The sequence below is a fragment of the Marmota monax genome, unplaced genomic scaffold, assembly GCF_021218885.2.
Source record: "Marmota monax isolate L192 unplaced genomic scaffold, Marmota_monax_Labrador192_F-V1.1 WCK01_AAM20220418_F8-fsc00206, whole genome shotgun sequence".
NCBI classification, from domain to species: Eukaryota; Metazoa; Chordata; class Mammalia; order Rodentia; family Sciuridae; genus Marmota; species Marmota monax.
The window spans coordinates 1,310,414-1,430,809 of record NW_026694490.1 but is presented as its reverse complement, the minus strand read 5'-3'; the positions used below and the strand labels follow the sequence as shown (position 1 = coordinate 1,430,809).

The following is a 120,396-nucleotide window of genomic DNA, read 5'->3' as shown; positions in this document are numbered from 1 at the left end:
GATAGACAGACCAAATCCTGGAGGATAGTGTGACTTACTGGCAAGACAAAACTCACAGGAGGAGAATACACAACAACTGGAGCATCGGCAATTCTAGGAAAGCAGCCAATATCTTGGTAGCCAGGGAAGGGATAGAATCTGAGACTTGAATTAGAATGTGAGAATTGAGTTGAATGCATAAGATATGAATAATCTTGGAGAAGGTAAGGGCTGCAGCATGAAAGCAGGAATGAGCAATATGTGTACAAGGCTATGAAGAGGCAGGCATAGCTAGATGGTGGATTGTTAACAAAGTCATTGCCATCTGGCTGATACAGGACTGATGATAGTGGAGGGCCTGGAGTGCTAGAATGAGGAGGAGTTAGAACTAGTTCTTATAACAATAGGAAGCTACCAAAGAGGATTCTTGTGAAATGTTTCTGTAGGAGAACTCTAGTATATGTGTATAGGGTGGATTTTAGAGTGTGGGGACCTGGAAGTGAGGAAGGCTGCTGCAGTCATTCAGATGGGAGGTGACAGGCCTCTGTACTAAGGCATGCTATACCACATATTGCACACGTTTCTTAAAATATGTTCAGGGGCCCATCTGCAACATAATCAACTGGGGTGAGTGGAACAAATGTGGATTCCTAACTCCCAGCCCCACACCTACTGAATCAAAATCTCAGGGGAAGTCATATCAGGATTTGTAATTTTCTCTGTAATGTCAGAATTTGTAACAAGCGTCCCATATGATGCCTATATTAAAATTTGAGCCCCATTACCACACACCAACTGAAATTCCAGTTGAATTAGTGAAACCGGTCTTGAAAATCAGGATCAGGTCCTCGTTTCCATTCGCCCCCTCTGCCCCTGTGTTGAAGATTAAGCACCCAAGAAACACCAAGGCAAGAGCAAAAAGTAAATTTTACTTAAGAAACAGAAGGGGGAGGCATGAATGAGAGAGAGACTGATACTCCTCCAGAGAAGAGGAAGCCCAGAGCTGGGGGTGTTCAGCACCTTTACAGATTTCAGTTTTCCTTTCTTCTCAAGCCTACTTTACAAAAACCACAGGAAGAGAGCCACAGGGTGTGATTGCTTGTGTTGGAAAGTGTGACCCTTCCCCCACCCCAGGCCATTAGCAACCAGGTGATGGGGAGTGCTATCTACCCATTTCCTTTTCTTTGATAATCAGCTACCTAGTCTTTGCCCTGGTCTCATTAGTTGAAGCTAAATAAATATGTGAGATTATATCTCAAACCATAGCCAGACATGGTGGTACATACCTGTAATCCCAGAAATTTGTGAGGTTGAGGCAGGAGTACCACAAGTTGGAGGACAGCCTCAGCAATGTAGCAAGAAGCTGTCTCAAAAATAAAAATGAAGAAGGGGTGTAGCTCAGTGGTAGAATGCCCCTTGGTTCAATCCCCAGTACAGGGGGCAAAAAATCTAACAATGCAGGGCCCAGTGGTGCACACCTTAATCCCAGCAGCTCCAGAGGCTAAGGTAGGATGATCACTAGGTCAAAGCCAGCGTCAGCAAAAAAGCAAGTAAGACCCTCTCTCTAAATAAAATACAAAATAGTGTTGGCGATGTGGCTTCAGTGGTCGAGTGCCCCTGAGTTCAATCCCCAGTACCAAAAAAAAACCATAAAAGTTTTAGAATAAAATATAGATGATTATACATCTAAAATTTTGATAAGAAGAACATCATAATATTTTAAAAAGTAGAAAAATAATCAAGTAGGTAAATTTTACTACATCAACCAAGAGCATCTATATGAGAAAAATACAAATAATAACATTAAATAATATCAGTAAATATAAAGTATAAAAAGGGTCATTTTTTTGTATAGATAGTTTATATAAACCAGGAGCAGAGACACACACACCTGTAATCCCAGTGGCTTGGGAGGATAAGGCAAGAGGATCGTAAATTCAAAGCCAGCCTCAGCAACTTAGCCAGGTCTTAAGCAATTCAGCTGTCTCTAAACAAAATATTTTAAAAAGATTGGGGATGTGGCTCAGTGGTTAAGCACCCCTGGATTCAAACCCTGCTATCAAAAAATAAATATAAATATATAAAAGGGGCTGATAGGGCTGGTGCTGTGGCTCAGCCATAGAGCACTCACCTGGCACATGCAAGGCACTGGGCTCAATCCTCAGCACCACATAAAAATAAGTAAATTAAATAAAGGTATTGTATCCAACTACAACTAAAAAAATATTTAAAAAAATAAAAGGGGCTGATAGTGTAACTCAGGGTAGAGCACTTGCCTAGCATGTGCAAGGTTCTGGGTTCAATCTTCAGCATTGAAAAAAAATGGAGGTGGGGAGAAAGAATGATTACCCCAGTAGAGTTTTTTGGTTTTTTTGTTTGTTTGTTTTTTGATGGTACTGGGGATTGAATCCAGGACCTCATGCATTGCTAGGTAAGCACTCTACCACAGAGCAACATCCACAGCCCCAGGAGAGATCTTAACAAAGGCATGGAGAAATAATTCACAGGAAAAAAAAATGTTGTTTTTTTTCCAATTTATTATTTCTTTTTTGTGATAATAGGTATTGAACCCAAGGGCACTCTGCCACTGAGCAACATCCCCAGCCCCCTTTTTAAAATTTTATTTTGAGTCAGGGTCTTACTAAATTGCCAAAACTGACTGCAAACTTGTGATCCTACTGCTTCAGACTCCCAAGTAACTGGGATTATAGGCCAGCACTATCATACCTGGGCAGAAATTAATATATAAGTGCTCAATAAAGTCATTTGTTGTATCTTACTAGTAACAACAGAACATGAACAGTGTATCAATTAGGTAATATTATTTCATCAAATTGATGAAGCTTTAATAAGAACTGATATTCCCAAAAGTAGACCACAGGCAGTAAGGCAGAAATTCTTATACACTGCCAGTATTGATACAACTTTCATGGAAAGCAATTACAATAAAAAAGCCTTTAAAATTTTCATAGTAAGCTGGGTGCACTGGCACACGCCTATTATTCCAGCAGTTTGGGAGGCTGAGGCAGGAGGGTTGCAAGTTTGAAGCCAACCTCAGCAATTTAGTGAGACTGTAAGCAACCTAGTGAGACCCTGTCTCAAAATAAAAAATAAAAATAAAATAGGGGAATGAAAGGAAGGGAGGGGGGATAGGAATAGGAAAGACAGTAGAATGAATCGGAAATAACTTTCCTATGTTCATATATGAATAATGACCAGTGTAACTCTACATCATGTACAACCACTCCATGCGTGTATGTCAAAATACACTCCACTCTCATATATATATCTGAAAAGAACAAAGAAAAAAATTTTTTTACTCTAATTTTGTATAAATGACAACAGAGAGCTGGGGATATAGCTCAGTTGGTACAGTGCTTGCCTCAAATACAGAAGGCCCTGGGTTCAATCCCCAGCAGTACAAAAATAAATAAATAAATAACTGACAACAGAATGCATTTCAATTCATATTACAAAAAAATTTGTACATTCAGTATGTGTGTGTGTGTTTGTTTTTGTTTTGTTTTTTTTTTTTTTTTTAAGAGACAAGATTCACTGAGTTGCTGAGTGCCTCACCATTGCTGAGGCTGGCTTTGAACTTGCAATCCTCCTGCCTGAGCTTATGGAGACGCTGGTATTACAGATGTGTGCCACTGCGCCCATTCAGTATGATCTTAAATTTGTAAAAAAAAAAAAAATGCACTGGAATAAAAACTAGAAGGAAATATGCAAATACTTATAGTGGTTGCTTCTGGATAGTGGACTAGGGGATGATTCATTTTTCAGTTTCTTTTCCATTTCTGTACTTCCCAATTTTTCTACAGTGGACATGGATTATACTGACAATAAGAAAAAAAGTGAATTGCTGAATCTTGGAGAAGCCCCCATAGTGTGGACTCTGAGAACTAGATTTTATCAATTCATGTGGAAATTATTAGATTCTGAGGAACTAACTTGCACTAAGCAGATTTACAGGAGACTTGTTTACAAACCAAGTACCAGTGAGAAATATCATTTCCAGTGATAGAAATATTCTTATCTACTATCTAGAATCATCCCTACTAGCTATTAACATACCTGAGAAACCAAACTAGTAATCAGGACATTCATCATTTGAACAAATGGAACTGTATGTTTTTGGGGTTTTTTTGTTTGTTTGTTTTTTTTGTTTTTTGTTTTTTTTGGTACCAGGGATTGAATCCAAGGATACTTAACCACTGAGCCACATCCAGAACCTTTTTATTTTGAGACAGGGTATCACTAAGTTGCTTAGGGCCTTGCCAAGTTGTTAAGGCTAGCTTTGAATTTTTTATGTGTTTTTTTAGTTATAGATGGACAGAATGCCTTTATTTTATTTGTTCATTTATATATGGTGCTAAGGATCCAACCCAGTGCCTCAACACATGCTAAGCATGCACTCTGCCACTGAGCTACAGCCCCAGCCCCTAGCTTTGAATTTGTGATCCTCCTGCCTCAGCCTCCCAAGCCACTGGGATTACAGGTGTGTGTCACAGTGTCTTGCTTGAACTGTAGGCTTTTGAAGGAATTCTTTGACTGAGTTATTTATAACATGTCTACCAGACTAGTGTTCCTGTTACTTGAAAAGTACGGCATAAACACTGTCTCTCCAGTGTTCTTTTTTCCACCATCTCTAACTAGTTACTAAAATATTCTGTCATTACAATATTACCTACCTCCTATCCTCATTACATGTCACAGTTGCCAAGGTAACAGCTCATCTTACATGAATTACATTCTAGGTTGTTAGCTCCCAGGTGAGATATTGGGAAGCATCTTAATCTCATCTGCAGTATATCTACAAATTGTATTTACCAGAAGTTGCTTCTGGGAAGAGTCACAGATGGCTAGTTTCATCTACTCTTCTTTTTTTAATTTTTCAATTGAGGAGTCTATCATTTCTGATTTATGTGTCAATTTTTTTCTAAACTCTATTTCTTAGGTTTGAAGATACACATTACTTTTGGGACCCTTCAGTTTGCTGATAAACAGTGAGAGTTTTGATGATTGTACTTAGGAGAATGGTACTGCCAGTAACAAAAATAGGGAAGTCAGAGAGGGAGTCTTTAGGGATGAGGGAGGCATTAGTGGAACACTAAGTAGAAGTCCAGTGGACTTGTAGAGAAAGAGTTAACATAATAGCAAAGCTCTTATGTTGTATGTGGGAGGAATTACCCTGGAAACTGTCACCAAAGTACCTAGCTACCTTTATACTTCTGGTTTCTAGGGTAACAGATATTTACTACCTTACATTTACATGGCTGGTGCTGATGTTCATTTTCTCACTTAATAAGGTCTCAACCCTTTGCTTTTTTTAATAGTTTTGAAATTTGCAATTCAATGTTATTTGCATTCTAGCACTAAGGATTCATTACCCACAGCTAGACGTAGAGAAATAACATAGGGATCACTATTCCATGTCCTGCACCACATTGGAACACTCTCAGTACTTGAACCTCAACTTCATGCCTGAGACTCTGCACCAAGAGCACAAATTCTATAACCACCTAGAGGCTATAATTTCCATCCTCTCCAAATCACCATCTTCAGGAAACCCATAATAAAGATACTAGTTTCTACTTTCTTTCCTGATGCTATGCTCCTGGATTTCTTTCAAGAACCATTGTGATGTTGAATGGGACAGTAGGACTAGATTGCTTTTCAGGTTCCTTCCCACTTTTATGTTCCATGATTCTGTGAAGAAACTGGTAGATGAAAAACTTTTTATCCCATCCCATGGAGTTGTTAAGGTGTGCTATTTGGCTGGGCACAGTGGTGTACCCATGTAATCCCAGTGGCTCAGGAGGCTGAGACAGGAGGATAGAGTTCAAAGCCAGCTTCAGCAAAAGCAAGGCACTAAGCAACTCAGTGAGATCCTCTCTCTAAATAAAATACAAACTAGGACTGGGGATGTGGCTCAGTGGTCAACTGCCCCTGAGTTCAATCCCCAGTACCCTCCCCCCGCAAAAAAAAAAAAAAAGATGTGCTATTTGGTTCTTAAACTTATAATTAGTGCTTTTTCTGAAGGAACCCAATCCTGTTGGAAATGAACAGTCCCTATTTATAATAATGAGTATCCAACATTTACTGAATCCTTACTTTGCTTTACTTTATGCCTCATGCTGTGTTAGGTGTTCTATACACAGCATCCCATAAGAGTACCTATTTTACAGATGAGAACATGAGTAGCTAAACTTTACAGATGAGGTAACTGACTTAGAAAGGGATAAAAAAAATAACTTGTCCAAGGTCACACAGTAAGTGATGGAACTGGAACTTAAATCTCCCTGTCTGATGTCTCTATTTCTTTTTTTATAGGGCTGATGATTCAACCCAGGGCTTTGCATATGCTAGCCAAGCACTCTACTACTGAACTACACCCCTAGTCCATTCACTTTTTTTTTTTTTGGTACCGAGATTAAACCCAGGGGCACTTAACCACTGAGCCACATTCCCAGCCCTTTTTTATATTTTATTTAGAGATAGGGTCTCACTGGATTGCTTAGGGACTCACTAAGTTGCTGAGGCTGGCTTTGAACTTGAGATCCTCTTGCCTCAGGCTTCTGAGACCCTGAGTTTACAGACATGCGCCACCATGCCCAGGATCCCTAGCCCTTTTTATTTTATTATTATTTTTTAAATTTTGGAGCAGGTACTGGGGATTGAACTCTGGCACTCAACCACTGAGCCACAACCCTAGACCTTTTTTGTATTTTATTTGGAGATAAGGTCTCACTGAGTTGCTTAGTGCCTCACTTTCGCTGAGATTGGCTTTGAACTTGCAATCCTCCTGCCTCAGCCTCCCAAATCGCTGGGATTACAGGCCTGCGCCACTGCTCCCAGCTTCCATTCACTTTTAATATTTCAACTTTAACCAGTGATCCTAAAGTGTTAGTGTGCATCAGCATTTTCTGGAGGGCTTGTTAAAACACAGTTTACTGGGTCCTATCTCCAGGAGTTTCTAATTCAGATATCTTTTTTTTTTAGTTGTCAATGGACCTTTATTTTATTTTCTCTACCACTGAGCCACAAGCCCAGCCACTCAGATATCTTGTGAATTTGCATTCCTAACAAATTTGCAGGTGATGCTGATGTTGCAGGACCAGAGATCACATTTGGAGGACTTCTATTTTGTACCACTGCTTCCCATGGAAGAATAATGAAACTAAGAAGAAACTTGTACACAGTAGAGGTTTTGAACTCTCCTCAGGGCTTAGTGCTTAGGAATTCTGTGGCATCCTGGGGAACACTCTGACCAGTCTTTGTCTCTCCAGAAAAACCAGATGGTTGCCTAGAGATTCTACTTTGGGAGAGAACACAAAGCATAGGCTGTTGATTTCACAGGACACCGTATTTCTTTTTTTCTTTAAATTTTTTTGTTTATCTTTTTATTTTTATTATTAAAATTTTAAGGACAATATTTCTATAAAGACCTGGACATATACTAGGTTAGGCTCTGTTTCTAAGTCCTTAATGCTATGAAAAGCTGATACATATACAATGTTATTTTATTTCTCTTTTGGAAGTAATTCAAAGAGTTAAAATAAAAAAGCGGTATTTTCCAAGTACAGATACCTGTCAGTTGGGGTTTTGATATAACTGACACATTCAGCCTGATCCTGTGGAGGGTCTCCATTAGCACTACCTTGTAAAGCTGAGGAAAGAGCCATTACTGTGCAAGCTCTCCTCAGAGCTGTTGTTCACACCTACCTTATAAAGAATATACATTGCCTACAGTAAACAGACAGAGACACAAGTTGAACATAACACTCACCCTATCAAACCTGGTCTTTTCACTTCAATTTTCTCACCTTGTCCCTTATAGTTCCCTGAGATACAGCTGAGGTCACTAAGCTTTTAGGCAATGAAGCATAGTGCAGTGTTGTTCATCAGTGTGACTACACACACTTGGGAAGCTCTTTAAAAATACCAATGCTTGCTAGGAATGATGGAGTATGCCTGTAATCCCAGTGACTTGGGAGGCTAAGGCAGGAGGATCACCAGTTTGAAGCTAGCCTCAGCAACTTAGCAAGGCCCTAAGCAACTTAGTAAGACCCTGTCTCAAACTAAAAAGAGCTGAGGGTGTAGCTCAATGGTAAAGTATCTTTGGGTTCAATTCCCAGTACCAAAACAAAAAAAATGAACAAAAATGCTGAGGACCTCACCCCAGAACTATTAAGTCAGAATCCATGTGGATGGCCCTGATGTGGCATTAAAAACAAATTTCTGGATAATACTAATGCAACTATGATACGAACCAATAGTGGTCAAGAAAAAAAAGGCTCCACTCCTGTGTAGGCTCCATTTTGAGCTCTGCTGCTAATGAGAAGATGATCATGAACAAATGGCTTAACCTCTCTAGTAAAAAACAAACTGAAAGAGTGAGTGTTAAGTAAATTGTTAGAGGTTCAGACTATGATAGAAAACATGGTAGATCAAGCAAAAGAGAAGGTCTCTCAAGCTAGTCAGAGGAAAAAAAAATAAAAGAAGAAAGCTTAGAGGAGAAATAGCTATCAGGGGGGAAACTACAACAGGAGGCTGCTACTAACACTGTTCTATCACCAGAGGGCATAATTCAACCAACAGCTCCATCTATGGAGACAACTGAGTGGCCCTCAACCCCTGTAGTTGATAGATGGGATCCTGAGACAGGACCTCAAAGATTAGCATGCCCTATACTTGAGCAGCAAGAGGGCAAGGAATTCACCGTGCTCTAGATTTCAAAACAGTGAAGCAGTTAAAGGAGGCTATAACAACCTGGGTTTGACTTTTTTTTTTTTTTTGATATCCCATCCTTCTTCCTATAACTTGCATATGGGTCTGAAGGCAAGCCCCAAGGTTTTTTACATTTGGAATAGGCCTTAATGGTATTCATTATTCATTAGCTTCCAGGTGTGGGAGAATCACTGTCGCAGATGTTAGAATAGCCAAGCTGGAGTTCTGGATATCAGCTGTTATGGATTTGAGTCAAATCATCTTCTTTTTGGTCTGTAGAAATCGCTTTTGTTAATCTCTCTGGAATCCAAATCGGCTGCTGTTCTCCCTGTGGAAACACACAAATAGATCCCTGACTCCAGACAATCACTGGGTCAGGACCTTTCCATTGTCCTGTTAGAATATCCTTCCAAAGTACCTTGGGCTTATGTACATTTTTTGGACACATATGCCTTTCCGCAGCACTAAGCCTTGATGAATCCAAATTTAAAAAGTTTAGAGTAAAAAGGGTTATTTTAAGTTTATCTTTGGGGGATATATACCCCTTTCTAATCTGATCCTCAATTCTCCCTTTTGTAAAAATTGGCATAATAATAGAATCCAATGGTGCATGCCTGTAATCCCAGTGGCTCAGGAGGGAGGCTGAGGCAGGAGGATGTGAGTTCAAAGCCAGCTTCAGCTATTTAGTGAGGTCCTAAGCAATGCAATGAGAACCTATCTCTAAATAAAATATAAAAAAGGGCTGGGGATGTGGCTCAGTGGTTGAATGCCCCCGAGTTCAATCCCTGGTACAAAAAAAAAATCCAATGAAGTTGTTTCAAAGGCTGTTAGGAGGATTGAAAAGAATATGTTTCAATGTTTCATTGCTGTTGTTTATAATATGGAGTATTGAACAGAGGGCCTTGAGCATGCTAAGCAAATAAATGGTCTACCAATGAGCTACAAACCCAGTCCTGGGCTACAGCATGGAATGAGCCATAGTTGCACAATACCTAGCACAGAGTAGTTGTTCCCAAGATGATAGTTAGTGACAAAATTAATTCATGTCCCTTCAGCCTGCAGAGCAAATTATGAGGCAGTTGCCCTCTGTGAGATGTGGGTACTTGTACCCACTCTGCTATGGTCATGGTCTTTCAATCAGGGCCATCATGATAGCAAAGACTCTAAAGATCTACCTGATACATGTCACAACAAACCTCTCTCATAAGAAATTGAGGAAATGATGTGGTGTATTTTTGTTTTTGTTTTTGTTTTTGTTTTTTTTTTTTTTTTGGTACTTGGGATTGAATCCAGGATCCAGGGATTCTATCAATGATCTACATCCCCAGTCCTTTTATCTTATTTTATTTTGAAACAGGGTCTCACTGAGTTGCTGAGGCTGGCGCAAACCTGCTGCTGGGGCATGGTGGCACATGCCTATCATCCCAGCTGCTCAGGAGGTGAGGCAGGAGGATTTTAAATTCAAAGCCAGCCTCAGCAATTTAGCTAGGCCATAAGTGACTTAATGAGGTGCTAAACAACTCAGTGAGACCCTGTCTCCAAATAAAATACAAAAAGTAAGGCTGGGGATGTGGCTCAGTGGTCAAGTCCCCCTGAGTTCAATCCCCAATAACAATAACAACAACAAAAGAAACTTGTGATCCTTCTACCTCAGCCTCCAGAGTCACTGGGATTACAGGCATACATCACCTCACTTAGTGTAAATGATGCTTCTTTGGGTAAGATGCCAAGTAAAAGCAAGCCAGAAACAAAGTAATAGCAATATCCTAAGAGTCCAACTCCTTAAGAACCTTGAGAAAATACCAGACCACTTGGGGTTCTCTGAGAACCACTGAAAGAGTACATAATGGTTTGCACTTATTGGTGGCCTCATTAGCAGTCATCCCAGAATTGCCAGAGTATTCAGGGGTCACAATACAAAACAGGTTACTATCTATTGCCAGTGTACTAAACCTACAAAAACCCAAGCATCAGGATATAGAGAATGAGATGGAACAGGGCAGTATTTCTCAGGTCCTAAGAGACAACAAAGGGGGTCACCACTTTGAGGAAACTAGGTGTTGGATATTGCCTCAGTTTCAAGTTAAAATTTAAAAAAATTCAGGGGCTGGTGTTGTAGCTCAATGGAAGAGTGCTTGCCTAGTGTATGAGGCACTGGGTTTTATTAAATATTTTTTAAAATTCAGTATCCTGGGGCTGGGGCTATAGCTCAGTGACAGAGTGCTTACCTTGCACATGTTGAGGCACTGGGTTTGATCCTCAGCACCACATAAAAATAAACAAATAAAGACATGCTGTGCACCTACAACTACAAAAATTTTTTTTTTTAAATTCAGTATCCTACTTTGCCTCCCTAGCCCTATAAAAATAAAGGATATGTATCTCAAACCAATAGCCAACATTCTGATAAATGATAATACAGAAGTTAGTAAAATATAGTAGTTAATAAAATGGGCTTTTTTATGGGGCTGGGGATGTGGCTCCAGTGGTAGCGCGTTCATCTGGCGTGCATGTGGTCAGGGTTCGATCCTCAGCACCACATACAAACAAAGATGTTGTGTCCGCTGAAAACTAAAAAATAAATATTAAAAAAAATTCTCTCTCTAAATAAATAAATAAAATGGGCTTTTTGCTTTAGAGCAATCTGTGTTTCAAATTCCAGCCCAGGAACAAAACAGGCATGTGACTTTGAGCAAGTTGCTTAATCAAAGCCTAATAACAGTAGTTCCTACTTGGGAGGATTACTATAAGGAATGAATGAAATTATGTATGTAAAACACTTAGAATGGCACTTGATACCTGGTAAGCACCCCCCACCTTTTCATGGTACCAGGGATTGAACTCGGGGACACTTAACCACTGAGCCACATCACCATCCCTTTTTGTTTGTTTGTTTTAATATTTTTTAGTTGTAGGTGGACACAATACCTTTATTTTATTTATGTGGTGCTAAGGATCGAACTCAGGACCTCACATGCGCTAGGCAAGCACTCTACTGATGAGGCTACAACCCCAGCACCACCACCCCCAGCCCTTTTTAATGTTTTATTTAGAGACAGGGTCTCACTGAGTTGCTTAGGGCCTTGCTAAGCTTTTGAGGCTGGCTTTGAACTCAAGATCCTTCTGCCTTAGCCTCCCAAGATGCTGGGATTACAGGTGTGCACCACCACACCCAGCCAAGCCCTCGATTTTTTTGGGGGGGGGTTACTGGGAATTGAACTCCGGGCCACTCAACCACTGAGCCACATCCCCAGCCCTATGTTTTATTTTATTTAGAGACAAGGTCTCATTGAGTTGCTTAGTGCCTCACTTTTGCTGAGGCTGGCTTTGAACTCCTGATCCTCCTGCCTCAGTCCCCCAGCCACTGGGATTACAGGCATGTGCCACCATGCCTGGCTAACCAAACCCTCAGTATATAACTCTATTAATTGAGTGTCAAAGACAAAGCTCGGCTGACACCATTTACAAATACTTAATAATGTAATCAGTACCATCCTTAGACCCTAGCAAGAGTGGCTTCTCCCTGTGGTTCATGCTTTAGAGGATAACTCCTATTACCAATACTCAAAAACAAACCTATTTTGTGGTGCTGGGGAGTGAACTTAAGGCCTTGCACATACTAGAAAAATGTGCTACCACTGTTATATCCCCAGTCCTTTTTATTTATTTATTTTGAGGCAAGGTCTTACTAACTTGCCCAGGCTGCCCTTGGACTTATGATTCTCTTGCCTCAGTCTTCCAAGTATCTGGGATTAAAGGCATATGCCACCCTGCCCAATAAAATCAAATTTATTAAGGAAGGGAGGCATAGGCACTTGTGTCACTTAGAATCCAGTGCCCAGTGTTGCCACAGCATAAGAAATAACCTTAAGCATCTACTCTCTAATTAACATTAATCACACTAAGGAGAATTCTCCCTATCTCTTGTTCCACGTACTTGAAACAAAAGGTAAATGCATCCAATGTCATGAAGGTTTGTGAGTTATGTTGCTAATGAAACCAAACACTACTGGGGAGTACAGGGAGAATTTGAGCAGCAGAAGTGCTTAGTAATAGAAAAGACAAATGAACTTGTCAAAGCCTTCCTCTCTCAATAGCAATAGATTCTTTCATAACCATTAGTAACCAGCATGGACTTTCTTGCTTCTCTTTATGATCCAATTCATGATTCCTTGATATGTGATATGTGGGCCTCCATTCGTGCTCTTGCCCTAGGCCAGGCAAATATTAAAAGCTGGTTTGTAACAAGACATGGTGGCTGGCACATGTCTATAATCCCAGTGACAAAGGGAGGCTGAGGCAGAAGGATCACAATTTCAAGGCCAGCCTGGGTCTCAAGATAAAAATTAAAAATAAAAAAGGCTTGGAATATAGCTCAATTGTAGAGCAACCCTAGGTTTAATCCCCATTACCTTAAAAAATATATATCCATATATGTAAAGTTCATAATTTTGACCCATTCAACAACTTCTAGCAATTTATCCTAAGGAAAAATTTAGGCATTTACACAAAGATTATAAGGATATATATATACATGTTTATTTGTAGAAGCAAAAACCATAGAATCAATATCTAGCAATAGGAAAGTAAATGAATTATAGTATTTTCAAATTATACTAAAGTATTTATTATACAATCATTAAAAATGAGGGGCTGGGGTTGTTGCTCAGTGAGTGGTAGAGTACTTGCCTAGCATGCGTGAGGCACTGGGTTTGATCCCTGGCACCACATAAAAATAAAAAACAAAAATTAAAATAAAGGTATTGTGTCCATCTACAACTAAAAAAAATATTTTAAAAAAAAGAAAGATTGTGTTTGGACTGGGATTATAGATCAGTGGTAGGGAGCTTCCCTAACACAAGAGAGGCGCTGGATTTGATCAGCACCATATAAAAATTAAAAAAAATGAATAAATAAATAAAAGTAATTGTTAAAAAAAGAATGTTTTGATTGGGCTGGTATTGTAGCTCAGTGTTTGTGCTTGCCTAGCATGTGCAAGGCTCTATGTTCAATCCCCAGTACTGCAAAAATAAACAAAAAGAAGCAATGTGTTTTAGTAGTTGTCTAATGACAAGGAAAAATGCTAACAAGTGAACAAAAGCAGGGGGCTGGGGATATGGCTCAGTTGGTAGAGTGCTTGCCTTGCATGCACAAGGCCCTGGGTTCAATCCCGAGCACCACAGGGGGAAAAAAAAAAAGAAAAGAAAGAAAAGAAAAAAGCAGGCATAAAACTGACTAATAGGGGCTGGGGTTGTGGCTCAGTGGTAGTGCACTTGCCAAATATGTGTGAGGCACTGGCTTGGATCCCCATCAACACATTAAAAAATATACATAAATAAAGTAAAGGTATTGTATCCACTACAACCAAATAAAAATAAGAATTTTAAAAACTGACTAATAGGATCAAATTTTGAAAAACTAATTTATGTACATTTTGTTCATAGGGAGGGAATTAAGAAAAAGATTGGGCTGGGAATGTGGCTCAGTGGTAGAGTGCTTGCCTAGCATGCATGAGATTCTGGGTTCAATCCCCAGAACCACCACCACCAAAAAAAAAAAAAAAAAGGTTAATGATAAAATTGACCAATATAAATTTAAAATGTTCATGTCTTCACAGTGCGGATCACAAATTATTTTTCCTTTTATTATAGAATTTGTGTAATTTATAATGAATATGTATTATTTCCATTATCATGTAATTTGAAAGAAAAATATTTTATATAATGATCAGTTGTTGAACTATGTGAATTGGTTTCCCGAAGTGGTCATTTTACTGCCATATTCAATGTAGGATATTTGGAGAACAAATTACAAAGACAAACATTTTATACTTTGGTGTATTCTTTCCAGTCTTTTTAAAAATATATATATATGAAAAAAATTCCTCTCTAACAAATCCTACTGTCGACTACACAACATTGAGCCCATTGAGAGCAGTGTCTATCCCTCATCTGTCCATGTATTCCTACAGTGCCTAACTCACTTGTATATACTTTGTAGGTACTCAGTAGTTTATAGGTTTCATAATCAGAAAAAAAGTCTGAAATTCTTCCATCACAAGATGGAACGGAAATCCCATCTGTTTCCCTCCCTTACACACAAAGGTGCATTAAGTTCTCCTGCACAAAAAAATATTGTGCTGGGGGGATATATATTGTTTTTTTTAATTTTTAAAATTTATTTTTTCTGGGGCTGGGGATGTGGCTCAAGCGGTAGCGCGCTCGCCTAGCATGTGTGCGGTGCTGGATTCCATCCTCAGCACCACATACAAATAAAAATGTTGTGTCTGCCGAAAACCAAAAAATAAATATTAAAATTTAAAAAAATTATTTTTTCTAATCAGTTATACATTGCAGCAGAATGCTCTTCGATTCATTGTGCACAAATAGAACACAATTTTTCACTTCTCTGGTTGTGCGTGAAGTAGAGTCACACTATTCATGCAATCATACATGTACCTAGGATAATGATGTATGTCTCATTGCACCATCTTTCCTATCCCCATGCTCTCTCTTCTCCCCTCCTCCCCCGTTTGCCCAATCAAAATAGGGGATATACAAAAATGGTTTCTACCTTTTAAATGCTTTTTTTTTTGTACCAGGGATTGGATCCAGGGGCCCTTAATCATTGAGCCATGTCCCCAGCCCTTTTTAAAATATATATATTTTATTTTGAGACAAGGTCTTGCTAAGTTGCTTAGGACCTTAGTAAGTTGCTGAGGCTGCGGCTGGCTTTGAACTCACAATCCTGTGCCTCAGTCTCGTGGGCCACTGGGATTACAGGTGTGTGCCACCGCAGCTGGCTAAAATGCTTTTAATCTAATGCATTTCAGAGTGAATCAGAAATACAGAAGAAGCAAGCAAAAAACTACATCTATTGGGGTATTATTATATTTTAGACAGTATGCTAGGTAATTTGCATGCATAGAATTCTTACAACAAATCTTTGACACACAATTTTCCATCCACATTTGATAAAATGTGGAAATGAAGTCTCAGATGAGTTAAGTAACATCCAGATTTTCACAGTGGCAGATATGGGGTTCAACTCCTGAACTTTCCGGGTCTGACAACACTGTGTGTGTGTGTGTGTGTGTGTGTGAGAGAGAGAGAGGGAGAGAGAGAGAGAGAGAGAGAGAGAGAGAGAGAGAGAGAGAGAGAGAGAGAGAGAGAGAGAGAGACTACAGTGCTAAGCAATATCAGGTAAATTGTAAATGCCATACTAATGGTGCAAAATATTATAGGAGAGGCCTCAGAGCAATGGGTAAGAGCCTGGACTCTAGAAATGACTGACTAGGTTTGAATCCTGGCTCCACACTTACTAGCTATATATTCTTGGGCAAGTTACCTAACTTCCCTGGTGCTCAATGCCTCTATCCATAAAACCGGAACTCATACATACCTAGCTCACAATGTTACTGTAAAGGTTAAATGAATCAATACAAGTAAAGGATAGTGCCTCACACGTACTGAACAGTCAATAAATACAGTTTTGTTTTGTAATAGAAAATTGAAAGGGGAAGAAATCATATCCATCTGAGTGGATCATGGAAGGCTTAATGGAGGAGGTGACACTTAAGAAAATGTGGAATGTGAATGAAGAATGATGAGGAAGGGGAGTGATCAAAGGGAGGAGTGGTGGGAAGGGGCAAGTAGTATGGGACCATGAATAGAGAGATGTGGGGTGGCACATGGCAGTTGGGAGCTATTGAAAGATAAATCTTCAAAGTGACAGGGGTCAAAATGTGGAGTGTTTTGAATATCCAATTAAAAACTGGAGTTGATCGTTGAGCAATGGGAATCATTAAAGGATTTTGAGGAAGAGATAAAGCCTTCACTTAGCTGCAGTCAAGCCTGACAACTTTGCACTTTTATTGTCCAGTGTTACCCACTTCAGACACGACACCAGTGACTCTTTGAGGACTAACGTTTTGACTAAGGGAAAAGAAGAGAAAGTCAAAGGTAGAAAAAAGGGGTGAATAACTAAAGGAGAATGGTGGGAGGGGAAAGGAAAAGTGGCCTGGTAGGAAGTCTTCCTTAATTCTTCATTCCAGGGGATGTTCAGTGACAGAACTTGAGGCATAAAGCTACTTTCTCTCCATTAAAAACTTGAACTCCCCGCCTCAGTTTAGGGCTTCCTTTAATTTCCAGACTGTCTTTTTGGCCTGTGAGGTGCAAGCGTAGGGCATTAGGACCCAGCGATTGTTGTAGTGAGAGTGGTTGAATCTCGATCTCTCATTTTTCTCTCGAGCTCCCTCCTCTCTCTTTGTCATTCTGGCTGCCTGCTGCCTCCGCAGCGTCCCTCTAGCTCTCGCTGTGCTAACTGCCTGCGCCTTAGACTGACGGGTGCGCAAAGCAGAAGAATTAGTTGGGACCTGCTTTGGTGACCTTATGGCATCCCCCAGAACCGTAACTATCGTGGCCCTCTCAGTGGCCCTGGGACTCTTCTTTGTTTTCATGGGGACTATCAAGTTGACCCCCAGGCTCAGCAAGGATGCCTACAGTGAGATGGTAAGTGAGGCAAACGGGCGATGAGGAGCGCACCCCCGTGGGATTTCTGGTACCTCTCCCCTTCTTTCTCCGTCTCTACCCATCCCCTTAACCTCTACCCCCACCCTGGATCTTCCTTTCTCCCCAACAACTTTGCAGCTCGGGAGGAGCAGTTGGACAAGAGCGATTTCATTTGTGGGCTATACTGGGAGCAACTGTTTTGGAACCACTGAATATCAGTTGGGGGAGGGGCTGACCAGCGAGTACCTCCCAACCCCAAGTAACCCAGAAGGCTGAGCCCGGTGTAACACCTGTCATTGGCAGGAGTCCTTCCCTCTTTCCAGCACACACCCAAAGTCCAGGGCACCAGTCTGCAAGTCTGATTCCTAACCTCCGAGCTAAGAGTTTAAGAAGCCGGAGAGTTTATTTATTTTAGGGAGGAACAAAGAAGGAAGAGGGGGAGAGCTGGGAAGAATGGGTTACTAAAAGGAGCAATTTGTAGGGGCTGGCTAGGTAGGTATTCTTCACCCCAGGCGCAGAGCTGATAGTATTCCTCTAGCTCCCCTGCACTTATCTGGATCCTTAAGACAAAGCAGTCTTGGCCCAAATAAAGGTCATTGAGCTCCTGCTTCTGCCCTTCTCCTAAGAGAGAGCTAGATATTTTATTTTGTTTTTTAATGTAGGCTAATCTACAAAGTCTGCCTTTTCTCTCCTGCAAAACAGTCCATAATCCCACCTTGCCTCCAATGGATGCCTGGGGCCAGGCCCTCTGCAGGTTTTCCCCTCTGCAGAGTTGGAATCACCGAAGGTGACTGGCCAAAACATCTCTGCAACCTGGGGGCTGGGCTGCTTTCCTCAGTTGGGTGTGATGAGGACTTGCTTTTATGTTGTGGAGTACTAGGAGGTAGCAAGAATGTTTCCAGCACTTTCGGTCGGTTGCCTCTCCCCCTGTCACTGTACCTCTTCGTTTCCCCGCCCCAGATGAAGGGAACCTGCTTCTCCAAGCCTTTGCCACACTTCCAGTAATGGGAGGGAGCACATTACGGGGCTCTCAAGGTCAAGAAGGAAATGAGCTTAGGGGAGGAAGAGAAGGGAGACAGAAAAGAGGCAAGAGGGACTCCCTGTTAGGGCTGATGCTGAGAGAAATAGCTTCACACATTGAGATGAATTAATCACTCTTCTGGAGCCCAGTGCAGAGCTTTCCAGGGCCTCTCAACGTGAGCTGCAAATGGATGGACACTGGCAAATTATACATGCTCAGAAAATGTTTGCAGGCAGCTCTGGTTTCTGTCTCAGGGTTTGAGCTAGAGCTTTCCATTTCTTCTTAACCACAGGATCAACCTGGGGTGGGGAAGGGTGGCTGGAACTCGGGGCTTAGGTCTAGCCCCAGTGGCAAATCCTAATATCCTTCTCCTTTCCCCCCTCCCCTCCTCCCAGCATGTTTGACCAGATGGAATTGAAATCAGGTCAAAATGAGTATCTAAGGCAGTCTGGTGGGGGTGGGGGTGAGGTAACAGAAGCCACCAAAGGGTTTGAAAAGATTGGGGCAGATGGAGAGGGTGCAGGGGAAATGTCACTATATTTTTGTCTTGGTTATAGTAGTTTAATGTTATGTTATAAATAAATGAATATGTTCTTGCTTTACTCTTCATATGTACATATATTTATGTATTTGTGTGTGTGCACCATAGTATTTTAAGGCTTTCCCTGTCTTAGGGAAATTGTACCCTTCCTCAGTATAAATCCTGATCTCCATACCTTGCTCAGCTGCTTTAAAGGCCCCCAAAGCTGTGCCCTAAGTACAGTTTTAGGCTCTGCAGACAATCCAACTAAGATGGAGTCACCGGGAAGCTTCCTACCAGCTTGGCAGGAGCTCATGAGGAGGACTAGCCACACATGGGTTTACAGTAGGCTTGTTCCTAGGGAGTAGAACTGTCTATTGCAACCTAATGAAAGAAAGAAGAAACAAACATGAAGATTTCATGTCATATGTGGGAACATATTTAAATAATTATAATCTAAAATAGTAGAGTGGAAACCACTGTGTGTGTGTGTATGTGTGTGTGTGTATGTGTGTGTGTGTATATTCACATCTATGCTTCTGTGCTCATGAGCATCTGGAAGGAATGGAAAGACTACATCTAACTGGGAGGTAGATGTCACTGTGGTATGAAGCTTTGAAGAGGATTTTGAGACTGCCCTTTTTCAGGGTCCTCTCCTGTACTGAGCATCAGGATAGAGATGGCTCTCTGGGATAGACCCACTGCATAGTGCCTAGGCTTGGCCCAGCTTTATTCTTAAGCCCATAGGAAAAGGGGGAGATTTAGTTCTAGTACAAAGAAGGCACTCAATGTGTGTTTTTGTGTAGATATACATACACACATATACACATATATATGTGTATATGTATATGTGTGTATATATAGAAGTGTGTGTGTATGTGTATATATATACACACACAAAAGTACAGTTTTTTGTATGTATATATACACATATGTGTGTATATATACATACATATTTTTTGTATATGTATATATATGTGTATATATACACATACACACATATAATGGATGATGAATAAGAGAATCATTGTAGGGCTGGGGATATAGCTCAGTTGGTAGAGTGCTTGCCTCACATGCACAAAGCCCTGGGTTCAATCACTAGCACTACACACACACGAACATACACACACACACAGACACACACCAAAAAAAAAAAAAAGATCTTAATTGGTCACCCCCCCTCAGATTTCTTTGGTTTTTTCTTGATTATGCAGTTCAGGAGCTATTTATTGTTTTTTAGAAGAGGTCAATAGTCCCTAAGAACCCCAAGCCTAGATCAGATTGGATGATTATCTGGAATTTTCTGTTTTCCATTTATGAGTGATTCCTCTGCATTGATGGGGTTAGTCATGTATTGAATGCAGTGGCATTTCTCATAAGATCTTAAAATGCTGTTGTAGCTATTATTGCTTTTAAGATGATTTGTTTTTTAAAACAGCTCTGTGAGATAGATTAATTTTATTAGCTATTCTTATTTTACTGATGGATAAACTGAAGCACAGCAAGTTTAATGACTTATCCAAGGTCATAGGGTAAGGTGTTGTTGGAGCAGAGATTAGAAACCAAGTTCACGAGCCAATACTCCCAGTGGAGGGGTCATTGGCATTTAAAATTATTGGATTTTTTTTTTTGGATGCCAGAACCTACAACTGATTCTTGAAAATAACTGGTATGTTCTGCCTCCCTTTTTTTTTTGTACCAGTTCAACTCCTCAATCTATATTTTTGGATTTTGTTTTATTTTTACTTTAGAATCAATTTTTCAAATTTAGATGTTTTGTTTTTACTTCTCTGCCAATTTTTTTCTTGTTCTAAAACCATTAGTGTTATGCTTAGGTGTTATTTCCTCCATGGAGAATCACTGCTAAAAACAGAATAGACAAATGATTATGACCCTTTTCCCCCTGTCTTGACTGGAGAGGCCAGAAAAGATTAGAGGAAAAAGTACAGTTTTGTTTTTTTGTTTTTTTTGTGTGTGTGTATGTGTGTGTGTGTGGTTGTTGTTGTTTTAAGTACTGGAGATCACACCTAAGGCCTTACACATGATAGGCAAATACTCTACCACTAAGCTACATTCCCAGCCCAAGAATGCAGGCTTTGGATTCATACAGGCTTGGGTTTGTGTCCTGGCATTTTGGTGTTTAAGTTTCCTTATTTATAAAATGGGTATAATAATAAATACCTCCGAAGGTTGTAAATATGAACAGAGATTGCATATGAAAGTATTTTATTCAGGGGCTGAGGCTGTGGCTCAATGGTAGAGCGCTTGCCTAGTATGTGTGAGGCACTGGGTTCGATTCTCAGCACCATATGTAAGTAAATGTATAAAATAAAGGTCTATACATCTAAAAATATTTTTAAAAAGAAAGTATCTTATACAGTGTTTGCTGTAGTAGATGTTCAAGAAATGCTGAGAGAGGGCTAGTGATGTAACTCAGTGGTAGGGCCCTTGCCCAGCATGCATGAGGCCCTGGGTTTGATTCTCAGGAAAGAAGAAAGAAAGAGAGAAAGAGAAAGAAAGGAAGGAAGGAAGGAAGGAAGGAAGGAAGAAAGAAAGGCTCGCATGAGGTGATGATGATAATTTATTCTATTTTATGCAGTGTATTTCTAACTAATTGAATGGTCTGTTTAAGGGACTGAAATCAAGCATTTAGAAGAAAAAGATGTTATTTTTGTGTGCCCTGGTAAACAAAATTATATGACCAACTAGTACTAAAAAATCTACTTGCTGCTGGGTAATGCACAGTGGATCCCATGTAGAACTTGCAGATGCATCTCTGAATAGCCCATTTGGCATGTGTTGTCTCATACCTCCTCCAGAATAAGCAAGTATTATAGAGTACTCTAAATCCTACGTGACTCCAACATGATTTGCTACTCCTTTAACTAAATGCCTTCATTAGTTTACTTGAATTGGAAGACAGTACTTACAGGTGCTGCTAGGCAGTTTCCTGTGCAGTGATTAACACATGAATGGTTAATTTGAATTAAGTTTGATATTCAGCTTTTTGTAGCAGTGATTTTATCCTGTCAGCACAGGGAGCCAAATGTGGAATGGTAAGAAAATACCAAAATTCTGTCAAAATGAAACCAAAAAATTTTGGCCCTGAGGATAATGGGACACATCTTAGATTTTTTGAATCTCCTCATAGTAGAGGTTTGTTGATTTGGTTGATTTAGTTATTTAGTTATCTGTCCTCCCATTTGTGAACCCTGGGGATTCATACCCAAAATGTTCAGGCAGCTTATCTAATGTTCATATTTAATGAACATTAATCATATTTAATGTTTAATATAATAAGGTAGTCATTCACTGGTGCTTAGTCTGCTCTCTGAAGTGGTACCAAATGTTTATTTCCTTAGAGAGGAAACTGAGACCCTGAGATAGGAAGTGATTGTACTTAGTTATCACAGCTAGCCATCACAAGTTAATCTACACAATGGAGTTTATGTCGGAGAGCTTGTAGATGCGTAGCCTGGCCAACGGTTTAGTTTGTTTCACAGCGACCTTTGACAGTAGAAGCCAGACTTTTCTTTTTTTAATATATATGTGTATGTGTGTGTATGTGTGTGTGTATAGTTGTAGGTGAACACAGTATCTTTACTTCATTTTTATGTGGTGCTGAGGATCGAATCCAGGGCCTCACATGTGCTAGGCAAGCACTCTACCACTGAGCCACAACCCCAACCCGAAACCAGACTTTTCTATCCTAAGATGTAATGTAGGAAGGATCCCCTATGGTTAGTAGGACCAAGCTTTTCAGCTTTCTCTTAAGGTGGGCACTAAATGACAATGGAAAGTAAAATTGCTCTAAACGTGTTTATCATTCATATGGATATTTGGGATATTTGGCAATGGAACAGGTATGAGCTTTTTATTACATTTAAACAACAATATATGTCACAGGTGGCTTTTTTAACAGAAATTCAGGAAAATCATACATGAGTCAGTAAATTTCGCAGCACTTATGTCGGCTTTATGGTCCGAGATAGCAACCAGGCTGAGATTTTTAGCCAAAATATATTTTTGTGAGTGCCCTCTTCTGCTCTCAAACTGTTTTTCCCCTGTAAATTTTATTGAAGTATAACATTTATACCAAGACATGCGCAAGGAATTTTCAGGATACTCCCATGTAACCAGACATCAATGACAAGAAATAGTACTGAGCCTGGCGCCATGGCACATGCCTATAATCCCAGAAATTCAGGAGGCTGAGTCAAGAGGATCACAAATTGTAGGCCAGTCTCAGTAACTTAGCCAGACCCTGAGCATCTTAGTAAGAACCTGTCTCAAAAATAAAAAGGAATGGGGATGTACTTCAATGGTAAAAATCCCTGGGTTCAATCCCCAGTACCATTAAAAAAAAAAGAGAGCAAGCACTGAGTAGCACCCTAGCTATGCCCCCTCACGGACGATTCCAGTTACTTCTCTCCCAAGGGTAATTACTATCCTGACATAAGTTAGTTTTACCTATTTTTGAACTTTATATAAGTATATTATACAGTATATTTGCCCAACTGTTTTTCTCTTTCACCTAATTGGCATAAGTGACCTAAAGTGGATCAAATCACTTGCCCTTTTCCCCCATTTTGTCGTGTTAGCTGGCTTAGGTCTGTTATTAATTATAATCAAAGATGAATGTTATTTGACAGTTTTTAGCTTTTCAAGGTTTAATGTCATTAATTTGAGATCATGGCCCCTGGAGTGAGGAATAAATGACAAAAAGGAAAAAGGAGTATGACTAAGGAAAGGCTCCATATACTTTTGGCTCATGTCTGAATCATATGTCCTCGTACCACAAGAATGGACCTGCTTGATTCATCAGTATTATTATTGAAATTACCATGACTTGCAAATATATGGATTTCTAGTTGGGTGGTTCATTAATGATAAAATGTGTACACTGTGATTCTTTAACTAAATCCCCCAAATGCTCATTTCAATTAAGAAAAGGGAAACTGAGGTAATAAAATACATGGTATTTTTTCCAAGCAATTAGGGGTAAAACCAAAATTGGAATTTAGATCATTTTTAAGAATACTGGTGAGCTGGGCATAATGGCACAGGCCTGTAATCCCAGCGACTCAGGAGACTGAGGCAGGAAGATTGCAAGTTCAAAACCAGCTTTGGCAATTTAGCAAGACCCTGTCTCAACATAAAAAATAAAAAGGGCTTGGCATGAAGCTCAGTAGTAAAGTGCCCCTGGGTTCAATCCCTGGTACACCCTACCTCCTGCCCCCTGAAAAAAAAAACTGGCCCAAGGATATTGCTGGATGATTGCCTTTGACTGGGGGATTAGAAACATTGACTAAACCCTTCTCTTTCCTGATTCTTTCCCTTATAGGGAAACTATGGTTTCAGGGTCTGCCTCAATTCAGTGGAAAGAAACAGACCTAATAAAGTGAATTGCAAGATCCTTTTGGGAAAACGAATGAGTCAACTCTCTTTATTCTTACTATCAATACAATTAAAGTCTTTAAAGACCTAGTTAACATAGACTCAAGACTGTGACCCTTCTATTGTTAGAAATGAGGTGGCCTGGACCAAGCATAATAATGGGGCTTGGAATAGTAGGATTCTTTTGATGTCTCTCTGTTATTCCACAAGAGAAAGAATAAAGAGCTTCCTACAATGTCAAGAGCCAGCCAAGAGTCAAACACGGTGCTACACACTTGTAATCCCACTGGCTGGCTCTAGAGTCTGAGGCAGGAGGATCACAAGTTCAAAGCCAGCCTCAGCAATCAGCAAGGCCCTAAGCAACTCACAAAGACCCTGTCGCAAAATAAAAAAAAAATAAAAAATAAAAAAGGGCTGGAGATGTGGCTCAGTGGTTAAGCACCCATGGGTTCAATCCCTGGTACCAAAAAGAAAAAAAAAAAGCCATTCAAACTCAGTTCCATCTCTAACAAACTATATACATTACCTCTTTGGAGTTCTAGAAAATAGATCTTATCTATACCTACTCAGCTTTAAACTAAAGACTTTATAAATGACTTATTTACATACAGTTTTCTCTTTAGAAAAAGAGGAAAGAAAGAGGCAACAGCTGCATAAAAATATCCACATGGGCTGGGGTTGTAGCTCAGTGGTAGAGCGCTCGCCTCACACGTGCGGGACCCTGGGTTCGATCCTCAGCACCACATAAAAATAAATAAGTGAAATAAAGGTATTGTGTCCAACTACAACTAAAAAATAATAAATATTAAAAAAATAATATCCACAGCTGCAGTTTAACAGGTTAGCTAAATGGCTGGTTAGGGTGGTGCACGCCTATAATCCTAGAAATTTTGGGGGCTGAAGCAGGAGGATTGCAAGTTTAAATCCAGGAGCAGTAACTTAGTGAGGCTCTAAGCAACGTAATAAGACCCTGTCACAAAATAAAATATAAAAAAAAGGGCTGGGGATGTGGCTCAGTGGTTAAGTGCCCCTGGGATCAATCTCAAGTACCCCCCAAAAAGAAAAGTTAGCTAAAAAAAAAAAGAAAGAAAAAAAAAGGTGGGGAGGCTGGGGTTGAGGCTCAGTGGTAGAGTGCTCACCTACCATGCATGAGACACTGGGTTCAATTCTCAGCACCACGTAAAAATAAAATGAAGATATTGTGTCCACCTAAAACTAAAAATAAATATTTTTAAAAAGGAATATAGAGTTACACCAAATTGAGACAAAAAAGATCTTGAGAGAAAAAAGATCTTGGAATTCATAAGCACTTGATTTTAACATCTGAAATTTGGACCCAGGCTATAGATTGCACTGCATTATAGATAAGAATCTATTTTTTGGTACCTGGGATTGAACCGAGGAACACTTCTTAAACCACTGAGCCACATCCCCAGCCCTTTTTATTTTTTATTTTGACCCAGGGTCTTGCTAAGTTGCTTAGAACCTCACTAAGTAGCTGAGGCTGGCCTCGAACTTATGATCCTCCTGCCTCAGCCTCCTGAGCTTCTGGGATTATAGGTGTAGGCCATAATGCTTGGCAAGGATCTATTCTTAAATAAGTGGTTAACACTAGCCAGAAAGGGAGAGTTCCCAGAAGCCATTCAGCCAGCATTTGGAAGTCTTAGCTCAGAACTAACTGGAAAAACTCATCTTGCTTCCTGTATTCATCAATAAGAAGCTTACACTTAGGATTTAGAAGTTGCCTCTTGAGAAACTTTATGTTGCTAATTAGAAATGGCCCTTACTTAAAAGTGTTAAGGGGCTGGGGTTGTGGCTCAGCGGTACAGCGCTCGCCTAGCATGTGTGAGGCACTGGGTTCCATCCTCAGCACCACATACAAATAAATAAAATAAAGGTATTGTGTCTACCTATAACTAAAATACATATTTAAAAAATGTTAAAGATACCCTAGGTACATGTATGACTGCACATGTGGTGCGACTCTACATCATGTACAACCAGAGAAATGAAAAGTTGTGCTCCATTTGTGTACAATGGATCAAAATGCATTCTGCTATCATGTATAACTGATTAAAACAAGTAAAAAAACACATCAAAAAAAGTGTTGGGCTGTGGTTGTGGCTCAGCCGTATGTAGAGCGCTTGCCTAGCACATGCGAGGCCCTGGGTTCAATCCTCAGAACCACATAAAAATAAATTTAAAAAAATAAAGGTATTGTGTCCAACTACAACTAAAAAATAAATATAAAAATATTAAAAAGTGTTAAGGAGCTGGGGATATAGCTCAATTGGTAGAGTGCTTGCCTTGCATGCTCAAGGCCCTGGATTTGATCCTCAGCAACACACACACACACACACACACACACACACAAAGTGTTAAGAAGGTCTCTTTGGTCTATATTTCTTTTCCCAATGTCTCTTTGCTACCATCAGCTGCCTGCAGAGAAGGAGGTCATAGGCAGGTGGTGTATTTAGGCTAAAAGAGGAAAGGGGTAAGCCTCTAAACATCACCTCTGACCCTCGGCTCAGTTCTGCTCCACATGGGCTTGGCTGTACTCAGCCTGGATTTTACCTACTGGTCAATCTCTTTCCTCATTTCTCTCTGAAAAATCCCTGATTTAATCTAATAAAGAAAAGAGAGAGCTGGATATATAGTGGTGCACGCCTGTAATCCCAGCAACTCACGAGGCTAAGGTAAGAGAATCGCAAATTAAAAACCAGACTCAGCAAATTAGTGAGGCCCTAAGCAATTTAGCAAGACCATGTCTCAAAATATAAAATGGGCTGGGGCTCAGTGGTTAAACACCCTTGGGCTCAATCCCTGGTACAAAAAAAAAGAGAGAGAGAGAGAGAAAGAGAGGGGAAGAACAACTAACATTTTGTATTTCTTTGTGTGCTCAGGATCAGGTAGGGATCAAGGTGAGTTTAAATTTTAAATAGGGATGGTCTCTGATAGGAGATTAGGGATAGTTAAGTGAGGCAAGGTCAGGTAAGTTAAGAGTCAGAGCCTACCTTTATTTATTTTTTAAAAAATATTTATTTATTTATTTCTATTTATATATGACAGTGGAATGCATTACAATTCTTATTACACATATAGAGCACAATTTTTCATACCTGTTTGTATACAAAGTATATTCACACCCATTTGTGTCTTCATACCTGTACTTTGGATAATAATGATCATCACATTCCACCATCATTAATAACCCCATGCCCCCTCCCTTCCCCTTCAACCCCTCGGCCCTATCTAGAATTCATCTATTCCTTCCATGCTCCCTTTCCCTATCCCACTATGAATCAGCCTCCTTATATCAAAGAAGACATTCGGCATTTGGTTTTTTGGGATTGGCTAACTTCACTTAGCATTATCTTCTCTAACTCCATCCATTAACCTGCAAATGCCATGATTTTATTCTTTTTTATTGCTGAGTAATATTCCATTATGTATATATACCACATTTTTATCTATTTAAAATTTTTATATCTTATTCATTACAGATATTATTTATCTTGATTAATGAGTGTTTTTGGTACCCCCTTAAATTTTTCACCAAGGCAAGTAGACTTACTTTCTTTGCCTTTGTCCCCAACCTGGTCAGGAAAATGAGACATAGAGGTCAAATACGTTACTCATGAACATCCCACTAGAAAGTGGCAGAGTTGAGCCAAGAGCAGTGGCACATGCCTGTAATCCCAGCAAGAAGGCTGAGGCAGGAGGACCACAAGTTCAAGGTCAGGCTCAGCAACTTAGCAAGGCCCTAAGCAACTTAATGAGACACTGTGTCAAAATAAAAAATAAAAAAAGCTGGGGATGTGGCTTAGTGGTTAAGTAGCCCTAGGTTCAATTCCCGGGACCAAAAGAAAAAGAAAATAAAGTGGCACACCCAATTAGAATAAGTTACACTCCATGTTGTATAATATGTCAAAATACACTCTGCTGTCATGTATATCTAAAAAGAACAAATAAAAAAGAAAGTGGTGCAATTGAAATTGGAAGTCAAGTTTACTTGGGTCTATTCTCATGCTTCCCCGCCCCCCCCCCCACTAAGCCATCAGTCTTTGTGTGTGTGTGTGTGTGTGTGTGTGTGCGCTGGCGATTGAACCCAGAGGCACTAAACCACTGAGCCACATCCCCATCCTTTTAAAAATATTTTATTATTTTATTTAGAGACTGAGTTGCTTAGGACCTCACTAAATTACTGAGCCTGGCCTTCGACTTCTGATCTTCCTGTCTTAGCCTCCCAAGCTGCTGAGATTACAGGAATGCACTACCATGCCCAGCCAGATTTAATTTTTAAAAACACTTTTTATTTGCAGTTGGTTGAATCATAGAGATGGAACCTGTAGGTATGAAGGGCTGATTGTAATTGTATGACATCTGGTGCTGAGGATTGAACCCAGGGCCTTGTGCATGCGAGGCAAGTACTCTACCAACTGAGCTATATCCCCAGCCCATCTTCTGCCTTTTGTGTGTGAGTGTAGAGGGCATTCACATGATGCACACTGGGGATTAAAAGAAACTCACGTACATGGTCTATCACTGAGTTACACCCACAAACCCATTAGTCTCTTCTTTTAATTTTTTTAGTTGTTAATGGAAATTTGTTTTATTTATTTATATGAGGTACTGAGAATTGAACCCAGTGCCTCACTCATGCTAGGCAAGCACTTTTGCCACTGAGTCACAACCCCAGCCCCATGAGTCTCTTCTTAAAACTCCTTTTGGGGCCGGGTGCAGTGGTACATGTCTATAATCCCAGTGATTTGGGAGGTTGAGGCAGGAGGATTATGAGTTCAAAGCCAGTCTAAGCAATTTAGTGAGGCTCTTAGAAACTCAGTGTGAAACCCTGTCTCAAAATGAAATATAAAAAAGGGCCGGGAATATGGCTCACTGGTTAAGCACCCCTGAGTCCAATACCTGGTACAAAAACAACAACAACAACAAACTCCTCTTGGTGTCTGAGATTCTCTCTCCTGATTTTCCTCTCACTTTTCTGACCATAACTTTGTTCTGTGTGCTTTGTGGACTCTCTTTTCCTTCCCATATCTTAAATGTCTGTCACAGAATTGTATATACCCTCCTTGGGCATACTGATGACTATCCATGCTTGATCATTAGCCCAGACTTCTCTAATTGAGCTGCCTACAAATCATCTCCACTTGGATGCTTTTAAAGGTATCTTGATTCAAAAACCCCAAATCAAGTTTCTCTTAGTTCTGCTACTAAGAAATGGTAACACCTGTTTACCCAGGCATCCACACCAAAGACTTCAGAATTTTTCTTGACTCTTTTCTTCAGTGGCTACAACCAATAAGACACCAAGTTCTGTTGATTTTACTTTTCAAAGTATTCTTTTTAAAATCTTTTAAAAAAATCTGTTCTACTTAGTTGTACATGATAGCAGGATGCATTTCAATTCATCGTGCACAAATGGAGCACAATATTTCAATTCTGGTTGTACACAGTGTAAAGACATACTATTCGTGTAATCATCCATGTACCTAGGGTAATGATGTCCATCTCATTCCACCATCTTTCGTATCCTTATAACCCTTCCCCAATCTTCCTTTTGCCCAATCCAAAGATCCTCCATTCTTCCCCCCCACCACCACCACCATTGTAGATCAATATCCACTAATCAGTGAAAACATTTGACCTTTAGTTTTTAGGGACTGGCTTATTTCGCTAAGCATAATATTCTCCAATTCCATCCATTCACCTGAAAATGCCACAATTTTATTCTCTTTTAATGCTGAGTAATATTCCATTGTGTATATATACCACAGTTTCTTTATCAATTCATCTATTGATGGGCATCTAGATTGGTTCCACAGTTTAGCTATTGTGAATTCAGCTGCTATAAACATTGGTGTGGCTATGTCACTATAGTACACTGATTTTAAGTCCTTTGGGTATATCAAAGTATTCTTGTTTTTTTTTTTTCTATCTTCAATGTTATTATGCTAGTCCAGGTCTCTACCTGATCTCTTTGTTTCCAAGTATCTGTCTCCCAATCCATCCTTCATTCTATTTCCAGAAGAACCTTCCTTAATAAAGCAAATTGATTACGTTACTCCCCCTGGCTTATAGGACAAAGTCTAAAGCTCCACAACACAACAACAAACACCATTCTTTTTTGTTTTTGTTTTTGGTACCAGGGACTGAACTCAGGGGCACTCAGCCACTGAGCCACATCCCCAGCCCTATTTTGTATTTTATTTAGAGACAGGGTCTCACTGAGTTTCTTAGTGCCTCATTATTGCTGAGGCTGGCTTTGAACTTGCCATCCTACTGTCTCAGACTCCTGAGCAGCTGGGATTACAGGCGTGTGCCATCCCGCCCAGCCAGACACTATTCTTCATGACCCAATTCATATCTATTTCTTCTGTTTTACATCTCACCTCTCTTCCTTTCCTCCCCCAATCTATGCTAAACTCAGGAAGTGTTTGCAACAAACCAGTCTATTTTGTGCTTTAGGGGCCTTTTCTTATCCAGCTTTCTCTGTCTGCAAAGCCCTTCCTGTATTGATCTTGCAAATGCCTACTCTTCTTTGAAGATTTAACTCTCAATTTTCTGTCATCATCTAGGGAGATTTGACCACTCTCTGATGTGCTTCCTCTGTACCCAATACATAATTTTATTCAGCACTCACAACATTTTATTCCATTTATGCTTTTACATATCTACTTTTTCCCTTGTAAACTTTAAGCTTCAGGATGGCAGTGCCCTTTGAATGATTGATGTCTGTATCCAGAATACATAATACAGTGCCTAGCACAAGGAGACAATAAATACTGGGTCAGTGAATAGATTTTTTTAATGAAAAATAAAGCAGTGGACCAAACTAGTAAGACACTTGATAAAAATGTCATCAATATACTCCCAAATGAGGATTATGCCAATCTGAATAGTGAAAACTATGAATGACCTATTACCCTAAAATCTATATAATTCTATTATTTTGTAATATATCTAGTGACTCCTTCTTCTGTCCTATAACGTTTCCTTTTGGGTTGCCATTGGACCTTGTACAGACATCTATTATATACAATTAAACATGCTGCTATAATAATGTCATTTACATATCCACCCCCCACTAGACTGAGAGCTTCCTGATCCTGCCTTAGTTCTCTCTGTATCTTCTCTGTATCACAGACCAAAGTAGGTGTTCAATAAGTATTTGAATTAAGCTAACAAAAGTATTATCTTGTAAATGTCTAAAGTTTATTTCAATGAACAGTGGAATGATTTTTGTCTTATTATATTAAGATATATAAGAAGCTAATATTTACATACATTTTTATTTCTCTATTTGCACAGCAATTTTTATAGATTCCACAAATGTAAAATCCAGTTCAGTTCTTTTTGGAAGTATCATAAATGCCAAATTAGGGAAGTACAACTTTTTTATATATATTTTTATTTTACTTATTTCTTTTTATGTGGTGCTGAGGATCAAACCCAGGGCCTTGCAAAATGCTAAGCAAACACGCTACCACTGAGTCACAACCCCAGCCCTAGGGAAGTACGACTTAAAGAAGTTTTATCATACCATGCCTTGCCTTGTTTTAGGTTTTTTTGGTATTCATTCATGTGCATCTGGGTTTGTATAAGGCAGACCCTAGAAAATGTGGATGTGGCTAACACATACCAGTTTTTATAGGCCCAGTGAATTTTCTTTTAAATGCTTAATGCTTATAATTTCTTTTTTTAAAATATAAATGAGATCCCCTTTTAAAAAATTAAGTTTATTTCAATTTATTTATATGCAGTGCTGAGAATTGAACTCAGTGCCTTGCACATACTAGGCAAGTGCTCTACCACTGAACCACAACCCCAACCCACTTATGATTTCTTTTTAGCAGCGTTAGGAATTGAATCCAGTACCTTGTACTGGCAAGCACTCTATTACTAAGCTACATCCTCAACCCAATGGTTATAATTTATAATTGACAACTTTTTTAAATTATGAAGCCAAATTCTTTGCTTTATGACATTTGGTGCATGTCTTAGTCCATTCAAACTACTATAACAAAATACCATAAACAACAGAAACTTATTTCTCATGGTTCTAGAGTCAGGGAAGTCCAAGGTCAAGGTGCCAGCTGATTTGGTGTCTGTTGAGGACATTCATTTTGGTGACTTCTAGCTGTGTCCTTACATGGTATAAGGGGCAAGACAGCACTCGCTGGAACCTCTTTTATAAAGGCATTATCCCATTTATAAGGACTCCACCCCAGCCCTATTAAATCCCAAAGGCTCTATGTACTAATACCATGATCTTGTGGTTTAGGATTTCAACATGAATTTGGGGAGGACAAAAATATTCACACCATAGTAGTACTATTACTAAGTTTTAAATCACAGGGAACATAACAGATTACTTGCTTTTTCTTAATTATAAGGTTTTTATTTAGGGGACAAAATGAAAAATGGGATTCCCTTGGCTGGTGTGTAAGTGCCATGATAGGGAAGGAGGCCCCTGTTTCTGTTTTTCTTCATTTGAATGTTACTCATGGTTAATACAGTGTTTTTCTTATGACATTCCCACTCTAGAAACGTGCTTACAAGAGCTATGTTCGAGCTCTCCCTCTGCTGAAGAAAATGGGCATCAATTCCATTCTCCTCCGAAAAAGCATTGGTGCCCTTGAAGTAGCCTGTGGCATTGTCATGACCCTTGTGCCTGGGCGTCCCAAAGATGTGGCCAACTTCTTCCTACTCTTGTTGGTGTTGGCTGTGCTCTTCTTTCACCAGCTGGTTGGTGATCCTCTCAAACGCTATGCCCATGCTCTGGTGTTTGGAATTCTGCTCACTTGCCGCCTGCTGATTGCCCGCAAGCCTGAAGATCGGTCTTCTGAGAAGAAGCCCTTGCCTGAGAATGCTGAGGAGCAACCCTCCTTATATGAAAAGGCCCCTCAGGGCAAAGTGAAGGTGTCATAGGAAAGTGGAAGTGCAAAAAGTGGACCTTCCAGGCAGTTGCCTCCATGACACCCAGGAAGATGTCAGTGTGTATTTTTCATTTGATTTATTTATCTTGGGGAAAATGGAAAATATAATCTGCAAGTTAATTGGCTTGTGTACATTGTACTCTAAAATGACCTCCCCACATTGACATTTGTGCACCACCTGTAATCACTCTGGGGCAATGCTCACATCTTGCTGCATGTACATGTATACGGCTACTATTGAAGTGTATTTGTGAGATGGACTCCAGCAAGCATGTGACTGTGAGATTATGTGTGGGGAAATATATTGAACTACTGTGTGTGTACACACACACACATGTGGAGAAGGCTCTGATCTTGAACTAATCCTGCACAGGTATCCTTCCCTTTATAAATTGATTCCAGTAAAGATAGAATAAAAAATTTCCTAAAAAGAGAATTCCATTTTTGGTATAAAACAAGTGACCTATTCCCTGGTGGGGATGGTATGTTCTCTAGATAAAGCTGAAAACTTAAACTCACCACTTTGGGAAAAATTCCTTTAATTTGAAACACTGAGTTATGTGTAAAATTAATTAATTAGCCTTTGCTTCAATAGTTAATTTTTAAATACTTCATATTGAGTTTAATTAAAACAAAGGATACATGCAGTCAATTGATGGTCTATTCTTCAAGTGATAAAATAGGACGTTTCATCTTGCCTTTGTTCAAGCCCAACCTACTAAGTTCTTTTACTAACATTTAAAAACTGAAACAGTAATCTTGTTACTAGACATCTTCTTCAGATTTTCTTAAGTTCACAGCTGCCTCACTTCCACTATTCTTAGTAGCTAACCAGGATTTGGCAGCTGCTCCACTGTTGTGGTTGAGGGAGCAGGCATTGGTCTTGTTAGAAATCAGAATCTCAAACATTACCTATTCTCTGAAACTGTCTCTGAAAATTGACAGAGAAGCTGTATCCTGTTTCCCTGCCAAACAGATTTACTACCCCTATTGATTCTTCACTGAACTTTGCCAGTGTAAGCAGAGTTCAAATCACCCCCAGAGTTGTCTCCCCTACACTTCTTTATCATTCCAGTAGGTGGAGTTTAGCTGGGGGAAGGACATTTGACATGGGTTAGTTGGATTGAGCAGTATGGAAATTTGCTTCCTTCATCACATACTGCTGTTTCTCCTTGTTAAATGTGCTTTGATGGTTTTAGTATTATTGTGCCAGGGATGGGAAAAGGGGTGGGGGTTGTGTGTGGGGAGAGTACCTATTGTATTTTATTCAGTGTCATTGTTCTTGGTAATTGATACCTCTGTCTTATTTCTCTCATTCTTTCAAAATAAAAAAAAAATTGAAATTTGGAGGAAATTGTCTGGATAAATACTGAACATATGAAAAGAAAGGGTATTTAAAAGGATTCAGGCTTTTGTTGTTGTTGTTTTTGGTCTGAATGAAGGAGGAGAAGAAAGAGAAAGTATAAGTATGATCACTTAATACACTAATGAAGTTGCCAAGGCCAGTTTGCTAATTCCTTTTAAGTTCCCTTGAAACATTTTTTTTTTTGGCAGTACTGGGGATTCAACCCAGGGCCCTGCACATGCTAGGCAAGCACTCTACTACTGAGTTACACCCCCAGCCTTTTCTATTTTATTTTCAGACTGGATCTTGCTAAGTTGCCCAGGCTGGTTTCAAACTTGGGATTCTCCTGCCTCAGCCTCCTAAGTACTTGGTCCCTCACACTTTTTTTTGAATGCATGTAAGACAGAAAGTTGTAGTTAGGATTTCAATACAATTTCCAGGTTTGGGAGTTCTTTATTAGTTGATGCCAAGGGAAGGTAAATTATTTCAGAGAAAATTGAAGGTTTATTAAATAAATATGAAGTACTGTCTCACTATGTACATGTCCATAGAGAGGTCTAAGTTTTGCAGTGCCCAGAATTTGACATGTTAGGCAAGTTATTTCATTGCTTATGGCACCAGTTTCATGGACTTAAAAAAAGGAAAAAGTTTGCTGGTCATGGTGGTGCACACCTGTAATTCCAGTGATTCAGGAGGATGAGTCAGGAGGATTGAAAGTTCAAGTAGTCTGGGTAATTTAGCAAGACTTTACCTCAAAATAAAAAGTAAAAAGGGTTGGGATGTAGCTTAGTGGGAGAGTACCCCTGGATTCAATCCCCAATCTGCAAATAAATAAATAGGTGTCAAAGTCTTAAAATCCCTTCCAATGTACCTTTATTTGAGGCTATGAAATGATTAAATGCATGAAAAATGACAAAATTTCAGTTTTACTAAAGAGTAGCTATCATAGAAAAATTGCAGTCTCTATTTTCATGCACCATTAAATAAGAGTTTGTCAAATTACTCTGAAAACCACATAAAAATAAGATGTGGTAAATAGTCATTTCTTTTTTCCTTTTATGGAGGGGCAGGGATTGAACTCATGGGCACTTGAGTACTGAGCCACATCCCCAGCCCTTTTTGTATTTTATTTAGAGACAGGGTCTCATTGAGTTGCTTAGTGCCTCACTGTTGTTGAGGCTGGCTTTGAACTTGCCATCCTCCTGCCTCAGCCTCCCTACCGATGGGATTATAGGCATGCACCACCACTCCCAGACATAAGTAGTCATTTCTGCTGAAGTCTTCTCCAAATACATTATCTTAACCTTTGATTATTCATTTTTCTCTAAGATTGCAAAGTTTCCACCTACATTATGTTTTGGCCTCAAATCAGGGAGTGCCATTACATTTATAGCTTTCCTCTATTTAAAAAAATTTTTCATTTATTTATTTTTTGTACCAGGAATTGAACCTAGGGGCACTTAACCACTGAGCCATATCCTCAACCCTTTTTATATTTTATTTAGAAACGGAGTCTCACTGAGTTGCTTAGGGCCTCAGCTAAATTGTTGAGGCTGGCTTTGATTACAGGCATGCATGCCATGACCAGCTTATTTATTTATTTATATAAAGGCACTGGGGATTGAACCCAGGTTCCAAAACGCCACCCACGTGGCCTTCTCCGGGACACACCACACACCAACCGGAACTCCCTCCACGGGAACTTCACCAACCAACGCGAACTCCCCAGGAATCCCCTTGAGAACTCCAAAGTAGCAGGCTCCCGAGGTGGACACAGGGGTCTATATACAATTGAATACACAGCCTGTTTCAATCCAGCATCATCCAGTCACAGCAATTATAGACAGCTTAACTTAATTATCATCATCTTAATGGCTCGCCTCTCAACCATTACTTCTGGCAAAATGCCAGGGGCCATTCCCACTCGGCTGTGGCTCTTAGCACCCAGGTGCACTTTACCACTGGGCTACAACCCCAGACCCCCTTTTTTGGTAGTGGGGATTAAACCCAGGGGGCACTTAATCACTAAGTTACACCCCCAACCCCCTTTATTTTTATTTTGAGACAGGGTCTCATTAAATTGCTGAGTCTGGCCTCCAACTTGCAATTCTCCTGCTTCAGGCTCCCAGGTTCATAGGGTTACAGGTGTGCACCACCACATCTGGCAACCCCCGACTTTAAAAAAAAGCATCTATTTATTTTCCATACCAGGGATCAAACCTAGGGGTGCTTTACCACTGAGCTACATCCCCAGCTCTTTAGTTTTTATTTTGAGACTGGGTCTTCCTAAGTTTCTTAGGGCTTCTGCTAAATTTCCCAGGTTGGCCTCTAACTTCTGATCCTCCTGCCTCAGCTTCAGCAGTCGCTAGGCGTACAGGCTACAAGCGTGGAGCATTGCTCTAGTCTTTTTTTTTTTTTTTTAGATAGGGTCTGGTTTAGTTGCTGAGAATGGACTCAAACTTGCCATTTTCCTGCCTTAGCTTCCCCAGTTGCTGGCCTAACAGTTATGCACTACCACACCAGGTTTATAGTTCTCTTATTCCTAGTTTAAAAAGAAATTAAATCAGGTCTCAGACTAAGCCATTGTTAATATTTTAGAGAGTTTAAGGTCAATGGATTCTTCAAGGTTAGGCATATACTTGCTACAGCCCACAATCTGCAATCTTGAAGGTGGTTCAACATCTGGTTTAGGATACAAGTTTCCAGAAAACGTGGGAGGTTATCCATACCTATCCTAGGTAAAAGGAGGGCAGAACGTCGTTCTTTCCTCCCAGCCCCCTAGCTTCAGGAGGAGAGCGACTGGAAACTTTAAATCTCAGCATGGGAGAAGCCGCCTTTACAGTGAAGTTTGCGGTTTCACATTTTCCTACAGATTCAAATTGATATTTGGGGTCAATCTGGGCAAAATAAACACTATAATCGATCATGTTAAATTTAACAATCTTGACACCAGTTACCGGTTCTACGCAAAATGACGAAACGCGAACATTATTAGAAAAGTGAGAACACCAGCCAATGTGCTAACTCCAGCAGCAACGGCCCACTCGCTGCGCTCACCCGGCTTAGGTAGGTGGGGCAAACCGCTCTGGGTAATTGGGTCTGCGTCATTGTCTGCGCGCGCCGACTCCCGCCATAGAGCTGTATTCCAACCAATCAGGCTCCAGCAGAGCATGTCACTCTGCCCAGTCGCCGCCTGTGTCTCCACGGCAGCGCATGCGCGGGGCGCGGCCCGCGCCTTTGAATCTAGAAGGCGGCTTTCAGACTCCAGAGCCTGGGGGCTGAGGAGTGTTTCGGGTGAGGAACTTTTAAACACCGTACGAAATGGGACCTCTGAGAGCGAGGGGACTATTCCAGCCTCTGAGGGCGGTACTGCACTGTGAAGGATAACTGGGATAGAGTTTTCTTCCCGCTCAGGAATTTGCCTAATGGGTGTTGACTTTGTTGGCTCTCTGCTTTGGCAGGTTGTGAGAGTGAGTGATCCTTGGCAAGCACTGGAACGGTTCACTCCATGGGGTCAGAAGCTGCTTCCCTGCTTTCTTTCTTAGGACTCTAGGAAACAACTCCAAGTTGGACAGTTCCATTGGATTGGACATATTTGTTACTCTACTGTTTTGGCATCTGTTCTAGGTAGGTGGGATTGAGTAAGCGTCATTACAATCATTCTCTTACTTTTCCCTATTTGAAGCCAAAAATTTAGAATTCATTCTTGGTTTTCCTTTCTTTTTCTTACATCTCATTCTTTAGTCACAGCCTGTCCAATCTACCTTCACAACATATACTGAATCAAGTCTTTTTCCATCATCTTCTGGACTTCTGCAAGATCCTTTAAGTGGTCTCTTGCCGCTCTTTGACCCCTAACATTTTAGTCTCCATACTGCAGATAAAATGGTCTTAAAACACAAATTGGATATTGCTCCCTCCTCTAACCACCTCCGTCCTCCTCTCCCTGTGGGAAAATCCAAACTCCTTATCGCTGGCCTACAAGACCCAGTATACTCCCTGGCTGCCTTTCTGACTCTCACCACCCTTTGCCTCTTTGCACTCTCACCATACTGGTGTTGCTGCCGTTTCATTAATATACAAAACACTTTCTTGCTTTAAGGTCTTAGTATGTTTTCCTTTTCCCTCCGTATAAACTCTTCTTTCACTAGATGTTTACATGGTAGGTTCCTTGACACCCAAATATCAGCTTAAAGGTCACCTCAGAAGGGCTTTCTCTGAACACTTATTTCAAAGTAGATTCCCACCCCACGCTATTTCTATCACATCCCTGTGTATTCGTTATTATTTGTTATTGGTTGATTCTTACTTTTCCCCAGCCTCTCACTCCAGTGTAAGTTTCATGAATGTAGGGACCTTGATTGTTTTATCCCTGGTAGGTAGAATTATGCTTGGCATATAGACAGTGTTCAGTAATTACTTTCTGAATACATGCATTAATAAGTGGAGAATGTTTCTGTCTTGAGAATGTTTAGTCTGCCTCCCAGTTTGGCTTTTTAACTACGCAGTTTTAACTGAGCACTGACAAAGTAGGGAACATAATGATTAAAAGCAAAATCAAGGAGGAATACAGAAAATAGGAGTGGAGAAAGTAGAGTACATGAGGTTTATTAGTTTTGGACTTGCTTATATGATATAGCCATTCTAAGAGGGCACTTAAATTTCACAGCTGATAAATGTTACCTTCTCCAGTTGTTAGTTTCTCTTTAGGTCAAGGTAAGCTTTTGAAAAAGTTAACCTGTAGGTTTTATTTTCTAGATTATTGTCAACTTATTTATTGAATGCCTTTTATGTGCCAGGTACTAAGTACTAAATGTGGGAATATAGGTAGATGTGACCCCTGTCTTTTTGGGGAAAAAAGGTATTGTTTGGCTGACTAATGATAACTTGACACTTGTTTCTCTATAGAACATATGCAATAATGTCACCTCAAAAGAGAGTCAAGAATTCCCAGGCACAAAATAGAACTTCACAAGTTAGTAATAGATGTCAGACCAAACTCTCAGCTTGGAAAGCAAAACCAAGCAACTCAAAGAGCATCTTGAAACAAAACAACACAGTGGAAGATTGTGAACATGGTGATGATCAAGCTGAAGATGCTCTGCAAATAACACTGGAATACTTTGAAAAAGGTAAAGACAGATCATTTCCTTATGAAAGTCCTATTTTGATAAAAATACTTATTTATTTATTTATTTTTTTTAGTTTTTTCAGCGGACACAACATCTTTGTTTGTATGTGGTGCTGAGGATCGAACCGCGGGCCGCACGCATGCCAGACGAGCGCGCTACCGCTTGAGCCACATCCCCAGTCCTAAAAATACTTATTTTTTTCTTAAGATTTTTTTAAAGGAAAACATGTTTTTTTTTTCTCATTTATGCTTTTGTTTATTTACATTTGTTGAACATTTACTATACATCAGTGTTCTAGGTATTATTATGGACACATAATGAAACATCTTTCTCAGTGGAGTGGTTTCCAAACTGCTGTATATTGTGATCACCTGAGAAATTTAAAATATATTGATGCCTAGCATCCACACTTAGACATTCTGATTTTTTAAAAATATTTTTTAGTTGTCAATGGATCTTTTACTTGTTTATATGCACTGCTGAGGATCAAACCCAGGGCCTCACACATGCCAGGCAAGTATTCTACCACTGAGCCACAACTCTAGCCCTTAGACATTCTGATTTTATTGGTGTAAGATGCAACCTGGCATTAGGACTTCTTTTATTTTTTGTGGGACTGGGGATTGAACCCATGGCCTTATGCATGGGAGGGAAGCACTCTACCAACTGATCTATTTCCCCAACCTGCATTAGGGCTTCTTAAAGGCTTCCTAGGTGATTCCAATATATAGTAAATTTTGAGAACCATTGTCCTAGTGTTTAAAGAGACTATAGTCTAAGTTGAGTGTTTCTAGTTAATTTATAGCAAGGGTGCCAGAACATGATTCAGTTTTTCTCACTGAAAGTACTGTTGCTGTTAAATATTTTAGACTTTTAAAGGCTTTCAAGGGTGGGATTTTTTTTTTTTTTAGGTAAAGCCATTCCTTTAGTGCATGCCGAGTTATAATTGTTGGGGTTAAGGACTGAAAAAAATTTAAAGGGCTTATTATTTAATTATTCTTTTCTTAAGGTCCTATTAAAACTTCACGAAGTAAAAATAAAATCTTGGAAAAACACTTGAAAACTGTGGAGAATATGGCTTGGAAGAATGGGTTAGTTCCAGACGCAATTGACATTCTATTAAATGCAGCACTCAGTGGCAAATTTGGTATGTCAAGTGGATACATTTGTCATGTGTTTGCTATTGGTTTTGCCTTTCAGACTTTGAATTAGATTGTTCATTGGAATCAGTTGCAGTTCTTTATTTTGCTATTCTCTTAAGATTAATCTGGTAAGATTATAAAATAGCCTTTCTTGTGTTCAGAGTACTTTATGAGCCCCAAATTTTTGTTTGTGTATTGCTGAAATGACCAATTATCACCTCTTTACAAATTAAACGTGGAATCTTGTCACCAAACATGGAATCATTTTTAGTTTTTTTTTCTTTTTTTGATTAAGCATAGATAATATTTTATTTATTTTTTGAAAATATTTTAAATAATGTTTCTGCAAGGAATTTTAGAGATCACTTAGTCTATTTCATTGCTTTTAGGTTTACTTATCTAGGACAAGTTTCTATTTGCACTGCTTTCATTCTAGTGTCTGTGACCTTAACAGTCAAAATGCTTTTTCTTTTGTGTAAATGTTTCTTTTTCTGTTCTCAGATTATTGATTGGTGGATTGGGTAGGAGAGGTTCTTAGAAATAACACCTGGTCAATATTATTTTTACTTGAAAAGATTTCTTTCAACCTTCACTCATCTAAATTCAGAATTGCAAGGTATTTTAGTCCCTAAACATACCCATTTTAAAGAGGAGGAAATATTCCTAGAATAATTAGAGACTTTCCTTTTTTTTTTTTTCTTTTGGTACCGGGGGTTGATCTCAGGGGCACTCCACCACTGAGCCACATCCCCAGCCCTATTTTGTATTTTATTTAGAGACAGGGTCTCACTGAGTTACTTAGCACCTGGCTTTTGCTGAGGCTGGCTGTGAACTTGTGATCTTCTTGCCTCAGCCTCTCGAGCTGCTGAGGTTACAGGCATGTGCCACTGCACCTGGCAAACCTTTCTTTCTTTTTTTTTTTCCTAAGTTTTTTTTTTAATTGTAAATGGACACAAAATCTTTATTTTACTTATGTATTTTTATGTGGTGCTGAAAATCGAACTCAGTGCCTCATGCATGCGAGGCAAGTGCTCTACCACTGAGCTACAATCCCAGCCCAAGACTTTCTTATTGTCAGAGCAAAAACTGGGGAAATTAGATCTCCTATTGCACTTATACTGTACTACATGGCTAATGCTTTTTTTCCTACTTAAAAAAACAAACTAATACATTCATCAATACTGAATTCTTTTAATACTAAGTATTTCTTGACCCTGTGTATTAGCTTCCTTTGAGTATACTGGAGCATCCAATTTACAAGTGTGTGTGTGTGTGTGTGTGTGTGTGTGTGTTTTAAAGTAACAACACTGTACTAACTAAATTCAATCTGTGACTCAAGTATTTTTTTTCCTCTTTTACCTGATTAGTTCTGTGTGTTTTCTTAGAAAATTAAGTTAGACCTAATAAAACTGACTTTTATTCTTGTAGGTAATGGTTTCAAATTGTTTGGTTCTAATACCTTTCCAGGAGTCCATGTTGATTAGTGTCTATCAAGATCAATTTTACCACTCAGTTATCCCATTAAAAGATGTATAGAATGTACATTTTTTTATATTTTGGAATTTAGTGATATTAATGGTTAGGGAGTTTTCATGTTATATGCCATTGTGTTTCAAAAGGCATGTCTCAGGCTCTGGAAACTTGTACATAACAATTTAAAGTGAAACACTCTGCCTCTCTGTTTTCATTTTTCTGTTGGGCTGGAATTTATCGAGGTTGAATATGACCTCCTTAATTCCTTTTCCCTTTTAGTTAGTTCTATGATACCTCTCCATCTGTACTAGATCTTTATATATAGCTCTTTTGGGAAATTGAAATGCATATTTAGATGCATATTTAGGGGACAATTATACTAGAAATATCATTATAATTAGGTGCAAAAGGACTTTAGATCCTGAGAAATTAAAAAGTCACTGGAAGTAAAAATAAAGGTAGTATTGAGTTCCTTCTTTGATTTGGTATATGTGTAAGGTGTTAATGGTGAGACTTTAAAAATTTAAAAAGGTTAGTGAATGGGAGTGGGAGAGGAAAAAATATAAAAACAAGAAACCTCAGAGTGGAAAGCAGGGATTTTTATTCTTGTGATTTTTTTTTTTTTAACTTGCCATCACTGCTTTCTTTCTTCTCCACAGGGTGATGACATATATTTTAATTATTGAAGCTTATTGAATAGAAGTTAGAATAAAGAGTATACAAAGCCAGTGTCTGTAACATCATTTCTGTTACCAGATGAGAGAATACCATGGAGGCCAGAAGGCAAGATGGAAAGATTAGAGTAGGATAAAATAATATCACCTCCAGCCAATTCCAAGAAGATCTGTTTCATTCGGCTATCCTTCCCCGTTTTATGGAGCAGTGGAGGCTACAAATTTATTTATTTATTCTTAACTGTAGCATCTCATGCAACATGTCTACTAGTCTGAAACCAGTCTATTTTGCCATTAAAAATAAGAAAAATTTGATATTTCCCTGTGATTATAGACTTTTAAAAAAATATTTTTTAGTTTAATTGCCAATGGATTTTTAACTTTGTTTATTTTATGTGATGCTGGGGATTGAACCCCATGCCTCATGCATGCTAGGCAAGCGCTCTACCACTGAGCCACAACCCCAGCCCTGATTAAAGACTTTTTAAAGATATAATTTACATACCATAAAATTCATGCATTTGAAAGTTCAGTGTTTTAGCGTATTCCCAGAGTTGTGCTATTGTTACCACTGTGTAATTCCCAAATATTTTCATCACTTCAAAAAACAAAACTTGTGTTCATCCTCCCCTTTAAAATAGAAATATATGGGCCAAATAATTTGCTTCATATTTTATTTCAGGATCTGAAAGTACAATTTTGTTTTGACTAGTGTTTTATAATGATGATAAGAGGTACTAAATGTTATATAGTGTGTTGGTTTTTATTGCCTTAAAGGTAAAGTATTATTTGTATGACCAATAGTGAAGAATAGTAAGTAAACAACTGAGATATTAAAACATAGTTTAATTTCAAGTTTGTTGTCCAGGGAATGCTGTAAATACTCGGATACTGAAGTGCCTGATTCCAGCAACTCTAATATCAGAACATTCTGTGGTTAAGGCAGTCTCCTGGCTCTGTGTTGGCAAGTGTTCTGGTAGCACCAAGGTAATCTTTTTAAACACTTTGATGGTAAGTCATTCAGAACCACTTAAGGGCTAGTGAGGAAGAGCCACTTATGAAGTAATGGACGTGGTTTTTTGTGTAAAGCCTGTAGTTTTGGAACAGTATAGCTTGATACGAGGACTCTGTTCGAACAGAAATTTTTACTGAAAAATAAAATCTATTATTGTACTTTGTGATACAAGCGTCTAAAACAGCCTTGAGGGGGAAATTAAGCTCTTCTATGCCCGTTAGTTGTATTTTTCTAAAGATAAGTTTTTTGACTCTCGATAGGTACTTTTTTATCGATGGCTGGTTGCAATGTTTGACTTCATTGATAATAAGGAGCAAATTAACTTGCTTTATGGCTTCTTTTTCGCTTCATTGCAAGATGATGCACTGGTAAGTAAACACTGGATGCATCTAGCATCAATCAAATAGTACATGGATGTGAATTGATGCACCATATATGCTTCAGGGTGCTACAATGTGTTTTTCTGTATTTATTTAAAAATATATCAAATATACAGAAATTAGAGAATAACATAACAGCACTTCACTTTCTCTCAGATTAATTATTGCCATATTTGGTCTATATCATCTTTTAGGGAAATAAAAATATTACAGATTGAGTTGATTCCACATTGCAGTTTCTTTGCTGGTCTATAGCAGTGATTACCATTTTTTTCTCTCTTAAACCACTTAAGCAAACTCCATTGGGTCACTTACTCTACATTTTCTTGATTAACACTGCAAAAATTTCATCACAATTAATGATAAGGAGAGGATTACTTTTCATGAGTTGCCAATGGACTGATTATGATTAAATGACATAATTATTCCCATTAAAAACATTAATAACTCTAAGAAATCAATCTACTGTCCACCTGGAAGACTTTCAAGGATCATTAGTAGTGAGTGACACATCTAGCTGAATTTTTCCTATAAGAAAGGAATTCTTTCACTAATTTCATTTTTAAAAATTCATGTTTCAGGGGGCCGGGGATGTGGTTCAGTGGTAAAGTGCTTGCCTAGCATATGTGAAGCACTGAGTTCAATCCCCACCACCACCAAAAAAAAAAAAAAAAAAAAGATCATGTTTCATCCAGGCATGGTAGTATGCTCTTGTAATCCCAGCTACTTGGGAGGTTGGGGCAGGAGGATAGCTAGATCAAGGACAACCTGGACAACTTAGTGGGACCCTGTCTTAAAAATAAAAAAAGGCCAAAGGGATGAGATTGTAACTCACTGGTAGAGTGCTTGCTTAGCATTCACAAAGTCCTGGGATCAATCCCTGTACTACGCGCCCCCCCCCCCCAAAAGTTGTTTCTGTTGTGTTTTTTGTATTGTACTAGGCAAAAGTAGAAGATTTAGGCTTTAGCACAGAGTTTCTGTACTCCAAGAATTTAAAGTTTAATTGGGGAATTAAGGAAAGCATATGAGGTTAAATAACTTGAGGGTGAAATTATCAAAGACAATGTATGGTAGTGTGAGGATAGTACTTCCAAGAAGGAATAGAACACTGTAAATCAGAGGGATTAGAAAAAACTTCATGAAGTATGTAGATGTTTGAGCTGGGCCTTGAAGGTAGAATAGAATTTGGGATTTGATGAGAGGAAAAAATATTTGATATAATGGGAATATTTCAAGCAAAGTTCAATATGTGTATTTTAGGTAATGATGACTAGAAAAACATGTTCAGTACAAACCCATTTTTTTCTAAGTATTTTTTATCTGTAGTTGGTTGAATCTGCTGATGTAATCTGCAGATAGAGGCTGACTATAGCTGTTTATGGAAATGAGAATGAAAGTTGACTATGGACAGTTTGGAAGGTCCAGATGAAGTTAGAGAACATGAATTTGGGACCTTACAAATATGCAAGAGGGATAGGCAGGGTGGTACATGTCTGTAATCTCAGTGACTCAGGAGGCTGAGGCAGGAGGATCACAAGTTCAAGGCCAGCCTTGGCAACTTAGTGAGGCCCTAAGTAATTTAGTGAGACCCTATCTCAAAATAAAAAGTAAAAAAGACTGGGAATGTGGCTTAAGGGTTAAGCTCTGGGTTCAATCCTTGGTACAAAAAAAGAAAAAATACCCAAACACCAAATACACAAAAGAGTGGTTTCTCCAGAGTTATGACAAAGGTACAAGAGAGTGATTAAACTTCTGGACCATGGAGTGAAAAGGGAAGAAAGTGAAGACAAAGGAGTGTAGATCTGGAGCACATACAGCTTAGATTCAGGATGCCGTGATGACATTCAAGAAACATTGAGATTAAAAAGTGGACTGAGGGCTGGGGATGTGGCTCAATTGGTAGAGCGCTTGCCTGGCATGCGTGTGGCCCGGGTTCCATCCTCAGCACCACATACAAACAAAGATGTTGTGTCCGCCCAAAACTAAAAAATAAATATTAAAAATTCTCTCTCTCTCTCTCTCTCACCTCTCTCTTTAAAAACAATTTAAAAAAAATAAAAAAAAGTGGACTGATAACAAGTTATAGCACTGAAGTTTAAGATTTCAGGAGGGGATGATTCAATGTAATGGCAAGGTTCTGAGAGACTATCAGGTGATTTGTTGAAGTACAGTGAGGAAATGAACATTATTAGAGTAGATATTTTCTATATCCTTATGGATTTTTTGTTGTTGCTGCCCATCCGTCAGTTACTGAGAGGTATGTTGAAAATCAGCTATGAAGGCAGATTTGTCAGTCTTCCTTTAAAATTCTCTCAATTTTTGTTCTCTATATATTTTGTGTGTATTATTAGATATATGCACAATTATATATATATATATATATATATATACACACACACACATATATGTATGTATATATGTGTATATATATATATAATTGTGCATATACCTAATACACACAAAATATATATAGAACATATATATGTATGTATATATGTGTATATATGTGTATGTGTATATGTGTGTGTGTGTGTGTGTGTATGTATGTGTGTATATATATATATTTTCTTCTGGTGCTACGGCTTGAACCCAGGGGTGCTTAACCACTGAGTCACATCCCCAGCCCTTTTTATTTTAAGACAACATCTCACTAAGTGGCTGAGGCTGTGATCCTCCTGCCTCAACCTCCTTAGTTTCTGGGATTATAGGCTTGTGCTATCATTCTGGCCACAATCATAATTCAATCAAACTTTATATCATGGAGTAACCCTTTGGTGTTAAAATGTTTTTCATCTTAGTTCAATTGTTTGTCTTATATTGGCATTGCTACCCTGCCTTTATTTTGGTTAGTAGCTGCTTAGTATATTTCCATCTTTTTTTTTTTTTTTTTTTGGTACCAGGAATATAACCCAGGGGTGCTTAACTCCTGAGCCACAATCTCCAGCCCTTTTTATTATTTATTTTGAGACAGGGTCTTACTAAGTTGATCAGGGCCTTGCTAAGTTGCTGAGGCTGACCTTGAACTTGTGATCCTCCCGCCTCAGCCTCCAAAGCTTCTGGAGTGATTATGGGTGTGTACCACTGTACCTGGCTATATTTCCATCTTTTAATTTTTTAAAATTTGTTTTTACATACTAGGGATTGAACCCAGAGGCACTTTACTGCTGAATTACATCCTCGGCATGTTTTTTTTTTTTTTTCCAATTTGTGGTTCTTTTTTTAAAAGTTCATTATAGTTATACATAATATTGGGGTTCATTTTGACATATTTATATAAGCATGAAATATAGTTGACTCCAATTAAGTCTCCAGTATTTCCCTTTCTCTGCTCTCCTCCCTCCCCCTGTCCCCTTTCCTATACTCTACTGATCTTCTATTTATTTATAGTTTTTTAAAATTACTGTATTATGGATATACATAATATCAAATTCACTGTGGTCTATGCACATATGTATATAGGAAAGTTTGGTTAGATTCATTCCACTGTTTCTTTTCCTGTCCCTCCTCCCCCCTCAATCCCCTTTCTCTACTCCACTGATCTTCTATTTTCATGAAATGTCCCCTGACTTTCTTCTTTCTTTATCCATATTTTGGTCTAGCTCCCAGTTATGAGAGAAGAACATTATGCTAAGTGAAATAATCCAGACCCATTGACTTTTTGGGTCTGGATTATTTCACTTAGCATAATGTTCTTCAGTTTCTCTTATTTACCAGCAAAGGTCATAATTTCATGTTTTTTTTTTAATCCCTGAGTAAGACTCCATTGTATGTATGTATGTATGTATATATATATATATATATACACATACCACATTTTCTTTATCCATTGAACCCTTTTATTATTTATTTGTTTGTTTGTTTATGGTACTGGAGATTGAACCAAGAGATGCTTTGCCATTGAGCCACATTCCCCAGCCATTTTATTTTTTATTTTAAGACAGGGTCTCTTGCTAAGTTGCTTAGGGCCTTGTTAAATTGCTGAGACTGGCCTTGAACTTGCAATCCTCCTGTCTCAGCCTCCCAAATCACTGGGATTACAGGCATGAGCCACTGCACCCAGTTTATTTTTTATTTTGAGACAGGGTCTTGCAAAGTTGCCTGGGCTGGCCTCAAACTTGTGATTCTCCTACCTCAACCTCACAAGGAGATGGGATTACAGGCATGCACCACTGAGCCCAGCTGCAGTCTTTTGATTTTTAAAAAAATCCTTTTCTACCCTTACATCTCAGATGTCTCTTTTTAAAATTGCATACAACTCTGTGTGGTGTGGTGCTGGGGATTTAACCCAGGGCCTTGTGCATGTTAGGCAAGCATTCTACTGCTGAGCTGTATACCCCAGACCCTGGATTTTAGTTTTGCTCTTTTTTTTTTTTTTGTGGGTTCTAGAGATTGAACCCAGGGGCACTTAACCTCTGAGCCACATCCCCAGCCCTCTTTTTATATTTTATTTAGAGACAGGGCCTTGCTGAGTTGCTGAGGCTGTCCTTGAACTCAAGATCCTTGTGCCTCAGCCTCCCCAGCAACTGGGATTACAGACATGCACCACTGTGCCCTTGTTTGATGATTTTTATTTTTGTTTATTTTATTTCTTTTTACTTGTATATTGATTATTGGTTTGGTAGAAATAAACTCAAATATTTTATTTTAGGTTTTCTAACCCCTCTCCCCCAATTCTTCTCTCTTTTCTTTTTTTCTACTTTCTTTTGGAATGATTGTGGTTTTCCCTTTATTTTTGTTGGGAAATTACATAATCTGTGCTCTTTGGTGTTTTTGTACTGATTTTAACATACTTTCCTAAAGTGTAAGGATAACTGGTATCTTTATCTTGTATAATTCAAGGAACCTAGAGTGCTTTAACTCTGATCACATCCCTCAAAGTTATATGTTATTGTTTGGTATTTCTTCTCCATCCTCCTGTATGCACATAAAGCAGACATTATCTTTACAGTTGTTTATTTCCATTTACCTTCATATGTTTCTATTTTTTAAATATTATTTTAGTTGTAGAAGGACCTTTATTTTGTTTATTTTTATGTGATGCTGATGATCGAACTCAGTGCCTCACACATGGTAGGCAAATGCTCTACCACTGAGCTATAGCCCCAGCCCTACCTTCATATTTACTAGTATCCTTTTTAATTTTTTTTTATTATAGATGGACAGAATACTTTTATTTTGTTTGTTTTTATGTGGTGCCAGGGATCAAACCTAGTGCCTCATGCATGCTAGGCAATCAGTCTACCACTGAGCCACAACCTTGGCTCTATTTAACAGTGTTTTTGCTCATCATTTGCTTTTTGTATCTTAGACCTTTTTTTAAAAAAAAAAATCTTTATTTATTTATTTTTATGTGGTGCTGAGGATTGAACCCAGAACCTTATACATTCTAGGCAAGCACTCTACCACTGAGCCACAACCCCAGCCCCTCTTAGACCTTTAATATGAGATCATTTGCAATTTTTTTGTCTTAACAGTATACTTAATATACTGTAGACTATTATTTCAATGAAAATCTGTTGATTATAAATGCTCTGTCTGAAAAAGTCTTTATTTTTTTTTCCTTAATTTATTATATATGACAGCAGAATGCATTAAAATTCATATTACACATTTAGAGCACAATATTTCATATCTCTGGTTGTGCACAAAGTAGAGTCACACGATTTGTGTCTTCATACATGTACTTAGGGTATTGATGTCCATCTCATTCCACCATATTTCCTACCCCCATTCCCCTCCCTTCCCTTCTCTCCCTTTGCCCTTTTTTAGAGTTCATCTAATCCTCCAATGACCCCCAACCCCATTATGAATCAGCATCCTTAAATCAGAGAAAACATCTGGCAGTTTGTTTTTTTGGGACTGGCTAACTTCACTTAGCATTATATTCTTGAACTCCATCCATTTACCTGCAAATGCCATAATTTTATTCTCTTTTAATGCTGAATAAAATTCCATTGTGTGTGTGTGTGTGTGTGTGTGTGTGTGTGTGTGTGTGTATATATATATATATATCACATTTTTCTTTATCTATTCATCTACTGAAGGGCATTTAGGTTGGTTTAACTATTGTGAATTGTACTGCTATAAAAATTGATGAAGCTGTGTCCCTGTAGTATGCTGTTTTTAAGTCCTTTGGATATAGACGGAGGAGTGGGTTAGCTGGGTAAAATGGTGGTTCCATTCCCAGTATTCCAAGTATTCTCCATACTGCTTTCCATATTGGCTGCACCAATTTGCAGTCCCACCAGCAATGTATGAGTGTGACTTTTTCTCCACATCCTTGCCAACACTTATTGTTGTTTGTCTTCTTAATAGCTGCCATTCTGACTGGAGTAAGATGAAATCTTAGAATACTTTGATTTGCATCTCTCTAATTGCTAGAGATGTTGAACATTTTTTCATATGTTTTTTGATTGATTGTATATCACCTCTGAGAAGCGTCTGTTTAGTCCCTTGGCCCATTTATTGATTAGGTTATTTGTGTTTTTGGTGTTAAGATTTTTGAGTTCTTTATACATCCTAGATATTAGTGCTCTATCAGTTGTGCATGTGGTAAAAATTAGCTCCCAAAATGTAGTCTCTCTATTCACCTCACTGATTGTTTCTTTTGCTGAGAAGAAGCTTTTTAGTTTGGATCCATCCCATTTATCGATTCTTGATTTTATTTCTTGCACTATAGGAGTCTTATTAAGGAAGTTTGGGCCTAATCTGACATTATGAAGATTTGGGCCTACTTTTTCTTCTAATAGGCGCAGTGTCTCTGGTTTAATTCCTAGGTCCTTGATCTACTTTGAGTTGAGTTTTGTGCATGGTGGGGGATAGGGGTTTAATTTCATTTTGTTGCATATGGATTTCCAGTTTTTCAAGATCATTTGTTGAAGAGGCTATGTTTTCTCCAATGTATGTTTTTGACACCTTTGTCTAATATAAGATAACTGAAGTTATGTGGGTTTGTCTCTGTGTCCTCTGTTCTGTACCATTGGTCTACAAGTCTCTTTTTGGTGCCAATACCATGCTGTTTTTGTTACTATTGCTCTGTAGTACAGTTTAAAGTCTGGTATAGTGATGACACCTGCTTTACTCTTCTTTGCTAAGGATTGCTTTAGCTATTCTGGGTCTCTTATTTTTCCAGATGAATTTCATGACTGCTTTTTCTATTTCTATGAGGAATGTCATAGGGATTTTGATTGGAATTGCATTAAATCTGTATAGTGCTTTTGGTAGTATGGCCATTTTGACAATATTAATTCTGCCTATCCAAGAGCAAGATAGATCTTTCCATCTTCTAAAGTCTTTAATTTCTTTCTTTAGAGTTCTGTAGTTTTCGTTGTAGAGGTCTTTCACCTCTTTCATTAAGTTGATTCCCAAGTGTTTTACTGGTTTTTAATGTAGTCACAGTAAGTGTAATCATAAGCCTACTCAGTTTTAGAATATTTTCATCATCTCAAAAAGAAAACCCAAGCCAAACATGGTGGCACATGCCTGTAATCCTAGCAGTTTGGGAGGCTAAGACAGGAGGATAGCGAGTTCAAAGCCAGCCTCAGCAACTTAGCCAGGCCCTAAGCAAATTAGTGACACCCTGTCTCAAAAATAAAACATAAGGGGCTGGGGATATAGCTCAATTGGTAGAGTGCTTGCCTTATATGCACAAGGCCCTGAGTTCAATTCTCAGCACCAAAAACAAACAAACCAAAACAACCAAAATCAAAAACATAAAGGTTTGGGGTTGTGTCTCAGTGGTTAAGTGCTCCTGGGTTCACCCCCTGGTACCCCTCGCCCCAAGGAAGAAACCCCGTACCCTTTTATTGTCATCCTCCTCATGTCTAATTTCCCCTAGCTCTAAGAAATCTCTAATGTATTTTATGTCTTTATAGATTCACCTATTCTGAAATTTCATATAAATGGAATCTTATAATATGTGGTCTTTTTGGGAGTGGCTTCTTAGCAAAATGTTTGTAAGCTTCATGTTGTAGCCTATATAGTGCTTCTTTTTAAAAATCTGTTGTGTTTTTTTATTTCATAAAATTCACTATTTTAGTTCTTTTTTTTTTTTTTTTTTCTTTTGTGGTGCTGAGGATCGAACCCAGGGCCTTGTGTTTGCAAGGCAAGCATCCTATCAACTGAGCTATATCCCCAGCCCATAAAATTCACTATTTTAATGATTTTTGTGGGGGCTAGGGGTGTGGCTCAGTGGTACAGCAATTGCCTTGCATGTGTGAGGCTCTGGGTTCAATCTTCAGCACCACATATAAATAAATAAATAAAATAAAGGTATTGTGTCCATCTACAACTAAAAATTTTAAAAAAAGATTTTTGTGTATAATTCAGTAGCATGAATTACATTCACAATGTCATGCAGCCATTACCACTATTTCCAAAAATTTTTAATACCTCAAACAGAAACTCTATGCATTAAGCAATAACTTCCCATTCCTGCTACTCCTTTGCTCCTGATAACCTATAGTCTACTTTCTGTTTCTATGAGTTTACCTATTCTAAGTACCTCATATAAGAAGAATCATGTGGTATTATCCTTTTGTGTCTGACTTCTTTCACTTAGCATAGTATCTTCAAAGCTTATCCATGTTATAGCATGTAATGGAACTATATTCCTTTTTATGGCTTAATAGCATTCTCTTCTATGCATATACCACGTGTTTGCTTATCTATTTGTCTCTTGATGGGCATTTGGATTGTTTTTACCTTTTGGCTATTGTGAATGATGCTGCAGTAAGCATGTTAGATAATAAAGTATCCCTTAGTATTTGTGGGGAATTGTTTCTAAGACCCCTCATGGATACCAAAATCCATGGATGTTCAATTCCCTTATATAAATGATGTAGTATTTGTAGATAACCAATGCATATCCTCCTCTGTATTTTAAATAACCTCTAGACTATGTATAATACCTAATGCAATGTAAATTTTATTTAAATATTTCTTATACTGTATCACTTAGGAAATAAAGTCAAGCAAAAAGCTTGTACATTTTCAATACAGACGCAGTTTTTAATTTTTTTATTTTGTATTTTTATTCTTTTTAGATATACATGATAGTAGAGTGGAGTGTATTTTGACATATATACATGGAGTATAGCTTATTCTAATAGGATTCTATTGTGGTTGTAGATGATGTAGAGTTTCACTGGTCATATATTCATATGTGAACATAGGAAAGTTATGATCAATTCATTCTGCTGTCCTCCCTCCCTTCCCTTCATTCCCTTTTGTCTAATCCAATGAATTTGTATTCTTCCCCCTGCCCCAGATGCAGTTGTTTTTTTTTTTTTTTTACCTGAATATTTTGATCCATAGTTGGTTGAATCTGCAGATGTAGAAACTGGGAGATAGAAGGCTGACTAGCTGTTCAAGTTTCTATTTTCACTTATTTTGGGTTTATACATAGAATCAAAATTACTGTATCAAATGGTATTTCTGTTTAAATTTTTATTTACTTATTTTTAAAATTTTCATATTTATATTTATTTATGTATTTATTTTTATGTGGTGCTGAGGATTGAACCCAGCACCTTGTACATGCTAGGCAAGCGCTCTACTGCTGAGCCACAACCCCAGCTAACTTTTTTTTAATAAGATTTTTTAGTTGTAGTTAGACACAATATCTTTATTTTATTTATTTATTTTTATGTGGTACAGAGTATTGAACCCAGATCCTTGAATGTGCTAGGCGAGTGCTCTAATCCTGATCCACAACACCAGCCCCTCTGTTTAACTTTTTAAGGAATCGTCACACTGTTTTGCATAGTGGCTGAATGATATTTCATTCCCATCAAGAATGTGTCACAGGGTTTTGAGTTCTTCCCATCTTCACCAACACTTGTTATTTATGTGACTTTCTGATATAGTGGGCATAGAATGATATTTCACTGTTATTTATTTATTTTTTTGATGTTTTGTTTTCTGAGTCCTGGGGATTGAAACTAGGGCTGCTTTACTACTGAGTTACATTTCCTAGCCCTTTTTATTTTTTTATTTTTATTCTGAGACAAGGCCTTGCTAAATTAGGCCTTGCTTAATTGGCCTTAAACTTTGAATCCTCCTTCCCCAACCTCCTGAATCACTGGGATTCCAGGCCACTGTGCCTGGCTCATTGTTTTGATTTACATTTCCCTGATGACTATTTGTCTTGAACATCTTTTCATGTGCTTATTTTTGTATTTGTATATCTCCCCTGAAAATAGGTCTATTAAGATGCTTTTCCTGCTGGGCACCATGGGGCACACCTGTAATCCCAGCAGCTTGGCTCTGAAGACTGAGGCAGGAAGATTAGGAGTTCAAAGCTGGCCTCAGCCATTTAGCAAGGCTCTAAGCAACTTAGTGAGACTCTGTCTCTATTTTTTTCATTTTTATTTTTTGGTAGCAGGAATTGAACCTGGAGTGTTTAACCATTGAGCCACGTCCCAAGCCCTTTTTATATTTTATTTAGAGACATGGTCTTGCCAAGTGGCTTAGGGCCTTGATAAGTTGCTGAGGCTGGCTTTGAACTTGCCATCCTCCTTCCTTAAGCCTCCTAAAGTGCTGTGATTACAGGTGTGTGCCACCACACCCTGCTTATCTCTAAATAAAATATAAAAAATGCCTGGGGATGGTATGTGGCTCAGTGGTTAATTAATAGCCCCTGGGTTCAATGCTTGGTACCAAAAAGGAAAAAAACAATATGTGTGTGTGTGTATAAAACATATATAAGATACATGTAAAAATATATTTTACACACACACATACACACACACACACTTTTTCTGCTGGGTGTGGTGCTGTAAGTTTGTAATCCTAGAGGCTCAGGAAGCTGAGGCATTTAAGGGGACCCTGTCTCAAAAATAAAAATTAAAAAAAAAACAGCAAATAAACAACAACAACAACAACAACAAAAAACTGCTGGGGATGTGGCTCAGGGGTAGGTTGCCTTGGGCTCAATCCCTGGTACAAAACAAATTTTTTTTTCTATTTTTAACAGAGTGGTTTGTCTTTTATTGTTGGGTTGTAACGATTCTTCCTTTTTTTTTAGAAATAAGTCCTTTATCAAATCTATAATTTGCTTAGGAGTTACAACTAATTCTTTACTTGAGTATTTCCAGGTCATAACAGGTAGTGTTAATTCAAATTGTAGACCTACATAGAGCTGGCTGGTGGTTACAGAGTTTTGAGAGTAGTTTTATTTTATTTTCACCCAGTCCCAGGATCAAGACAGGAAAGTTTATTTGTTGTTATTGTCCACACAGTGGAATTTGTTTTTATTCTACAACCATATATTAGTGTATAACTTTTGTGGGTTCCAATTTTCTGATAGATCCCACTTTTATCTCCTGTAACATACCCCTTCCTGCCACACACATTTTGTAGCTATTAAACCCAGAAGTTGAAGGTTTCTAAGGTTTGGCAGAAAATCTTGATGAAAGAGCTCATTCAATATTTAGTATTCCCATATTTTATCTTTGTCTTTAGGAGCTGCAAATTCTTTGCTTTCATGTCAGCTCAGAAATATGCTTATACACTGAATACGATTTAAAAAAAATTGCTAAGTTATCAAGAAAGCAATTACCGTCATTGAGAGTATCTAATATACAATATTTCTATGAATAATAATCAGATCATTGGCATTAAGAAGGTTAATAAACTGTGAGGCTAATGTGATTTGCTGACCCAGAGCCTCTTGTATACTAGAAGTACTCTACCACTGAGTTATATAACCCCAGCCTTAAGATTGTGCCTTTTATAACTCAATTCATGGCATATAGTATGTAAAGTTCATGAGAACAGAACTTTTTGTCTATTTATTCAATAGTTAATAAATATTTCATGAGTGAATAGAACTGTTTATAAATGTCAAATGAAATGCAATCTCTTTGAGTACTTTTCCTTATACTAACTAGAGTATTTCTTTTTCACTTTGGCAAGAGGGAAGGGAGCCAACTTATTTTTCTTCTATCTTTTTTTTAAATTTTTTTCTTTTTAGTTGTAGATGAACACAATACCTTTATTTTATTTGTTTTTGTTTTTATTTATTTTTATTTTTATTTTTTTTTTAATTTTTTATTGTTGGTTGTTCAAAACATTACAAATTTCTTGACATATCATATTCCACACTTTGATTCAAGTGGGTTATGAACTCCCACCTTCACCCCATACACAGATTGCAGAATCACATCAGTTACACATCCATTGATTTACATATTGCCATACTAGTGTCTGTTGTGCTCCGCTGCCTTTCCCATCCTCCACCCTCCCCCCTCCCCACCTCTCCCCTCCCCTCCCCTCCTCTCTCTCTACCCCCTCCACTGTATAACCCTGAGGGTTCCATTTCCATGCAATTTCCCTTCTCTCTCCCTTTCCCTCCCACCTCTCATCCCTGTTAAATGTTAATCTTCTTCTCCTGCTCTTCGTCCCTACCCTGATCTTAGTTACTCTCCTTATATCAAAGAAGACATTTGGCATTTGTTTTTTAGGGATTGGCTAGCTTCACTTAGCATAATCTGCTCTAATGCCATCCATTTCCCTGTAAATTCTATGATTTTGTCATTTTTTAATGCAGAGTAATACTCCATTGTGTATAAATGCCACATTTTTTTTATCCATTCGTCTATTGAAGGGCATCTAGGTTGGTTCCACAGTCTTGCTATTGTGGATTGTGCTGCTATGAACATCGATGTAGCAGTGTCCCTGTAGCATGCTCTTTTTAGGTCTTTAGGGAATAGACCAAGAAGGGGAATAGCTGGGTCAAATGGTGGCTCCATTCCCAGCTTTCCAAGAAATCTCCATACTGCTTTCCAAATTGGCTGCACCAATCTGCAGTCCCACCAGCAATGTACAAGTGTACCCTTTTCCCCACATCCTCGCCAGCACTTGTTGTTGTTTGACTTCATAATGGCTGCCAATCTTACTGGAGTGAGATGGTATCTTAGGGTGGTTTTGATTTGCATTTCTCTGACAGCTAGAGATGTTGAGCATTTTTTCATGTACTTGTTGATTGACTGTATGTCCTCCTCTGAGAAGTGTCTGTTCAGGTCCTTGGCCCATTTGTTGATTGGGTTGTTTGTTCTCTTACTGTCTAATTTTTGGAGTTCTTTGTATACTCTGGATATTAGGGCTCTATCTGAAGTGTGAGGACTAAAGATTTGTTCCCAGGGTGTAGGCGCCCTATTTACCTCTCTTATTGTTTCTTTTGCTGAGAAAAAACTTTTTAGTTTGAGTAAGTCCCATTTGTTGATTCTAGTTATTAACTTTTGTGCTATGGGTGTCCTATTGAGGAATTTGGAGCCCGACCCCACTGAATGTAGATCGTAGCCAACTTTTTCTTCTATCAGACGGCGCGTCTCTGATTTGATATCAAGCTCCTTGATCCATTTTGAATTAACTTTTGTGCATGGCGAGAGAAAGGGATTCAGTTTCATTTTGTTGCATATGGATTTTCAGTTTTCCCAGCACCATTTGTTGAAGATGCTATCCTTCCTCCATTGCATGCTTTTAGCCCTTTTATCAAATATAAGATAGTTGTAGTTTTGTGGATTGGTTTCTGTGTCCTCTATTCTGTACCATTGGTCCACCCGCCTGTTTTGGTACCAGTACCATGCTGTTTTTGTTACTATTGCTCTGTAGTATAGTTTGAAGTCTGGTATCGCTATACCGCCTGATTCACACTTCCTGCTTAGCATTGTTTTTGCTATTCTGGGTCTTTTATTTTTCCATATGAATTTCATGATTGCTTTCTCTATTTCTACAAGAAATGCTGTTGGGATTTTGATTGGCATTGCATTAAACCTATAGAGAACTTTTGGTGATATCGCCATTTTGATGATGTTAGTTCTGCCTATCCATGAACAGGGTATATTTTTCCATCTTCTAAGATCTTCTTCTATTTCTCTCTTTAGGGTTCTGTAGTTTTCATTGTATAAGTCTTTCACCTCTTTTGTTAGGTTGATTCCCAAGTATTTTATTTTTTTTTGAAGATATTGTGAATGGAGTGGTTGTCCTCATTTCCATTTCAGAGGATTTGTCGCTGATATACAGGAATGCCTTTGATTTATGCGTGTTGATTTTATATCCTGCCACTTTGCTGAATTCATTTATTAGCTCTAATAGTTTCTTTGTAGAGCCTTTTGGGTCTGCTAGGTATAGAATCATATCATCTGCAAATAGTGATAATTTAAGTTCTTCTTTTCCTATTTTTATGCCTTTAATTTCTTTCGTCTGTCTAATTGCTCTGGCCAGTGTTTCGAGAACTATATTGAACAGAAGTGGAGAGAGAGGGCATCCCTGTCTTGTTCCAGATTTTAGAGGGAATGCCATTTTTATGTGGTGCCAGAGATTGAACCCAGTGCCTCATGCATGCTAGGCAAGTGCTCTACCACTGAGCCACAACCCTGATCCATTCTTCTATCTTTTTAAGAAAAATATTTAATAAAGTATACTGTAATGCAAAAAATTGATGATCAGCTTGGTTAATTTTCACTAACTGAATGCTTTTGTGTAAATATTACCAAGATCAAGAAACAGGAGAAACAGGCCTAAACTTTTAAAAGTAATATTTCAGAAAAGTCATTTTCATATAATTTGGTGTGAGTCTTACTCTGTAGTGACTCAGATGTGGTAGTTAAATATTTGCCAGCAAGGTGACTGTAAAATATTAGCTGCACATGAATTTTTCCTTTGAAGACATGATTAATGTCAGATTTTTTATAGTGCTGGAGCCCATGGCCAGTGATTACATGACACTCATGAATAGTGTTGCTAACGGTTCATATCCTAGGGGTGTGAGGTAATGAATTTTTTACTGAACTCTAAATCCATGCTTAAAAGTATGTCTAAATTCTTCATCAATTTCTACCCACAGAAAAGGCAACATGGAGTATGCTGAACTTTAAAGTTTAGAGTCATGTTATTGCTTTCTCTAGTTCCATTCAATAATTCACTTTTGACTTTTTTTTTGACTTTTTTTTGACTTTTGTAGAGCAAGTGTTGGCAAACGTTTTTCTTAAAGGACCAGGTACTAAATATTTTAGGCTTGCAGATGATACTATATGTCACAACTACTCAGCTCTGCTGGTGTAGTGTGAAAGCAGCTATAGACAGTACATAAAAGATTGGGAGTGGCTGTGTTCCAGCAAAACTTTATTTACAAAAACAGGTAGACTACAGGCTGGGGTTGTGGCTCAGTGGTAGAGCGCTTGCCTAGCATGTGTGAGGCACTGAGTCCAACTCTCAGCACTGTGTAAAAATAAACAAACAACCTGGTGCAGTGGCACACGCGTATAATCCCAGCTGCTTGGAAGGCTGAGACAGGAGAATTGTGAGTTGAAAGCAAGCCTCAGCAATAGCAAGGCACTGAACAACTCAGTGAGACTGTTTCTCTAAATAAAATACAAAATAGGGCTGGGGATGTGGCTCATCAGTGGAGTGCCCCTGAGTTCAGTCCCTGGTACCCCCCAAAATAAATAAATAAACAAACAATATAAAGGCATCATGTCCATCTACAATTAAAAAATAAAGAAAGAAATAAAAAATAAAACAAAAAAAAAACCCTAGGTAGACAGAGTTTGCTGACCCCAATCTAGAATACGACCTCAACAGATGGATGCTCAATAGACTATCATAGGGGAATTGACCATTCAGTAACTTAATTAACAAATTACTGAGTGGGTGCTACTTGCCAAACTGAGGACTAGGCTGTTAATTAAATTATAGTATACCTGGGCTGGGCTGGAGTTCTAGTTCAGTGATACAGTTTTTATTCTGTATGTGCAAGGATGTAGGTTTGAACCACAGCACACACACCCCCCCCCCTAAAAAAAGGTATGTCTACTCACTGGAACTCGAGACATTGAAAATGATAATTTTTAAGACTTTTTTTATATGAGAGAAAATGCTTTTAGGTGGGAAATCAAGATAAAAAATTTATATCTTAATAAGTATGGACTGATACTTAAAGAAACATATAAAGTTTTGTTAGGTAGGAAGACGATGGACAATTCTTTTCTGCTTTTCAAATTGTCCTTAGGATTTTTGCATTCCAAAAATAACTAAAAGTGACCTAATGAGATTCCAGTTAAAACTTGTTTTCATTGCTGTTATATATAGATTGAACATACCTAATCTGAAATCCAAAATATTCCAAAAGTCTAAAGCTTTTTGATCATGGACATGATGCCAAAAGTAGAGAAATCCATGCCTGATCTCATGTGACAGGTTGTATTAAAACACAGGCACACTAAATATATTGTATAAAATTACTTTCAAGCTGGGTATAGTGGTTAATGTTTGTAATCCCAGCAGCTTGAGAGGCTGAAGCCGGAAGATTGTAAGTTTGAAGCCAACCTTAATAATTTTAGCGAGACTCTGAGCAATTAGCAAGACCCTGTCTCAAAATAAAATAAATTAATTAAAAGAGCTGGGGCTATTTAGCTCAGTGGTAAAGTGCCCCTAGGTTAAATCCCTAGTATATAAAAACCTTCAAAGTATGTGTATAAGGTATATATGGAACAATTTTGTATTTAGACTTGGGTACCATTCCCAAGATATTTTATTGCATATATGTGAATATTCCAAAATCTGAAGAAGAAAGAAATCCTAATCATTTCTGATTTCAAGCATTTTAGATAAGGGATGCTCATTTTATAGAATGAACAAGAAGTTTTGAAAAACTATTGTTCAGTGAAGTTCTGAAGCCTTTTACCTAATCAATATAAAACTGACACTTGACAGTATGTTGCTGCTTTTTTCAAGATGTATTGTCATTTCTTTTATTTTTTTCTATTTTAACAGTGCCCTTATGTCTGCCATTTGTTATATTTACTTACCAAAAAAGAAAATGGTGAGTATTTTCATTCTAGTTCCATTACATTCGTTGTATGGAATTAGCATTTGTTTTGGCATTTATAAAATTAAAATAACTGTTACTATTGGTTATATGACAGGATTCATTTGGCAGAAATTGCTTTGTAGTACTTTTATCTAAGATCATCTGCTTAATGGCTTTACTGAACTGGGTGTTTATATTTTTGATGTGTTTTAACATGAAATTATATGAACTAATAGTGGTTAGGCATAATCTTTTTCTTCTTTTTTTGAACCAAATGCATAAAACTTCTTTTCTTTACCTTTTCTAGTCAAACCATTTCGTGTGAGAAAGCTGCTTGATCTTCAAGCTAAAATCGTGAGTACTAAAAAAACCTGAGGCTAGCCAGTTTATACTATGAGCCTCATACTGAAGTAGGCTTTGGAGATACAAAATCAAATGTCATTATCTTAAAAGAACTTATTTTCTAGGGAGCTCAGTCAACCAAAAAAAAAAATCACAGTTAGGGCTGGGGGTATAGCTTAGTAGTAGAATGCTTGCCTAGCATGCATGAAGCCCTAGGTTTGATTTCCCAACATCACAATAAACAAACAAATAAATAAAGCAAGCAAGAAGCAGAATCAGACTGGGATCAAGGAGGAGAGGTGATGGTTGAATGAAATTTAATGGGATGAATAGGATTTAAATAGGCAAAGAATGGAGAGAAGGATACTTTTGCTAGAGGGAATAAAGATAAAGATATGTAGATGTCAAACAACAAAATATACTTTTAGGGAAGTGGGTTGTTAGGGCTAGAATACTAAGTATTAGGGAGTAGCCAAAGTGAATTTATAATTTTGTGGATATTTCTAGAAAACCATTTCAAGACATTTTCTACTAGATACTTAAAATGTAATATATTTTCTAACCATTATCTCTTGTCCTTATAGCTCTGTTGCATTGTTATTTCCACTATACCTGTCCAGTAACAGAGATCTCTGAAGCTTTGGAGTAGTGTTCATACCTAATTGAAGTTGTTATGGCCTATCTAAAGGCATCCACATTGAGTGAAAAACACACAGAATACACCTATGTTTCTCCAATATGAGGTTTCCTTTTAGTACATACAGTTCAATGATTGATCTTGTTTTATAGCCTCCTGTTTTGGTTCCATGAGTACAATATCTTCTCTTAGTTCTCTGAGGCTATTAATGATAATATTTTTATCCAAGTTGAATTTTATTTCACGTTGGTAGAAATTATGAAAAAAATGTATATTTTCCCATGCTACAGCAAAATATTTCAATGGAATAAGAAAATTCTTACCATAGTATAAGTTCTTGTTGATTTGTATAACTGAAACACAGTGTATATTCAAGGTAAAAAATGATTTAGTAGCTGGGCGTGGTGGTACATGTCTGTAATCCCAGTGGCTCAGGAGCCTGAGACAGGAAGATCATGAGGTCAAAGCCAGCCTCAGTGGCCTGGGGTTGTGGCTCAGTGGTAGAGTACTTGCCTAGTATGTGTGAGGCACTGGGTTTGATTCTCAGCACCACATGTAAATAAATGAATAAAATAAAGGTCCATCAATATCTAAAAAAAAAAAAAAGCCAGCCTCAGTTATGATGAGAGCACTAAGCAACTTCGTGAGACCATGTCTCTAAATAAAATACAAGCTAGGGTTGGGGATGTGGCTCAGTGGTCAAATGCCCCTGAGTTCAATCCTCAGTTACTGCCCTCACCCCCGCCCCCCCAAAAAAAGATTTAGTAGATGATTGTCTAAAAATTTTGAACCCAGATATTAAATGTATGGTTTCATTATTAACATTTAATCTAGTACACTGCTAAATTATTTCCATTATTGATTAATACCCATTTATGAAGATGTATTTATAACATTGTTTTAATTTTTTATTAACTTGGGCAAGTCCAAATATCAAATTGAGAAGACATATATATTCTCATGTGTAACCTACCCTGCTTGTAATAGTAACAGGTTACATGAGCAAATAGTTTCGTGAATTTCTGATATCAGCCAAGACTTGTATCCTGTCTATTCCCATCCATGCCCCATATATCCCAATATATGAAAGGAAACAAAAACAGTAATTGCCTTTCTGATGATAGGCATTAATGGTGGGAAGTAGAGCAGGCAAGTTATTCTCCCACATATACTGGGCTGTGTTGAAAGTGATCTTTGGAATAAGAAGGGGTATTAGATTTCATCGTAAGGGTTGATGAGAGTAGTTTCTGGGATTTTCCCTCAACCAAGGCATAATTCTTTGTGTATGCACTTTGGGCTGTGCTTTTTTTCCCTCTGTTTCCAGTTTTCTTTCTTTTCCCCCCCTTTTAAGATCAGGGACACTACCACTAGGTGATGTCCTCCATGCTTTTTAATTTTATTTTGAGATAGGGTCTCACTAAGATGTTGAAGCTGTCTTCAAACCGTGATCTTTCTGCCTCAGCTTCCCAAGCAGTTGGAATTACAGGTGTGCACCACTGTATCTGATGTCAGCTCTGTTTCTGTTTCCTTGTAGTTCTTTTTTTTAAAATTGTTTTTTAGTTATAGTTGGACACAAATATCTTTATTTATTTTTATGTGGTGCTGAGGATTGAACCCAGGTCCTCGCACATGCTAGGCGAGCACTCTACCACTGTGCCACAACCCCAGCCCTCCTCATAGTTCTTATTTGGTCTGTCTGTCTTCATAGTGGGTTTTTCTCAAATACTTGGTAAAGCTTATTTGTTTATATTTAATAGTAGCACTAAAATGGTAATTGAAAACTTCTGTGCATGAGCAGGACTTTGTAACATCTTGATGTCTCATGGGGGAGCCTCCCTAATGATTGTGCCAATTTTCCCAGAGAGATATTATCCTGTTTCCTGCTTGGGGGTTCTAGGGTTCTCCAGAGAAAGAGAACCAATAGGGTGTGTGTGGGGTGGGGGTGGGGGGTGTGTTTGGGTGTGGGTGTGTTGTAAGGAATTGACTCCTATGGTTATGGAGGATGGCATGTCCAAAATCAGTAGGATATGGTAGGCTAGCAGGCTGAAGACTCGGGAGAGCAGGTATTTGCAGTGAGTTTGAAGACAGTCGGCTATAGAACTCAGAAGAGTTGATGGTTCAAAAGAAATCTGAAAGTAGTCTGCTGGAAAAGTTTCTGTGTCTCAGGGAGATTGGTCTTCTTGTTCTATTCAGGCCTTCAACTGATCATTACAAGATCCATATACATTATAGAGGACAATCTGCTTTAAAGTTTTCCTAGTTAAATGTTATATTCATTCAGAACACCCTCAGAAACGCCCAAAAATACCTGGGCATCTCATGAACCAGCCAAATTGATACATAAAATTAACCATCATAGGAGTATAAACCTGGCTGTTGGCACTTGGGACCTAAGCAGTAGGAAGGAGCAAAGCGTGATTGGTCTTGGTATTCTCCCTTAGATGTGCTGGAATATAAGTCCTGCTTCATCTTCAGGGAGTGAAACACTAATGTTTTACCGGGATGGTGAAGGAATTTGGATTCTAACTTCTGCTTCTTTTTTTTTGGTACCCGGGATTGAACTCAGGGGCACTCAACCACTGAGTCACATCCCCAGCCCTTTTTGTATTTTATTTAGAGACAGGGTCTCATTGAGTTGCTTAGTGCCTTGCCATTGCCGAGGCTGTCTTTGAATTCACAGTCCTCCTGTCTCAGCCTCCTGAGCCTCTGGGATTACAGGTGTGTGCCACTGTGCCCAGACTAACTGCTTCTTTTGTAGGCTTTCAAGTGATCCTATTTTCTGTCCTCTTGAAACTCCACTTTTCAGAGGTATCTAGTCCTTCAAAATCTTGAGCCTTTCTGGAAGTTCACAAATATTAATCAGCTTCCTTTGAGGCTTTTTGTGTTGGTGCTTTAATTTTATACTATCTGTTTTGCTAACTTTTTACTATTTGCCCATCTTTATTTTAGGTTCCAAAATCTTGTTCAGGTCTCTCCTGTACTGTTGCCTCTTCTCTTGTTCTCCTTGAACTTGTGCTTTATGCCTTTTTCATTCCTTTACTGTGTTCTTAATGGCGCTTTGGCAGGACCTTAGGGTTAATCACATATTTCAGTATGCCATATTGAATTGAAAGTCTCCTACTTTTTAAATGTTAACTTTTTAAAATATATATGTGTGTATGTATGTATATATGTATATATATATATACATATATGTGTGTGTGTATATATATACATATATGTGTGTGTGTATATATATACATATATGTGTGTGTGTATATATATACATATATGTGTGTATACACACACACACACACACAAATATATATTTGTAGTTGGACACAATACCTCTATTTATTTATTTATTTTTATGTGGTACTAAGGATTGAACCCAGGGCCTTGCTTGTGCTAGGTGAGTGCTCTACCACTGAGCTTCATCCACAGCCCCTTAAATGTTAACTTTTCAATAAACAAATATAAGTTTAATTAAAAGATCTCTGCATTGCTGGGTGTGGTGGTGCATGCCTGTAATCCTAGTGGCTCGGGAGGCTGAGCAGGAGGATCACAAGTTCAAAGCGAGACTCAACAACTTAGGCCCTAAGCAATTCAGTGAGACCCTGTCTCTAAATAAAAATTTAAAAGGGGAGGTGGTGCTGGGGATGTGATTAAGTGCCCCTGGGTTCAATCCCTAGTATCAAGAAAAAAAAAAGGAAAGAAATTTAATAGACAGTATTTTAGAGGTTGGATAAAGGGAGGTTGGATTTGACCAGTGCAAGCTGTACGCATATATGGAAATATCACACTGAACTCAATTAATTTGTGTTAAATAAAAAATAAAAGATTTTTTAAAAGCAAATTTTAGCCAGGCATGGTGGTTCACACCACTAATCCCAGTTACTCAAGAGGCTAAAGGTAGCAGGATTGCAAATTTGAGACCCTCCTGGGCAACTTAGTGAAAACCTGTCTCAAAATAAAAAATAAAAAGGCCTGGTAGAGTACCCTTGGGTTCAATCCACAGTACCACACACACAAACACAAAAGACTTTAAATAAACTTAATTTTACGAAGCTTTTATAAAATAGGAATTATTGTATGCCTCATGACATTTTTGTCAACAATAGGCTGTACATACAATGGTATGTATCATATAGCCTGTATGTAGTAGACTGTACCATTTAGGTTTGTGTAAGTACATTCTGTGATGTTCCAATGACAAAATCACCTAACAATGCACTTTTCATAATATACCTCCATCATTAAGTGACACACTTCCGTGCTGTATTTCTAATGCCTATTTGCTGCCTTTGTACAGTATTAAAAGTTAGTGTGTTTATTAAGACTTTTTTTTTTTTTTGTAACATCAAGTTGCTTGACACTTGCAAACCGATTTTGAGATTTTTCTAGTTAGTTTTCCAGGATTTATGATAATCAGACATTATATTAATATTTCTTCTGTTTCCTTGGCTTCCCTTTTAGAACCCATCTCCTTGATGTCTGTCTGAATCATAGATGAGTAAACTAAGTCTTGAATATGTTACCAGTGAGAATAAGCCATGTTATACTAGCAAGTGTGACAGGCAAGACTAAGATATGGGTAGGGAAGAAGATAAAATAGGAAGAGAAGAGAAAAATAACAAGGAAGAAGTAGAACAGGCAGAAAGGTCATAAAATAGAAGTTCTCAGGTTGGAGAAGTTTGTTTTATGATGGTTGATTCAAATATGTGGTTACTTATTCCTTTATTTTCTGTAGCATCTTTCTATAGTTATATCATAGTAAAATTGGAATCTGAATATCTGTTTAATCTCATTTTATTATTAATTTTTCTTCTTCTTGGTATTTGTTTCCTCAATTTCTTACTGGCCACAAAATTGAAAATGGAAAATTCTTATTTTATTTCAGGGAATGCAACCTCATCTCCAAGCTTTGTTGTCACTATATAAGTTCTTTGTTCCTACTTTGATTTCTGTATCTCTGCCTGTAAGGAAGAAGGTAAGGGATTATGGAGAAATAAGTCATATGGAAGTTGAAATATATTATTTTTAGAAGTTTACAGATTTGGACTAAAATATTTATTGCTTACTGTTTAGATATCTAGTGTTATAGTACTATTAGGGGAAAGTTTTATTAGGGATTGGTATTTTGTGTTGTTCCATTTGGTGCATTTACTAGATTCTTGATTAGGAAAACACATTAAATGGATTTGTGTGGGAACAAAATCATAATTAATATGCTTTCAGTTAATGAAGAATTTTGTAGTTTATGTTTCTCCAACTTACCAGTACCCATTTCATTGTACTTTACGCCCAAAATTATAGATCTATTTTAAGAATTCAGAGAATATGTGGAATTCAGCTCTACTTGCTATGAGGCTAAGAAATCAGCAACCTTTTCCAGAACCTCTAAAACTGGTGTTGGGTTCAGCTAGTGTCCGTCCTCTAAAAAGAGTAAGTATCTGTACTCCAAATGACTTGTGTGCCTTTCTTTTATAAAATCCAAATAATAACCAATCAGACATTGGAGGAGATTATACAGATTTAAATTTAAATCCATTTTATTTATGCAGGATAGTATGGAAACTACATTCAGACTCCTTTAATTAAAACACCTTAACAACTGATTTTATACTTGTAATTTATAGTCTGTTTAGTCCATTGATAGATTGTTCTATTATCTTTTTCCTTTAGAAATTGAATTCTCACTCAGTTATACCTGTGCTAAATTCTGGTAGCTATACTAAAGAATGTGGAAAAAAAGAGATGAGTCTTTCTGATTGTCTCAGTCACAATAGATCCTTTCCACTAGAACAGCTTCAAAACTTCCCTCAACTCTTACAAAACATTCATTGCTTAGAGGTATGTTTATCTGCATATTCTATTTGACTTTCATGGCTTTTATTTTTGTTGTGTATTCCCTATATGATGATTTCCTTGTTGCCATGACCCACTTTTTATATACTAACTGCTGACGAGTTGTTTTATCTTTATAGCTGCCTTCTCAGATAGGCTCAGTGCTGAACAACTCTCTGCTACTTCACTATATTAACTGTGTCAGAGATGAGTCGATTTTATTGAGGCTCTATCACTGGTTGAGTCAAACATTACAAGAAGGTAAGAATTAACACTTAAAAACATTGAATAAATAAGAACAGAACAAGATAGTTTTCAAGTGAGTTTCTTTTATAAGGGTGCCAAATTCTAGACAAGAAGAGACTTCATAGGCTGTAATCGTTTCTCTGGTAATCATATATTCAAACCATAAATACTTCTGTTGTAATTTCAAGTCAATAAGAAAGTAGGGGTGTTGTTAAAGAAATCCTACTGGATGGCTACCAGAACTCGATGGTTGCCTCTACTTTGATGACCATCACAATCCAAGGCCTCCTTTTCCTTGCATACCCAGAAACTTGCCATCAGTTAGAGTATTAGGTTAATAAAACTAACAAATCAGAGGACACTAATGTATAAGCTAGAATGTCAAATTATTATTTTACAATAGAAAAGATTCTTTCTGATAACCACAATGTTCATATCTGACAACTAGAATATCCCTTTTTTGCCACCAGCATATATGGAAGACAGGTTTGTCATTAGAAGATTTCTTAATTATAGGATTAAAGGAAAGGGCAGTGAGAAGTCTTTCATCTAGGACATAGTAGAACCTGATCATTTCATTCCTCCAAAAGGAAATATTTTTCTAGAGATAGTCTTTCTGTTTACCAGAATGACTGTGTTTCTTTCCAGGATAAGCAACTTCTGACTCTTCAAGTATTTAAAGTCAGTTTTAGTCAGTTCCAGGCTAATTCTTCTACTCAGAGGCTTTCTTTAGAAAGGACATGATGTAATATATTAGATGTCCAAATAGTTAATTGTTACCACATGTAAATTATATCCAGTGAACCCTAATTTAAGCTTAGTGTATTCTCAAACTTTTAATCTGTACATTAGTAGTTTCTTGGATTACTATGTGATATAAAGCTAATCACATTCATTATATATGGATTTTTACTGTTTTTTTTTTTCATTATAAGCCTTCCCCTAAGCAACCATGTTTTTGAGGAGCATTTTATTATCACCTCCACATTCCTGTTACAATCTATAGTGTGAGTTGTCTAGAATGTGAGACAACTTTTTAAATGTGTCATTTATTTGTCACTTCAGAGTAGTGATAGTTATATTTTGTATGGTTTTTATTATGCAACCATATGCTTATGTTCACTATTTGTGATCTAGAATGTATTTGGTATAAGGTGAATAATTATGAACACGGAAAAGACTTTACCAACTTCCTGGACACTATCATCAGGGCACAGTGCTTCCTACAGGTAAGATTCCACTTGTTTTCTGCACACTCCACCACTCTTTACTAAAATTTATTTAGATGTCCGTCAAAAACTTTTCTTTAATACCTGACATCTTTTGTAAGCAACATTTGCTCAATATGAAATTCACTGTAAATAGAGCTGAGGTGGACTGATGTTTATCTTTGCTCTGTTGGATTTGAAGAAAGAATGTTACATTATTCAAATAAAAGGGAAAGGCTATCTATGATTCAAGAGAAAAACTGAAGATATCATTGAATGCATACAACTAATTGAATTAGCTGATAAAGTGAATCACATAGGGTCACTACTTGTGTTCTTGATAGCAGTAAACATTTTTTGAGTATCAAATATGTTACAGAAAATGGTCTATTTAGCTTGGGTAACTCTGAGTTGTATTTTAAGCTGTGTTATAGATATCATTGCCATCCCAAAGCCTTCATGCATCACCCAAGTCTGGATTAGCTACTTGTTTTACATGCCCCATTTCTCCCTATTCTTACCTGTGTCATGGCATTTTTAGGATCCATTTTCCCACATATTATGAGCTCCCAGAAGGCAATAACCATGTCTAACTTTTTTTAATGTTCTACTTGGTACCTAATTTGAAAGAGATGCTCAATGTTTGTTCAGTAAATCTTAGGGTATGAAACCATTTAGTTTGAAATTGGGTATGAACTATGGTAGGATAAAAGGAGCAATCTAGGTTGAGTTTTGGTTTTCCTGCTGGGAAGGATGGATGGTCTTCATTGAGAAAAGGAATATAGGATGAGCAGGCTCAGAAGAAAAGATGAGTTTGATTTAAGAGATGCCTTGGGATATCTAAGAGGTCATATCCAATAGGCAGTTAGATTAAGTCAAGAGCTCAGAAATGAGATTAGGGCTAAAGATAAAAATTTAGGACTCCTCATGATAAAGGTGGCATTTTGACTTTCATATGGATGAGATTCCCCAGAGATTTCATGTCATGAAAATAAGGTTTGTGATAGAGTCCCGGTGAATGCCAGTACTTAAGCCTCAAATGAAAAAAGGGAAACACTGGGTCTTTATTTTGGTGGAAATGTAAGCATCCTAGACTCTTGGGCTTTTCCAAATGGGGCTACTCAGAGTTTGGATTTGGTCTATGGCCCCTAATGAAATTCTAACCCTATTATATAACATTGTACACATTTTATTGACTATTCAAGTTATATTGTATATACTTAAATAATAAATTTCATTTATCCTTAAAAATATTATATTATTTGGGACTGGAATAGTAGCTCAGTGGTAGAGTGCTTGCCTAGCATGTGTAAAGCACTGGGTTTGATTATTAGCACTGCATATAAAAAGTAAATGAATAAAATAAAAGTCCATCAATATCTTTTTTTTTTTTTTTGTGGTGGTGGTGGTGCTGGGGATTGAACCCAGGACCTTGTTCATGCAAGGCAAGCACTCTACCAAATGAGCTATATCCCCAACCCAAAAGTCCATCAATACCTAAAAATAAATTTAAATATTCCATTATTTGACTTTTTACCTTTCTAATTTATAACATTTTATAGTGCTTGAAAACTATTGATAAAGATGGTAATGTATCTAAATACTAATCACCTCATCCTTTTTATTAGCACTTATGGTGCCTAAGACTTTTATATTATATATATATATATATATATAATTTTTTTAATTTATTTTAATTTTTTTGTGTGTGTGTGGTCCTAGGGGTTGAACTCATGGCCTTATGCATGCAAGGCAAGGACTCTACCAACTGTAGTATCCCAAGTCCGACCTTTATTATATTGATGACAAAAAAATTTGTCTTAAAGTGAAACAACCATAGCACAAAACAAAAATAAGCTGGTTTCCTAGAGAGTAATTATGACTAAGAGTTCCATGTAAGGTTTGCTATTGACTTGTATTTTAGGAGGGGTTTTATTCCTGTGAAGCATTCCTCTATAAGAGCCTTCCTCTCTGGGATGGCCTCTGTTGTCGGTCACAGTTCCTTCAGCTTGTGAGCTGGATTCCTTTTAGTAGTTTTTCAGGTATGTATCACGAAAACTTGGAGTCATTTAATTCAATGTAATATGAATTTAAAGGATCTTTAATATACTTTTTTTTTTAATTCCTAGAGGTGAAGCCACTTCTTTTTGACCATCTAGCACAGCTCTTCTTTACATCAACCATTTATTTCAAGGTAAAAAAAAAAAATGTCCTGCTTAATCTCAGTAAGAGGTATTGTTTATTACCAGTGGTACACAATTCCAAATTGATATTATAGCACTGATTTTTTTTTTGAACTTTGAAGTGTTAAATTACTCAATTCAAAGTTAACAGAATTTTCTGCTTTTAATGTTTTGTTTTATATAGTTTTCCTGGATTGTTTCCATTTGTAGCAAATGACAAAGTGAATGAATGTGGCAAATGTGTACTATTATTATTATCATCATCATCATTATCATCATCTTCATCATCATTAGAACTGGGGATTAAACCTAGGGCCTCACACATGCTGGGCAAGTGCTCTACCACTGAGCCATATTCTTATCCTGCAAATGTGTATTAATAAAAACAAACTGGGAAGTACTCAACTGTACTTAGATTGATTGTTGTGGTTTGTGTTTTTGTAGATAATGCTTAATTCATTTCACAAATATTCATTGAGCATCCACTGAAACCGAATTTTTTAGATGAAACTTGAATCCTTCTGCTGGTGGCTGGGGTCTGTGTAAGGTTGCAGGCCTCTGCAGCAGAAAAGTATTGCAGCTATTAATGGTGGGTCATGCTCTCCAGTGTTTCAGCAGACCCCAGCAGCTCACCATTAGTTTCTTCTTTCTGGGTTAGCAGCCAGGAAGCCATGTTACCACTATATACTAGGCACTCTTCTTAACACTGGGAATATATAAACAGCATATAGTGACCAAAGCAAACAGACTCCTTGGGACATTCATATTATGTATTTATAATTTAGTCATTTTCTGCTAATAAAATTCTTCAAATCTTATTTGATAAAATTAAATATGTTACTATTTTGGGGGTGGTCTCCAAAAAGACCACTGTGACTTTCAAGAGCTCTACCTGGATGAGTTGAGGCACTTTCTTAAAGAATAGTTATTTCACTTCCAAAAAAGTGATAACGTAAGTAGTGTTTCTTTTACAACTTATTTTCATTTAAATCACTTAATGTTATAGGAAAAATATGTCTTCTGATTAGCATTTGTCATAAATGAATCATACATTATTTCTTAAAATTTGATGTTTTTTTTAAATTAGAGTTTTATGGTTATACATAATAGATGGATTCATCCTGACAAACTCATACATGCATAGAAATCAATTTTGGTTCATGACCCTCCCAATTTTCCCTCTTGTCCTCCGTCCCCTCTCATTCTCCTTACTCTACTCTAGTAGACTTCTTTTCTCTCATCTGTTATTTCGTATCATTTTATCCTTCCCTCCCCTTTTCCTTTATTTTACTCTAGCTTCTGCATATGAGATAAAACATTTGACCTTTAAGTTTCTAAGTTTGGCTTATTTCACTTAGCATGACATTATACTCCATTTTCATCCATTTACCATCCATTTTCAAAATAGATTCTGATAATTCTCTGGATTTCAGAGGGTTCTGCAGTGATAGGTCCATTTTCATCTCTGATCCTATTATTTGCTTCTTACTCTGTCTTTTGGTTAGTTTGGCTAAAGGCTTGTCAATTTTATTTTTTCAAAGAACTAACTCTGTTACATTGATCATTTGTATTATTCTCAATTTCATTGATTTTTGGCTCTGATCCTAATTATTTCTTGTCTTCTGGTTTGGGGGTTAGTTTGTTCTTTTTCTTTTTTTTTAATATTTATTTTTTAGTTGTAGTTGAACAGAATACCTTTATTTTATTTATTTTTCTGTGGTGCTGAGGATCGAACCCAGGGTCTTCCACGTGCTAGGCATGCGGTCTACCACTGAGCCACAATCTCAGCCCCATTTGTTCTTCTAAGACCTTAAGGTGGAGCATAAGCTTATTTACTTGGACGCTTGCAAATTTTTTAATGTAGACACTCAGTAGTGTCTATGAATTCTCTTAGGACAGTTTTCATGCTGTCCCAGAGATTTTGGTATGTTTTACCTTTGTGTTCGTCTCTAAGAATTTCTTGATTTCTAGTCTCATTTCTTAGATCCGTTCTTCATTTAAGAAAATTTTGTTTAATCTCCATGTGTTTGTATAGTTTCTATTATTTGTCTTGCTGTTGATTTCTAGCTTCATTCCATTATGATGTGATAGGATACATGGGATTAGATCAATTTTTTATATTTGCTAAGATTTGCTTTGTGGCCTAGAGTATGATAAATATATTTTGGTAAATGTCCCATGTACAGCTGAAAAAAAGGTAAATTAAGCAGTTTTGGGGTGGAATATTCTGAAGATGTCTATTAGGTCCATTTGATTTATAGTGTTTAGGTTGGAAGTATCTTTATTGATTTTTTTTGTTTTGATGTCTTTTGGTGATAAGAGTGTATAGAAATTCCCCAGTATTATTGTGTTGGGGTCTATGTGGAATTTAATGTCATGGAATATTTTTTCATGTAATTGGGTTTGTTGACATTTGAGGTATAAATGTTTACTATGGTTATATCTTCTTATTGGATTTCCCTTTACTAGGACATAGTGGCCTTTGTCTCTTCTGATTAAATTTTTGCTTGAAATCTGCTTTGTTTGATATGAGAATAGCTACTACTCCTTGATTTGTTGGACCAGATGCCTGGAATAGTTTTTCTACTCGCTTTTTACCTTCTTCAGCACGTCAATGTCTTTACCTATGAGTCTCTTGTAAACAGCATATAGTCGGATCTTGTTTTGTGATCCATTCTGTTAATCTGTGTCTTTTAATTGGAGAGTTGAGACCATTAACATTCAGCATTAGTATGCATATGTTTGTGTTTTTCTCCATTTATTTTTTTGCTATATTTTATCCTGTCTTGATTCTCATTTACTGAATTATTCTTCTATTGAACGTCTTTTGTGGACTTTGGGAATTATTTTTTAGTTCCTCTGTATACAATTTATCTTTGAGTATTCTTTTAATGCTGATATGGTCCTCATGAATTTTTAAAATTTATTCTTGTTGAAGAAAGTTATTTCCTCCTTGAATTTAAAATTGACTTTTGCTGGGTGTAGTAATTTTGGCTGACGGTTTTTTATTTTTAATTTGTTCTAATTAGTTATACATGATAGCAGAATGCACTTCAACTCATTGTACACAAATGGAGCACAAATTCTCATTTCTCTGGCTGTACACAATGCAGAGTCACACTGTTTGTGCAATCATACATGTACATAGGGTAATAATGTTCATCTCATTCTACCACCCTTTACACCCCACATCCCCTCCCTTCTCTCCCTCCCCTCTGCCCAATCCAAAGTTCCTCCAGCCTTCCCTAGCCACCCACCCCCACCCCCCCATTATGGATCAGTGTCTGCATATCAGAGAAAACATTTGGCCTTTGGTTTTTTGGGATTGGCTTATTTCGCCTAGCATGATATTCTCCAGCTCCATCCATTTACCTGGAAATGCCATAATTTCATTCTTCTTTAAGTCTGAGTAATATTTCATTGTCTATATATGACATTTTTTATCCATTCATCTGTTGAAGAGCATCTAGGTTGGTTCCATAGTTTAGCTATTGTGAATTGACCTGTTATTGTGAATTATGCTGATTTTAAGTCCTTTGGATATAGACCAAGGGGTGGGATAGCTGGGTCAAATGGTGGTTCCATTCCAAGTGTTCTAAGGAATCTTCATACTGCTTTCCAGATTGGTTGCATCAATTTGCAGTCCCACCAGCAATGTTCGAGTCTACCTTTTCCCCCATATCCTTGCAAACACTTGATGCTTGTATTCTTGATAATTACCATTCTGACTAGAGTGAGAGGAAATCTTAGAGTAGCTTTGATTTGCATTTCTCTAATTGCTAGATGCTGCAGTCTGACTGGGCACAATTCACGAGCCACTTGTCAAGCACAAATGAACTTTATTTTTAGAACACACACACCTTATTTTTAGAACACACACACACACACACACACACACACACACGGCACCACAGAGCTCTTCAGGAATTTCTCAGAGCCCAACTGCCACCACTGGCTTCTGGCAAGCCTCTCAACCCCCACTCCTCCCGCTCTTGAGGCCGATTGGCTGGGTCGTGTGGGCGGAGCCAAAAGAGTCCCCCAATGAGCAGCTCCCTGGTCTGAAAGGGCGGGGAAACAGCCCAATGAGCATCACCGCAGAGGAGCCAATCAGCTGGCAGCTGGAAGTTTGCTAGGGCCACAGTGAGCCAATCAGCTGGAAGTTCGCTGGGGCCGCTTTGGCTGTGGCTCTCAACATCTAGAGATGTTGAACATTTTTTCATATATTTGTTAATTGATTCTGTGAAGTGTCCAATTCCTTAGCCCATTTATTGATTGTATGTTTTTTTTGTTTGTTTTGGTGTTGAATTTTTCAAATTCTTTATCCTGGAGATTCATGCTTTATCTAATGTGCATGTGGTAAAGACATGTCTCTGGTTGTTCACGAGTCACACCAAGTACATGTCTTCATACAAGTACTGAGGGGAATGATGTCCATTTCATTACATCATCTTTCCTACCCCCATGTCCCCTCCCTTCCCCTCTCTCCTCTTTGCCCTATCTAAAGTTCCTCCATTCCTCCTATGCTCCCCACCCATCCCCATTATGGGTCAGCATCCACATATCAGGGAATACATTTGGCCTTTGTTATTTTGGGATTGGCTAACTTCACTTAGCAAAATATTTTCCAACTCCATCCATTTACCTGCAAATGCCATGATTTTATTCTCTTTTAATGCTGAATAATATATTATTGTGTATATATACCACATTTTCTTTATCCATTCATCTACTGAAGGGCATCTAGGTTGGTTCCACAATTTAGTTATTGGGAATTGTGCTGCTATAAACATTGATGTGGCTGCATCACTGTAGTATGCTGTTTTTAAGTCCTTTGGGTGTAAATGAGGAGTGGGATAGCTGGGTCAAATGGTGGTTCCATTCCCATTTTTCCAAGGAATCTCCATACTGCTTTCCATATTGGCTGCACCAATTTGCAGTCCCACCAGCAATATATGAGTGTACCTTTTTCCCCACATCCTTGCAAACACTTCTTGTTGTTTGTATTCTTGATAAGTGCCATTCTGACTGGTGTGAGATGAAATCTTAGAGTAGTTTTGATTTGCATTTCTCTAATTGCTAGAGATGTTGAGCATTTTTTCATATATTTGTTGATTATATATCATCATTGAAATAATCTTTTGCTATCTGTATTTTTCCTCTTATATCATCCTTTACTTTGCAGATCAGTTTAACTATGTACATTCTGAAGTCCTTCTCTGACATTTCTTCTACTGTCATTTCTCTTTTTTTAATAATTTTTTTTAGTTGTAGTTGGACACAATACCTTTATTTTATTTATTTATTTTATGTGGTGCTGAGGAGCGAACTCAGTGACTCGTATGTGCCAGGCGAGCGCTCTACCATTGAGCCACAACCCCAACCCCTTCTACTGTCATTTCAATAGAGTCTATTATTATACCATCTTGGTTTGTTTGGGGCACTTTTTTCCCCTGTTTTTTCATGTTCTTGTGTCTTCCCCTCTAGCAGTGCAGATCCAAGGTATTATAGTTTCCACCCTGCAGGTTTCCAAAACTTTGTCTTTCAGGGGGAGATCAATATTAACAGCACTCAATGCAAACAATATGTAGCTTTAAACCAAATAGTTCCTATTCAGACATTTACAGTTTTGTTGCAATAAACAGAAATGTTGTGTTCAAGTATTGTCTACAACCTAAGCAAATATGTTTGCAAAATGTTCTACAATTTCTAATGGTAGATGAAGAGAACAGGGCTGTTGTAGGATGTGATGTTTATGAAGTTGGAGGAGAAAATAGAAGTATTAGATTGTAGGAAAAGGGAGGGAGGAATCAATAGAAGTTTGCTGTTTGCAGGAGAAAAAGAGAAGAAGAGAATCTGGGGAACAGATAAGTGACAGGAAAATATAGAGAAAGAGTAAAAACATAAATAAATAAGAAAAAAATTAAGAATAAAAAGAAAAAAAAGTAAAAATTAAAGAATATACAACAAAACTGTAATATACCATTCAGACATCTCTGTCCTCAGTAGCCTGATATATGAAAAGTACTTGATTTAAAAAATGGTGTGGATGTGAAAACCAGAAAAAGAAAAAAAAATCTAAGGAAAATCGAACAATTGTTTCTATTGAAGTTCAGTATCTTCTCTGCTTCCCTTCTCATCTCATAGATGGGGTTGTCTGGAATTTGATGGTATCTCCATCTTCACGAATGTGAGGGTTACTGAGTGGGTGGATTAGTTTTGGAGGCGGAACACTTTGAGGCAGGGTTTAGCAATTGCCAGTCTCCATTGGAAGACTGCACCCTGGGAATCTCCTTTGGGGTCCACTTGTGTGATATAGGAGCTGATCTTAGCCCCTTATGTTGCTTGCGGTCCCTAAAATTCCTGTTGTCTAATTTAGTCTCTAAACTGTATCTCTCACACCCCTGCCCTGACTTCCCAGTTAGTTATCTTTCTCTCTAGAGGTCCTAATGGCTAAGTACTGGGACCTGTGTGTCTGTTGTGAAGAGCTGTTCTGTATTGGGCAGATCAGGACCAGGCATTGAGAGCTGTGGGCCAGTCACATTGCTGCAAGTGTTGGGCCAGGTTGGTGGCTAGGGAGAGGTTGGGAGACTAGGGATTGGGGAGCTGGAGGGCCCTATTGATTGCCAAACTGGTGGGGCCAGGGGATCAGTGGATGCCAGATTGGGAGTCAGGGACTGGACTGGTGTTGGGTCCCAGTAAGTGCCGGCTCTTGTTAGCTGTGGAATCCTGATGGGTGCTGGACTGGTTGGGTGGGCAAGATGAAAGTCTGGGCAAGATGAAAGCCAAAAGCTAGATGCTGTCACACCCTCTTCTAATCTACCAACCCCGTGCAAGGCTTTCTCCTGCCTCTGCAGCAAGATGGTGGCTATTAGCACAACTGCAGGTACCTTGATGATGGTCTTTCAGGCGCTGGCTGGTGTCACTAGATTGAAGTGGACATGCCCCTACATGTTGGTGGCAATGGTGGTGGCAAACCTGTAGGTACCTTGATGTTGGGCTTCTAGGCCCTGGCTGGTGTCCCAAGATGGAGGCTGTTGCAGCTTGAGATGGTAATGGTAGTGGCAGAGGTAACCCACCATGTGGCAGAAGTGTCCCAAGATGGAGGCGATTGCTTTCAGAAATGGGGCAGTGAGGAAGGGCCATGTGGTGACAGTGGGTGACCCCATTCAGAGATGCAGTGCTGTGGTGGGCAGTACTGTGGCAGATAGGTGTCCCCAAGGTGGAGGCTACCACATTGAGGTGGCTATGGTGGCGGTTGAAGTGTCCTAAGGTGGCTGCAACTGGTAGATGAGGCAACAGTGGTAGGTGGCTCAGTGATAGTGGCCACAGCATTGGCCCTTTTCCTTATTTTCTGTTAGGCATTTTGATTATGATATGTCTTGATGAGCTTCTTATCTGACTACATCTATTTGGGATCTTTCAAACTTCCTGTATGTGAATGTCTATCTCATTTCTGGTTATGGGAGAAGTTTTTTTTTTTTTTCTTTTGTAACTATCTCATTGAAAAATGTTCTTTATGCCTTTAGTTTGTATCTCCTTGTTCTCTTAACCGAGTGAGTCTCAGGTTTGGTCTTTTAAAGTTGTCCCAGAGTTCTTATATTTTCTGTATTTTTTTTCCCTTTTACTGCCTTCTGTGTACTTCAGTTCATATAGCCTGTCTTCAGTGCCTAAAGTTCTGTCTTTGATGGCTGAGGTTCTATTTCCTATGCAGTCTAATCTGTTAGTGATGTCTTTGAGTGAACTTTTAATTTGTTTGATTGTGTCTTTCATTCTAGGAGTTCTGCTTGGTTTCTTTTCACTATTTTATTTGTTTATTGATGTGGTCTTTTATCTACTGTAATTGCTGTCTCTCTCTCTCTCTTTGTGGGTTTTTTTTTTTTTTTTTTTTTTTTTGGTACCAGGGATTGAACTTGGGGGCACTCAACCACTGAGCCACATCTCCAGCCATATTTTGTATTTTTTTAGAGACAGGGTCTCACTGAGTTGCTAAGTGTGTTGCCATTGCTGAGACTGGATTTGAACTCATAAGCCTCCTGACTCAGCCTCCCGGACTGCTGGGATTATAGGCATGTACCACCACACCTGGTCTGTAATTGCTCTCTTAATTCATTCCTATGAGAATCAGTTTTTATAATCTTTCTCTGGGTATTTGTCTACCTTACTCTCAGTGGGATCCTTTGTTGGGTGTTTATAGATTTTGTTTGCCTCTTTTCTCATGTTTTCAGAGATCTATCTCTTATTGTGTGAGTTATTTTATTTGTTCTGGGACTTCTCCCTTTTTTTTTGTTTTTGTTTTTGTTTAGTTTGTCAATAGTTTTATGTTCCATGAAGAAAGCAACTATTCAGTTTACCACTCAAATGTCACATCAGTGCTTCTCAAGAAAACCATTGTTCCTCTTTGTTTTTGATGTATGGGTAGAAGCCAAGGGGTGGGACCTGAGTTCCCACTCTGGTTGTTCCTCCTTGGGTCCTTGTTGATGGCTTGGGCCTTTTGTCTTGTCCTTTTTTTGAGTTGGTATAATGTCAGGGGAATGTTTAGCTCAGCAGCAGAGTCTCTAACCATGAACTTTTAGTGTCCCTGTAGATTCCCGCACCTCACAGAATGGGGACAAAATAACAGTAGTATCAATTGTTGCAAACAGCAAATAGTAAACAGTGTTAAAGTAAATACCCAGATCCTACAATGCCATCTTTAATGTTAATTGCCACCAATAAAGAAGGAAGGGTGGATTCAGCAATTATCAGCAGTGAAAACAATAACCATGAACTAGTCTGCCTTTAAAGCAAATAGCAGGCATCAACTAGATCATCCACAGTAGTAATGATGGTGTTAGCATTTATTGTGGGGGCAGGAGTTATATAAACCATTTAGTTCTGAACGAGAGTAAAAATACAGGAACTGTGTTGGGAAGTTAGAAAAGACTATAGTTTCAGAAAGTGAACAGAATACAGAAGAGTATGTCATGTGATCTTTATACAGAGTGAGGGGAAAAATAATAGAAGCAAGGTATTGGGAGAGAACAATGGAAAACAATAGAATTTGGCCTTTAGCAGGAGAAGATGGAGAAACAAGAGAAATAAACACATGAAAATAATATAATATCAGTTTAAAGAACCCAAACCTTCACACAACAATGCTAGGAAAAGATAATTACATTTTTTAAAATGCTGAATGTGAGAGAAAAAAAAGACAAATAAGTGTATGCATATATGTCCCTGAAACAGTCAGGACAGCCAGAATTCACATGCTTGCATGCACGCACATACACATACATGGAAGGAGTACGAAGAAAAAAATTAAAAAAAAAAAAATATATATATATATATTTTTTTTTTTTTTCAAATCTTGGTGAAGATTGAAGAGAGCTTCTCCACTGAGTTGGTCAAAATATTTGACCAGAATAGGTGGTCCTTGTCTACGTCTAATAGTCTTTCTTTTCATTTTTTTTTGAGCTATGTATTGATAGAACAAGGGGTGGGGGGATGTTAACCTCTTCCTGTTTTTGTGTTGCTCTCTGAATTACCTGTTGAAGTGGCCTAATACTGAAGCTGTTTGATATATGTATTAGTCAGCAATTCGTCACTGCTGTGACAAAATGACCCAAATAGCATAGCTGTAGAGGAGAAAGAGTTAATTTGAGGGCTCACAGTTTCAGTGGTCTCAATTCATGGACAGCTGGTTCCATTCCTCAGGGCTTCAGGTCTAATTTGCTTTTGTTGAATGGTACCTTTTTTGGAAAGGCAGGATTGTTCCATTCCTAAGGTTAGACTTTAGCAGATCACTTATGCGGGTTTCTTCCTAAGAAAGCTAATCATGGGCCAGTCCTCTTCTCACTGCTGCCCAAGGAGCACAGCCTTCTGGGGACTAGTCCCTGAATGTATTCACCCCTGTTCCCAGAGGCTCCCCACTTCATCTGGTCATGTGAGCCACAAGACATGAAGACTCCCCTTGGCCCTTCTGACTAGAATCCCCCTGAGTTTAGTCTACTCCAATGCCATTTCTCATGTTCAGCCAGGTACTGCCTAGGTCCCTCGATAGGCACCTGCAGGATATTTGTGTGTGTGTGTGTTTGTGTGTTTGTGTGTGTTCTTATCTCCCGAGTCCCACAGATGCCTTGGGAGCATACTCTCCTAAAATGGCTCCCATGTCAGCTCTCCATGACCAATTGAGACACAGAGCTCACTTATTTAAGTACCTGAGAGCACTTTTCAAGAACCTGCACATAGTGCAGCTTCTTGGGTCAGATAAGCGTAGGCATTAGTTGTAGATGGACACAGTATTTATTTATTTTTATGTGGTACTGAGTATTGAACCCAGCGCTTCACACATGAGAGGCAGGTGCTCTACCACTGAGCCACAGCCCAAGCCCAGTAGGCAGTGTTTTTGATCTCATGTTTATCTGCACATGACAGCTTGGAATGTGGCTTCCTTTACTTCCCCTCCCTTTGTCTATGGTGAGTATGTTACAGCGGCTGCAGGTAGTAGGCTTTCTTCTTTGTTTCCTGTACTGAAATTTCGGCGTCCCTAAGCACTTAAGTGGCCAATATTAAATGTTAGTGAAATCCCTCTTTCACCCACCTCACTGAAAAACTGTATGCCTGCTACTTTGGTGTCATGCCATGGTGCATCTAAGAATGTAGCCACCTCTAGTCCACCACCTTCCAACCCAGTGTATATGATTTATTTATATTGCTTATAACTTTTACTATCTGATCAGTGTTATCATTCATATGAAAATACACACCAATTCTTCTAGCTAATAAATTTTCAGAGGCTCCATTTTGTAGTTTATTTTTTGTAATTTTCTCTCAATCTTCTATTTGGGTTTTTCTGTTTATTTTTATTATATATATATGTGTGTGTGTGTATAGTTATAGATGGACACAATACATTTATTTCATTTATTTATATTTTGCCATGTTGAGGATAAAACCCAGTACCTCACACATGCTAGGCAAGCACTCTACCACTGAGCTATAGCCCCAGCTCTATATTTTTATCTTATTCCACTAAAGAGCTATTTATCTATAAACATTGGGTTGAACCATACACAACTGCCAAATGTAGGTCAAAGATGGTAGACAATTAGCAGTTTCTTATGGTTAAACCAAAAATGCACATACACATTTATGCATACATACATGTATTTCTATGAAAGTGAGAGGTGGGATGGGGGAGGGAAGATGGAATGGAAAACAGACAGTCTTCAAGGATAGAACTCAAGGGAATATTCAGTATTTAATTCTGAAGCTAAAAATGAGGAGAGTCTGTAAAGCTACCTTAAGGAATTAACAGGTATGAAAAGAACTAGGAGAAGAATAATGCAAGGAAACAAAGGGAATACAGGATATCATGAAGGAGTTAAGGAATACTGTTGCCAAATATTCCAGGAAAGATGTCACTTCTTTTTTTTCTTTTGGAATTAACAATACCGAGATTTTGGCTAAGTTTGTGACTAATTTTAATACAGTGTGGATCCAGAAGCCAGGTTGTGAGGTTTGAAGGGTGAATACAAAGTGAAAAAATTAAGACAGCTGGGGATATAATTTAGTGGTAGAGTGTTTGCCTAGTATGTGCAAAGCCCTGGGCTGATCCCCAGCATTATAGGAAAAAAAAAAAGTGAAGACAGTGGTTACAGAGCATGCTTCATATTTGCCTAAAAAGAAGAGGTTCAGAAAGAGATATTTTGATTGGGACTTTGAAAGGAAGTTGTATTTGCTTGTTTATTTCCCCCAGAATGAGAGAGAAAAACCTGAGTGTTTATACATAGAGCCGAAAGAGCTAGTTAAAAACGGAGACAGGCTGAAAATTGAGGAAAGATAGGGGATAGTTAATGATATAAGGTTCCAGAAGAAACATGAAAGTATTGAATTAAGGCTAGGTAGAGGAGCCAGGTATGGTGATACACGCCTATAATCCCTGTAGCTTGCTTGGGGGGATGAGGAAGGAGAATTGCGAGTTCAAAGCCAGCCTTAGCAACTTAGTGAGGCACTAAGCAACTCAGTGAGAACCTGTCTCTAAATAAATACTTAAACAAGGGTTGGGGACTAGGTAAAGGGGTTTGCTTGAATGGATGGTGAGAAATGGGAGGCACCACTTATCTTCTAAAACTGTATGGGGAAGGACATATTGTTAGGTAGATATGTAGATATATTTGTAGAGTTGGAAGAAAGGGCAAGAAAATAAAATAATTTGTGCCTAAGACTGTTAAAGTTTTCAAAATAGGAAGCATGTTACACAGGAAAGAATTAAGTAGAAGGACTTGGGGTGGTTATCTAGGTAGGACAGCCTACGCAGATGGGGAGGGGAGCAAGAACATGCACTGATCAAAGACAAATAAAGAATTATTGAGCTTCATTAAGGGTCCAGCTGAAGTTGGAGAACATAAATTTGGAGTGGCACTAACACATTTAGTTTTGTAATTTTCTTCAGCTTAATAATGAAGAAAAGAAAATATGTATTAAAATTGAATGAATCTGGGGCTGGGTTGTGGCTCAGTGGTAGAGCCTAGCATGTGCTAGGCTGGGTTCGATCCTCAGCACCACATAAAAAAATAAATGAATAAAGGTATTGTGTCCAACTACAACTGAAAAATAAATATAAAAAAAATTGAATGAATCTGGAGTTTTGATGATTGAATGGAGTGCAAGAGAATTGAGAATGATTGACAGTGTGGTCTGTTCTATATAGAGAAATAAGGATAAGAGAAGGTTAAGCTTGAAAATAGAAGTTAAAATGAAGTAATCAAAGGATTGAATGTGAAGTTGAATAGCAAGAGTATAGTTAGTTGGAGTTGAGGGTGTGAAGAAAAATAGGAAGGCAGGAAAAATAGAAAGTTACAACACAAAAGTAGTAGATTTCAGTGGTGGTTCAATTTAGGTTATGACAGAATCTAGTGTGTGGCTGTAGAAGTAGGTAAGGTAAGTGAAAGTGAAGGCTGTTTGATTTAAGGTCAAGAAAATAAAGCTGAAGTGTTGAGTGGATTACCTTTGGGGGGACACTGACATAACTGAGTTGTCAATGGCAGGATACGAAGCAGAGTGTTGAGGTCCTCAATGAATGTGGATGAGTTTCCAGGAGATAGATAGTAGAGATTTGGGGAAATAAAGTGGGGGGATGTGGGTATAGCTCAGTGATACAACACTTTCCTACCATGCATAAGGCCCTGGGTTTTATCCTCAGCAACTGCTAAAACAAACAAAAATGTAAATGGTAATGTAGTTGGATAATGTGAGCATCAAAGGAGAAAGGGTTTTTTACACAAGGAAGGAGAAATAATTGTTTGGAAATAATGTTGGAGATAGACAATTTTGTGTTTTGAAAACCAAAGAATAGTCAAAGTCATGAGAAAAACTAGCAAAATGCAATCTAAAATAGGGGTCTTCAATTCATCTGTTGGTAGTTGTTTGACTTATGAGGTTCTGTAGCTGATAAAATATTTGTAAACATTCTGAAACAAGGAGAATTTTTTCCCCTGTGTCACCTGATTAAATAGAAGGTCTATTTGATTTTTTATTTTGTTTTGTTTTTGGTATCAGGGATTGAACCCAGAAGTTCTTAACCACTAAGCCAGAATCAGAATATAATTAAGGTAAAAAGAGAAGCATACTTTTAGAATATGAATGTGTGGGTGTAGGTTAACATTGAATAAAAGTTTAGGGTATTGCAACTGAGAGATTTGAGAAGGGTAGGATTAATGAAAGGGGACATGAAGCACAGAGAAATATAAGGATAAATATCCAAAGGAGCATATATTTTAGGAGGTGACTAAGAATAATAGAAACATGAAATAGGGTAGAATTAGCTAGAAATTCAATTAGTTTCAGGGGCTTTATAGTAACTTATTATTGCCTTATTATTGTATGATTTGACTACCACCTTAGTTTAATAAATGAATAATATTTTAAAATCTATAAAAAGTATTTTAACATTCTAGTATATTTTGTTTGTGCCTGATTGATTGTGTCTGTGATAAAATTTTTTTTTTCATTGTAGAATTTTGTATAGGAAAAGCCCCATAAACCCTCCATAACCATGATGTCTTTGCTTTGGAACGTTAATTGTTCAATTTTTGTTCTTATTGATTTATCATTTTCTACAGTTTCAGACATAATGGACATAAATTTTAAAAACCAAATACAAAGTTATCATTGCATAAGAATTCCATGTTTCCACATAGTCTTCATAATATTTCTAATAATGGCACCATAGTCATAGTACTACAATCTATTTAGTCATTTCTCCATTATTATTTCTATTTAGTTTCTGTTGTAGGAATAGATAGCTGTCTTGAGCATCTTCATGTGACATATACATACTGCTGTTCCTTTGCTAAAGCATTCAACACTGCAATGTGCACTTGATAGAGTGCTTCAAATACAAGGGTCTAGCAGCCATGGAGAAAGAATTAGGGTTTGGGAGATGAGACTAGAATATGGGAGACTAGCTAGGAGGATAGAGATGTGAAGGACTGGTATAGGGTAATTATAGTGGAATTGGGAAGGAAATGAATAAGTTGGACATTTTGAAGGAAAAACTTGATAGGATTTGGTGACTGGAAATAAAGCATGAAGGATACAAGATAACTTCAAACTTTTTAGCCTGAGATAGTAAAAGAACTAGGGAGATTTTTCCTGGAAGAAAAACAGAGTAAGATCTTTTTGTTCCTTTCAGGTTTTTAAAGGATCTTTACATGGAAGTTCTCTGTATAAGAGGCAGAGTTAGCTAGAGGGCAGTATTTATTTAGTTGTTTAGGTACTGGGGATTGGACCCAGGGGTGCTTTACCACTGAGCTGCATCCCACCCCTTTTTATTTTTTATTTTGAGATAGGGTCTTGCTAAGTAGCTTAGGGCCTTGCTAAGTTGCAGAGACTGGCCTTGAACTTGCCATCCTCCTGCCTCAGCCTCGTGAGTTGCTGGGATTACAAGTGTACATAACTATGCCTGGCTTAGAAGGCAGCATCTTATTACAGGCAGAGCAGACTTAAAAAGGAATAAAGGATTTTCACAGGTAGTATGTATTTACTAACAGTGGAGGAGGTCAAGCAGAGGTTTAACATTTGTCTACTAGGGATGAGTATGTAGAAAAGATTCTACATACACATCTTCTTACCTTTTTTTTTTAAAAAAAAAAAAACATGTCCCCTTCCATAAACATGAAAACCTTCCTTTGTTGTGGCGGCAGAGTAGGTGGGTGGGGAAATAAACTTTTTTAATTTGTACATTTAGCATTGTAATATTGATTTTTTTTTTTCAAATTATAAAATTCCCTGGCAGAGGGATTTTCTAAGTCAATATTGTTTTAGATGACTCAGGTTGCTTTCAACTTGGACATATTTTTAATATGAATATGAAGTATCAGTTTCTTTTTTTTTCTTTTTATTCTTTTTTTTTGTGTGTGTGTGTGTGTGTAGGGGTGGGTACTGGGGATTAAACCCAGGGATGCTTTACTACTGAGCTCTATCCTCAGCCCTTTTTATTTTTTGAGACAGGGTCTCACTAAATTGCTGCCTTCAAACTTGTGATACTCCTGATTCAGCCTTCCAAGTTGTTGGGATTATAGGTGTGGGCCACCATGTTGGACTGAAGTATCAATTTCTAGGGAAAAAAAAAGTAATTGAACTGTTCTGTGAAGTAGTAGTATGCACCCTATTGTTGGAAGTATTCCTGTAACTAGGCCATTCTTTATTAAAGATATTTAAGAAAGGTTTCAGATTTATAGATTCTATAGTTTATAATCATTAATACCCTGGGTGAATTTCTATTATGACTCCTACTTTTTTATATGTGAAGGCAATCCTGGGAAATCAAGGCAAAGCCTGAGAAAGGAAAGATTAGAATTATTTGATTTTCAAAGTCAGAGAAGATAAATTTTATGACCTTCAAAAAGAAAGTAACTTGTGGTCGGGGGTTGTGGCTCAGAGGTAGAGCACTAACCTACCATGTGTGAGGCAATGGGTTCAATCCTCAGCACCACATAAAAATAAAAAAAATAAAGATATTGTGTTTGCCTATAAATAAAAAATAAATATTAAGAAAGTAACTTGTACTTGTGGATCACAAGGTACAAGGGGTGGAAAACTCATCTGTAGCAACTTCAAAGGATCTCTAAGAGGGGACAATAAGGATAATTTTTTGTTGTTGTTTTTGTTTGGTTCCCATGCATCCACTGGGGATTAAACTCAGGGGCTCTCTACCACTGAACTACATCCCCACCCCTTTTAATTTTACTTAGGTTTTTAAAATAATTTTTCCACATTATTTATTGGTACATTATAGCTGTACATAATGTTGGGAGTTGTTTTACATATTCATACATACACATAATGTAACAGTATAATTTGGCCATTATCACTCCCCAGAACTCTAAATTAATTTTTAAGTTGGTGTATTATATTTATACAAAAAAAGTGGAATTCATTATAATATGTTTGTACTTGTATGTGGCATAGTTTGGTTAATTTCATTCTGTTCTCATTCCCCTTTCTTATCCCTCCTCCCTCCCTTTCATTCCTTTCCTCTCTTCCATTGTTCTCCCTTCTGTTTTCAAAAGATCACCCACCCCCTCTTTTAAAATTTCTATTTCTCTCTAGCTTCCACATGTAAGAGAAACATTTGAACTTTGACTTTCTGAATTTGGCGTATTTCACTCAGCATAATGTTCTCCAGTTCCATCCATTTATCAGCAATTTACATAATATCATTCTACTTTATATCCCAGCCCTCACCCGTTTTTTTTTTGGTACTGGGAAGTGAACTCAGGGGCACTTAACTACTGAACCACATCACCACCCTTTTTAAAATTTTATTTATTTAGAGACAGGGTCTCACTGAGTTGCTTAGGGCCTTGCTAGGTTGTTGAGGTTGTCTTTGAACTCGGAATCCTGCTGTCTCATCCTCCTGGGCCTCTGGGATTAAAGGCATGCACCACTGTGTCTGGCTTATCCCAGCCCCTTTCCCCCACATTTTTAAAAATATTTTTTTAGTTATTCTTGGACACAATACCTTTATTTATTTTTATGTGGTGCTGAGGAACCTCGCACATGCTAGGCAAGCGCTCCACTGCTGAGCCACAACCTCAACCCCTCCCCCACATTTTTAATTGGTGCATTATAGTTGTACACAACTAATTGGTGCATTATAGTTGTACACAATAATGACATTTGTTGTTACATCTTTGTACATGCACACATTGTAACAATATAATTTGTCCCCAATACTTACTCCTCCCTCTCTACCCACCACCCCGTTCATTTTCCTCTTCTGATCTTTCTCTGATTTTTAGGAGATCCACTCCCACCTTTCTTTTCCTTTTTCCTCTCTAGGTTCCACATAGGAGAGAAAATACAACCCTTGACCTTCTGAGTTAGACATATTTCACTTAACATGATGGTCTCTAGTTCCATCCATTTTCCCACAAATGACATAATTTTCATGTTTATTTATGGATGAATAAAATTTTGTTGTGTATATATACTACATTTTCTTTATCCATTGATAGACACCTAGGCTGGTTTCCTAATTTGGTTATTTGATTGTTGTGAACTGTGCTGCTATAAACATGGATATGCATGTATTGCTGAAGTAAGATGACTTTAATTCTTCAGGATAAATTCCAAGGAGTGGTATAGCTGGGTCATATGGTAGTTCCATGTCTAGTCTTTGTGTGTGTGTGTGTGTGTGTGTGTGTGTGGTGCTGAGGATTGAACCCAGTACCTTGTGCATGTGAGGCAAGCACTCTACCAACTGAGCTATATCCCCAGCCCTCCATGTCTAATCTTTTGAGGAACCTTCATATTTATTTCCATAGTGGTTGTACTATTTTTCAGTCCCACCAACAGTGTAAAAGTGTTCCTTTTTTTCACATTCTCTCGCTAGCCCCTTTTTATTTTGAGACAGGGTCTCATTAAGTTGCCTAGGCAGGCCTTGAACTTGAGCTCCTTCTGCCTCAATCTCCCATGTAGCTGGAATTACAGGCATGCTCTACCACTCCTGGAAAGGATGTTTTTATTTGATGATATAATATTTGTTATAAATGAATATAATTTAGAGAAAAAAAGTTTTGTTTTAGGTCAGTCCTGTTGAGGTGAGTTTCTTGTAGAGAAAATGGCAAAATAAACTTGTATTTGAGGTCATCTGTCACCTGGAGAATTACCATGTTGGAGCAGCACCTATTGAGTTCTAAGACAGTCATCTCTATGGTCCCTTCTACTCTACCCTCTGTTCTGAACACTGTTATGTCTGAATGATATTTTGAATGATTTTTTTTTTGTTTTGTTTTGCCCCCTCAGTGTAGTGTTCTTCAGAGTCTGAAAGAGCTACTGCAGAACTGGCTGTTGTGGCTTTCTGTGGACATTCGCATGAAACCTCTGACGAGCAGTCTTCTGTGAGTTATCTTACAGTCCTCCAGAAAAGATAATCTATATAAAAATGTTTGCATATGAAGTTTAATAGTGTGTCATGAAACCTTATGGTTTCTTATAAATGCTTGGTAGTACTTTTCTGAAATACTTTTTTTGTTTTCACTCTTCTTCCCAACAAAAAGAAAATTCTCCTATTCTATGTCAGAAAGCAGCCCTTTAGCCTCAAAGCACTTGGTATGAGTTAACTTAGCAAAACACTGGAGAGCTGAGATTAGCATTGCAACTTTGACTTCCATTCAGCCTAACTCACTTTATAAAATGTATTCTTATATATGTAAAGCCAATTTTGATGATGAGTAGAAATTTTTTGAGGTAATTTTTGCCATTCCTCTGGTGTAATTTGGTTAGGTGTATTAATTTATCTTGACTTTTGGGTTAAAGAGCCCAAATTTCCATTAAATGTGTGCTTTACCCTAAAAGTGGAAGTAAAAGACTGGATTTCAAGGAAATACATAATCATATTATTCTATTATCAGCCACATTATTTTATAGCATTTAAAAACTTTATATTATAGGAAGTTGCAAACATAATTAAAAGTAGAGAAAATAGTGCATTGTTACCTCTAGGTACTCATCATCCACCTTCAAAAGTTAACTTATGATTAACCTTTTTTTAATCTATAAATCCTTCTACTTCCTGGATCATTTTTGTAAAATATCGGGGTTTTTTGAGATATAATTAATACACATAGCATAAAGTTTATCCTTATGAGTACACAATTTCTTGGGGTTTAGTATATTCACAAAGTTGTACATCTAATTTCAGAATGTGTTCATTATTCCCACAAAGAAATGCTATGCCTATTAGCAGACATTCCCCTGTTGTGCCCTGGCAACAACTAATCTACTTTTTTATCAATTAATTTACCTTTTTTTCATGCTGCTCCCATCCAGCCCACCACGCAGACACAGAATAACTTTTTATAAGTTTCAGGATGGCTTCCCTGGCTCCCAACCTCAGGCTCCCACAGGGGGACAAGAGAAAGTCACGAGAGGCTGATGAGAGAGAGGGAGTGCATGTTCTGGAGTTGGCTTTTATTGGGGGAAGCTGTTTCTTAGAACATCCTATCTGAAAAAAGGGACAAAGGGTAGGATTACAGAGGAACAGGTGAGTGTAACTCAATCCCACCAGGTAACGCCTACTCCTGGAGCCATGCCTCATTATCTAAGTAGAGGTAAAGCCCAAGTTATTGTGGGGTGCAATAATTGTTCAGTATCTCTTGCTCAGGACTTAAGGGCATATTTCCAGAGCAGCTCCCGATATATTCCCCCTTCTTTATTTGAAAAAGTATGTGATGAGTCGCTATCTAGAATTCTTGTTCTGAAGGCACAACATCCTATGATTGCAAGAGAGGATTAATAGCAAAGCGAACAGTCCAATAATATACCATGTAGAATGTTTTAGTATGTTTCCATGGTTAAAACCATTCAACGCTAAAGTATTTGATCAGGTAAAGAGGTAGGAACTGAAAAATTAATCTTACTTTTTTGTATATCTTGAATATGATGATGTAACTCCAAAAGATCCAAGTTATTATTATTGTTCTGTCAAATATCTAATAAATGGTTTTTAACCATTTCCCAATTCCATTGGGAAGCACTGTATTTGGCAGCAGTAACACACACATATTTATAATCAGTATGACATTTGAGTCTTTCCTTGAACCTTAAAGCTGAAAGCTCATTATCAATATTTATAACAGTAGCTTCTAAGGCATTTAGCTTAGTTTCAATCCTTTCCTCAATATTTATCTGATTATAAAGAGCTTTGGAAGTGTTCTAAGCCAAATTATTAAGAAAGTCTGCATGCTGAATATTTTGGCCACTGAAGCTGTGACCGTGGAAGCAATAAATGAAATTAAGGCAGCCACTCCAAGTATTATAAATCCAAGAGCTCACTTAGGTCTAGTCAGCTGGGCATGTATTTGTTGTAACACTTGAAAACCAGGATCAGTATACCATGGCTCTGAGATATTAGCTGGCAATACAACAAAAGAGGACTGGTGAAGTATCAGTGTTCCCTTCTCTGTATTGTATCTGGTGATACAATTAGTTAAATTACATTTATTACAGGCTACAAGATATATATCATCTTTTCTTTTGACTTTCACATCTCTAGTAATTAAAACATAAGGAGATTGAACACAGGCTCACAGGCCATAATAAGAACCTTCCTTACTACAATTTCTGCCTACAAAGTCAGGTAAAGGTTTGTCAGTAAAATGTAAACATTCTGAGGCTGCAATCAAATGCCAGCCATCTTTCTGAATGCCACCTTTCCTGAAGATCAAGATGTTACTAACAAATCCTCCAGGGGTCATGGCAGCACCCTTATGTAATTGTTTTTTGTCAGTCCTCGGAGACTAATCTAAAATATACCCATTATTTCTAGACAATTTATGCTGTATTGGGAAGGTATTTATACAATCCATCCATTTAGGGAATGTGCCAATTTCTATTGCAGAATGGTTAGGACAGTGAGGTATTAATGAACATTCTGCTGAAATGACTGGCTTGTTATGAGAGAATCCCTTTTAATAACTGTTCTAATATGGCTTTGAGTACTTGAGGCCAGTATGATTAGCTGGTCTAGGCCCCCCAACTGCTCTTTTCCTCAAAGGACACTTTTAGACAGCCAGCATGTTTATTGAGGGACCAACACATAGGTAACTGACCGCTACAGCCAGAATAATTAAATCCAGTCATCTGGATGGGAGTACTATGGGTGTCTGTAAAACCTCCCATCATAAGTGAGTCATTAGTAAATAGTGGGATGGATTCTCTAGTCCATACCATTGGGTGTACTAGAGGTGGATCTGGAAAGTATGTCGATACGTTTCTCCCTGTGTCCCAGTTACCTGGCAGCTCAATACAGCTAGCATTGCTTTAAGCTCATAGCTGGAGACTTAGTCCTTCCTTGCTACTGGATCATCTGCTCAGCCTGCAGCGTCAGATTTTTCAAAAACTTCCATGAGGGTAGCTTCACCGTTGGGTCTCTCTGGGCCATCTTTTTTCCCCCTCATCCTTCCTCTTCTTGTAAGGAGTCATCTCTGGATCGATCCTCAGTCATTTGAACCTTACCTCTAGGTCCTCCATGTCTGATGGCACATTCAGGTACCCAAGTAGGATAAAATGCACCTTCTGGGAAAATACAAGCATGACCTGTACCCCATATCATCACTGGATCTGGTCCTTTCCATTGACCTGTTTGTAAATCTTTCCACCAAACTTGGCTTAAAGAATCTGTTACTGTGGAAGATGTGTGTCTCTCAGCTGCAATGTGACCTTCTGAGTCACAATTTAGAAAATTTAAAATAAACAAGGCATGGTTAAGGTTATTATGGGAGGGGTCCTATTTCCCCCTTTCTGTTTTTGTAATTACAGTTTAATAGATAAATGAGCTCGTTCTACAATGGCTTGACTCTGAGGGTTGTAAGGAATACCTGTTTTATGGTCAATACGAAACTGTTGGTAGAACTGCTGAAAAGAAGAGCTAGTATAAGCTGGTGCATTATCAGTTTTAATCTGTAAAGGACATCCTAATACTGCAAAGGCAGCTAGGCAATGAGAAATAAAATGTTGCGTATTTTCTTTTGCATGTCTGTGGCAAAGATAAATCTGGAATAAGTATCTACAATTACATGTACATAACATTATTTGCCAAATTGAGGAATGTGAGTTACATCCATTTGCCATAACTGATTTGGTCATAACCCGTGGGGATCTACCCCAGATGGTAAAGATGGAATGTGTACAACACATTGTGGGAATTGATGTACCATTTGACGCACTTGCTCTCTAGTAATAATAAAATTTTTATGCAAACTAGAAGCATTTTGATGATGTAATGAACGTGAAGCCTGTGCACAGTCATACAAAGACAGTTGCTGACAAACAGCAACCAGTTTATCAATCTTATCATTACCTGATGTTAAAGGCCCTGGGGGATTAGTGTGGGCCTGTGTATGGCCTATAAAACATGCATGTTGATGTGTTTGAACTGTCTTCTGCAAGGTATGAAACAAATTGAATAACTCTTATGATGATGTGTACCCAGTAGGTGAAGTTTCAATATTTTTTGTAACTCCAACTGCATGTAAACTATCAGAATAAATATTAATTGACTCATTTGCAAAATGATTTAAAGCACACATGAAAGCCTGAAGTTCTGCTCATTGTGCAGGATTACCTCTGTCTGAGCATGGCTATATAAACCTGCTTTACCTGAACTTGACCTATCAGTGAACACGGATAGTGCTCCATCTATTGGTTGAGCATGCACAATTTTGGAAAAATAAATGTAGTTACTAAGGCAAATTGAATAATTTTATCATGAGGATAGTGACTTCCTATCTGACCTGGAAAATTAGCAAAAGCTACTTGCCAAGTATTAGAAGTTTGGAAAAGCCAATCATTTTGTTGAGTAGAATAAGGGATAAAAACAATATTAGATTATGATCCAACCAGCTGTAAAACTTGAGTTCTGCCTTTAATAACCAACTTAGCAACAAAATCATGAAAAGGAGTTAATGACTTTTGAAGAGAATGAACTAAGTGGATCCATTCAATAACTCCCAATGATTGCCATATCACTCCTGTAGGAGCATAAGCAGTGGGAAATATTAATAAATATGTAGGCTCCTGTGGGTTGATTCTGTAAGTTGAGCACTTTTAATAGCAAATTCAACCTTCTTTAAGGCCGTTCTTGCTTCTGTTGAGAGCTGACAAGGAGAAGTCGGAGAACAGTCCCCCTGTAAAATCTGAAACAAAAGACTCAAATCTGCTAGACTCAAATCTGTTAGTTTTAAAGATGGTCTCAGCCAATTAATATCACCTAATAATTTTTGAAAATCATTAAGGGTGTGTAATCCTTTGACTCTTGTAAGTTTTGAGGACGAATTGTGCGTCCTTCTTTTATATTACCTAGATACCGAAAAGGAGATGTTTTTGCACCTTTTCAGTTCTATGCACAAACGTATCGCAGTAAGTGAATTTTCTAATTGAGCAAAAACTTTTAAAAGTACATCTGGATTAGCATGAGCTAAAAGTATATCATCCATTAAATGAATAATGTATGCATCAGGGAATTTTTCCCTTATTGGTGTGATAGCTTGTGCCACAAAATTTTGACAAAGAGTTGAACTATTACATATACCCTGAGATAATACTTTCCAGCAATATCTCTTAACTAGTTCTTTAAAATTTATTGCTGGAACATTAAAAGCAAATGTTTTTACAATCATCTGGATAGTGAAGAACCAATCTTTTAGATCTGATCTATCATCATTAGATGATAATCTAAAGGAATTCCTGTAAGAGAAGGAAGCTGTGGTTGTAAAGCTCCTGTGGGCTTGGTAACACAATTAATTGTCCTGAGATCTTGCAACAACCTCCATTTACCACACTTTTTCTTAATTACAAAAATTGGACTAAAAATAGGTTCTATATGGTTAGCCTGATGTTGTTCCAGGACCAACATATTGGCTCTTTTAAGTTTCTCCCTTGTTAAGGGCCACTGACAAACCCAGATTGGCTCTTCTGTGAGCCAGTTAATCTTTTCTGATGTTTTTTTGGTTTTGTTTTGTTTTGTTTTGGGGGGTGGGGGCGGGAAGAAAGTCAGTGCCCCTGCCAAAAGTTTTGGCTGGATGAATTAACTAGTTTTCTCTGGGGAGACTAGGTTATAGGTACATACCCTTCATGTGAATTCCCTTCAAATTTCCTAGGAGAAATAAATTTTTGATTAAGTCCCTGAAATGACACAATGGAGTTTGGAGTTATTAATAACAAACTCAAGCTGCTTAGAATATTTTGACCCCATAAATTTACTGGCAAGGTGTCTAGGACATAGGGTTTAAAGACTCCACAATTACCATCTTTATCCTCTCACCAAAGATATTGAGCACTTTGTGCAGGTTGAGAAATTTGACCAATCCCTTCTAAGCTGGAAGGTGCAATGTGTAAAGGCCATTCTTTGGCCAGTACCTGCTAGAAATAACTGACTTGTCTGCTCCTGCATCAAACACACCTCTGAAATTTTTATGGTTGATTTTAAGATTCAATAGAGGGCGCTCCTGTCTAACCAATTGAGCCTAATACACCTGGTCCAGGGACCTGGAACTTGGGTTTTCACCTGGGCCATTGGAGGAGTGACAAGGCAAGAATATTAATTGTGCTATCACATCCCTTGGAGAAAGCTGAATAATGCAATTGATTGAACAGTAACCCTGATCTCTTGCCGCAGTCTGTCTGGGCACAAATAACCGAGCCGCCACAAAGCCTTGTAGGTTCAAACAGCAACTCTTTATTCCCAAACTCTCACTGGCACTCTACACACACTTTCCGGGAACACACTCCCTCCACCGGGCTCAGGCTCCGCGCGCCAATTCTCTCTGAACCCCTGCAATAACTCAACGGGAACTCCAAAGTAGCTGGTGCCCAAAGCAGTAGGATCCGCCCTAATCCCGGAGCAGGGTCACCTTTCAACCATTCCCTCTAGCAAAATGCCAGGTGTCATTCCCACTAAACTGTGGCTCTCAACAATCTTCTTCAAAATTTGGATCAATAACACCCGGCAATATTTGAATTCCTCTTTGACTTAAATTGCTTCATCCTAACACTAGGCCTATGGTATTTTGCGGCAGAGGCCCATTAATCCCTGTAGGAATTTGTTTTGGGCCCATTTCAGGAGTTAAAATTAGTCCCAAGGCTACTCAGAGTCCCAAGCTCTCGGCCCCTGGGGTGGAAGCATCCCGGAAGCATAGTAATGCCAGGCCAGCTGGGCTAGGCTTGATGATGTCTGACTGTGAGCCCATGGCTCCTCTTCTGGTGTAAACTGCAGAGCCCCTACTGTTTGGTGTGGCTGGGGCAGGCCCTATGTCCAGTTTCCCTGGCAGTAAAGATGGAAGTGGTTGTAAAGCTGCCACAAATGGCAGCTGGCCACCTCTGCAATGCCTGCCGGAGCCTCTCCATGCCACATGGTCACCTCTTCAATGGTGCCAGCCGGAACCAGGTGGATCTCCCTGGCTGCATGACGAACCACAGTCCCTAGCCATCTGCCCAGTCTTACCACAGTTAAAACATTGCCTCTGAGAGTGTCATCTCCTAGACTGAGGCTGTAAAACTTGCTTTAAAGCCACAACAATTGTCAAACCTTGTGATTGCACCGGACTCACATCAGAGAAAAGGCAAATAAATTTAGAAAGAGTTTCTTTTTTCCGATGGGGTTGGATAATTTCCTGGCAGACTTTTGGCATTTTCAAAAGCTAATTGTTTGACCAAAATCTCAGATGCATTTAAGTCACCAGTGGTCCTATTAGCCACCTGGTAAAGGCAAGCTACAAAATCCGAGAATTTTTCCTCTGGTCCTTGCCTGATCTGACTGAAATCTAAAATTTTTTCACCTTTGTTTGATAGTTCTCTCCAGGCTCTCCTAGCACACGTACTAATCTGATCATAAATTGGTAAATCATAATTTAACTATTCTAAATCTGCAAATGGTCCCATTCCAGTTAACATCTCTATGGGATTGTCAGTACCATGTCTATGATTCCTTTCAGCTTGTTCAGTGCAGAAATCAGTCCAGTTTGATCTCCATAATAATAAATCACCTCTGGATTGATATGTTTTGACTAACGTAATCCAGTCATGAGGTGGTAATGGCTTACTACAGATTGATTCAATCAAGCTCTGAACAAAAGGTGAACTTGGAGCACAAGTGCAATAAGCATTTTTCAGCTCCTTCATAGTTTTAAAAGGAACCACAGTGTGCATTCAAACACGCTGGTTTTGCTTGTCTACCTGCTGAAAAACTGGAAAAAGCTAGAAACCTGTAATGTCTTCTCCTTCCCCCAATGCACCCTTAAATCCACGTTGGAGCAGTGAGAGTTTGGCCAGAGGTTCAGAGTGGCTGAACCTCTTTCTCCCGGAGGGGAGTGGCTGTGTCCAGATGGCGGAAGCAGGACCACTCAACCAGAGATTATTAAAACCCATTCCCAGCTCACTTTCTTCATCAGACTGGGAATCCTCTGAACTCTGCAGCTTGGCCTCTCTGGAATTTTCCCTTGTGGTTTCCTCCCTTCCATCTTGGATTTGACTTCCTGACGCTCAATCCAGGCTGGCTTCCTCTATAGCACCCACCCCTACCAACCAGTTTCACTGACATGCTTGTGAATCACTCTTTGCCCCATCTGCTGTAATTTGAATAGTCTTAGGTCTTGCCCCAAGCCTTTCTGTCTGAGGTTTACAAGCTACAGACTGGGCGTGACTTGACTCCACCCTTAAGCCCAGGCACAGACAGAGAAATTCATCTTGGAACCGCACAAGGCTGTCATGTTCAAAGGTCCTAATTGCATTCTGCAGCCCTTCCAACAATTCGTTGGAGGACCAGTGGTCCTCTTCTCGGTCCATGAAAAGACACATTTGTAAGGCAGTCCAGACTTTCTGAATATTCTCTATTGTACCTCTGGGTAGTTTAGCGGAGAGGCAACCTTTAAACAGCTTTCCACCTAGCCTCTCCCAAGTATGTAAATTAGGCAATTTTTCCTTGGAAAAACGATGAACAGACATCATTGACTATTTGTAGGAATTTAGTGAGCTGGGCTCTCTTGATCTGTTTTCCCCTACGATTAATTAACGTCTCTAGGATCATGAAGTAGATTTTTCTCTCTGAAGACTTTGAATTCCCCATGTTACGATTAGTGTCCCCTGTCAAGATTAGCATTCTTTACTCTTCGTCTGCAATATGTTTTCTATTTTCTAAATGTGCTTAACCAAAGTCAACCTGCCAAATTCACAATGAGTGCCTCTCGTTTGGTGCCAATCTGCTGCCCCCGTTCAGCGTAGGCAACTGAACCAAAGTCACTCATGTGAATTTTGGGGTAACACAAAATATCATACAGACATGGAATACCTTTTTGTAAGCTTCAGGATAGCTTCCCTGGCTCCCGGCCTCAGGCTCCCACAAGGAGAACAAGAGGCTGGCACGAGATGCTGACAAGAGAGAGGGAGTGCATGTTCTTGAGTTGACTTTTATTGAGGGCAAGGGGCAGGATTACAAAGGAACAGGTGAGTGTAACTCAGCCCCACCAGAAATGCCTGCTCCTGGAGCCATGCCTGAGCAGAGGTAAAGCCTACGTTATTGTGGGGTGTAATAATTGTTCAGTATCTCTTGCTCAGGACTTAAGCACGTGTATTCCCAGAGTGGCTCCCGACAATTTCATATGAATGGAACCATGCAAAATGTGGCCTTTTGCATCTGGCTTCTTTTACTTCCTGTTTACTTTCCACCTACATTTGGCAGGGGTGAGGGGGGATAGTACTAGGGATTGAACCCAGGGGTGTTTAACCACTAAGCCACATCCCCAGCCCTTTTTGGTATTTTTAATTTAGAGACAGGGTCTCTCTAAGTTGCTGAGAGCCTCCCTAAGTTATTGAGGCTGGCTTTGAACTCATGATTCTCCTGCCTCAGCCTCTCAAGCCGCTGGGATTACAGGTATATGCCACTGTGCCTGACTCCCCACATTTTTTTTATTGGTGCATTATAGTTGTACATGATGATGAGATTTGTTGTTTCATTTGTACATGCACACAATATAATGATAAAGTTTGTTGACTATCACTCCCCAGCACTCACTCTTTCTTCTCTACCTACCATCTCTTGTTCCTTTCCCTCTATTGGTTTCCCTTTGATTTTTAGGAAATCCACTCCCACCTTTCCTTTCCTTTTTTCCTCTCTAGGTTCCACATAGGAGAGAAAATATACTACCTTGACCTTCTGAGTTTGACATATTTCACTTAACATGATGGTCTTTAGTTCCATCCATTTCCCCACAAATGACATAATTTCATGTCTCTTTATGGGTGAATAAAATTCCATTGTGTATATATACCACATTTTCTTTATCCATTCAGCCATTGATAGACACCTAGGCTGGTTCACTAATTTGGTTGTTGTGAATTGTGCTGCTCTAAACATGGGTATGCATGTATCACTGTAGTATGATGACTCAGGATAAATACTGAGGAGTGGTATACGTTGATTATATGGTAATTCCATGCCTAGTCTTTTGAGGAACCTTCATACTGATTCCCATAGTGCTCATACTAATTTAGAATCCCACCAACAATGTAAAAGTGTTCCTTTTTATTATTTTGTCAAAATAGATTATACTAGCATGTATGACTATGAAGTGTTCTTTTTTCTCCACATCCTCCCTTTTACTTTTAAAGTAAAACTCAGATACCATCTCAACTGTAGAATAATGGTACCATTATGATATCTAAAAAAAATAATAGTTCTTAATATTTTGGGGTGTACCAGGGGTTGAACCCAGGTGTGCTTAACCACATCCCCAGCCCTGTTTTTTTCTTTTTTTGGAGACAGGGTCTTGCTAAGTTGCTTAAGGCCTCACTAAGTTACTGAGGCAGACTTCGAATTTGTGATCCCCCTGCCTCATACTCCCGAGTTGCCGGGATTACAAGTGTGCCCCACTTTGCCTGGCTAATAGTTCTTAATATGTTCAAATATGTAACTGGTGTTCAAATTCCCCTTTGATTCAGTTGCATATAACTGATTAAAATATAAGCTCAGGCCCATTTTCCTTATATCCTTATCCCTATAGTGTTCTCATTTGTTTTAGAGGAATAGAGGATAGAACCTTCTTGAGGGTAGCATGAAAATTTGTTTTAAATTAATCATATCCATTATTGTAATGTTTACATATATACCTGATTGTTTTTAGATTAAAATGGATTGTTAGTGGATAGTGAAAATGTTTTGTAATGCTGTGTTTCTCAATATGTGGTCTCTGGAACAGTAGTGTAAGCATCATCTGGAAACTTGTTAGAGATTAAAATTTTCAGTCTCTGCCCTAGATATACTGGGTAAAACTCTGGAGATGTCCCAGTAATCTTTTTTTTTTTTTAATACTTACATAATTATTGTGTAAACTAAGGTTTGAGAGTCACTATTATGAAGAAATTCTATTAAGAGTAGTTTGTGTCTATAACCTTTGGCCAACTTGCAATGTAAGTCTAAGACACCCCTGAGACACCCCTGAAATAGGTACCTTACAATTTCTATATTTTCTTTTCAAGAATCCTAGAATCTTTCTTTATTAGTGTTATAAATTCAGGGAGAACATCTACAAAGGAGGAGTGCTTTCTAAAATTTGTCAAACAAATAAATTAATATATATGTGTGTGTGTGTGTATATATAACTTTTCTCATTATAATATTTGGTATTGTATGGTTTAGCTCTTTAGTTCTCAATAATTCCTTTTAGAGATATGAATGCAATGCTATAGTTCTATCATATTATCATATGTCATATAACTGTCAAAAAGGAAGTAAATTGTAGTTCTAGACCACAACTAGAGAATGATAGGAAACATTTTTCAGTAGTGGTTCTCCAAGGACATTTCTAATTGTCATAGTGACTGGGAAGAGGGTGCTGTTGTCTTTTAGCAGGCAGCAGCTAGGGATGCTAAATATGCTGAAAATGCTGGGCTGGGGTTGTGGCTCAGTGGTAGAGCACTTACCTAGCAAATGTGAGGCTCTGGGTTTGATTCTCAGCACCACATAAAAATAAAGGTATTGTTATTGTGCCCAACTACAACTAAAAATTAAATATTAAAAAAGTGCTGAAATTGTGAGGGAGTAGGAGGAAGTCCTGAATAGTGAATTGTTTCATCCAAAATGCCAATAGTGCCCTGTGGTAAGACATTTCAGAAGAGGCTGTTCAGTGGTAGAGTACTGGCCCAGCTTGCGTGAAGACCTGGGTTCAATCCCCAGAACTGCTAAAAAAAATTTTTAAAGGGACTGGGGTTTGGCTCAAGCAGTAGCGCGCTTGCCTGGCATGCATGCGGCCCGGGTTCGATCCTCAGCACCACATACAAACAAAGATGTTGTGTCCGCCGAAAGAAAACTAAAAAATAAATATTAAAAAAAATTCTCTCTCTCTCTCTCTCTCCCTCTCCCTCTCCCTCTCCCTCTCCCTTTAAAAAAAGTTTTTTTAAAGGTATTCTGAGCAATCATCATCATTTCAAATTATTTCAGACACACTTGCCAAGTGCTTTCAAAAACCATAGTTAAACTCAGCTTTGCAGGTAGCCCGCTGATAGTATGGATGCCAACTATTTGAATAGTCTCCTAATCCTTCCTTCCTTGTTCTGACACTGAACCATCACAGTGGAAGTGGTAGAATCATCATCTCTCAAGCTTGAGACTATATATATGTACGTATGTATATACACATACACACACACACTATGTTATTATTTTTTTTTCTGTTCTTAAACATTGTTGACTACATGGATAGGAGGGTAAAGCTATGAATTCACATTGCAGGTCTTTTCCTAATCTACTTAATAGCAGATTGAAACAAAGTCTGAGAAATGGATAGGTTGAACTAATTATGCCCAGTGTGATTTAAAGAGATTGATTTGGGAAGAATATAAACTACCCAGATCTGCTTTTTACTAAAAGAATGAAAGATGCCAAAAATTTTGTTATTTTAATATTAGGATTAGATTGAATTTCAGTGGTAAATATATATACATATAGGTACTGGGGGTAAAACCCAGGGTGCTTAACCATTGAATCACATTTCCAGTTTTGTTTTGTTTGTTTTTTTATTTTAAGAGAGAGTCTAGCTAAGTAGCTTAGAGCCTTGCTAATTTGCTGAGATTGGCTTTGAACTGCTGATCTTCCTGCCTCAGCCTTCTGAGTCTCTGGGATTATAAGTGTATGCTACCATGCCTGGGTCAAGTGAAAATATTTTAACAGAATCTTCAGCTGAAGAATTCAAGCAAAACTGGGTTTTGATTTATGTATTAAGTTTTACTCATTGTTTTGCAATGGTTCTGGCATAAGAAATGATTCCCAAAGTCATTTTAGTGTTTATCCTTTTAAACCACTTATGATTTGGTTGAGATTAATTAGTCCTCATTATTTTTTTTCCTGGCTTGCTTTATCATTTTGTTAATTTTCTGATTTTATCCTGAATTTTTCATGTTGCTTTGTCATGAACTCATTCCCCCAATTTCTAGAAATATCCTATTAGGATCCCTACACATTGGTAATATTATTTAAAATATCTAGAACTTAATCCTCCCCCCCTCTCATAATTACTAGTAGAGTCTGGTTATTGAGGATGTTCTATGAATTGATCTTAATGGTTCCTTAGAGGGCTAAGTGTAGTTTTATGATTCATCTCTGTGATTTTTAAAAAAAATATTTATTTTTCAGTTTGACACAATACCTTTATTTACTTATTTTTATGTGGTGCTGAGGAACTATCCCAGGGCCTGAGCAAGAACCCCAGCTCTCATCAGTGTGATTTTCTAAAGGGAATTATACATTGGAGTACTGATAGTCCTCATTTTGTATCCTATCAGCTTCTTGCTATATGTTATCTTCTTTTAGCTTGGAAATTGTGAACACTTTCTCTGTTCTGTATCTGAATGTTATGCATTTCTTTATTGCAGAGAGACAACTTTGGGTGGATCCATGGACTCTGTGTCTAAACTGATTGACTATGTAGGATGGCTGTCCACTACTGCAATGCGATTGGAGAGTAACAGTACTTTCTTGTTGCACTTCATTTTGGATTTCTATGAGAAGGTAGCATGCATTCCATTTTTCCAGTTTAGATTTTGTGATAGCTGTTAAGTGTTCTAGCCCATTATTTAAATTTCATGGACAACCATCAAGGTGTGCTATGAACTTATTAGCATGGTTAAGATAACCGCACATCTTAAAGTTGATTATTGTATTTTCATCTGAGTAAATGACTTTCATAAAATAAAGTATAAAAACAAATGTGTTTTATTTTTGATCCAGTTACCTACCACTTTAATATACATTGACCTATAGTAATACTGGCCCTAGACAGAAGTCTGTTTCTAGCATCACTTTTTTGTTTATCCACTGTATATCACCAACCTCTTGCAAAAACCAAGATATCATTTTGTTTTTTCAGATCTCCTACCTTTCAACCACCTATATTATTCTGGTACTTAGTGCCTTTATGATACTAGTACTCTTAATTGTTTTATAGTATTTAGATAGAACTAAATACTATAGAACTATTACCATGAAGCACCCATTATAATCTCACGTTTCTGGCTTTCTTCCTTCATTAATACCTCATTGTCTTGTGTTATGTGTTTGCTTAGAAGCATGCTTTCCTTCATTTTCCAGGTCAACTGCTGACTAATATGATAAATAAGTATTCATGGGACTTAAGGAGAAAGAAATGCTCCTTTGTCTACCCTGTTCCCAGACTCAAAGACATCCCCCCAGAAAAAAATTAAATCCTTTAATAATGATCTAGAAATAATTTTCCATTGCAAGGTTGATATTTGATGAAGTTTATTTTCAGCATACTTATGGCTACCTATTCTATTTAGGAATCAGGCATATCTAAACCTGATGTTTTTATTATTTATTTTGATAATTCTTTGGAACAACTTGGCTGATTTCTGGCAAATAATCTATGTGCTGATGTTATCATTTTCCCCAAAAGGTATGTGACATATATGTAAATTATAACCTTCCATTAGTGGTATTATTTCCTCCTGGGATCTTCCACTCTGCACTCCTCAGCCTGGATACCAGTATATTGAACCAGCTCTGTTATATTATGCACAGGTACAAGCCTTTTTACCATTTATTGCTTACTACATCATAATTTTGTCTTATCTTTCAAGTGTATCGCAACATGTATTCCTATTCATTTTCTGCCAAGGCGTGCGAAATAGGAAACATGACTTTCTTTTGGATACAAAATTCCAATATGGGGATAAGATAGCTGTGTTATCTGTAAGTCCCCCATTACATGGGATATGGATTTTTTTTTTAAAAAATCATAGTTAAGGATCTGTTGTACAAGGTATAGTTGCACTCAGCTTTGTTAATTCCAATTTTTGTGTTGGTAACTGGTTTAAGTATATGTAGATTTTCTGGGAGACGAGGAGCTATTGCTATTATGTGAAACTCTAAGTATTATTTCTTTTCTGTGGGGGTTACCAGGGATTGAACTCAGAGGCATTCAACCACTGAGCCACATTCCTAGCCCTGTTTTGTATTTTATTTAGAGACAGGGTCTCACTGAGTTGCTTAGCACCTTGATGTTGCTGAGGGTGGATTTGAACTTGCAATCCTCCTGTCTCAGCCTCCCAACCAGCTGGGATTGCAGGTGTGTGCCACCGCTCCTGGCTTCTAATTATAATTTTTGATCTCCTCTTTTCTTTCACTTGGACCAAAGTTACTCTTTTCAATCATAAGTGTAGACCCTTTTTGGCTTAAATTGTAGAACTGTGTCAAGGTTAAAATATTTTAAAACTAATTAGATCATTGTTCTCAGGCAAAAAAATATTTCTCAATTTCCTCTTTTCTGTTGTGACTTTTTTATATGATGAAAATACATTTTGTATCAGTGGCTCAGTGCTTTTGAGCCTTTATTAACTTTAAAAAAAATTTTTTTTTGTTGTGGATGGACACACAATATCTTTATTTTTATGTGGTGCTGAGAATTGAACCCAGTGCCTCACACATGCCTCACACAAGTGCTTTACCACTGAGCTATAGCACCGAGCCTTTATTAAATTTTTCTTTTTAAAAAAACATTTTTTAGGTATAGGTGGATACAATATTTTATATTTTATATTTATGTGGTGCTGAGAATTGAACCCAGTGCCTCATGCATGCCAGGAGAGTGCCCCACCTCTGAGCCACAACCCCAGCCCACCTTTATTAATTTTTAATAGTGAAACATTAAAATCATGTCTGTTGGGCTGGGGTTGTGGCTCAGTGGTAAAGCACTATGTCTAGCATGTGTGAGACACTGGGTTCAATTTTCAGCACCATATAAAAATAAATAAGTAAATAAAATAATGTAAAGGTATTGTGTCCACCTAAAACTAAAAAATATATATTTTTTAAAAAGCATGTCTGTCGGGCTGGGGATGTGGCTCAAGCGGTAGCGCGCTCGCCTGGCATGCGTGCGGCCCGGGTTCGATCCTCAGCACCACATACAAACAAAGATGTTGTGTCCGCCGAAAACTAAAAAATAAATATTAAAATTCTCTCTCTCTCTCTCTCTCAAAAAAAAGCATGTCTGTCATTGTTTTGTCTTTTTTTTAAATAAGGTACATGTTACATATAGTCAAGTGTACATCTTAAATGTACAACTCAGTTTTGAATCTATTTTTAAAATTCTTTGAGTAGAATGTGTCATAAAATGATAAAATCATCAACCAGACAACTGAATATTTGTATACACTTACATACATTTGCATTTAAAATGTAAGGTTTTATTTATTTGTATTTCAAAAGCATTGTATAGGCATGTTAAACATTTCATTCTATTTGTTTTTACCATTAGGTATCATAAAAATTTGAGTGCAGCAAAGAAAAATGAGTTGGTACAAAAGGTATGAGGGATAAATCTCTGTGTTAAATCACTATTGTTTAAAAACTGACCTGTTCAGAATAAGACGGAAAGGAAGAATAGATAATAATGACAATTTTATTTCTTTCTTTGACTCTTTAGGCAAAATCAGAGTTCAATTTCAGCAGCAAGACCTATCAACAATTTAATCAGTATTTGACAACCATGGTTGGTTGTCTGTGGACATCCAAACCCTTCGAGAAAGGAACACATATTGACCTCCAAATCCTAGAAAGTGCTGGAATAATGGAATATAAAAACAGTTTAAATTTAGTCTGTCACCCTTCTCTATTAAGCTATGCTGCCTCCTTTTTGCTGCAGGTAAGGGCGTTTAAAAGACTTAGATTTTACATAGTGATACTATAATGTCAAAAATAGGAAATGCCACAAATTTAGTGTGTCTGAATTGTAATACATGTTCAGTATTTTTTCTAGTATCAATTAAATTTTGGGCATTGTGGTAGGCTTTATGGATTCATTTAACTTAAATTAGTCTCTGTCTTGCAAGAGAGCTTGGGCTTCTAGTGAAGACAGACTAGTAAACAAATTAATATAGCACAGTGAGGTGAAGTGAGAAAAGGTAGTTGTGAGAAAGATAAGGAAAAGATTAGTTCTCCTTGGGTAAAGGTGGTGCTAAGTAAGAGGTTTCATAGAAGTGAAAGTTCTCATATAATCCTATGGAAAATGTAGGCCAGATAATATTATAATTAGAGTCTTTGCAGAAACATGCTGATTTATTGGATTGATAATAATGTGGGCAGAGGGAAGGGTGCCTTCTCATTACTTTATACTCAGCTTTGTCATTTTCAACATTATCAGTGACTTGAAGAGGATTCATATAGTGTGCATTTCAAATTCATGGATGACACAACAGGGTGGGATTGCAAATACTCTGAAAGAATCTAGTTTCCAAATTTCCTCAACAGGCTGGAACATGAAGAAATCTAACAAAATGAGAAAAAAAAATGTACTGAGTGGGGAAGATAATTCATTGAACAAATGTTTAATATATGCATATAATAAACCAGGCACATCTTAGTGTAAACAGTAATGAGCAATGTGTGAAGTTTCCATTTTTCTTCATCTTTCCCAACACTTGTTATCTGTATTTTTTATTAGGTATCTTAAAGGATGTGAAGTAATATGCATTATGGTATCGATTTGCATTACTATGATATCTGTTGATATTCAGCATCTTTTCTTGTGCTTATTCACCATTTGTTTATTTTCTTTGGATGAATATTCAGACTCTTTGCTCATTTTAAATTGGGTTATTTGTATTTTGTTATTGGTTTGTGAGAGTTCTTTCTATATTCTAGAAGTAAATCCCTATCTAAATATACACTGGCAAAAGTTTTCATCTATTCTGTGAATTATCTTTTCACTTTTTTGTTTGTGTTTTTTGAACACCAAAGTTTTTCATTTTGAAGTCTGGTTTTTAATTTTTTTTTTAACTTTTATTGCTTGTGTTTTTGTTTCAAAGTTAAGAAATAACTGCCTAACTTAAGGTCATGAAATTCCATTTCAATTTTATTATCAGTTTGCCATTTTCTACAAAGAATCCAAGTATTATTCTAATAGGTAATGCTTCAGATCTGTAGATAATTTATGTAGTACTGCCATCTTAACAATATTAAGCCGTCTAACACAGGAACACCAGATATCTTTCTATTTAATAAAAATTAAATAGCTCCTCTTTAATTTTTTCAACAATGTTTTATGCAATGAGTGTAGGTTTTGTACTTTTGTTAAATTTATTTCTAAGTATTTTCTGATGTTATTACAAATGGAATTGTTTTTTAATTTCATTTTGATTACTCATTGTATTATAAAAATGTGATTTAAGGGGGCTGGGGATATAGCTCAGTTGGTAGAGTGCTTGCCTCGCATACACTGGGCCCTGGCTTCAATCCCCAGCACCACAAAAAAGAAAAAAAAAAGATAAAGAAGTGCAATTTAATTTTGTATATTGACTGTATATACTGCAACTTTATTGAACTTCTTTATTAGCTATATTTTTTCAGGTGATTCCCTAGAATTTTCTGTATCTAGAATTATGTCATCTGCAAACAGGGATAGTTTTATTTCTTCCTTTCAAATCTCAGTGCTTCTTCTTTGTCTTGCCTAATTGTCAAGCCTAGAACTTTAGGTATATTGTTGAAGAAAAGTGGCAAAAATGGCTACTTGATCATGGGGATAACGTTTCACTTTGTTACAGTATGGTAAAGCTTTCTCTGGATTATGAGGTTGAGGATTTCCCTCCTACTAGTAGTTTGCTGAATGTTTTTATCATGCATGAGTGTTGGATTTTTTAAAAAAAAAATTTTGTAGTTATAAATGTACGGAATGCCTTTATTTTTTTATTTGTTTATTTTTATGTGGTGCTAAGGATCGAACCCAGTGCCTCATGCATGCTAGGCAAGCACTCTGCCACTGAACTACAGCCCCAGCCCGAATGTTGGATTTTGTGTAATGCTACAAACTTGATCCTATGGTTTTGTCCTTTATTTTTTGAAATAGTATATTACATTAATTGATGTTCAGATATTTAACCCTGCACTCCTGGAATAAATTCCACTTTGTCATAGATAACAATTCATTTTACATGTTACTAGATTTTTTTAGTAGTTTGTGAAGGGTTTTGTATCTATATTGGTTTTTCCTTATGATTTCTGACTGATTTTGGTTGCAGGTTAATATTGGCCTCATAGTATGAGTTAAGAAATGTATTTTTCTCTTTCACATTTTGGAAAACTTGGTAAAGGGTTGCCATTAATTATTTAAATATTAGGTAGTGAAGCCATCTGATCATGGGCCTTTTTTCAGTAGGAGGTTTAAAAGTTACTAATTCAATCTCTTATAATAGGTTTATTCTTATATCCTATTTCTTTTTGATATTCTACCTTTTTAAATATATGTTTTTATAGGTGCAAATTGATCTCAAAATGTTTTCTCATTTTACTTTTTTTTTTGGGGTGGGGGGGGGTTTGAACCCTTGGAGATCTTTGCCACTGAGTTGTATCTCCAGTCCTTTTTATTTTTTGAGACATGGTCTTGCTAAATTGCTAAGGCTGGCCTCTAATTTGCAGTCTTCCTGCCTCAGCCTCCTGAGTCACTAGTACTACAGGAGTGCTAAGTTTTTGTTTTGTTTCTAGTTGTAGATGGACACGATACCTTTATTTTATTATTTTATTTTAAAATATCATTTTTAGGGCTGGGGATGTGGCTCAAGCGGTAGTGCGCTCACCTGGCATGCGTGCGGCCCGGGTTGGATCCTCAGCACCACATACAAACAAAGATGTTGTGTCCGCCGAAAACTAAAAAGTAAATATTAAAAAATTCTTTCTGTCTCTCTCTCCCTCTCTCTCAAAAAAATATTATTTTTTTGTGGTGCTAAGGATTGAACCTAGTGCCTCAAATGTGCTAGGCAAATGCTCTACCACTGAGCTACAACCCCAGCTCCAAATTGCTGAATTTTTAAAGAAAATTTTTGCCAACTGCCAATTTTTTTTTAGGGAATAGATTTACAGGTTTCTATATAGAGCTTTCTATAGTCTGGATTTTGCTGTTTGTATCCTTGTGTAACACTTCACATGTTCTTGTGTTCCTGCCATTTCCTATAAATTGGTAGTTAGATCTAGGGTTTTGATCAGATTTGGGATCTTTTAAAATTTTAATAATTTGACAAGGACATTTTATAGGTAGTATTACTTATTCCATTAGAAGGAACTTAATATAGCTGATTATCTTTTTTAAAAATCTTTTTTATTGTAGATGGACACAACACCTTTATTTTGTTTATTATTATTTTTTAATGTGGTGCTGACAATCGAACCCAGTGCCTCCCATGTGCTAGGCAAGCACTGTACCGTGGAGCTACAACCCCAGCCTCCAGATTGTCTCTCTTTTATTATATAGTGGGCATTGATGATCATTGCCCAGATTTAGTTCATCAGTGTTGAAGTGGTGATATTTTATCATTCCTTCTTTATATATTATCTGAAATAATTTCTCTAAAGAAAAATTTCTCTTCATTTTGATACTTTTAGGATTTAAAAAAATTGTCCCTCTTTTAATTGTCCTCGGGTATCCTGGGAACAACCTAGTCTATGATTACTGAAAATGAAAGTAAATGTTCTCATTAAAAAATTAGAAATTATTGCTTTACTCATACCCTGGTGTTATTGTTTACCAATTGTGTGACCTTGGACAAGTTCTTTAAATTCTTTGGGCTTAATTTACCTTGTCTGTTAAATAGGAATGATAATACCTACCTTGATTGAGTTGTTGTTATAAAAAGTAAATTTCATGATGCATGTGAATCTAATTATCTTTGGCATATAGTATTGCTTGGATAATGGTTGCTGTTATCTATTGATTGATTTATGTTATAATTCAAGAATATTTTATGAAAATTTTGATTATTAGTTATTGTTTCCCAATTCTTTAAAGCAGTATTTCACAGATGAGGGAACCTGCATTTGGCAATGTCTGGGAACATTTTTGGTTGTCATAAATGAGAAAGGGAACATACTGGCATCAAGTGGGTGAGACTAGGGATAATACTTTACAGGACATTCCCCTACAACAAAGAATTTTTCAGTGTAAAATGTTAGTAGTGCCAAAGTCAACCACTGCACCCTACTTTGAAGGTTTTCTCTCCATAGTCTGTCTCCAGCATCTTATCTGTAATCATCGTCTGATAAGGCTCTTTTATTAGATGATTTGGTAGTTCTTGGGTGTATGCTTGTAATCATTTTCATGCTGCATATTCTCTTACTTTAATAGATATTGTTTAATGAATTTAAGATCCTATTTCTATTAAGTGATTTTGACTTGGTAAATGTTTAAAATTGTTTTTTGAGGAGGTTGTACCTGCATATACAGAAAAGTCAAATTTAGTTAATAAAGGTATATAATTTTAAGGGAAGTGTCCATAAAATGATACATTTTGGATTTGCTTCAAAATAACTAGGGAGTATTTTGAAATTCCTCAAAAAGTAAACAGAATTTGTCATCTGACCCCATAATACCATTCCCAGGTATATACTCAAGTTGAAAATGGTGCTGAAACAAATGTATGTACACTTAGGTTCATAATATTATTAATACAATAGCCAAAACAAGAAAATACCCAACAGTTCATCAGCTCATGAATGGATAAATTATGGATTAGTCATTCAATGGAAATTATTCATGTAAAAAAGGAATGAAATACTGATACATGACACAATGTGAATGAATTTTGAAAGCATTATGCCAAGTGAAAAGCTAGACACAAATGATCACATGCTGTTTAATTATTTATGAAAAATTCAGAATAGTCAGGCACGTTGGTGCATACCTATAATCCCAACGGTTCCTGAGGCTGAGGCAGGAGGATTGTGAGTTCAAAGCCAGCCTCAGCAACTTAGCAAGGCCCTAAGAAACTCAGTGAGACCCTATCTCTAAATAAAATAGAAAAAAGAGCTGGGCATGTTCCTCAGTGGTTAAGTCTCCTGAGTTCAATCCCTGGTTGGTACCAAAAAAAAAAAAAAAATGGGGCTGGGGCTGGGGTTGTGGCTCCGTGGTAGAGTGCTTCCCTAGCATGTGTGAGGCACTGGGTTCGATTCTCAGCACCACATATAAAAACAAATAAATTCATAAAGTTCCATCAATAACTTATGATTTTTTTTAAAAAAAATTATCCAGAATAGGTAAATCCATAGACACAGAACACAAATTGGTTCTTAAATAATCTTCCCTATTTTTATCCTCTGGTTACTTAGTTTTCCCTCCCCAGAAACTACCACTCTTAAATATTCTTTATCAGATACATGGTGTACATTTCTGTGTAAATTATCTTTTTCAACACTATGTACTATACTTAACTGTTTTGTCTCTTGAGACTATATATATATATATATATATATATATATATATATACAATATATATATATTGTATATATATATTGTATATATATATGGTGTGTGTGTGTGTGTGCTGGGATTGAATCCAAGGCCTTGTGCATGCGAGGCAAGCACTCTACCAACTGAGCTGTATCCCCAGCCCTGTCTCTTGATTTTTTAATAGTTTGGCTTTTGTTTCTTATTAGTACATAAAAGACTGCCATATTCCTTTTTGGTGTATACATAGTATTCCCTTGTATGAATCTAGTGTATGTTAAAGTGATCCCTTATTGAATATCTAAGTTGTTTACAATCTTATTAAGTTATTCTAACCAATACTCTTGAATTGTATATATTGTTTTACACATGTGCTAGTATGTTTGCTAGATAAAATTACTTAAAGAAGAATTGCTTTCAAAGGGAACAGTTTTTAAATTTTTTGGTTTTCATCAAATTGCTTTTAGTAGAAGTTTGACCAATTTCTATTCACACAAGCAATGAATGGGTTTCCATTTCTCCATACTCAGTCAACATATGCATTTCCTATAATTCTTAATTGGAAAAGCGTATAATGAATCATAGATAAAGCATAACTGATCTTCATAAATCAGTGTTTTTTTTTTCCTCTAAGAGGGAGGTGGAACAGAAAGAGAAAGACACTTAGTTACAAGATTTAATCTCTAAAGTAGTTAATTTATCAACTTAAACATAGGAAAGCCAACTTGTTTTTGGGGGATCAGTAATTGATATACTGTTTTAAATCAAAACCATTTTCTTTTTTTTTGGGGGGGGGTATCAGAGATTGAACTCAGGGCCACTCAACCACTGAGCCACATCCCCAGCCCATTTTTGTATTTTATTTAGAGATAGGGTCTCACTGAGTTTCTTAGTGCCTTGCCATTGTCGAGACTGGCTTTGAACTAGTGATTCTCTTGCCTCAGCCTCCCGAACCACTGGGATTACAGGTGTGCAACACCACACCCAGCTAAATCAAAACCATTTTCTAAATATTTAAGGAAGATTAGTTTTGGAAGTTTAAATTTTGGCAGCATAGAGTAATACATTTGGCAAAATGTGAAACTGTCATTTCTGTAGTTAATGTTGTTTCCATATGGTTCAGAAATACTAGGCTTTAAAATTAATACATTAACTTTTCTTTAAAAGAATGCCTTTTGATTTCCAATCACCAAGTAACTGATTACTATGTGATTACTGATTACTTACTTACCTTTGAGGTGGTATATACAACCTCTGATACCATGGCAGTATGATTTAATTCTGACAACCATTTTTACTGAATTATTCCATTATAAGTGTTTATTAGCCATATTCTTTAGAGATAATTTAATAAAATGTACTTTGGCTAATCAGTTCTCAGAAAATGTATACAGCCTACATTTCAGGGAATTCTGAAGCTTTGCGAGTGTGGTGTTGGGGGGTACTAGGGATTAAACCCAGGGGCATTCTCCTGCTGAGCTATATCCCCAACTAACTTTATGTTATGTATATATATATATATATATATATATATGTATGTGTTTATGTTTTTATTTTTGAGACAAGGTTTTGCTAAGTTGTCTAGGCTGGTCCTAAACTCGTGATCTTCCTGCCTCAACCTCCCAATTACCTGCAATTAGAGGCATGCATCACTGTACCTGGCAAAGCTGTTTTTAAATCATAAATTTCCTTTGAATTAGTAACTAGTTGTTTCCTTGTTTGTTTATTCATTCAGCTAATATTTATTTGGTGCCCCGTGTGCTTCCAGCACTGGAATATAATACTGAAAATGACAAATACACCCCTGCCCATGTGGATTTTACTCCTAATGAAGGCAAATTATTAACAGTAATAAAATTAGTAAACACGATAATTTTAAAGTTTGATAAATATTGCAAAGGAAATAAACAGGATGAAGTGAGAAGGGCTAGGGAGATGTCAAGAGATGGGTGATCAACGAAGGCCTTTTTGGGTAAAGTGACATTAGAGCTGACATTTCTTCTGAGAGATGAGAATGAGCATTTGGAAGTAGGTACAGAATGAGCATTCCAGGCATTGGAACTTAGAACAGCTCAAAGATTTCAAAGAAACTGAGACCAGTGTGGCTTATCACTTAAGGAACAAGAAGGAGAATGGAATGAAGAAAGCTTGAAGAGACTTGAGAGCCATCTGCCTTCCAGGTCTTAAGAATGCAGTGGGAGACAATGGAAAGAAATTTAAGCAGGGCTGCCGTATGGTTTGAGTTGATGTTTAATAGAGATCCCTGGCTTCTTTGTGGTGGATGAATTAAAAGAGGAGGCCTGAGTGGGAGCAGGGATACCCAGGAGGAGGCTATTGCTAGAGTTGAGAGAAAAGATATTAATAGTAATTTTTATGCAAGTGTTGGTGGTGGAGGTGGGTATAAATTGACTGATATGCAGTATATTGTAGCAGTGGAACAGGCAGGACTTTTGATGGTGGCTTGATTGGAGATGGGAATTAGGAAAGGACTTTTGGAGTTTTTGACTTGAACAATTGAGTCAATGGTGGTTCCATTTGTTAAAGAGAGGAATACTGATGCATGAATGGAGAGGTTATTTCATTTGGACAGGGAGGATAAGTTTAGAATTGAGTTCTCTTTAGAGTTTGAAATGCCTGTTAAGACATTCAAAAAATGTTAAGTGGACAGTTTGAAATAGAGGCTTGGATCTCAGGAGAGAGATTGAAACTAGAAAAATATAATATGGAGTTCATCAGCCTGTACTATAGTTCATCAATTCCAAAAACACTTTTTTAACTTTCTGACTTTTCAGAGATCAGGATACATCTTGTGATCATTGTCAGTTAGCTAATAATCATGATATAGTTGTCATTTGCTGTTCAAGCATGCACAGGCAGAGTTCTAGAATCAGACTGTGAAGAATGAATGCTAGCAGTTTGGTAGGGGGAGTCTGGAGTTAGTGTTGGAGCACTGTTTTAACCCTCAAAACCTGAATAATTTGGGAGGAGGGAGAAGGAAAGAAATGAACCACAAATGTTATTAACTTTTAAAATTTACCCTTGGTATCCTTGGGGGATTGGTTCCAGGAAGGCTCTTTTCAGATAAAAAAAAAGTCACAAGTGCTGAAGTCCTTAATATAAAATGAAGTGGGAATTTGTATACAACCTGCACACATCCTCCTATATACAGATGCTGTGCCAATAAACCCATTATAAACTCAAAAGATCTTAAGTTGAACCATGGTTAAATTGATCATCTCTGGAATACTTATGATACTTACATATTGGTTAGGGAATAAAGACAAGAAAAAAGTCTGTATATATAATCACTGGTGCAAGGTGAACATTGCTCAAATAATGATTGATGGGGAGAGACTTAGGGTCTATGAAATGGAGGGAGGTTTCAGTAGGGTATACCTATACATTACTTCATTCATGTGGATTCAGCATAATGCTTAGCACTCAGCAAATTCCTGAGAAAACTTTTTTCTAACACCCTGCATCTCTAGTCTAATGGCTAAGTACAGAATGAAAAAATGAGGCCATAGATTGGCAAAATGGTGCTCACTTTTTCTACTGTGATTTTGTTTCCTCTCTATTTGCTTCTAGGAAGAAGGAAATATGGAGGGTTGAGGTGGGTATATATTCAAAAGGAATCCAAGAATGATGGTTGGAATAGGACTTAGTAAAATGAATCAGAGAGTGAAGAACCATCTTGATTTTCTAGTGTTTTTGCTAACTAAATATTTTCATCCCCATGTCTCCCCACTTTTTTTTAAAGGAAAACCTGGAAGAAAGGACAATAAACATGGGCTCTATTCGGGTAAATAAATTTACTTTCATTATGGTCAGAGATTTCATGTAGCTTAATGTCATCAAGAGATTGTATACCTTTACTGTTTTCCAAATCTTAAGTCTGGTACCTCTACAAAGTAGTGAAATGTTTGCATTCTGAATTCATTTCTGTGATTTATATGGATTTATTGGCACATACCTTCTTTATTCTTCTCTAGGATATAACTCTTCTTGTTTAATACTTGCTGTTGTGATCATGCATTGTCTCATTTAGTAGTATAGTTGTATGTATACAAACTGTACCTGTAATGAGATTAATTTAACAAAACTCTGTACAATTGTTTGATTATTATAGAAACTCCTTCTGTTTACTTATGTATTATAGGCAATAGTGTAATAATGTCTGCTCCTGTGTTATCTATATTAGATGTTAAATTTCTAGAGTATGGAAATGGTGGTGGTTTTCATAGTATTTTGTTCAGTTAAACAGATTGTTTTTGCCAATATAATGAAAGGGATGTTTAGCCCTTAGACTTTGGGAATTTTCTGGTTTGAATGTTACTTATGACTCAGCTCCTGTTATGAACTTGGCCCTTCTTCTGAGCTAACTCTTACATGTATTTAGGATGCTGTGAACTTTTCCTAGGGAAAGAAGAGGAAGTAGAAAATAAGCATATGTATTTCATAAGTACTTTTTCTTTTTTTCTGCCTGCAGGGGAAGAAATGGAACTGGTATTTGGAATATTTATTTTCAGAGGGGTTACAAGGCTTGAAACTTTTCATAGGAAGTAATATTCATCATTCTTCTGTCCCATGATCAGAGCTGTCCCCTGATAACCACCATGGTAAATATTAAATGAATGTTTACATACACACTGAACTTGCTGGACTAAATTCCTTCCTCAATGCTAGAGAGGACAAGTAGCTCAACTTGTGTTTCCCTATCCATTTCATTAATGGACTGCCATTTTCAAGGAGTACTCAGAGTGGCCTTCTGTCCATGGCTCAGGAGGGCCTTGGTGTGGCTAACATATTTTGTGATTTAGATTGTTAGCTTACTGGTAAAAAATGACTTCTCCATCATGCTCTGTCTTCCATCAAATTATACGTGAAGAGAGACATTTGCTTTGTGGTGGGATTTTTCACATTTTTGTATACTATGAGCTGCATTGATAGAAGAGAGCAGATCATACATAGTGGTAGATAATCCATAGACATACTCATGCAGTATACCCTGCTTCCTCTGTGAAACCTCTGTGGATATTGCCATTTTTTTCTTATGTGAACAAAAGCAGCAGCACCAAATTAATAGGATTCAATACCTATGACTCTAAAAGCCCTGAGTAGCTGAAGGCCTCATAGGCCTTCACTGGTAGGAATCTGTTGAGGGAAGGAAGGGGAAAGGATGGGGAGGGGGGATAATCAAGACATTTCTGTTTATGCTGATATGGTTTCATGAAACTATTTTATTTGTGTGTATATGTGTATGTATATATCTACTTTTAAAATATTCAGGCCATAATAAATTAACTGCAGCTTTACTTTCAGAAGTAATTCTGAAGCTTTTTATGATTTCATATCAGCTTAACTGTCTTGTTAAAAATGTACACATTTGCTTCAGTGCTACTAAATAACTCTCCTACTCTTAATAAAATTCATATCATTTGAGAGGAATGAAGCTGAATTTACCTTTGTTTTTAAGGGCACATTTTTATCGTTCATTTTTTTTGTATTCATTAAAATGAAAATTATACTATTGGATTGTAGAAATCCCATTCATTCATTCATAAATTGAATTATGTATTGAGCAAGGCACAGTGGCACATGCCTGTAATCTCAGCAGCTTGAGAGGCTGAGGCAGGAGAATTGCGAGTTCAAAGACAGCCTCAGCAAAAGTGAGGCAGTAAGCAACTCAGTGAGACCCTGTCTCTAAATAAAATACAAAAAGGACTGGGGAGGTGGCTCAGTGGTCTAGTGCCCCTGAGTTCAATCCCCAGTATCCCTGAAAAATAGGTATTGAGTTCCTTACTATGTGCCAAGTATTCTTTGGTATGCTGGTTATACAGCTGTATCCCATACAAAGTACCTGCTTCTATGGGGTTTACATTCTAATGAAGAAGACAAACAATAGCAATATAAGCAATGTATAATATCAGGTGCTAAGAAGAAAAGGCAGGGAATAGGGACAAAATGTGAAGGTGGTTGCTACTATATATAAGGTAGTTAGGAAAGATCTGTCTGAAGAGGTGATATAGGTAAAGAGCCTCATAAGCATATGAGCCATGTGACTGAGAAAGACCATTCTTCACAGAGGTAAACGCAAGTGAAAAGGCCCTAATATGTTAACTTACATATTTAAGGACAAGCAGAGGCTGGTGATGTTATAGCGTAATGATTAAGAGAAAAGAGTGATAAGACCTTTATGAAAGGTCCATTTAGCCTGGTATGGATATGTAAATGGAGGCCATTAGTGAGATAGAGAAGAGGAGTGGCATAATTTGGCTTACCTGTATGAAATATGAAGCTACAGTGTGAAGGTTAGACTGAAGAGGATTGAGGTGGAAAGCAGAGAGACCAGTTAGGTTATTACAGTATTCCAGGCAAGAGTCTTGAGGTAGTCTTACAGATGGTGGAGAAGTGGTTAGATGTTGGATTCAGTCTCTATTTTGAAGGTAAAGGAAGTTAGGATTTACTGATGGGGCTTGGATATTAGGAAGAAGAAAGAGAAGAGTAAAGGATGACTCCTAGAACTTTTTTCAACCTAAACGACTGGGTGAATTCTAAGATAGAGATCAGGCATACTGGAGAAGAACAGGTTTGGAGAAGCATGGAATTGAGCTCTATTTTGTCCATGTTGGTTTGTAGATGACGAATAGACAATTGGATTTCAGAGTATAATTTAGGGCTTGAAAATTAATCTGGCAGTCATTAGGGAATAACCATGGCATTAGATGAAATCACTTAATTCAGCTGAAAAAGAGAAAATGGCAAAGGACCTAACCCTGGAGTATTCTAACATTAAGAAGTAAAAAATAGGAATAATAACAAATAAAAGACTGCAATGAACTAGAAGAAAAATCAGGAGATTGGTATGCTGGAAGCCAGGTAACAAAAGTGTTTCAAAAAGGTGGGAATGTTTCTATATGTTCTCATGTACATGTAGAGGCTCAAAAAGTTGATCTCATAAGAGAGAGTAGAATAGTGATTAGCAGAGGCTGGGAAGAGTTGGGGAGTGAAGTTTGGAGAGAGGATGGTTTACAGGTGTAGGGGTGCAGAAGGGAGCGGGAACTAATGTTTTATATAGCACTGTAGGATAACTGTGTTTGACAACAATGAATTGCATATTACAAAATGGCTCCTAAAGAGAATTCTGAATGTTCCCTAATACAAAGAAATGATATATGTTTGAGATGTAATATATATGCCAGTTACCCTGATCATTATACTTATTTGTATATATTTATTGAAATATCACACTGTACCCCATAAATATGTATGATTATGTGTCAATTAAATATTTTAAATCAAATAATAAAAATTCAATTTCTCAAATAGAAGAATTTTTGCCAGTGTGGAATATTACCTGTATACCTTAGAAAAAGAAGCTTTAGCTGCCATAAATGTGATGGCTTCCCTAAAGGGCAGCCTTTCTCATTTAGAGATTTCCCTTCATTTCAAAGTTAGTACTCCAAATAACTTTCCATCTTATTTGCAGAATATGTTGTTTTGGTCCTTAAAATCATGTAGAACTTTCAATTATGAGAAGGGATTTGGTTTCTTTTTATTCCATTAAATTTAGCTTCTAACAATCTTCAAGTCATTGAAGAAACTTTCTAAAATTAAATTTATGTTCCAGGAGGAAAACATTTTTCTTGGGTTTGTTCTTTTGTTCACTAATGATCCAAGAGTGTTTTTTTTTTTTTTTTTTGGTACTGGGGATTAAACTCAGGGGTACTCGACCACTGAGCCACATCCCCAGCCCTATTTTGTTTTGAATTTAGAGACAGGGTCTCACTGAGTTGCTTAGTGCCTTGCTTTTGCTGAGGCTGGCTTTGAACTCATGATCCTCCTGTCTCAGCCTCTGGAGCTGCTGGGCTCACAAGCATGCACCACCCCTCCAGGCTTAGTGGGTTCTTTTTTTGCTCATATTTCTCTTGGTCAATTTTAGATCCATTCAAGATTAGATATATGGCTGTGTAAATAAGCTAAGTCTAGCTATTTCAAAAGTCTGTTTTGAAAACTCTTCATGGCAAAAAATGGATTTAAATAAGACTTGTTATTTTGCGTCAGTACAAAAGATACCTGAAGAAAATGGAAATTTTGGTTTTATTG

The 120,396-nt window shown here is 37.6% G+C and overlaps 2 protein-coding genes across 2 annotated transcripts; both read left to right on the top strand.

The window, feature by feature from the left end:
• Positions 1-16,964: 16,964 nt before the first annotated feature.
• On the top strand, positions 16,965-34,410 carry Tmem35a (transmembrane protein 35A). Its single transcript, XM_046419197.2, has 2 exons — positions 16,965-17,222; positions 32,723-34,410. The coding sequence occupies exons 1-2, from the start codon at positions 17,103-17,105 to the stop codon at positions 33,104-33,106; spliced, it is 504 nt and encodes a 167-aa protein (XP_046275153.1). The 5' UTR covers positions 16,965-17,102; the 3' UTR covers positions 33,107-34,410.
• A 3,262-nt stretch (positions 34,411-37,672) lies between these two features.
• On the top strand, positions 37,673-119,563 carry Cenpi (centromere protein I). Its single transcript, XM_046419195.2, has 22 exons — positions 37,673-37,753; positions 37,921-38,086; positions 39,368-39,591; positions 40,601-40,738; positions 43,749-43,867; positions 44,156-44,263; positions 61,052-61,100; positions 61,396-61,442; positions 66,947-67,036; positions 67,363-67,491; positions 67,732-67,899; positions 68,034-68,154; positions 69,277-69,368; positions 71,272-71,389; positions 71,477-71,541; positions 89,822-89,916; positions 103,439-103,574; positions 104,479-104,603; positions 106,339-106,387; positions 106,507-106,725; positions 116,051-116,092; positions 116,780-119,563. The coding sequence occupies exons 3-22, from the start codon at positions 39,381-39,383 to the stop codon at positions 116,879-116,881; spliced, it is 2,223 nt and encodes a 740-aa protein (XP_046275151.1). The 5' UTR covers positions 37,673-37,753; positions 37,921-38,086; positions 39,368-39,380; the 3' UTR covers positions 116,882-119,563.
• Positions 119,564-120,396: the final 833 nt, after the last annotated feature.

Bases quoted from the DNA above. Each gene is read 5' to 3' on its own strand.
- Tmem35a (XM_046419197.2), top strand. From the start codon at position 17,103: ATGGCATCCCCCAGAACCGTAACTATCGTGGCCCTCTCAGTGGCCCTG. The intron at 17,223-32,722 runs GTAAGTGAGGCA...TTCCCACTCTAG, and splicing joins AGGATGCCTACAGTGAGATG to AAACGTGCTTACAAGAGCTA.
- Cenpi (XM_046419195.2), top strand. From the start codon at position 39,381: ATGTCACCTCAAAAGAGAGTCAAGAATTCCCAGGCACAAAATAGAACT. The intron at 67,900-68,033 runs GTATGTTTATCT...TTATCTTTATAG, and splicing joins AAAACATTCATTGCTTAGAG to CTGCCTTCTCAGATAGGCTC. The intron at 116,093-116,779 runs GTAAATAAATTT...TTCTGCCTGCAG, and splicing joins TAAACATGGGCTCTATTCGG to GGGAAGAAATGGAACTGGTA.